General features: G+C 55.3%; 5 protein-coding genes, 2 long non-coding RNA genes and 1 other non-coding gene across 15 annotated transcripts; 3 read left to right on the top strand and 5 right to left on the bottom strand.

Moving 5' to 3' along the window:
- Positions 1-23,939: 23,939 nt before the first annotated feature.
- Positions 23,940-26,563, bottom strand: LOC116151044 (uncharacterized). Of its 2 annotated transcripts, XR_010379355.1 has the most exons (4): positions 26,315-26,563; positions 25,418-25,528; positions 24,608-24,800; positions 23,940-24,242 (listed from the first exon to the last, which is right to left on the bottom strand). It is a non-coding gene; the product is annotated as an uncharacterized LOC116151044 (long non-coding RNA). The 2 variants fall into 2 exon arrangements; XR_010379354.1 differs by lacking the exon at positions 26,315-26,563 and having other exon boundaries at positions 25,418-25,631.
- DUSP9 (dual specificity phosphatase 9) lies at positions 25,920-35,462 on the top strand. 3 transcript variants are annotated; one of them, XM_064482786.1, is made up of 4 exons: positions 25,920-26,049; positions 31,572-31,979; positions 33,231-33,680; positions 33,944-35,462. In XM_064482786.1, the coding sequence occupies exons 2-4, from the start codon at positions 31,607-31,609 to the stop codon at positions 34,267-34,269; spliced, it is 1,149 nt and encodes a 382-aa protein (XP_064338856.1). In that variant the 5' UTR covers positions 25,920-26,049; positions 31,572-31,606; the 3' UTR covers positions 34,270-35,462. The 3 variants fall into 3 exon arrangements, with proteins under 3 accessions (XP_064338856.1, XP_064338855.1, XP_031302063.2); XM_064482785.1 differs by having other exon boundaries at positions 25,920-26,059; XM_031446203.2 differs by lacking the exon at positions 25,920-26,049 and adding an exon at positions 30,717-30,952.
- Positions 35,463-46,031: 10,569 nt separating this feature from the next.
- PNCK (pregnancy up-regulated nonubiquitous CaM kinase) lies at positions 46,032-49,710 on the bottom strand. 3 transcript variants are annotated; one of them, XM_064482851.1, is made up of 12 exons: positions 49,551-49,707; positions 48,963-49,032; positions 48,650-48,781; positions 48,358-48,432; positions 48,126-48,264; positions 47,824-47,947; positions 47,577-47,652; positions 47,369-47,481; positions 47,200-47,278; positions 47,022-47,109; positions 46,676-46,862; positions 46,032-46,365 (listed from the first exon to the last, which is right to left on the bottom strand). In XM_064482851.1, the coding sequence occupies exons 2-11, from the start codon at positions 49,028-49,030 to the stop codon at positions 46,725-46,727; spliced, it is 1,032 nt and encodes a 343-aa protein (XP_064338921.1). In that variant the 5' UTR covers positions 49,031-49,032; positions 49,551-49,707; the 3' UTR covers positions 46,032-46,365; positions 46,676-46,724. The 3 variants fall into 3 exon arrangements, with proteins under 3 accessions (XP_064338921.1, XP_064338920.1, XP_064338922.1); XM_064482850.1 differs by having other exon boundaries at positions 46,718-46,862; positions 49,551-49,706; XM_064482852.1 differs by lacking the exons at positions 47,200-47,278; positions 47,369-47,481 and having other exon boundaries at positions 49,551-49,710.
- Positions 49,711-53,177: 3,467 nt separating this feature from the next.
- LOC105103906 (uncharacterized) lies at positions 53,178-61,046 on the bottom strand. Its single transcript, XR_004134796.2, has 5 exons — positions 59,952-61,046; positions 59,462-59,809; positions 56,647-57,427; positions 55,317-55,440; positions 53,178-53,936 (listed from the first exon to the last, which is right to left on the bottom strand). It is a non-coding gene; the product is annotated as an uncharacterized LOC105103906 (long non-coding RNA).
- A 1,614-nt stretch (positions 61,047-62,660) lies between these two features.
- Positions 62,661-69,798, top strand: SLC6A8 (solute carrier family 6 member 8). 2 transcript variants are annotated; one of them, XM_031446496.2, is made up of 13 exons: positions 62,661-63,034; positions 64,635-64,766; positions 65,637-65,886; positions 66,284-66,416; positions 67,013-67,147; positions 67,240-67,343; positions 67,431-67,555; positions 68,134-68,246; positions 68,362-68,499; positions 68,578-68,680; positions 68,775-68,875; positions 68,962-69,132; positions 69,469-69,798. In XM_031446496.2, exons 1-13 carry the CDS (start codon positions 62,773-62,775, stop codon positions 69,607-69,609), a joined length of 1,908 nt encoding a protein of 635 aa, XP_031302356.2. In that variant the 5' UTR covers positions 62,661-62,772; the 3' UTR covers positions 69,610-69,798. The 2 variants fall into 2 exon arrangements, with proteins under 2 accessions (XP_031302356.2, XP_064339173.1); XM_064483103.1 differs by having other exon boundaries at positions 62,743-63,034; positions 68,362-68,680.
- Positions 69,799-74,770: 4,972 nt separating this feature from the next.
- BCAP31 (B cell receptor associated protein 31) lies at positions 74,771-100,584 on the bottom strand. Its single transcript, XM_031446501.2, has 8 exons — positions 100,484-100,584; positions 99,322-99,457; positions 97,631-97,731; positions 93,464-93,611; positions 78,077-78,212; positions 77,093-77,216; positions 76,253-76,353; positions 74,771-75,155 (listed from the first exon to the last, which is right to left on the bottom strand). The coding sequence occupies exons 2-8, from the start codon at positions 99,411-99,413 to the stop codon at positions 75,117-75,119; spliced, it is 741 nt and encodes a 246-aa protein (XP_031302361.1). The 5' UTR covers positions 99,414-99,457; positions 100,484-100,584; the 3' UTR covers positions 74,771-75,116.
- LOC116151156 (U6 spliceosomal RNA) lies at positions 94,743-94,849 on the bottom strand. The gene has a single exon (XR_004134932.1). It is a non-coding gene; the product is annotated as a U6 spliceosomal RNA (small nuclear RNA).
- Positions 100,585-100,939: 355 nt separating the features above from the next.
- ABCD1 (ATP binding cassette subfamily D member 1) lies at positions 100,940-118,646 on the top strand. Of its 2 annotated transcripts, none has more exons than XM_031446500.2 (10): positions 100,940-102,236; positions 105,241-105,421; positions 110,821-110,963; positions 111,053-111,221; positions 111,457-111,551; positions 114,132-114,277; positions 114,752-114,897; positions 116,792-116,876; positions 117,178-117,303; positions 117,467-118,646. In XM_031446500.2, exons 1-10 carry the CDS (start codon positions 101,328-101,330, stop codon positions 117,672-117,674), a joined length of 2,208 nt encoding a protein of 735 aa, XP_031302360.1. In that variant the 5' UTR covers positions 100,940-101,327; the 3' UTR covers positions 117,675-118,646. The 2 variants fall into 2 exon arrangements, with proteins under 2 accessions (XP_031302360.1, XP_064338767.1); XM_064482697.1 differs by lacking the exon at positions 100,940-102,236 and adding an exon at positions 102,255-104,635.
- The last annotated feature ends 8,235 nt before the right edge of the window (positions 118,647-126,881 follow it).

The following is a 126,881-nucleotide window of genomic DNA, read 5'->3' as shown; positions in this document are numbered from 1 at the left end:
ACCCTAGTCCCAGAGATCCCCGCACCCCCTGGCCAGAGAGTAAACATCAGGGTGTTATGTACTCTTTGAGCATGCAGATCAAGAGGCCTTGAAGAAAGACTACACAGGAAAAAATTGAAAATGCTGAAGTCAACACATGCTTGGGCAGAAGGTGCCATTGATTTGGACCCTGAGCATGGGTTCTTGGGATGGAGGAGCCCATTTTTCTTTTGGCCCAGAGCGTAGTGAGAGAGGAGAACCTCTCAGCTGTCCTCCCCACGAAGGGGCGTCTTGGGGGTCCCCAGCATGCACAGCACAACAGACTCTGCAGTCCCATTCTTTTGTGCCCTGCCCTGTAGAACCTAGGAAATTGCTAGCAGGTCTGAGCTTGGGGCCTCATGGGCTGCAGATTCCCTGTTGGGCCCAATCTGTTCTCCATGGGCCCGAGGGTCCCCTGCAGGCCTGCCCACCCTTGGCAGCCCACCACTCTCCCGGGAGAGCAGACAAGGCTCTGAGCCCCTCTGGTTCCCAAACCTGCGGGCAGCCATTGTGCCAACTCAGGGACCCTCTCTGGCCCCCATAGCCTCAGTTATGGGAAGGACCGTACTCAACCTGGCTCGGCTTTCAGAGATCCGAGCCCCGAGCCCCTCCAGCCCCCAGGCCCCTGTCCTGGCTGCCTTTTGGGGAAGGCTCCTGGCCCCGTGTGCAGTGCTGCTCCCTGCTCTGCCGTGGGCTGGCCCCATCTGAGGGGAGAGGTGAGGAGGCCGCCCCAAGGCCGGGCCTGAGGCTGGGCCCACAGAGCCCCAGCACAGGAATCATGTCTAGGCTGGCAGCCCCTCTGGCACTTCCTGGGGCTCTGTCCACCATTCCAGACCTCCCCACACATCCCTCCCCACCCCCCACTGCCGCTGGCTGCTCTGACTCAGATAGGGTCTGTTTATGCTAGTCACGGTGTGTTCTGGCGCCTCCCCTCACCCCCACCCCCTCACCCTCCCACCATTAACTTTTCTGATCCTTTGGGGCAATTAACATTCAGCCCAGACTCACGCCCCATTTGAAGCTCTCCATCCCCATCCCCAGGACTGGAATTGACCGGAATGGACACAGAGTGCTCTGACCTCCCCTCCCCTCCCAACCCCCCTCCTGGGGCTGGGGCCAGCCAGCCTGGTCTGGTGCCGAGGCCCAAGGTCAAGCCGAGCGGGGTGGTTGGGGGCTGCTCCATCTCCACCTGTGGCTGCTGTGGGTGGGGGGGTGTCACTCCTATCCCAGGGTTGACTCAGCCCCTCCTGGATCAGGACTCTTTGGGGCTGGCCAGCCTTGTCCTCTATGGACCCCACATGTGTCCACAGCCCAGCCCCCTCTCCAGGTTGGTTCCCCCTCACCACACCTCCTTGGCCTTCTGGCCCCCAAGCTTCCTGATCCCAAGGCAGAGGAGACCTGGGGTACAAGTGCCCTATCCTCTTCTTCTCAGCACACACCCTCCATCCCTCCTGGCCCAGCTGGGCAGCTCTCCACCCAGCCTCCCACCTCCAGAAACTCCAGTGAGTCCAGTGTGCACCCTCATTCCTGGGGCCACGCCCCCAGCTCTCCCCAGGACTCACTTCCTGCTTAGGAGGCAGCCAGGAGAGAGTGCGGATCCTTCCCCCCAAGCCACGCTCTGTGAACTGTCTCCTCCTGGGGCTAGGGGCTACCCTCCCTCATTTAACCATTAAAAGCTTCTGTGTGAGGGAGCAGGGAGGCAAAAAGAGGGGCACAGGCCTTGCCATCCGAAGATGGTGGAGGCTCATGTTGGGGGATACAGGGTCCTCAAGGGGAGGGTGCTGATGGAGAGAAGGATCTAGAGATCTGAGTGGAGCTGAGGGAAGGGCACAAACTAGTCAAGTCATAGGGAGGAAGGGAGGTTGCATTTGGAAGCTCCTTCGAGGCTGGAGACGCCCCTCCCCAGCTCGAGGGGCAGCGGGCTGGGTCTGCATCTATGTCAGGCCTGATTTTCTCCCAACTTTTTGGCATTTTAAGATTTTTTTTAAAGAAAAATAACAAAGGATTCCTCTAAGGGCAGCTGGCTTTAATCTGTGTTTCTAAAGCAGTTAAAGCGAGTCTCCAGGCCAGCTCCATAGTAAACAGTGACTGGATTAACCCGCTTACCCCTCACCTATCTGAAGGACACACCACTGTCACCCCATTGTACCAAGGGGGAGGCTGGTGTGATCTGCCCAGGGTCACAGGCCAGGGACAGCAGAGCCGCTGGGTCCAGGCTCATCCTTCTCTGTTGTCCCTTCTCTGGAGTCCTTTAAGGACTTTTTGGCCTTTTGATATAAAGAGTTTTTCCTAAGGTTGTTCTGTCCTAGGAATAAGCATATTTTATTAAGATATTTGATACTTCACTTCGTGTCTCCCGTTCTGGTTTCCCTTTGTGAATTGGATACAGTGACACATACCCGCAGCCGAGGGCAGAACCTCACTGCCCAACTTGCCCTTTCACTGGGCAGAACCAGGCCAGCAGCGGCAGGGCCACCGTGTGTGTCACCCGGGCATGTGCCCAGCTGCCCCCAGAGCCCAGCCAGAGGGAGGCAGTGCCAAGTCCAAGGGCAAATGCACAGCTCTAGGAAATGCATGTCTGCTTTTGAAAGAAGAAGAAAAAGCCCCCAGGAGAGCCAAGCAATCTTTGGAAACACACCACAGAGACAGAAGGGCCGTCGGTGAATTGGTTTCAAAATGCTTAATTTTTGTTAATTAGGCAAATTGATCATTAGAGAACTGATTAAGCTGGAGCCACTGTTGGAATAAAAGGTGAAAATAAACTCCTTCATTTGAATTCCAAATTCGCGCTTGGAGGTGACCTGGTAATTAGGCCAACCAGTGAACTGGTTGTTAGGCAAACTGGCTGTGGAACGGGGGGGGGGGGGGGGGGGGGGGGGACACAAATCCGGTGGGCGGAGGTAACCTTGAGCCTTCTCTCCTCGCAGAGCAGCCAGTGTTCCTCGCCCTCGACCGCCCTCGACCGGGGGGGGGGGGGGGGGGGGGGGGGGGGGGGGGGCAGGGAGGCCGCTCCGGGGGCTGGAGCAGGGTCTCAGAGGGCCTCTGCTGTACCGGCTGGTGCTAGTTACAGGATCAAGATGTGGGCGGGGGACCAGCAGGTGTGGAGCATTGGAGCTGCCATTTACCAGTGGGAGCAGAAGTATTTCAGCACTTTAAGCACGGGTACCCACCAGCCCGGGGTTCCAACTGGCCTGACCAAGGCCTCAGGGTCAGAGCACCGGGCCCTCCAGCTCCCTGGCGAGGCAACGATGCAGACAGGTTTCAGGCCAACACAGGATCATGGTGTCTCACCACAGGTAATCCAGCAGAACTCTTCATGTTTAAAACCGTTTCTGTTAGGTATGCAGAAGACACAAGAGAATATTTACAAAATACGTGTGAGTAGGAAGACCACCACCACGAGCCCCTGCGTGCTCACCGCTCAGCTTGCAGAAAAGAAAAGTGACGTTGCCCATGAGGGACTCTCACGTCCCTGCCCCGTCCGCTTCAGAGGTGGCCTCTTTCTTGAATTTGGCATTTATCACCTCCGGGTTCTTTATAGTTTCGCCACCTCTGTGTGCATCCCTGCATGACATATTGTTTCCTTCTGCCTGATTCCAACTTTATATAAATGGAATCGTGCTGTGTGTATTCTTCTGCAAGCTACTTTTTCATTGAATGTTGGAATTCCAAGACTCACCCATGGTGCTCCGTAAGAGCTGGGGTCCCTTTGTCCTCTGAGCATTCTATTCTGCTGCAGGACTGACTTCCATCCATTTAGACCCATTGCCAGCTTGATGGATGCTGGGGTTGATTTCACTTCTCATGCTGTTACAAAGATGGTTGCTCTGCATGTTCGTGGCCATGTGCCCTGATGCCCAGCACAGGTCTCTCCAGTGATCACATGCAGAGGGAGGTCCCTGGACCACAGGAAGCACGCATCCTCCACTCTGCTAAGGAAGGACAAATCACTTTTCCAAGGGTTGCACCGATTCTCAGGTCTACCTGCACGCACTATCTGAGTTTTCTTGTGGTTCCCCAGGCTTGCCAACATCTGATGTTATCAGACTTCATTTTCCACATGGAGAACCAACTGTCCGAGCATCGCTCACTAGGAAACATCTCCTTTCTCCACTGACCTACAGTGTGAGCTTCGTCACACATTGAATTTCTCCATGAGCCTTGTGTGCTTCCACATTCTCTCGTCTGCCCCACTAGACTGTGTGTCCCTCTCTTTGCTGACAGCACACCATCGCAGATGCAGGACCTCTAGGACAAGTCTCAGAACCTGCCAAGGCACAGCCTCACCTCTTTCTGTCTTAGCTATTCCTGGCCATTTGCTTCTCCACATCCATCTGAGAAGTATCTTGTCCAGCTCCATTTTTAAAATGGTATTTAGATTACAACTGTATTCAATCTATAAATCAAATGGGAAAGGACTGGCATATTCAAAACATTGACTTTTTTGGAGAATTCTGGGTAGCTAAAGTAATGGCAGCTGTATAAATCTCAACAACACTTCCAAACAAAAAATCAATTTAAAATTGAAAAACAAGAACAAATAAAACCAACTAAAACCCATGGCTTCACCAATGTCCACAAGTGCCCTCAAGGTGAAAGTTGGCCTCAGTGTTCTGTTTACTTCTCTGGGTTCCAGTCTTGATTTAATTTTTGGACTCTGGAATTTCTTACTTTTTCTCCATCTAACTGGCTCACTTAAAAGGATGATTTTTAAGTCTTTCATTCAGCAATTTTAGCTATTTTCATCAGAAAGGTCACTCAGAGCATCTAGTGTATAATACTGAAAGAAACAAAATCAACTTGTACCTTTTTAAAGGTCATAAAACTTCCATGCACACAGACATAAAAATGCTTTCCTTCTTGGTTTCCTGACTACAAAAATCTGAATACGTTCATCTAAGATTAATTTCTTCTTCTGTCACTCTTGGTTTTTCATTGAGAGGGCAGCCTTGTGTTTTTCTTTCATAGTTTAGCAATAATAATAATAGTATGTCATGAAATGGCTGCCCCCCACTAGAAAAGGACAGAGACCACATCTCTTTGGTTTTCTTTTTTTTAAATTTGTTTGGGAGGAGGTAATTAGGTTTGTTTATTTATTTATCTGATGGAGGTACTGGGGATTGAACCCAGAACCTCATGCATGTTATGTTAGGCATGCACTCTACCCCTGAGCTACACCCTCCCCAACTGGTTTTCTCCTCTGTCAGTTAGGATTAGGTTCAGTTACGCATATGAGAGAAAACTCGGAATAATGGTGGCTTAACCAAAGGAGACATTTATTTGTCTTGTGCATTAATGAAGTCCAGAGGTAAAACATTCTGGACTAGTATGGATATTCCAAAAAATCATTAGAGATCAAGACTCCTTCCAGATCATTCCAACTCACTGCTTTATAATTCCTCGGGTGTGGCCTTTATTGCCTTGATCCAAGATGGTAGCCAGAGCTCCAGCCATAACACGAGAATGGAGATGAGGGAGAAAACAGAGGAAGGGGTGAACAAGGAGAATCCCAGCATTTCTGGGAACAAAGAGTTTCCCAGAAGGAGTTAGACAAGACTCCCAGTTAAATCTCACTGACCAGAACTGGTCACATGACCACACCCAGTTGTGAAGGAGGTTCGGCAATGTAGTCTGTATTCAGACAACCAAGGGCCCAGCTAAGGATCTGTTACCAGAGAGGAATGGGCAAACAGGCACTCGGGAAGCAAGCAGCAGTCTCCACCATGATCACTGCATCCAGAGAGCCTGACCCCGCATCTGAAATAACGAAAGAAGCTGGGAGTCTTACAGACTGGTCAAGGGTTGGTATTTGTCAGTAACAGCAAAGCACTGGCAACGACTCCACCGTCTGTCACTCCAGCCTAGTTGAGTCAGCTGGATAAAGGGATGAGGAAGAGCTCCAAGCACCACCTACCCCCAGGATGTCTCCAGGAACATAATGATGTGTCCAAAAGCAAGGCAGAGAACAATATGCTACCTTTGTAGGATAAACATGAGGCGATAACTATACAGGTATTGTTTCATGAAAATGTTCTGTGTCATTTGAAAAAATAAAAAAAAAAAAACCAGAGCAATCCCAGAGAATCAAAACCAAACAGAAACAAATGAACATAAGCATGTCAAGGTGGCGGCGTAGCTGTATGAAGAAGTATTTCATGTGTCTTGAAAACATGATATTTTGATTGTACCTAAAGGGATATAGCTTAGGGTAAAAAGAACTGCGAGGAAGTGGTAACTGTATTCAGCAGTGCCTAGTGTGGTCTCTGTGAATACCATTTCCTTCTTGAAGGAACGGGGACTCCTTGGAGAAATGTGCCAATCTAGGTCCAGAGCAGGAAATGTACAAGATGGCCCCAGGATATCCCACTGAGGCAGGAAGCCCTCAGGCCACTAGGACTGTATCAGGGGGACATGATCACCTATGGCTACTAAAACCATTGGGTGGAAATGAGCAGGCTCCAGTGACCCCATCTGCACCTACAGATCCAGCTTAACTTTGCAAGGGGGCAACTGGACAAGCCCCACCTGAGGAGTCGTCTTAGCCACAAAATTTAACCTGAATCTGATCACGTCTCTTGCTTTACCTATTTGTAAGAAGTGCAGGGGACAAAAGAACATGGTAGACATCAGCAGGATGCCATCAGCCACATCCAGCCTGTAAGGAATGCTTCGGAAAGAAGGACTTGGCTTTTTCGATAAATAGATGGCACGGAAGAGGGTGGAAGGAGCTGTTCTGGATTTTAAAAGACCTAAGAGGCAAATCAACCCCACACTAAGTATGCACTTTGTCAGCACTCGGAGCTGAACAAACCAGCCATCAGAAGGCATCTTTGAGACAATCAAGGAAAGTGTGACATTACTAGGTGACATTAAGGACTATTGCTAATATCGATCATTAGGTGTGATAATGATTTGTGACATTGTCTTTACAAGCCCTTATCTGTTAGAAATTCATAGGTACGTCTTTATCTGTGAAATGACATGATGTCTAGCATTTATTTCCAAATGCCCCAGATGCAAAGCACTGTGGGATCCTGGATGGGATCCTGGAACAGAAAAGGACATGAGTAGAAAAACTGGGGAAATCTGAATGAAGTCTGGAGTTTAGTTCTGGTATTGTCCCGATGTTCACTTCTCAGTTTTGACAAACATACCTTGGAAAGGCCAGGCGTTCACGTGGGGAGAAGCTCCACAGTACAACAGCAAACAATCTACTTTGAAAATGGACAGAAGCGGGGAGGGTACAGCTCAAGTGGTAGAGCGCATGCTTAGCATGCATGAGGTCCTGGGCTCAGTCCCCCGTACCGCCATTACATACATACATACATACATACATACATACATACATACATACATACACAAACAAACTTAATTACCTCCCTCTCCCCCCAAAATAGTGGCAATGGCCAACACTGTTGAGGACGTAGAGAAACTGGGTCCCTCAGCCCTTGCTGGTGGGCATGTAAAATGGGACAGCCACTCCAGAAAACACATCTATAAAGAGGTAGCACAGGGGAGAAAAAGCCACAAACAAACTTATTAACAAAATGGAAACAGACTCACAGACTTAGAAAACAAACTTACGGTTACCGGGGTGGGAGGGGGAAAGGGACTGGGAAGGGATAAATTAGGAGCTCGAGATTTGCAGATGTCAACTAATATATATAAAATAGATAGACAACAAGTTTCTACTGTTTAGCACAGGGAACTATATTCAATATCTTGTAATAATCTATGATGAAAAAGAATATGAAGAGGAATATATGTATGCATATATATGACTGAAACATGATGCTGTACATCAGAAATTGACACAGCATTGTAAACTGGCTAGACTTCAATAAAAAAATGTTTTTTAAATAAAAACAGGTAACACAAGGATCTGAGTAGTGATTTGTGGAGGGGGGCACCAGCTTTGCTTTGCAACTTCCTGTGAATCGAATTATTTCAAAATAATCAATTCCCCAAAATCTTCCCGGAAGGGTATAAATGAAAAAATACCAGCAAATTGTTGATGACTGTTGACACTGGCTGATCAGTCCCCGAGGTTTCATTAACGATTCTCTCTCCCTTTGCTCATGGTTGACATTTCCCACCGTAAACAGTTTTCTTAAGAGTCACTGCTAAACCAAGTCTGTTGAATGAATACATGAAGGGTTAATGAGTAACCCAGTGGTAACCTGTGGTTCTATAGATAATGGAAACAAGACTTAGGGAGGCAGAGGTCTACTCAAGGCCACACTGAATAGCAGAGGCCAAGCCAGGCATCCAAGCCTCAGCTTCTCAACTCGTCTCACTCTTTTTAAATATATTTGTAAAACTTTGCACAAGCAGTACACACACACGCGCTTATTGTAAAAAAAAAAAAATTGTGGCAGTGTAGGGGAGGATTGACCAGAAACTGAGGGCTCCCACACAGCGGAGCAAGGGACTGAGGGCTGCAACATGTGGTGGGGGGCTTCCCCAGGAGATGGTAAAGGGACATTCAGGTTGCCCCCTGCGCCCAGGGACAGGGCGTAGGCAGTTTGAGAGCCTGCAGCCAGTCTGACAGCCTGCAGCCAGTCAGAAGGCTCTGCCGCAGAGATTTGCTTCAAGATGAAATCCCTTGAATGCCTGGTGTGTTTGAATGTCTTGAGAGAACATTTACACACTGGGACGAGTCTAGGGTGGAATTAGTGATAAGTGATGGGAAACAGTAAGCCAAAGGACAATTATTAACTCCTGGGAAAACAAAATGCTGGGCAGGAAAGAAAAGCAACCATGGCTTAACCGCGAATGGCATTTACATGGCTGCATAATTTTCAAGGTTGGGGGATCAGAGGGGGAGGGGAGAGCAGAGTCTTCATCTTGAAAAGAAGCAGGAAGCAGACTGGGGTTGTAAGGGCAAGGGGCCTCCTGCTGGGGCAACCTCGTGAGCAAAGGTTTGGGGGCAGGACAGAAGAAAGCTTACCAGAAGGTTCTCAAGACACGGCTGATCCCTCTTGCAAAATGCTCAAGGGTTCAAAGGACCTTCCCTTGGCTCTGCACGCTGCCCCCACCCTTGCATCTCCGGGACCCATTCTGCCCTTCACTCCCCCCTGTCCCTCCCTACGGCCTGTCCTTGCTCCCATTTGGCCCTCTCTCAGTCACACATGGAGACCTCTCAGGCCGCAAGCTGTGCACGTGCCCAGCTGCAGACACACTCAGGCCCCTCTGGGGAGGGAACTCCTGTCCAGCTACATGCTGGATAAGGGCTGGGTGACAACCCCTTGTAGAGAGGAACACAGGCTGGCGGGGGCCACCCAGGAACTCCCACAAGCTGCTGTCCTCAGAAGTGGGCTGCCTGTGAGTGTGCCGCACTGTGAGGGTGGTGGCCCCCCAAAGATATGTCCACATCCCGGACCCTGTGAATGTGACCCAGTGAGGACCAAGGGTCTTTGCAGATGTCACAAGGTGAAGGACCTGGAAAGGAGGTCATCCTGGATTACGAGGGTGGGCTCAAAATCCAGTGACAAGTGTCCTTATAAAAGACGAGGGAAACAGAAAGCAGGTTGTCTGAAGACAGGGTGGTGTCTATAGGCCAAGGATGCCTGGAGGCCTCATGAGCTGGAAAAAGCAGGAAGGACCCCTCGTCAAGCCTCCGGGAACCACCCCCCCAGCACCTTGATTTCCGACCTCTGGCCTCCAGAGCCATGAGAGGTGACCTGTGTGCTGTTTGAAGCCCCCAGTCTCATGCTAATCTGCTAGGTAGCCCCAGGACATTGCAATGGGTGGAGGGGGGATGGGGGTGTGAGAAGGAGCCCCTTGAGATGTGGGGAGGGTGAGGACCGCAGGCCCTGGCAAGCCCACCAGGGATTCACAGAAGGATGCTGCTCCAGACCTGAGGGACAAGAGCGGTGGCCTTGGTTCAGAAAGTGTCCTGGACCCCACATGCCACCCAGCGAGTTCCCACTGACCATGAGGGCCAGGCCACTGGGAATCAGGGCAAGAGTGCACGAGACCCCCTCTAGCCACCACTGTCTTGCTCATAGGCCTCTGTCTACCCACCCCTCTTCCAATGCTGCTCTGGCCAAGGCCGCTGGTGCCCTCCAAAGCTGGTGGCCTCAGCCTTTTCCTTTCTGTCCGCAATGGCCCTCCTCCCTGTAGGCCCGACAGCCCATCTGTCTGTCTGTCTGCAGCTTCAGCCCCATGATCTCTGGCCTTGATGGGATGGGGGAGCAGTAGAGACCCAGGGCAGCCTGACAGGCCCATTCTCTGAGGCATCCCTGGGTTTATGTGTCAGGATGGGGAGACTGGGCAGATGGCGTGGATGGCAGGAGTGATGGTCGTAGCCAAGAGACAGAATGTCTGTTTAATCCGAGGTACAAGGAGGGGAGGTTCCCATGTGGTGGCGGGGCGCTGCAGAGAGCAGGCTGGCCTAGGGGAGCCCAGGGCTTCCAGACCTGGGTGGCCTCACAGCTGTTGGGGCACTATCACCCAGGGCCCACTGGTCACCAGAAGGCAGGGCATTGGAGAGTCAGGGACCTGCCACAGCCATGCTGGCTCCAAGGGGCTCTGGGAGGGTGCCTGGGCTCAGGTCCACCCTGAACTCTGGGAAACTTGCCTTTTATCTGGGTAACCGACTGGCTCCCTGGCTCGAATGTCAGCATCTTGACAACAGTCACTTGCTTTTGTTCACTTTTCTGTTAGCACCTAGCATGGCACATAGCATGTCAGAGGTGCTTTGCTATTGGTGGAAGGAAGGAAGGAAGGAAGGAAGGAGCCCATCATTCCCGCAGAGCAGGGAGCGGAGGGTGGTCTGGGCAGCCCCTGCAATGGGCCCCTGCCACTGAGGCATGGCTCCTGTGCCCTCTCCCTCTTGGAAGGATGTCCTGGGGATCAGAGCCGTGGTTGACAGGGCCCCAGGTGCAAGGAGCCCATTCGAAACCACGCAGCCTGGCCCCAGGAGACACATCACCAAAGCCACGTTCTGGGTCCTCACTGTCCCTAGATCCAGGTCTCCTCCCCCCAGTCAGGTCTCTGGCCACCTGCCAGGCCACTGACCCCTAAGCCAATGCTTACCAGGCATGGAGGCCACACTCCAAGGGGCCACGGCCCTATAGGCTGCCAGTCCCGAGGGAGGGGAATGAGCAGGGGTGAAGAGGAACTGCGGGGGAAGAGGGGCTGAGGAGGCTCCCCTCCCTGCCCCGGCACCCCTGGCTGGCCCTCTCCCCATTCAGTCGGCTGCCACCCGCAGCTCCGTTCTCCCCTTGTCTGAGGCTGGCCTAGGATAGGCAGTCGAGGCAGCCAAGGTTCAGGGGGAGTGGATGCTGGGGACACTGGTCAGACCAGAGGCAGCTGAGGACCTGGGGGGCAGAGGAGGACCTGGGGGCGCCAGCTCTGCAGCAGGTCCCTGTGACTCCAGCAGGGAAGGGGCCTAGAGAAAGGGTCCAGGGTGCAGTCAAGCCATCAGTGGTAAGTGAGCGAGCCCCTCCAGGGAAGAAGGGTCCGAGCCAGCGGTGGAAGTCCAGGCCCAAGGAGGCTATGGGCCCACTTCTCAGGGGCAGGAAGTGGACGCCTCCCCCAGGGCGGTGGAGGGAGAGTAGAGGTCCTCCTCAAAGTCCATACACACACCAGGCAGCTCCGACAGCAGTCCACACAGGGCCAGCCCACTCCATCTCTCCTCTGTTCACTTCCCCTTATTGTGACCAGGGGGCCTGGAACCTTCTTCGAGAGATGCGGCCTTACCCACTGTGGTGGTGATGGTGCCCCTAGAGAGCTCTGGCCCCCTTCTTCACCAGCCAGGGCCACCGGCTGGCCCGCAGGGGAGCCAAAGCGGAGTTCGGGCTGCTGGGTGGGGGCTGCCCAGGAGCTTTGAGTTCACATATCAGCCCCTGGTCCCCATGGGACCAGGTCAAAGCTGGTGAGGGTGGGAGGTGTCTGCCAGGGCCACTGGCAGAAATCAGGGTCCTGGGCTGGGGGCGGTTCCAGATAGTCATTGCCCACCTCCCTCCAGCGTCTGCCCACACAGGGAGGCAAAGTCAAGAGGAAACAAGGTCATAACCAGAGGAGGCAAAATGTGCGTCAGCTCGGTGCAAAAGTCAGGTGTGACTGGAGCTGGAGCCTCAAGGGGCGAGCAGGAAGGAAGCCAGGCACACTGAGCCTGCAGCACTTGCCCCAGCTGCCTGCAACGTGCTGGGCCTGGCCCGGGCTTGCAGCCAAGTCCCAGATCCGTGGACCCAGCCACCCACCCACCATCTCACAGGGATGTGAGGGCACCCCGGGAAGGCCCAATGTCCACCAGCCCAGACCTGCCTCCCTTGCAGGGATCCGTCATGCAAATCTTCCCCATGTCCTCGGCCTCGCTCAGCCTCTGAGCCGTCCCATCCTGCGGTGCCTGGCTCCTGTCCGGCCGCCCATATCCAATGCGAATGCAGCTCCAGGTGCAAAGGCTTCCTTCTTCTTCCTAGGTGCTTCCACTTCTCCTCCCTCCGCAGCCTCCCTAGAGCACGTGTGCAGGCCTCCAGCCTGGAGACTGGGTGATGGCCATGGGACCCCAAAGCCCTGCTCCCTTTAGTACAAATGCAGGCTGTTTGGGGGTTTCTGAAAGGCTCTGGCCTTGTACACTCCCCCAGCAGGCCCACCCCACCACACTCCATCAAGGACCAGGCTTACTGGGCCCCGTCCTGCCTACCTTGCCCAGCCACCCCTCACCCACCCCTTGGAAGGTACGGAGAGCCAAGAGCCAGCACAAGAGGGGACCAGGGAGGGGGCTGGCCCGAGGCAGCTAGCTAAAATTGGCATCCCAAAGACAAATGTGTCTGCTTTCCACTCAGCAGAGGTAAAGACACGTGTGTGTCTGCGCGTGTGTGTACACGTATATGTGTGCGTGTGAGCAGCCGCACAGAGCAGGTGAGGCGGCATGCGTGAACGTGTGGGAGTGCATGCTGTGATTGCAGGCAGAAGTGTGCGGGAGGGAGTGGGAGTGGACGAGGCCCAAGAGTGTGCGTGTGTGTGTGTGTGTGTGTGTCCCAGGGGCTCTGGGAGATGAGCTGGTATTTGGGGAGCATCCTCAGGCTCTTGAACAAAGGAGGCAGCCTCTACCCTCTCCCCTATCCCCACCCCCAGCCCCTCTTCTGATGCAGCAGCCATGTGGCTGTGCACGTCTGGTCCCTCTATGCCTCCAGCTTCATTTTTACGCCAAAAAGAACACATGCATACATGCCACAAGGGGTCTTTCTTAGGTCCCTGAACAGGTTAAGCATTTTCATGTTTCCATGCTCTTGCGCATGTTCTTCCCACCTGGCACAACTTCCTTCCCTGCTCCACCTGGTGAACTTCTACTTCACGGCTCAGCTCCAGGGCCCACCCTCTCCAGAGCTTTCTCTGGTTCTGCCCAATCTGTGAATTTTTGGCCACTTGTTGAAGGCAGTCTACTTCCTCCTGGGGCCTCAGTTGCCATCTCAGTAACTATCCCCAGACCTACATCATCCCTGGGAACCAGTCGAATCTGTTCAATCATTCATTCCACAGACGTTTGTTAGATGCCAACTAAATTATGCTTTCTCTCTAAAGATAAGCTCTTAGTTAACATAACTAATTATCAATTACTATGTTGGGATGCATATTTAAGAAAAGCTGTAATTTAGAGCAGGGTTTAAAGAAATGCCATTAATTAGTAATAAACTCAGGACCTGGTTTCAATGTCAGCTATGAACTGCCCCTGTTTGTTAAAGCTGGGTCTGGCTTAGAGGTAGAATAAGCAAACACCTCTTCATGGAACTCCAAGTTTCTTATCAAAAGCCCCAGCCCCATCTGTGCCTCTGCTATGTCGGAGCTCCCAAGCAGGGGAGAATGTTCGCTGGTGGCTTCACCCCTTTTCCATGGTGAGGGGCAGAGAGGAGTGAGGCTTTCCTTCCTTCTCCTTAATCTGGGTCTAGAATAGCCAAAGAGAGTGGAACTTCCTCCTCTGAGTTGAGTTCCCTTTCCCTCCAGGATCTTCCTCTGCTGCTGGGCCCCCTATGTCGTGAAAACTATAACTGGTAAAAAGAAAAAAATCATCTGTGTAAAAATAAAAAAATTCATCTCAACAACAAGAAAAACTTATCATGATAAGTGATCAGTCCACCTAGAAGACAGAGCAATCCTAAATGCGCACCAACCACAGAGCTGCAAACCCGGTGAAGCAAAAACAGTTAGAACCGAAAAGAGAAATAGACAAATCCACAGTTATAGTTGGAGATTTCAACATTCCTCTCTCAAAAATTGGCAAAACAACTAGAGAAAAAATCAGCAAGGATATAGAAGAACTCAATAGCACCATCAACAAAGAGGATCTAATAGACATTTATGAAACACTCTACCCAATGATAGTAGATACTCATTCTTTAAAAACACCATGGGACACATACCAAAATACAGCATATCACAGGCCATGAAATAAACCTTAACAAATTGGAAAGAACTGGAATCACACACAGTGCGTTCTCCAATCACAAGAGAATCAAACTAGAAGTCAGTAACAGAAGGACAGCAAAAAGGATCTCTAGACACTAGGAAACTAAACAACACACTTCTAAATAATCCATGGGGCAAAGAGGAAGTTGGAAGGAAAAAATTTAAGTACACTGAAGTGAATGAAAATAAAAGTACAACATAGCAAAATTTATGAGGTGCAGCTAAAGCAGTGCTGAGGAGGGATGTTTATAGCAAAAAAAGAGAAAGATTGTTTCTCTCTGTGAAATAGGAATCAATTTATCCAAGGTAGGATAGTGCATAGAGTAAGAGTGGACAATTTGCCTTCACTCACTCAATCTACAGTATCTGCCAGGCCCAATACTTCAGAAATATACCCTTTAAAATACAATTAGTACCTGGCTGTATCAGGAAGCTGGGAGACTTTAGAGCTCATATGTTTTTCTGGATCTAGATTTAAAATCGAAAGAGTTGCATTGAGTCCTGGGTCTGCTTCAAACTGACTGAATTACTCTGAGAAAGTCACTCAAATGTTCTGAATGTCAGTCTCCTCATTTGTGGAATGCGAAGCCCATCTGCCTCATTGGGATACTGTACTTTGAATGACACAGTAGATGAGAAGGCATTTTGAAACTAGTAAGGTTCTCCATTAGTCTGCTAGAGCTGATATAACAAAGTACCACATACTGGATGGCTTAAAACAACAGACATTTATTGTGCCACAGCTCTGGAGGCCAGAATCCACTTGTCCGCAGGGTCTTCCTGGTGTCGCCCTAGCTCCTGATGCTGTGCTAGCCATCTCTGGTGTTCCTTAGTCTGTGCAACTCTGCCTCCAGCCTCACACGGACTTCTCCCTGTGTGTGTATGTGTGTAAATGTCCCCTTTTCATAAGGACACTAATCATATTAAATCAGAGGCTCATCCCGCTCCAGTATGACCTCATATTAATTACATCTACAATGACCCTATTTCCAAATAAGGTAACATTCACAGGTACAGGAAGGTTAGGACTTCAACGTATAAGTGGGGGAGAGAGGAGCAATTCAACCCATAACAAGCTCTATACTAAGCTTATATTAGAACATTTTGGTCTTTTTGGTTATTGTCCCTTTTGTTGGCTACAGCTTATGTGGTCCAATTAAATCTTAATTAGATAGATATGAGTGTGTGCGTGTGCGCGGCTGTTTCAACCTTGGCAGGCTCCCTGCCAATCTGCCTGAATGGCTGGGGAGGTGAATTTATGCCCTGTGAAGGCTGGTGTACACTCACACGTGGACTCCATGTGACTGCCCCGGGTCCAGGTCGGCGCTGCCACAGCACTGCGGATAGAGCAAGTTCTAGTGCTGATGCAAGGAGCCGGCAGGGCCAGCCAGCCTTCCCCCTTGGCCCACCCCAGGGCCCCTGCAGCCCTGGGAGTCAGCCAGGCTCTCGGCATACAACTTTGGAGCCATCCGGTGGGATTCCGTGCCTCCTCGTGGGCGCGCTGTCCTTCATCATCTGAAGAGGCGCACTTTGCTCGTTTTCTCCCTCCCAGGTGGCAAGTGCTAACCCGAGGCTCCAGTTTCTGCAGTGACCAAGGCCTGTGGCTGACTGGTCACGGAACCCGTGGCAGAGGTTCCCCAGGGATGGCCAATGGGCTGACGGGGCAGCTCATCCCACTCCCGCCCCTGCCCACCTTTCCTCTTCAGCCTGTGCCCAGTAAGCACCTCGGAGTGGGACAGGGGGTGGCCAGCGCAGTCCTTGGAAAGTACACTCAGCATTCTGAGCACAAATAAAGACAAGGCTAGGAGCAGCCATGGGGCTCTGGCTGGCTGCCTGGAGAGGAAGAGGGATGGGACGGGCAGATGAGGGGCAGTGGGAGACAAGGCTAGGGGACGCCTGGGGCCAGCAGAGTGCCAAGGTTACCCAAGGGTGCCTGCAGGCAGTGAGGCACACCAGAGCACAGAGACAGGACTCAAAGGCACTTATCTAGGCTCCACCCCAGGAATTCCGAGTCCTCACCGGCAGGCAGGATGAGGCCACGGGAATGAGGAGGCAGCACACCGCACACCAGGAGTGCAGGAGGAGGAGCAGGGGGGCAACCCGGGCAGGGAGGGGCCCTGACAAGTGGCAGCAGCCTCAGGAGCCAGCCAGGTAGCCAGACAACTGCGGGCCAGTGCTGAGACCCCAGGATGCACCTCGAGTCCCACACGTGAGCAGTCCTGGTTCTCTGTCTTCAGGGCCAGCAACAGAGTGGGGTGCTGGGAAGGTCTGGGTGGGGTTACACAGCTATCCCGACTCAACATTGCTCATTCAGGAGACGTTTGTGGAGGGCCTGCAGTGCCCAGGCCCGACACCAGGTGAGCCGGTGCACAGAGGCATCCACATTGGCGCTGGGCTCGCCAGCTGGCCAGGTACAGGAGACAACAGACAGGGAAGCCCTGCAATGCATGAGGGGGAGCAGAGTGACACCTGAAGAATGTGCTCCGAGCTGTGGGGCCAAGGGGGAGGACAGGGACTCCACAGGCAGTGGATACCCTGTGTGCCAGGACACCAAGCCAGGAAGCAGCCCGGTGTGGGTAAGGCCAGGCCAAGTGCAGCCCCAGGGTGTGTGGGGAGGCGTGGGGGTCGTGTGGAAGCAGCAGGGCCTCAGTGACAACAAGATACAGTGAGAGTCCCCCCTCAGCGAGCCCCACACCGCAGCCCATCAGGGTCCAGGCTGCCCCTCCCCCAGGTCCCGGACCCTCTCGTCCGTGGTGCCCCTTCCCCCAGCCTGCTCACAGCCAGATGTCCACTAAGGCTGAGAGCCAGGAAGGCAGTGGTGGATGGTGGGGGATGAGATGGGGGGGCGTGGCCTGGCACCAGCTGCAATGAAAGTGCTGCCTCCTGGTCCAAAGAGGGAGGCCGGGAGCCCTGACCCTGTGGCCCCTGCCCCCACAGCCACAGCCACATGGGCCTCTCTGGGGGCTGCCAGGCCCCATGCCAGCAGCCCTCATGCCGGCCCCCTTGGCCTCTGGCCCCACGGATGGATGGCAGGGGCTAGGGTGACTCTCACCCTGCTCTGCTCCCCAGTACGGAGGTGTCCTAGAGAAGAGGCCTGACCACTGGCCATGGCCCAGTGGGCCATCCGGCCAGGGGCCCTGGGAGGGAGCTTGGGACCGGGTGGGCTGAGGGGCACCCAGGACGGGTCGTGTCTGTGCCCGAGGCCCTCCCTCCCGGGCTGCTCCAGGTCCCGGGCACCATCATGTGGGAGCCTCCCTCTGCCTGCAGGGCCGCCCTGCCCACAGGAAGGGCAGTGCTTGGGAACCTCAGCAGCCCGAGGAGCCCCGGCCCACCTGGCCAGGGGCCATGAGCGTCACTCCCAGGCCCATGGCTCCAAACCAAGACGGGACAGTTTGCCCCAGTTCTTCCGGGAGGAGCGAAGCTGAGCCCTGTGGGTGGGGTCAGGGTGTCGGGAAAGGTCCCCCGGGCCTGGCGTGGCAGGTGGAGGCCCTTCCCCGTGCTAGGCGCCGAGGGCACCGGGTGCTTTCGGCCGGGTTGGTCCTTCTGTGGAGAAGGGCCCTCCCTGCGAGGCGGTGCCCTGTGCACCACCACGAGCCACGCCTGTGGCCTTGTGGACAGCGGTTCCTCAGAGAGCCCGCCTACTGCTCCACAGACTCGAGCCCAGTTCAGGGTCTGCGGCAGAACGCAAGCGTGTAGGGGTGCCCGGTGTCACCCAGTCCGGGGACCGATGACGTTCCCGGGCCAGTCAGGAAAAAGTCACCTTAGCTGAGTCCACCTTCGTTCAAGGCCAGCCGGAGACCAGACTCCCAGAGAACAGCACCAGGGCCAAAGCCCTGTCTTCTGAGGTCCACAGTGGCCGGGCTGGAGCTGGCCGGCAGTGACCCCCGCATCTCCCTGTCTCCTCCTTGGCTGCCAGCTTTGGTTTCCTGTTTCTCAATCAGGAGGGTCCGGGGATCTTGCTGATTTGTCTATCAATTCTAGCCAAGCTCTTGGATTCATTTGCTCCTGGGGGTCTACACACATTACTTGAGCCCCATCCCAAAGCCAGATGAAAAGCGTTGGAGACAGACACCAACACACAGCATGGCCCCTCTCTGCCAAATGTTCTGTCAGCTCAAAGAGAGGAGGCTTCTCGGCCAAGGGCTGCAGTGGTCCAGGCCTGAGAGGACACGGTCAACCTGGGCCAGAGGGATAGGATGATGTGACGGTAAGAGGTGGAGGCACGGCAGGTGAAGACTTTGGGGGATGTCAGGACGGTGGGAATGTATTTTGCACATGGGCTGATGTAAAGTGGGGCCAGAGAGTTGCCCCGCAAAATGTGTGTGTGCCTTAAGCCTCCGAATGTCAGCTTATTTAGAATAAGTGGATAGGAGACAGCTGGTACATTCTGGCAACCACCAGTAGTGAGGGGGACCAGAGGAGTGTCCTGGGAGAGAGGGGTGGGGAGGCAGCAGGAGCCGGTCACACAGGACCATGTGAGGTGGCCAGAGTGCTTGGACTTTGTCCTCAAGGCCACTTGGGGCCACTGAAGGGTGCTGAGGTTCAGAGTGCCTGATAACCTCTGCCTTATCACAGTTGCCACGTCCGCCGTGCGGGGGATGGGTGGGAGGGCTGAGCAGACAGCAATGGGGCAGGGCCTGGCCAGGGACAGGAGGGTCTGCACCTGTAAGCTCCTTAAGTTTCAAACTCAGCAGAAACCGGCATGCAAGGGGGTGGTGGAGAGAAAGGGGAATTGAGTACAACCCCCAAGGTTGGGATTTGGGCAACCAAGGGAGACAGTGAGTTCCCTGTAGGCTACCATGCACCTGAAGGGTCATAGGTCATCCAGGTGGCAGTTGCCAGCCGGCAGAAGTTGGAACTGTGGGCCTGGCCCTTGGGAAACCCAGATGTCACAGTCATCATCCAGGAGTGGAGCTGAGGGTATCCAGTGGGAACACGTAGAGGGAGAAGAGGACCTGAGAGCCTGAGACAGACTTGACAGAAATGGCCAGAGGGGAAGGAAGGAAACCAAGAACGTGAGATGTCATGGAGGGCAGAGAGGGTGTGAGTTTCTGCAGAAGGTGCCGAGGGCCAGAGTAAAAGCGAGGCAGAAGCGGGCACGTTGGCAGGTGGCATCTGGGGCAGTGGCTGAGGGGATAGGAGGTCGGGCCAACTCGAGAGAGGAGGACCCCACCTCTTCTGAGCCTGGACACCAGGTGGCTGGGACAACTTCTAGTGTCTTTGACTCAGGAAGGGAAGGAAATGCAGGTAGCTCTCACTAGACCAGCCTGAACATGCTTGGTAATGTGGGTGGCAGAGGCACCCACTGAGAGGGACAGGCCAGAGCTGGGCTCCCGGAGACTGATGGAGCTGGGGAGTGGCCGCTGAGGATTGTGGGAAGGAAGGAAGGTAGCCAGGGGCCAGTAAGGAATTCTATAGTGGGGCACTAAGTGGAGATGGGGCCAGGATCACCAGAGAAGCATTGAGAAGCACGGGTTCAAATGGGCCATCATGAGGATGAGGGTGGGCCTGGCAGGACGGAGGCCATGAGCCCAGACCCAAGGCCCCGGAAGTGGATCCAAAACCAGGGAGTGAGGGATGCGGTGGCTGAGAGGAGGAGCCTTGAAGGTTCTGGAGTTTGACAAGAAGGTGGACAAGTCACATCTAGAAGACACCACCTTGGGAGGCAAGGTGATGCCAAGCAGCCTTGGGCTCCAGGAGGTGGACGTGGGAGAACACGCAGAACTCGGAGGCCAGAGCTCAGGGGTGTCTCCACCCCAAAGGCACAGAGCATCGTGGAAGGGTTTCGGAGAGCCATTTAGGTACTTGGGTGGAGGCAAGGCTGGTGGGACAAGAGGACACAGTGGTGAGAGCCATGGGGGAAGGGTAGGCTTGGCTGACAGTGTTCTGAGCCCATGTCCACCTTCCTGAAGACAACTTCCGGACACTTCTCTCCCTAGTTACCATGGTGAATGGGGCCGTTACTGAGAACCAGAGCCCCAGAAGCTTGCATCTGGGCCATGGTGACTTCGTTCTGATGATTGCCTTATAGACTTGGGGACTCCATCTTTGACCCCCCCTTTCTCCTCTGGGGCTGCGGAGAACAGGCAGCTCAAGCCAGGTCTGCCATGGGGAGGCTAAGGCTACCATCACAGTCCCTGTGGCTCTGGTAAGGTCTCCAACAGCAGGTCCCAAGAGCCAAGCCTTGCAGGTTGACACATCGGGCTCTGTGTTCCCTTCATGGCCCCATCCATGCCAGCCCCAACAGCTGCCCTCGAAGTAGGGGTGCAGCGATGAGAGACTTTCAAGGGCTAGAAAACCAGTCTCAGGCCATTGCTCCGGGTTGCTGACGCTGCAAGTCCTCACAGGCTGCGCCTTATCTCTCTGTAACAATGAACTGCTGCTGGCAAAAGAGGGGGCCCTAGCTCAAAGGCACCGAGTGCTCACCACCTGCCAGGTACCAGGCAAGGCCCTCCCATGCCTGTATCCCACGGGAGAAAGTGGGTGCGGGGAGTGATCCGCCACACTGCCCAGGCCCACGGTGAAAGATGGAGATGGCCCTGAGAACTATTACCCTGTCATCAACAGGCAGGATAGCGAAGACCTCGGCAAGGAACTCAGTGACCGCTCACAGCCTCCTGCTGAGAGGGCCAGCTTCAGGTGAGGGGCTGTGGCTGTCCCCTTCCTGCCCGTGGTGTCTCTGGGACAGGGGCTCGCTGGCACCCACTTCCCAGTAGACAAGGAGACTGACCCCCTGGCTTCACTGCCATCGGGCCCTAGTTGTACCCCACCCCGTCCCTGCCCAGGGGCCCTCTGTGCCCTCCTCTCCGTGGGAAGCAGGTACTGCGGGCTAACAGCTACTCTCTAAATTTAGATGGGAAACATCCCCACGGAGTTGGCAGAAATATCTGTGCCTTCCTCATGTCAAGTCTCTCAAGCAAGAAAGTGGGGAGGGGGCAGCGAAAGCAGAGTGAGGGTGCTGCCCGGACGGCAGGGGCAGGGCCCAAGAGATGGTGGCAGAAGAGAAGGCCCTCATCTGGGCTGGAGGGCACCTGCTCCAGGGATCTCTGTCACCCTTGGGCCACAGCCTCAGGCCCCACCCTGGCAGGGCTGGCCTGGACTCCAAGGCAGACCAAGCCCTTGCCACCGCAGCTGGCTCATTGCCAGCTCGGGCTGTGTGAGCAGCTTTTAGGGCCCCTCTGTGACCAGGAGCTGCATCCTTCCCTGCTCTGGCTGCATCACTGGCCCCCTCCTGCCGGCCCCCAAACCTACAAGAAATAATGACCTGGATTAGAATCCAAGCCCCCAAAGGCAGAGGCAGTCCGCTTTTTGAGGCTGGGGCCTGGCTGGGGTCCTTGGCCTTGTCTCTCTGTGCCTTGGTTCCCTCAGGTCGAAGGCTCCTTGTCCTTGTTCCTAGCACAGTTATGGGGGAGCTACCAGTTCTCATTATTCTAGGGTCTTGTGACGATGTCTTCCTTGCAAGCATGTAAGGCTGGCTCCCAAACTGTAATTTGTCAGCTGGAAACTTCGGTGACAGTAGTGCTTCAAAAGGCTGCATGACTCGGCTTGGTAGGGCCCCACTCCAGTCTCCCTCCCAGCTGCCAAGTGGCTCTGGGAGCCCACCCTGCCTAGCACCCTCCTGAGGCCCAGGCCCCGAGGGCCCGCCCACAGCGCCAGCTTTGCTGCTGGCTCCTGCTCTGGAGGGTGCTTCCTACATGCAGCTCTGGGTTCAGGCCCCGGCTTCACTACCGCTGCTGCGGGGCTCTGGCCAAGTCACTGCCCTGGGCCTTAGCTCCCTCCTGCCTCCACCTACCTCAGTCACTGTGAGGGACGGACTAGGGCTTCGGTGCCCAGAGGGAGGCCTGCAGAGAGGCTCCCAGACCAGCCCGGGGGTGGGGGGAGGGGTGGAAAGCTCCAGCAGTGGGAGGAGAGGTACAGATGGTGTCAGGCCTCCGGCTGGGTGCGAGGAGCCACCAGGGGCCCAGGCTGGGCCTTGCAGTGTTGGGAGGAGGAGCAGGAGGCAGCAGGGGGAGGTGGCCAGACAAGGAACTCCTTGCTGCCATCAAGGGGGCAGACCCCGGAGGATCAGACGAGAAAAAGTCCTTCAAAGAGGACTAAGCTGGGACCAGGAGTCAGATTGAGCCCCCACCTGGGTCCGACTTCATGGCCTGCTTCCTGTAACCTTTCCTGTGATGACATGGCCTAACTCAAGAGGCACATTCCTGGAGGGGGATGGAGAGATACGGCCAGAAAGCCAGGTGGGCCCCTCACAGAGACCTTCATCAGAGCCATTGGCAGGAGTGGCGGGTGTGGAGTCCCGCAGCAGAGGAAGGGCTCCCTACAGGCCCTCTGCACCCCGAAGCTCCTGACCTGCCCCTCCACCCTTGGTAGCTCCCCTCTCTCCTGGCCCCATTCGGCCCTCTCTCTCCTCACTTTCCACCACTCTCCCCCTCTTCCCTCTCGCCTCCCTTTGCCAGTCCAGCCAATGGGTGTGGGTGTCTGGCTCTCTCCCGGTAAAAGGATTATCTCATCTGTAATGTATATCCAGACCCGCGCACTGCTTCTTGGGAGGACAAGACAAGGAGAGGGAGCCTGTGCAGCTGGCTGGAGGGGGTTTATAACCAGGTTATTGAACCTGAACCTGAGCTCTCCCGGAATGGGGGTGTTAATGGCTCCCGAGGTCCTGGCCCCTCGGAAATCAATGGCTGCTGTGCTGCACAGCTCGGCCCTCCCCCCTCCACCGCTCCTGGCCCCGCCTAGCTCCTACCCTCACTCTTTCACCTGGGTTGCAAGTGGTGATCTGAGAGCCACCCCAGGGCCATTTGGTTAAAAACGCCTGGCTAGCTGTGGTTCTGCTGGGAGCTGCCGCAGGCAGGCGGGATGCTCCGGAATAAGGTCTAGCATGTGCCCCTGAAGGCATGGCAACTGGTAGGGAGACGTGTCTAGAAGATGCTGGCTAAAGTGCCTCAGATGGGGGAGGGGTGGAATGAAGCCTGTTACCCAGTGGCGGCCTGGGGGGCGGTTGTCATGTGAGCAAATGGCTTCAGTGGCAGACGCTGCTCTGTGGGACCTGATGGTTGCCCAGAAATGAAACCTCGCTTGTGTGTGCACCCCAGTGCCTGAGCCCCGGGTGGGAGCAGGGGGTCCACACAAGGACCAAGTGGAATGGGCCTCTCCTCAAAGCCACGATTGTCTGGAAAGTGACCCGGAACCAGGACCTGAACAAGGTGTCCCTTCACTAGTACAGCCATCTTCAGCCAAAGGCCCACCATGGTACACTCGGCCCAGCTTTCCACCCATGCAGTTCCCTCCAAGCCACAGGGGGGTAGGGGGTGCTGGCGGGAGAGGGGGCAGGGCTGCAGAGGTGAGGGTGAGGGCTGGAACCACCCAGTCTTCCCTACTGAGATTTCTGTTAGGAGAAGACAGTATCTGAGCACGTGGGCTTGGCTGCTTCGGAGAGACAGAGGTCCAGCTGTGCCTTCAGAACTACCTCAGATTCCAACACGGATGGCCTCTCACTCAAGTCCTCTTAGAGAAAGTTTTCCATTTTATTCCTCAATAGGGCCCAGGCCAGGCCTTGTTCACCAAGACACGTCCCTAGGGTTAAGGAGGGAGGCCCCATTTCCCCGGGCGGAGCAGTCCTGTGCCTTTAGAGCTTCTAGGACTGGCCTGGCTGCTCGTGGTGGCTTTCTTCTCTTCCCGTGCTGGGTGGGTCTCATTGCCTGGGGAGCAGAGGCACTGCGGGAGGGCTGGGGTAGGAGCTTTGCAGGGATGAGGGGCAGCATCATTCAATCCAAATGTTCCTCCTCCAGCCGTTCAGCCTTGAGTCACTAAAGCACAGGCGGGGCGGGGGGGGGGGGTAGTGGTTGGTTATCCAACCTTTCCAGAAACTCCTCTGTGAGTCAGCTCACCAAGTCTTTGCAGGGGGCCAACTGAGTGCCCAGGGTCCTGGGCACGGCTGCCATATGTCTTCCCCAAAAGGGAGGATCACTGGTGGGGGGCGGGCAGCCCCATCTTTTGTGGTCTCCGTGTATTTTCACATTTTGACAGATAAAATGGTCCTACCGCTGAATGGTACAGCTGTGAGCACATGTTGATTTCTTAGCAAAGCCCCCTGACTTCAGGACAGCTGGCAGTGTGGATGGTCAGGGAAGCATGGGGTCGAGCAGCAAGACCCACAGTTTCATTTGCTCACCTATGTGGTGTCGTTTGGGCAGTTCAACTCCAGACTGGACCCTGGAGCCTGGATGCTTAAGGGGAGGTGAAAGGTCAGGCCGGCCCAGGGCACCTTGGGCCCACCTGTCAGATGCACCCACCACGGGGTCCAGCCCAGAAAAGCGCAGGGGCCAAAGCAGGGAGAGAGTCGTCAAGGCAGGCATCTGCTGAGGCTGGAAGAGGCAAAGGGCAGGGTGGACATGCCAGGCTAGTGGCAGCAGGGCCCCGCCCTGGCTCCCACACCCTGGATAGAAAGCACAGCAAAGCTAGGAGGGCCCTTGGAGGTGATGAGGTCTGCCCGTCGCCCCCAACTTACGGATGAGGAAACAAAGCTGCCCCTCTCCTCTTTTTTCCAGGGGTGATGACTCAGGGGAATTCCAGGCTGCCGCAGACACTAGCCAGGTGGCCAGGCCTTCCTTGGCTGCCCCCTCACGTGTGCGGCATCCCAGCTCTACCCACCTCCCTCTCCATGTTGTCCCAGCCTTGAGCCCAGTCGGGCTCTGTCCCTACATTGCTGCATGATCACCGGGAAACCACCGCCTCAGTTTCCCTAGCTATAGCACAGGAACATCTCCTCCGAGTCCCAGACTGGACAAAATGAGGCCCCTGATGGTGATGCTTGTGGTCTTCGGTGCAGAGGAAAGCAAACTGGGCCCGGTGACAACAGCCCCCCCTCCCAGCCCCACCCCCAGCGGCCTGTCTCCACCCCTTCCAGGCACTGAGACCCAAATACTATTACTATTAGCCAGAATCTGATACGTTGAGAAGAGAGAAGACCGTGCAGGGGAACCTGGTGGTTGGGGGCACTGGTGGTGCTGTCATCTGGTCCTTATGTCCTCACCCCTGCGGCAGCAGGAGATGACTCTGGGGGCCAAGCTGTTCCCGGTCCTAGATGGGTCCTCTTGAGGGAAGCAAGGGTGCCAGCTAGACTCTTCGGAGCAAACCTCTCCCCTCCCAGGCTCAGCCTAGGTCAGGGCCTCCCCCTCCACGCCCGCGCCCCAAGCTGTTGAGGGCGGAGGGCTGCAGGAAGCATCCCAGAGAGGGGCCACCGCGGGCAGAGCGGGCAGAGGCTGGCAGGTGGGAGTAAGGCGGGCGGGGGAGGTGGAGGGAGACGCCAGGCCGCGGCCCCTCCCCGCTCCCTCCCTGCGCGCCGCCGGCGACATTGCCCCTCCTGGGCAGGGGGCGGAGAAGACGGCGACGGGAGGGGAGGAGGCGGCGGCGGAGGCGGGATTTGGAGTTTCCCTCCGCAGCGGCGGCGGCGGCGGCGGCGGCGGCGGCGGCCCCTCGGCTCTAGGCGAGGCCGCCGCCCGAGGCTCCGGTGGCGCTCGGCGGCAGCGGTTGTGGCGCTTCCCGCCGCCCCGGCTTCGGAAACTTCCCGGCCGCGACACGCGGAGCCGGCGCAGGAAGCCGAGCGGAACGGAGGTGAGCGGAGGTGAGCGGAGCACGCGGCGCCCGGGCACCACCCCACCCCCACCCTGCCTGACCGCCCCCCCCCGACGTGCGCTCCTCCACCCTGCACCCCCAAAGTCTTGCCAACGCGCACCCCACGGGCCGACGCACGCGCCTCTGCGAGTCGCAGGCACGCGCCCCTACGAGACCCACTAGGTCGGTCCTGCCACCTCACACCCCCCGCATCCCGCCGTTGCACCTCCCGCGTCCTCGGCCACGCACACCCCCTGGCACTTACACGCGCGTGCACAAACCATGCACCACGGACCCAGGTCCCTGCAGTGCACACGCCAGCAGCCACGAACACCATCCACTACTGTCCCCAACTCAGGCCAGCACCCATCCCAGACGCTGCCACGCCTCAGTACACACCCAGGCGCGCGCGCGCGCACACACACACGCCCAGCACATCCCTGCGATATCTGCACTAACATAGCTCTCCTCACCGTGCCCCCACCATCTCCAACTCCCCATATGCTCATTACAGACACCCCACCCACGTTCCCAGCCCAGAGACATTGCAATCCACCCACCCCTGAACGAAGCCCCAACACTAAGCCCCAACACTAACCCACACCCCCAGAGGCCGACACTCCCCACTCTCCGAAGCCAGGCCCACTCCCCCCAGGCACACACCTCTAGCATCCCCAGCGCTCACTCTCATACACCCCAACGCGTATGCACACCTGCTGGATTCCTGCTCTCCAGCACCCTGCCCCACCCCCATCGCAAATAGCCCTCAATATCCCCCAGCACATCCCTGAGTCCCTCCCACCACCACCCCCCAACACCTGGCACACGGGCTCTAGAGGCTGCAGCATTTGGTGGCATCTCTGCCAGGCGCCTCTGGCTTGCCTTTGGCAGCAGCGGCTCACCATCCTGAGGGCCCCCCAGGTGCCTCCCTAAATAGACCTCGAGTCTCCTCCGCGACTGACTTGGCCTCTTCCTTAAGAAATAAGGAAGGCACTTGGGATGCAAGGTACCGTACTTAGATGTCGAGGGTGGGGAGATGGGCAGGGGAGAGGAAAGGAGTGGCAGGCACTGACATGGAAGCGGCCCAGCTGGGGCCAAAGGGGCACCAGTTGCCGGCCCGCACGTAGTAGGTAGGTTTCCTGAGGGCAGGAGTCGGAGCGCAGTGTGTGTGCCTGTCTGCGTGTGCGGTGGGGGAATGCCGTGGGTGCGGGCCATGGGTGCACGTGTTCCTGTGCGTGTCTGAGAGGGAGGAGTGTGTGACCCGCGGAGAGAGAAAGCAGGAGCAGCACCCTCCTGGGCTCCCTCATGCAACAATTGGTTTCATTCATTCATGCCTTCTTTGTTAACGAGCATTTCTTCCGTGAGCGCCGTGTGCCAGGCCCTTTACTGGGGGCTGGGGCCAGCGAGGGGCCGGGGACACACCCGCTCCTGCCTTGGAGGAACTCCCAGTCCCGCGAGGAGACCGACCAGGAAAAGCAGAAAGCCATCCCCAGCGGAAAGTGGATTTGGTGGAAAAGACACTGGATTTGGCAGAAACGCGGTCGCTGGGAGTTGTGCTCCTGGCCATGTGACCGGGCCGCGACAGCCGAAATCCTGCCACTGGGCCCGGCGGGAACCGTGTATTTCGGGTTGGGGGGATGGAGAGGGAGGCGAGGCACCGCTCTCCGGAGGCCCTGGGGACCAGAGGGCGCACGCGGCGCGGGCGAGGCCTACGGGCAGAAGCGTTGCCGCGGCCTCCAAGGGGCACTGGTCAAGCCGGGCGGAGGCCAGGGGCTCCCGGCGGGAGCTGGGGCGGCGGGCGCAGCGCCCACCCCAGGGCGAGCGCGGGGCCTGGCTCCGCCCGCCGGAGGGGGCCTGGCGAAGCCCGGGCGCGCGGCGCCGCCTCCCCCTGCCCAGCGCGCACGGGGAGCGGGTGCGGGGCGGGGCCAGCGCCCAGAGCAGGCGCTGCAGGGGGCCCGAGTGCGGGCGGGCCCGGCGAGGGTCGGAGGAGGGGGGGCTTGGCTGCGCTCAGCCCTGCAGTGCGGAGGTGGCAACAGGTTCCAGTTTGTCCTGCTGCTGGCGCAGCGGGCGCCGCCGGCGCCGGGCAGTGAGCACTCACTTTCGAGATTGAATCCCTCTCCTGAACGCTTTCTCCCGGGGTGGGTGAGGGACTTGGCAGCAGGGGTCTGGAGCTAGGTGCAGGGGAGCCACTCTTCAGGCGTTGGGAGGCGCAGACCTCCCCCCATCGACCGCACAACCAACGTGGTGGGGGCGGGGGGGGGGCTTCTTGGAGTTGCCTCCTTCCTCATCCTCCTCTGCCCAGCGGGGCTCTGGTCACCTCCCCCAGGGAGCTCTCTCCAGAAAGTCTGCTCAGGCACCTCAGGAGCTCCTACCTCCTGCGGGGTTTGGGATTCCTCCCTCCAGCCACACTGAGCCCCCACGCCAGGGCATGTATCTCTCCACCTCTTTGTCAGGTGGGGTGTCAGGCCAGACACCACAGGCTGACACGTGGCAGAATCCCTTGTTGGTGCCTTCAACCCCTGCCCACCCCAGCCTCCTGCCCACAGCTGCAGCAAGTCTGGATGGAGCCCCCAGGCTTAGGACCTATGGGCAGGTGGCAGCCCACCTCTGCCTCTGGGAGCTAGGATGTGAGGGAAAGGAAGTGCCCCCTCCTCTGCTCTGGCCCCAGGTGGGCATTGCAACTTCAGGGCACTAAGGTCTGAGCAAAGAGGAGGGAGATGGCAGGCTGGCCCCGGAGACAGAAGCCTGCCCAGAGTGGGACACCTTGAGGGGCCTGGGGAAGGACAGGCTGCAGAGGAGGAGGCCCCGGGCTGGAGGAGGGGACACAGCCCAGCTGCCTGAGGCCCCTGGATGCAGGCGGTGGGACTCTTCCCAGAGACCAGGACGTGCTGGGCTGGGGCCAGAGATGAGTCCCAGGCCGGTGGCCCACTAGGCTGGGAAAGGAGGGAGGGAGGGAGGGGGTAACTGGAGGCCCCTTGAAGGTGACCTCTCTGTACCCTGCCCTCTCCCCAGCATTACCACCCTAGTTTTCTCATCTTACTCTGGTTCATGGGAAGGGTCTGGCAGTTGCCCTGGACTGAACTATCCTAAACAGTGGCCTTCCAGTGGCTTTGTACCCTGCACGCCTTAGTTATATGTCTTGTGGTACCCACCCTGTGTGCACAGCTCTGCCTTCTTTTACATAGTTCCTTGGGGTACAGTCCCCAAAGTGGCCAGAGGGTGCGCATAACCAAATTTATTTCCGAAAGGGCAGTACCAGCAGAGAACCAACAGGGAATCATTTAGCAACCAGCAGTAGAGCAGCGGGCCTATTTCACAGCACCCTTGCCAGCATTGGGTGTTCTCATTTTGAGAACTTTTTCCTAATGTAACAGTGGGAAGGGTTACCGTGTTTTCCATCATCCGTTACCTTGTTTTTTCAATTAACTTTCCTTCCATGTCTGGGGTTGAACCTTCCCCTAAACGCCTTGTACCAGTTACATTTCCTCCTTCATGCAGTGTCTTCTGGTTCCTTGCCCATTTATCTATAGGAGTCTTGACCTTTTGATTCGTTTGTATGCACTTTATCTTATCTTTTGTACATTTTCCTTCAACTCTGCTATTTGCTTTAGACAGGTTTTAAGCAGAGAAGGGCCATAGAGCCAGACTTTTCAGAACCACCCCCCCAACCTCATTTCATTGTCTCAGCACTTAACACACCCAGTGTTATCTTGTTCCATCTCCCTGTTTATTACTGACCTGTCCTGCTGGCCTGGGAGTGCCGTGCAAGCAGGGACCTGGTGTGTCCTGCCTGTTCATCATCCTGTGTCCATGGAAGGTATGGAGGCCACCAGCCATTGCTGAGCAAATGATCTGCTGCAGGGCAGGGCTGAGGGGGTTTGGGGCAGAGAGGCCCGGAGGTAGGGAGGGTGCTCTGGAAGCCATGCTGGGGACCTGGGCAGTGCAGGGGGCAGAGGGAAAAGTACAGATGTAAGAGACATTTAAGTAGAAACTACTTGCCTCCAATCAACTAGGGAGGGGGCAAAAGGAGGGGTAGGGATGACTCCCAGGATCAATAAGGTGACAAGAACAGAGCACCCCAGTTTAGGGCTGAGAGTGCAGAGCTCCTGGTGACTTTAAAGCCTTTGGTCTGGCCTGTGCGGATGAAGCTATTGGGGTGCCCAAAAGCCGCCCTCTGCCTGCCTAGCCCTCCAGCTAGCCTTGGGCAGAGTTCTGGACCAGAAAGCAGCCATGGTTTCTGGTCCTGCTTCCTCCTCCCCTCTGTGATTTCACTGGCATCCCATGGGAGCCAAAGGTGGTAGCTAAGCTGAGCCTGTTATATAGATGAGGCCACTGAAGCCCAGTTAGGGGACATGACGGTCCAGGGTCACCCCAAGTGAGGAGGACTGGAGGCAGCCTCTGGGGCAGGGGCACTGGGCTCTTGTCCCCACCCCTCCCCCTGCCTCCAGGGGCCTGACTGGCGCCGGCCAGGGGAGCTGCAGCTGGTCCCCTGCTGGGCCCCTGACCTGCCCTTGGCCTCTGCCCCGGCCCTGTCCCGCTCCGGTGGAAGCCCCAGCCCAGCGCGCCACTTGCGGGGCCCACTCGACTGCTTTCGCTGGCACCCGTTGGCTCGCTGGCCCCCCTGGGCCCGCCCCCGCCGCCCCGCCCCTCTGAACGGCAACTCTTGAGTCCAAAGGCAGCAGCTTCCAAGGTGGAAGCAGGGTCTTCACTGCCAGGAAGCGGCGGGTGCGCGGGCGGCGAGTAGACTCGGCCTCCACTCCACGTGCGCGTCTGCTCCGCTGCCCCGCCTTCTTGCCGGTGGCCGGGCCCGGGGACACCCTGCCCGGGGACGGCGCCCCTCAGTCCGCGGTGGCCGTGGCTGGGACATCCGCGTGCGGCCACCCGCCGCGGGATCAAGCTCCAGGTTTCGCTCCTTTTGTTTTCTCGTGGGGGAAGGGGAGGCGGAGGAGAGGGACCAGAGCCAGGTCAGTTCCTAGAGGTCCAGCCTGCCGAGGTCCATCACCTAGGCACCACTTCTGTTCCCCCAGGCCCACCTGGCCTTGGGAGAGATCTCGGCCTTGACCCGCTCTCACGTGCACACTCCCCCATAGTCGGAAGCTCAAAGATGGGGAGTGATTGCGGGGCAGGCGGCAGACTGAGAGATGTGGAAAGGGGGTGTAGGGGAAGGTGGCCGCGGCCCTGGGTCCCCAGGAGAGGTGGGGAAGGGACCCACAGCTCTCCAAGGGGCCGCTGGACGCCCAGCCTTCTTCCTCTTCTGGAGGACCTCTCGCACTTCCCGGGGTGGAGAGCAGCGCGAGTGGCTGCCTCGGGTGTTTTTCTTGGGGCGCACGGGGAGCGTAATCCTTACTGTGGGAGGGGCGCGGGAAGAGAGTCATGCAGTAGAGGGGTGTCCCTGCGGGACCCTAGGCGCCCACCTTCAAGACACGGGGTTGGCTTCACGTCTTGGCCCCTGGGCCCTCACCCCTTGGCAGCCGGGCGCAAAGGACGCGGGCTCACGTTGCTCGCCTTCCCTCTCTCCGCAGCTCCAGAGGCCCGACGTGCCAGAAGCCGCGAGCCCATGGAGGGTCTGGGCCGCTCGTGCCTGTGGCTGCGCCGGGAGCTGTCGCCCCCACGGCCGCGTCTGCTGCTCCTGGACTGCCGCAGCCGTGAGCTGTACGAGTCGGCGCGCATCGGCGGGGCGCTGAGCGTGGCCCTGCCTGCGCTGCTGCTGCGCCGCCTGCGGCGGGGGAGCCTGTCGGTGCGCGCGCTCCTGCCTGGGCCGCCGCTGCAGCCGCCCCCGCCCGCCCCAGTGCTCCTGTACGACCAGGGCGGGGGCAGGCACAGGCGTGGGGAGGCCGAGGCCGAGGCCGAGGAGTGGGAGGCCGAGTCGGTGTTGGGCACCCTGCTCCAGAAGCTGCGGGAAGAAGGCTACCTGGCCTACTACCTACAGGGTAGGTGGGCGTGGTGGCCTGGCAGGTGCCAGCCTGGGGAGGACCCCGGCCCAGGGGAGGCAGGTCCCCACCATCCCAGGGCAGTCATAATTCATTTGACTTTGGGCAAACCCGGCCTCATTTTGTCAAAAGTGGAGGTCAGATTCCCTTCCCCGTGCATGATCTTGGAGAAGTCCTTCACTCTTGAGAGCCCCAGTTTCTGAGTCTGGAAAATGGGGAGAACCAGCTGAGCTGACCTGGCTCCCTGGATGCTGAAGAATGGAGTACCCAGTGTGGGCTCCCAGCCCCCTCCCCGTGGTATCACCACCTCCTGTAGCTGTTCATTCAGCCATGGGCAAAGGAGGCAGGAGCCACAGGAGGACGAATCTCCGTCTGCAAAGGGTCTGGATAGGGGAGGGGAAGAGAGAGGGAGAGAGGCGGGGAAGGCAGGAGGAGGCAGAGACCTGCCCCGGCCATAGTCATGGCAGGACTGGGGGCGGAGGGGAGACAGGCTGATACAGGCATGTTGGCTCCTTGCCAAGTCAAACACCCCCAGAGATCCAGAGTAGGGACAGGGTTCCCATGAACCTACAGAGCCAGCTGTCCACACCTCCCCATCGAGGAGGGTCATTGGGGCATCGTCCCTTCCTGCATTCTGAATGCACAGTGATACAGAAATAAATAAAATGTTGGATTTCCAGGCCCAGCCCTGGGAAATAGTAGTTATTTGTAGATGGAAATACTCACTTCTTGGGACTTTGGGACCATACGGGTGGAACGCCACCCTCTCCCCCAGGCCCTTTGCTCCTTGGGGTCCCACTTCATCCCTGAAGAGAGCACAAAGATGGCTGTGACCTGGCCCCTGCCCTTGAGGTGCTTCTGGTCAAGCTGGATCGGGAGACACCCAGGCAGAGAACTCACATGTGAACCTTTCTGATTCTTTAACTGATGGCTGCTGTCCTCCCTAATGCTGACAGTGCATCTAAACTCTGTTGAGCTCCCGTGCCTGCCTTGGCCTGGCCCTGGCGGTATAAGATCCTCTTTGGGCGGCTCTGCCTGGGCCCAGTGTCTTACAGCTGCAGTGGGCACTTGCTGTCCAGAGAAGTAGCCGCCACAAGGGATACCAGGCTGCTGGCTTTCGAGTTCCCCTTGGGGACACCGACAAGTTCCTCGAGGATCAGGGCTGACTAGGGTTGGTTCCCTATCCCCAGCCCGGGCACTTGGCTGCCCAGGGGTCCAGATCAATGGGACTCTCCCCTTCTCCCCTCCCAGGTGGCTTCAGCAGATTCCAGGCCGAGTGCCCTCATCTATGTGAGACCAGCCTCAGCAGCCATGGTGGCCCAAGCATGGCCCCAGTGCCAAGCCCAGTGGTGGGGCTCGGCGGCCTGTACCTGGGCTCCGATTGCTCAGACGGGGAATCCGAGCCCGACCGCGACTCCATGAGCTGTGGCCTGGATTCGGAGGGCGCCACGCCCCCCCCAGCGGGGCTGCTGCCATCCTTCCCCGTGCAGATCCTGCCCAACCTCTACCTGGGCAGTGCCAGGGATTCGGCCAACGTGGAGAGCTTGGCCAAACTGGGCATCCGCTACATCCTCAACGTCACCCCCAACCTCCCTAACCTCTTCGAGAAGAACGGCGACTTTCACTACAAGCAGATCCCCATCTCAGACCACTGGAGCCAGAACTTGTCCCAGTTCTTTCCTGAGGCCATTGCGTTCATCGGTGAGTCCATTCTGCCCCGGCTGCCTCCCTCCCTGCCCTCCCCAACCTGGCCCCTGGCCTTTCCCGCCTCTTCCTTCTCCCTCACGAGGGTACCACCAGGCTCAGCCACCATCCCCACAGCCTGGATGGCACGTCTGGGGTCAGGCAGTGCTGGGCCAGCTCCCAGAGACTGCCAGTGACAGTGCTGGGATGGGGCTGCGCAGGAACCCCCAGAAGGCCACCATCCGAATCTCATGTGGGCCCCCGCTCTGCCCCCCCACCAGACGAGGCTTTGTCCCAGAACTGCGGGGTGCTTGTTCACTGCCTGGCGGGCGTCAGCCGCTCCGTCACCGTCACCGTGGCCTACCTCATGCAGAAGCTCCACCTCTCGCTCAACGATGCCTACGACCTGGTCAAGAGAAAGAAGTCCAACATCTCGCCCAACTTCAACTTCATGGGGCAGCTGCTGGACTTCGAGCGCAGCCTGCGGCTGGAGGAGAGGCGCGCCCGGGAGCAGGGCAGCGGCGGGCAGGAGTCTGCCACCTCCGACCCGCCCTCCTTCTTCACCACCCCGACCAGCGAAGGCGTCTTCGAGCTGGACGCCACATAGGGACCCGGGCCACCCCCCAGTGGGTGCTCCCGATCACCCATGTGCTGGGGAGGAGGCGGGAGGGGGATCACCCTAAGCGGCGGGGGTGGGGGGGGTGGGATGGGGGTGGGGGGGCGCTCAATACCTCATGTGGGGGCTGTGAGTCGAGGTGGGATCTGGGAGCCCCTCCAGGGTGGCGTGGGGAGAAACCTGTCCTACCCACTCAAAACATCCACGGGGAATCCTATTAAACGTGCCTATGGGCTGGGCCTGGGGCCACCAGCCTGACCCGCACCGATTTGGGGCGGAACCACGCTCCAGACCCTGCCTCTTTCGCGACTGTTACTTTCTCCTTTGGGGAGTGGGGGGTGGGGATAGGGATTCCCATCCGGAGAAACTCTTCCAGGTGGCTGCTGGTTCCCAGGGCCCAGGCCCTGTACAGTGCTTGGCCAGCTTGGCTGGGCCCCGAGCCTCCCGTGGTTTCCCCCTTCAGGAAGGGCGTGTGCCTGTTCCGGCCACCTCATTTGCCACAGGGACCTGCTCCCACTCCCATCCCTGGACCCAAATGGCTGCTCATGGGGAGGGGCTCACCATTACCACCAGTGTAGTCACTCTCTCCCGCCCCCTGCCCAGAGGGCTCGGGCCTCTTGGGACTGGGGGCCTCCCAGGGGATGTGGACTTGGAGGCACAGTGGCCGCCCCACATCCATGGGCACAGCCCCTTTCTGGGTGGCTCCTGGCTGGGCAGCGCTAGAGGGGAGGGCGCCGGCCTGGGAGCCACTGGGCGGGTTCCCGGCCGCACATCTGGCGCCCTGACTGTTTATCCACTTGACATTTGAAAAGATGCTTTTTTTCCTCTTCCCCTAGATGTCTTGACAGGATCACTGGGGCTCTTTGTGACTGAGGGTGGTCAAACTGCCGCCGGAGGAGATGGGGTCTCAAAGCAAGAGCTGGGGGTGGGGGAGGGGGAGAAGAAGGCCTGGATTTTGCCACTGTGGGTCCCACACAGCCATGGTTGGTTTGGGGGGCGGGGAAGGGGCCAAGCTGCACACACACAGTCATTCATTTCAGTACATACCCTTCATGGGCGGCGCGCACGCGTGTGTGTCTGTCTGTATCAACGCTCACACATGCACACTAGCCAGCAGTCCCTTCGGAAGCCACACCATGGTTGCTTTCTTTAATTGTTTCTGAATAAACGGTTTCCGTAAGATACTGAACGGAGGGAAGCTGTTTCCTGAGCACCTTGGAGGGTTTGTGGAAAGGTGGGGAGGGAGGCTTGGGAAGGGGTGGGGTGTGCTGGGCTGATCAGGACTCGAGCACCACCCCACCCCTACATCACCATTTCCCATCTCGCCTCCACGCTGCCTGTCAGCCTAACCTCTGAGTCACCTGTTCACTCACAACCATTGAGCCCCTGCTCTGTGCCACACACATGGCCAGGGACTCTGTCGCAGCAGTGAGCCCGGGACCTGCCGCTCGGAGTCGACTTCCCAGAATGGGAGGGACAGAGCCCATGAAGCAGTAAATGATGCCAGGTGTCCGGTGTGGTGGGGAGAGCAAGGGAGGAGGGACCCAGAAGTGACCATGGGGGTTGGAAGCTGAGCCCTGAGACTCAGTGCAAAGTCAGACCCAAGCCCCGGGATGACCAGATAGAGCCGCAGCAGGACCCAAGTTGAGGAGGGACGCCCAAAGACCTGCACATCCCAGTGTGTGTCCTTCTGGCTGAGGCAGTGTAGAATTTGGACTGCAAAGACCTGGGTTGGGGGCAGGGAGAGCCTGCAGAGGCCACTGGGCCACTTGAAGTGACAGCTGGGGCTGGCTCCTCCCTGGCCTCCTGGCTGCCGCTCTGGACGCCTCCAGTGCCTTCAGCACACTGTAGCCAGAAGGGTTGTTTTAAAGCCATGATTCCCAAGGACACAGATGTGGCAGGAAGTGGAGGAGAAGCCAGAGGGTGGGTGGAAACAAGGGCAGTAAGAGAAGGCAGTGGGGACTTTGTGCACAATGTGGGTGTCCAGAGACATCCTTCCTGTCCAAAATCCCTAAAACATAGGATGAAGTCTAAAAACATGCTTGAATGACTGGCTGAGCTGGTGGGAAAATAAGAGGAAGGCTCCAAGTTCAGAAACAATGAGGATCCTTGAGTCCAGGGGCATGAACCAGCTCTAGGGCCAGCACCTGTCACAGTGTTATCTACACCCAGGAGCCCAGAGTCAGAGGCCATCCCTCCTCCCTGGGGATCTTCTTCCCGTGGCTTTCCATGGGCCACCCATGGGAGCTGGGAGACAATCCCTGGGCCCACACACACAGCCAGGACTCTTGAAGGGCAGTGCTCTCAATAGGTGTAGTCAGCAGAATATCAGTCCCCCCAGAGATGGCCTCCTTCTAATCCCAGGACCCCCTGAAGATGGTACCTTCCACGGCTTTTGCATATTAAGCATGGAATTTTAAATCGCCAGTCCAACATCCCTGCCATATCTGTCTGCTTCTGATGCTTGCTCTGTCTCTTCAAACTGTGGTTTTTTCCCTTTAGTATGCCTTGCAATTCTTTGTTGAAAGCCAGGCAGTAAAGGAGTAATGCAGTAAAGAAGGCCTTGACTTACCGCTGGTGAGGTGTGGGGGGAGGGGGAGCAGTCTACAGTCCAAGGATCAGGCCTGAGTCTTTCGGTGAGCCTGTGCCTCTAGGTTGTGACCTTCACAAGTGCTTCTCAGTTTCCGCCCCACTAAGGTGGGTTAAGATGGCTAGAGGGGGCTGAAGTGAGGTGTTTCCCTTTCCCAGCTCTGCTAGACTCTGATAAAACCCCAACAGTCCAGGCTCAGGTATAATCGTTTGTCTTGGGTGTGGGCTTTGTTAAGAACAGAATGCCCTGGTGTATTATTTCAAAATCTCTACTTTCCCCCTCTGCCTGCCAGAGGCAGGAGGAGATTTTTCTCCAGTCTTCACTGTGAGAACCTGGTAGGACTCCTGGAGGTAAAACTCACAAGAGGGTAGGAACTTCCCTAGGACTGGGTCCCCCTGGAGTTTTGAACTCTCAGAATTGTCCACCCTAGCCCCCAGCAGATCGTCAGTGCAAGTTCAGGCTTTCTTACTCCAGCACTCTTCCTGCTCATGGGCTTCTGCTCTGGTAAGTTGTGATGCTCTGTATTCACCTGGAGTCTCTCTAGTTTGGGGAGCAGTGGTTTGGCCTATGACCTCTCGTCCCTGTTGGAACTAAGAAGAGTTGTTGATTTTTCAGGTTGTTGAGTGTTTCACTTGCTAGCATGGACGACCTCCAGGTCCTTATGTGCCAGACCAGAAAGTGGACTCCCCCTGAGTCTGCTTTGATCGGCTGATTTTTATCACTAGGAGTTACATTTTTTAAGAATCAACAGAATGCAGTAATCCATTCATAAAGGACAGTCAGACGTGCTCACACATATTCAAGAAATCAATCAAGTTATAAATAATAAGTAGTTCATCTGTGTCTTTTTTCCTTAGATTCCACATATAAGCAACATCATATAGTATTTTTCTTTCTCGTTCTGGCTTACTTCAGTTAGAATGACGATCTCCAGGTCCATCCATGTTGTTGCAAATGGCTTTATTTTATTCTTTTTTATGATTGAGTAATATTCCATTGTGAATATCTATACCACACTTTCTTTTCCCAGTCATCTGTCAATAGGCATTTAGGTTGTTTCCATGTCTTGGCTGTTGTACATAGTGCTGCTATGAACATTGGGGTGCAGGTGTCTTTTTGAATTATATTTTTCCCTGGGTTATCATTAGGGGTTACATTTTAATGCTTCTTCTACCTCAGTCAGAAAAGTCTGGGTGGTGGAATTTACCTAACTTGTTTCCTTTCTCTCAGGCACCACAGGGTCTTCACCAGCTATTGTCCGTCATCTGAAAACACTTGATTCATATGTCGTGCCAAGTTTCCCAATTGTGTATGGTGGGAGGGGAATTCTGGACCCTGTTACTCCTTCACGGCCACATCAGTATTGAACAACTTTAAGCTTTGTGAAGATAAATATGCATGATACGTTTTCTAAGGAACTACTAAAAGAATATAGAGTGTATTACTTCCAAACTAGTGGAGGGAAAATATCAAGTGAGGAGAAGAATCTAAATCTAAAAGAAGTAAAAAGAGGAAAATAAAGAAACAAACATTGGAATAAGTAGAAAGCACAAAATAAGATCTTAGAAATCAATCCAAACATCACTAAGCAAAATAAATAGACTAAATTTTCCAGTTAAAGACAGGATTTTTTAAAAATCCAGCCATAAGCTGTTTATGAGAGGTACATCTAAATGATCGGACAGGAAAAAAAAGATCAAAGGTCAGGACTTCCAGCTATGGCCAAATGAGGAGATCAACAAATAACCTCCCTATGAAAGCAACTACAAAGCTGGAAAAAATTGACAAAAACAGTATTTATGACCTCGAAATCAACCAAAGGTATTTAATACAATGAGAAGCTGACCTTTGGGAATCGGCGACACTCCGGCCCAGGGCTGCTCGCACCCCTCCCAGCTTGGTTTGGAAACAGCTTCTGGGGAAGAGGCCAGCAGGGAAGGCCCAGCAACTCAGCTCTGCTAGACCGAGGCTGTGGACACTGATGGGGCGAGCATATTCCCGACTAGCTGGAGAACGGAGAGGGCTCAATCCATTCAGGCTCTCCTGGACCACCTTGAGGCTGTGCACATGTGTGTAGGAGACTCAAAAGGGTCAGTGGAAAGAAAACCCAGGGAAGACTTGAAAATAGCCTAAACATTGAAAGATCTCCCCTCTCCACACACAGATCCGGCAGCAGAGTACACAAGTCTTAGTAGCTCGAGACATTTGAGCCCAGTTTCTGTCTAATTTGGCTGGCCACTAAGCTAGATTAAGCACAGATTTAGTCCAGAAAAGTTACACAACAAAGCAGCAAACAAGTTCACACACACACACACACACACACACACAGCAAAAACAGTAACCTCCAGGGGGAAAGGGACTATCAGAATCCAGAGTTGCTGGAAAATATTATCTAAAATCTTCAATTTCCAACAAAAAATTACAAGACATGCAAAGAAACAGCAAATGTGACCCACATTAGGGAAAACAGTCAATAGCAACTATCTCTGAATGCTCTCAGATGTTGGAATTAGTCGATGAAGACTTCAGAGTACTTACTATAAATATGTTCAAAGTACTAAAGAATGCCATGTTTAAAGAGTTAAAGTAAAGTATGACAACAGCAAATCAACAAATAGAGATTCTCCATACAGATGCAGAAGTTGTGAAAAGATAACTAAATGGAAATAATGTATCTGAAGAGCACAATAACTAAAATGACATTTTTTCTAGCAGTATTAAAGAGAAGGTTCAAGATGTCAGAAGAAATTACTAGTGAACTTAAAAACACAACAATATAAATTATCCAGTCTAAAGAACAGACAGAAAAATACTTGTGCCTCAGAGGCCTGTGGGACAACATGAGGCACTCTAAAACGTGTGTAAAGGGAGGCTTTGAAGAAGACGAGAGAGAGAAAGGGTCAGAATAAATATTTGAAGAAACAATGACAGAAATGTCCAAAATTTTATGAGAAACAGTAGCCAGATCCAGGAAGTTCAAAGAAAGATAAACACAAAGAGAGCTAGTCATAGACACTTCGTAGTCAAACTGTTGAAAGCCAAAGATAGACTATTTTGAAAGCAATGGGAGAAAAACGAGCCATGTAGGAGGAAACCACAATAACAGAAACCATCAGAAACAATGGCGGCCAAAAGACAATGAAATGACATAATCAAAGAAGTGAAAGGGGAAAAAAACACAATCAGTCAAAAATTCTATATCTAGCAAAACTATCCTTTAAAAATGGAAGATTAAAAAAAAAAAGGCATTTCCAGTTAAAGACTGAGAGAATTTATTGCTAGTATACTTCTTTACGAGAAGTACTAGAAAAAAATCCTTCAGGCTGACACCAGTTAGTAACTTGAATTCACAAGAAGAAATGAAAAGCAGCAAAAATGATTAATATGTGGGTTAATATAAATATCTCTCAATATATTCTTTCTCATTTCTTCTCTTAACTTCTTTAAAAGACATAAGATTGTATAAAGTGATGGCTGTAATACTGCATTGTTGAGTTTATATCCATATAGATGTAATATACATGACATTAATAGCACAGAACAGGAAGGAGGGAATGGAGCTATCCTGCAGCAATGTCTCTATAATTTACCAAAAATAAATGAGTTTTAATACAAAGTAAATTATGATTAGTTCAGAGGCATATTGTAATGCAATTATAATTCAAAAAATATATAGTTAAAAATCAACAGCAAAAATAAAATGGTACACAAAAAAATATTTAATACAAGTGACTGCAGTGAAGGAAGAAGACAGGAACAAAAAGACGGGAGATATAACAAAATGGCAAATGTAAATCCAACCACATGAATCATTACATTAAATGTGCATGGTCTAAACACCCCAATCAAAAATTGGACATTCAAAAAAACTAGATTCAAACAACTATATATTGTTTACCAAAGAAATCTATAGCTTTAAATGCCTATACCAACAACAACAACAAAAAAGTTCTCAAATCAAGAGTCAACTGATCTACCTTAGTAAACTAGAAAAAGAAAAAAGCAAACTAAATCCAAAGCAAGCAGAGGTAAGATTAGTGCAGAAATGAATGAAGTAGAAAACAGGAAAACAATAGAGAAAATCAATAAAAATAAAAGTTGGTTTTTGGAAAAGATGAACAAAATTGATCCTATCTAGACTGGTTAAGAAAAAAGAGTACCAAGATCAAGGATGAAAAGGGGGACATTACTACTGACCTATACAAATGTTAAGGATTATAAGGCAATGTTTTGAACAACTTTATGCCAACAGATTAGATAATTCAGATGAAATGGACAAATTCCTAAAAAGACACAGATGACCAAAATTGACTTTAAAAGAAATAGAAAATGTGAATAGATTTATAACAAGCAAATAAGTTGAATTAGTAATTGAAAATCTTCCCACAAAGAAAATCCAAGTCCAGAAGTCTTCACTGGCAAATTCTACCAAATAATGCAACTGAAAAACATGTCCTCACAAAAACTCGCACAGGAATGATCACAGATGCATTATTCACAATAGCCAAAAGGTGGAGACAACCCAATGTCCATCAGTGGATACATGGATAAATAGAGCATGGCCTATCCATAGAGTAGAACAACGTTCAGCTGTAAAAATGTACATAAGTACTGACACGTGCTACAACATGGATGAACCTTGAAAACACTGTGCTGAGTCAATAAGCCAGACACAAAGAGCCACATATTGTGATTCTATTTATGTGAAACAACAGAACAGGCAAATCCACAAAGACAGAAAGTAGACTAGTGGTTGCCAGGGGCTGGGGGTTCACGGGGGATGGGGAGTTGCCACTAATGTCTACAGGGTTTTCTTTTGGGGTGGTGAGAATGTTCTAGAATTAGATCATGGTGATGAAAACTTTGTAAATACAGATTTTCCTCAACTTGCCATGGGGTTACATCCCAATAAACCCATCATAAGTTGAAAATATCCTAAGTACAAAATGCATTTAATATAGCTAACTTACCAAACATCATAGCTTAGCCTATCCTACCTTAAACGTGCTCAGAACACTTACATTAGCCCACAGTTTGGCAAAATCATCTAACATGAAGCCTATTTTATAACAAAGTGTTGCATTTGTCATGTAATTGAATACTGGACTGACAGAATGGCTGTGTGGGTACAGAATGGTCCTAAGTGTATCAGTTGTTCACCCACATGATTACGGGCCAACTGGGAGCTGTGGCTCGCTGCCACTGCCCGGCATCATGAGAGGATTACACAAGTCGCTAGTCCGGGAAAAGATCAAAATTCAAAATTCGAAGCACAGTTTCTGCTGGATGCATATTGCTTTCACATCATCATAAAAGTTGAAAAATCATTTTTTAAGTCAAACTGTTGTAAGTTAGGGACCATCTGTACACCAAAACAACCAATAAATTGTACATTATGAAGGGTGCATTTTATGGCATGTGAAATATATCTCAAAAAATACGTACATTTGAAAGAAAAAGGACTGAATAAGATATACCAGGTAAATATTAACCAAAAGAAAGACATAGGCGCTACGCTACTAGCAGCATGGAAGCAGACGGCCAGGCAGAAGCATTACCAGTATTAACACATGTTGCTCCATGTTGATCAAATATTGAACTGACCTGAAACACATAGCAATTCTAAACTCATAACCTAACTTAAAAATACATAAAGACATAGCTGAAAGAACCACAAGGAGAAACAGGAAAAGCAGCTGGGCCTCTACTCAGGACATCACGTGAGGCAGGCTTGGCTCCCTGGCATGAGGGGAACTATTGAAATCTCTATGGGGCTGGGGAGAGGGGGTCAAAATCTAGAGATGAGGTTTTTATATTTTTAAGGGGGGGCCAGAGGACTGAAAAATACTGGAACTCTCTTAAAGCAAAAGTCTGACCTCGTGACTGTCCTACCTACAACCCCCCAGCGGCTCCCCAGTGCTCTCTTGAGAAAGTTCACTTTCCAAACCAATCTCTAAGCATTTTTCACAGCCACCTTCAGTCAACCAAACCAAGTTATTGGTTTTTTCCCAAACACTCCATACTTCACGTCTTGCCCACCTGAGGAGACAGGGATGGAGACAGGGGTGCCTGGACAAAGCTGGGGTAGGTAGACAACATGGCTGCCATGGGCCCACCACATAGCTGGCAGGGAGAAGCCAGGCTTAGAGCCCTGACAGGGGGCCTGGTTTGGCCTCTTCATTTCCTGAACAGGCCTGCTTCTCTCCTGGGTTCAGAGGACTCCCTCACAGCCCCCTATTCAGCCCGCCAAGACCAACCTCCATCTTTCCAGTCCCTCTTCAACTGCCTCGGCACAGGCTCCCTACATCTCTCACCTGGCCCCCAAACAGGGCCCCCAGACACGTGGACCTGCCATCAGCCCTGCCTCACTTCTCAGAGGGGTCTTCTTAGTGCCCAGATTCTGCACCCTACCTGCCAGGTTCCCACTTCACAGGAAATTAATTAAATGAAATTAGAGGCACAGAGGATGTTAAAGGCGACAAAACCACATGCCTGGCTCAAACTCAAATCCAGTGGAGTCCCCCCCACCCAGCTTCTCTGACAGTCTGCACTCACCAAGAGAAAGGTGAAGTCCCCCGTCTTCTCCTCAAGTCCCCACAAGACCTCCATGTTCCCAAAGGGCTCTCCTCACCCGCCTAGAGGCAGGCAGCTGGGTAGAGCCCAAGGCTATGTGGCCTGGGCTTAGCGATTTGGCCTCTCTGTGCCTCGGTTTCCTCATATGTAAAGTGGGCACGGTGCTAATAAGACTAGCTACCTCATAGTCGAGGTTTGGGTTAATATACACAAATTCTCTTTGCTCTGCTTCCATGCCCCTTCAGGCACCTCCAACTCACCATGTCCAAAATCAATGTCGTTGTCTGTCCCCCAGCCCACCCCAGCTGAACCCCTCTTGGTGGATGTTCCCACGGTCTACCCAGAAATGCATGGGCCACTCTGGATCCCTCTCCCCAACCCATCACTGACTTCTAAAGAGCTCCCAGGACAACCCACTTCTGTCTCTCCATCCCCAGTGGGACCCCACTGAGTATCCCTGGAACCCCTGACACCCACAAGTTCAGCACCTACCCCAGCCTGGACAGAGGCACTCTCCGGCTCCCACCCCTCCAGTGGCTCACCCCTGCTCAGAGACTAAAGCCCAACCCTGACCCTGCCAGGCTCTAGTCTGAGCACCTGCTGTTCCCTGCTCCTGAAATGCTCTTGCAGCAACCCCTGCCCATCACTCTTCCAGGCCGCTCATCGCATCCCATGGCCTAGGTGACCCAAAGTTCTCTCGCAAACTGTCTCTTCACATGGGAAAGGCTTGGAGGGATAAAAGAAGGGTGCCACCTCTGCCTGCCCTGGAGGTCCCGCCATCTCCCCGCTTCCAGATGGGGAGGGTGGGACGTCTCCCCCAAGTGAAGACTTCCCTGGGGCAGGATTTGGGGAGATGGGGGAGGAGAAAAACGGTTTTGAGCAGCTGCCCCAGGTGCTAAAGGATCACGGGGAGGTTGATGGATGTGGAAAGTGTGACCATGGCGCCGCCTGCTGGCTGGAGGTCAAATTGCATCCTGTGTCAGTGCCGCAGGAGCTGGGGCCCAACTCCGCAGCAATGGGCTGGAAGAGCTGGCTGTCTCTGAAGAAGTGGGATTCCTTCCGAAAGACTGGCTCTGGTGCTCCTGCTCCAGGCTGCCTGAGCAGACAGTCGTTACTTTCCCCACACAGATCATTCCCAACGTCTGAGTAAGTCCACCCCCTCCACGACCGCCCTCCAGCAAAAGTGGACGTGGTAAGGACTTCAAGGTTGCAGGGCAAAAGAAGGCAAAGCCCCAAGCTGGGGGCTAAAGGGAGGCAGGACGGGTCGCTGGAGGTGAAGAGGCCAGGCTGTTGAGATGGACTGTGGTTATGGCTGCCTGAGGTCCCCTGGGCTGTGGGTGAAGGGGAGCACACACAGTAGGACAGGATTGTGTGACCCCCAAAGCCTGGAGCAAAGGATGGCCTACAGGTGGCCATGGGGATGTGGGAGGATGCTGAGAGAAGAAAGCCAAAGAGGGACTTGTAGCCTGGGCACCAGCAGGCGGGCATGCCCACGCTGGGCTGTGCCCACCCCCAATTATCTGTGCGGCTGCTCTCCTCAGTGGACACTGCTCCCCCTCCAGCCCCAACCCCAGGACCCAGGCCAGCCTGGCTTGAGGCCTCACTGCCTCCCTTCAAGTCCCAAAGGTCGGCAAGGAGAAGTGTCTTCTCCATCACGTTCTGCAGTGCAGGCTGGCAGGGGCCCTGGGGGGCAAGGGTCACAGTGGGGGAAAGGGGCAGCCAGCTCACCCAGAGCTCTGAGGGTGCTCCCTCTGCTCTGCTGGGGTTAAGGAGAGGCCAGAGGAGTCTTCCCCTGATGGGTGCGGAACAAAGGCCTAGCAGAGCCAGGAGAGGCTTGGGGCCTCGAGGGGCAGGGGCTGCGCAGACCAGTAGACCGCCACCACCCTTGACACCAGAAGCCAGGACCCACCCAGCCTGACTGCCCCAGGGGCCTGAGCCCAAGTGTTCCAAGACCACAACACAGCACAGGGCTTGACGCCCCAGCGGCACCCTCTCCTGGCCAAGAGGCTCCTCCTGCACCCCCTGACACTGGGTTTCCAGAGCCTTTCTGCACAAGAACGTGTACACTGGAGATGCTCTCCATCAGGCCACGGCCCAGGAAGCAGGAGGAGCGGAGAGGTTGGAGAAGATAGCCTAGGACTCTGGTTGCCTTCCCAGCTGCAGCACTCCGGCCTCCACCCATCTGTGAGCCCTTCCCAGCCTGTTCCTGCTCAGCAAGGGCGCTGTGGGCCATCCCCGGAGGCCCGAGGACAGCACTCCTCAGCCCCCATTCAGCCTCCTGCCACCACCTCTGCTAGCAGTAGGCAGGCCTGAGCTGTGCCCATTTTCTCCCAGGGTGCCAGAGCCACATGCAGGCTGACACCTAGGGTGGCAGAGCTGGCTGCTGGGCTGCCTCTTGCTGGCACTTTGCAGGGTGGGAACAGGAAGTTCTTGGACCAGACGGAGCGGAACTTTGGGTGGCAACGGGCGATGTCCCTTGGGGGCCCGCTGGGCAGTGGGCCTGCTTCCTTGGTCTCCTTTGCTCAGAGACACCATCCTCTCCACACTCGTCCCTCATCTCCCATCCCTCCCTCCAGCTCAGCACTGCCCATTGCTCCGTCTGTCTTTATTAATTTGGGGAGAACTGGAGAGGGGCTGGAGGGCCATGGCGCAAGCAGGACCACTCACAGTCAGCAAAGCACAGAACAGCGCACAGGAAGGACAGCCCCGGGGGCCTCTTGGCTTCTAGCAGGAGTGTGGTGGCGACAGGGGAGGGGAGCCCCTGTGGACATGCCCCGCCAGCTCCCACCCCAGTGCCATATACTGCACCCACATGACCCAAACTCTCCAGCACAGGCCAGCCCCAGGCTGGGGGGAGGGAGAGGGGACTGAAAGGGTCCATTGGAAGGGATCCGGGGGTCGGTGCACCTGGCCTCGGCCTTGGCCTGGGGTGAAGGAGAAGAGAGAAGCACAGAGAAGGGGGCCAGTCAGGGGGTGCCCCGGCCTGCCCCGGGGCCCCTGTTCCTAGCCAAGGTCCTTAGCAGTGGTGCCCGCTGGTCTTGGCGCTGGGCCTCTCGAGAATCCTCGCAGTCCCTGGAGTCACCAGCCCCCATGGCCTCTCTCTCTGTCCCTCATCCACTTCTCCAGGAACCCCAGGCCCTCCCTGTCAGCGCTCTCTGCCCTCAGCCCTCTACCCTGTGGGGTCCACCCAGCTCTGCTCTTGGCCACGTGGGGCCTGCCACCCCTTAAGCTCACCAAGGAGCCAGCTCCTAGGGGTGCAGGGCCACCCCCACGAACCTGGGCGTCACCACTCGGGGGGCTGGCTGGTCTGGAAGCCTGGGTGGCTGTGGCTGGCCAGCCTCCGCCCTGAGGCCTCCTCACCCTCCGGGCTCTGCCCCAGCTTGCGGATATGGCGCAGGAAGGAGGTAGCATTGAATGCTCGCTGCAGGGAGAGAGGGTGTCAGGCCATGCCTGGGGCCTGGCCTCAAGATGTGGAGGACCATAGCCCAGACCATGCCCCTGAGGCCAAGGGAGGGGGAAGACAGAGAAGTGGGGGGCAGACAGCCTTGAGTCAGGTCCACAGGCCCCTCCCTACACCGACCTTCCAGTGGGTCCGGGCAAAATTCTTCTGGATCTGCTCACTGACTGAGCCCAGGATGTCCTTGTCAAAAGCTGCATCCCCAGAGATCCTAGGGGAAAGCTGGGGGTCAGTGGGGTGTGGGGGGTCTCAGGGTGTGGTCTCTCTGGTCCCGGGACAGCTTAGCAGGGGTCCGGCTCACCAAAGATGCTGTAAGGCCTGCTGGCACGTGAACCTCTTCTGGGGGTCTCGCTCCAGAAGGTGCCGGATGAAGTCCTTGGCTGGGGCAGGGAGGCCAGGTCAGCCTGCCCCATCCCCGTGCCCCCTCGTCACTCCCCCCTCCCTGAGCTCGGGGCCAGCCTCAAGTTCACCTGATTCTGAGATGTCATCCCAAAAGGGAGAGTCAAACTCGTAGCTGGCCCTCAGGATCTGGCTGAAGAGTTCAGGGTCGCTCTCGTCGTAGAAGGGGGGGTACCCACACAGCCTGGCACCCACAGATGAATCACCCAGCTGTCCAAACCTCCCCAACCCAGCAGGGGGCAGGCAGGCAGAAGAAGAGCCTTCCCAGTGGTCACTCACAGGATGTAGGAGATGACACCCAGGGCCCACACATCTACAGCCTTCCCGTAGGGTTTCTGCTCCAAGAGCTCCGGGGCTGGGGGCCAGAGACAGACAGACGCACACCCGTGCACACGCGCACCACGCTCAGTGCTGCCCAGCTCAGCCTAACCGACCCCAGGAATGGCCCGCCACCTGCCCCGCCCCAGTGCTGCAGCTCCCACAGGGTCCCCCAGCCCCTCGGGCTCCTCGGCACCCCCTCCCTTACCCACATATCCTGGAGTCCCACAGGCAGTTCCTAGCATGTTGCCAGCCTGGATTTTGGAGAGGCCAAAGTCAGAGACCATGATTTTGGAGTCCTCAAAGGGGGTGGCATATAGAAGGTTTTCAGGCTGTGACACAAGGATGCCAGAAAAAGCACCAAGTTAGCCCTGGCACAGCCCCTGGGCTGGGACAAGGCAGGCCGCGGGGGCTGGGACAAGGCAGGCCGCAGGGGCTGGGCACCCTCAAGTCCCCTGAACCGTGGTGCACAGGGCAAGGCCCCCGGCGGGTGGGCAGGAGGGCAGGCACCTTGAGGTCTCGGTGCACAATGCCCAGGCTGTGCAGGTAGGAGACAGCGCCGAGGACCTGGCCCACCAGGTGGCTGGCGTCCTTCTCCGTGTAGGAGCCCCGCTCCATGATGCGATCAAACAGCTCACCCCCCGTCACCCTGGAGGGAGCAGGGGCTCAGCTGACCCAGGCCCCTCGGCCCCAACTCCCCACCCAGCCCATTGACCCCCTAGCCTGACGCTGCCCTCCTCACAGCTCCATGGCCAGGTAGAGGTGGGACGGGCTCTCATGGACATCTTCCAGGGCCACGATGTTCGGGTGGCTGACCCTGCAAAGGCAAGAAGAAGCCCCTCCTGGGCCGCCGTCCCCTGGATCCCCAGGGAAGCCCTTCACCCTCCTCTCTTCCTCCACCCTGCCCTCTTCCCCACCACAGGGCACCACTACCCACTCCAGCAAGGCAGAGCCTGGGGCCAGGCCTTTCTAGGGACACAGAGGAGGCTGGGCGCTCCATCCTAGAACACTCCCAACCCCAGCGGGGCGCACACCTGCGGAGCACCGCAATCTCATTCTCCACCAGGGCCTCCTTGCCTCGCAGGGCCTTCTTGGGGATGCACTTGAGGGCGACAAGGTGTGAAGAGCCCCGCTCCTGGGCCAGCACCACCTCAGAGAAAGCGCCCCTGCGGCAGAAGGGGAGGGAGGGAGGGAGGGGGAGGAGGAGAGAAGGGGAGGGACAGCAGAGGTGGGAAGGCAGAAGGGCCCCCCTAGATGAAGGAAATGGGGAGGCCCTCCCCTTCCCATGCCACCCATCCCCCACACGCATACACACACTCACACTGACACACACTCACACACACTCACGAGCCGAGCTTCTCCCGAATCTCATAGACGCTGCTGATGTCCTCCGTCTGTTTCTTGAGCAGCAACATGTCTGGGGGTGCCAGGAGAGATGAAAGGAGGGTCCCTGGGTGAGGGGCAGGCCATCCCCCACCCCAGACCGCGTAGTGCCTCAGCTGTCCTCAGCAACAGCCCCACTCAAGAACACAGGTCCCAGGCACCCTCCCCAGCCTGGTCTTCTCGCCCCTCCCCCACCGTCCAGGCCCCTACTCCCAGGTGGACGCCTCCCAGCCAGGCCACCGCATACACTCCTCCCCCAACCAGATACACTGCCGCGATCCGAGGCCCCCCGACCCTGGCACCCCGACGGTGATCAGCGCCCAGACACCCTCTCTCTGCCCCCACACAACTGAGTCAGCCGTGATTGACCGCTTTCCAGAAAGCTCCATGCACCCCTCCCCACTACCCGGGCCCCTCCAAACCCGCCCCGATGCACAGCGCCCAGAGGCGCCCGCCACCCCCGGCCCCCAGGCCTAGACCTGCCACCCATGGCCCAGTGCCCACTGGCACGCGCCCCCCCCGCCCCAGGCCATCAACCCGCCCGAGATGCACCTGCGACTCCCGCACACAGCCGCCTGCCACTGGCCACCCACGCGGCTGCCCAGGCACAGCCCGGCCCTCGGCGCCTAGCAGCGGGAGGGACTCAGCAGCCTGGGCCTCCCGCGTTCCAAGCTGCGTGGGCCGCGCGCGTGCCGGCCGGGGGCGCGCCGGGCGTGACAGGTGTGCGCGGGGGCTGCGGCGGCTGCAGCCCGGGACCCCGCACGCCCCCGCCCGCGCGCGCCCGCGCCCCGGAGCGCCGGTGCGGACCTGGAGTCAAAGCGAAACCGCAGCGTCGCCTCGCGCAGTGGCCACCGCGCCGAGCCCCCAGCCCGCGCCCCGGCGGCCCCGCCCCCTCCGCGCGCGCCCCCGCCGGCCGCTGGCCGCCGAGCACGCGGTGGCCCAGCGCGGCCGCGGCGCTGCAGGGCGCCTTGTAAGGCAATCGGCCGGCGCCGGCCGCCCCCGCCTCCCTCTTTGGTCATTCATGCGGGTTCCCGCCAGCTTCAGCGCCCCGCCCCACAGCAGCCTGACTGGGCAGGCCCCAGGGCCTTTGCACCATCGGTGTCCTCTGTCCAGAAGTCTCTTCACCCACATGTTGATATGGCTCTCTGTGCTCCTTCGCGTCTCTGCTCTAATGTCCTCTCGGCAGACAGGCTGTCCAGGCTATTTGGGGATAAAACAGCCTCCCTTTCTAGCCCCAGCCCTGCCACTGCCACTCTGCCACTTTGGCCTGAGCCCCCATCAGCACTCAGTTGGAGGGCAGCAGCAGCTCCTCACTGGGCTCCCCCTGCCCTCTGACCCCACCCATAACCTCTCCCACTGGCAATTTCTTCCCCATCCAGCAGCCAGAGCATGCCTTCTACTGAGATCACATCATCCCTGGGTTCCAAACCCTCCGGCAGCTCTCCGTGTCACTGTAAATCAAAGCGTGAGTCCTTACAGTGACCTCAGGGCTCTGCATGACTGGTCCCTCTTCCCCATCGCTGCTCTGGCCCCTGTCCACCCACTCTCCCCCTTGCTCAAGCAGCTCCAGCCAGCTCCAGGCACACTGGCTTCTTAACTGGCCCTCAAACACACCTGCCCCAGGGCCTTTGCACTCGCACTCGTTGCCTCTTTGCCTGGAATACTCTTCACTCAAGTATCTGCTTGATTTGCTCCTTCACTCCATCAGGTCTCAGCTCAAATGTCACCTCCTCAAACAGGCCTCACTTGCCATCCCCCCAACAACACATTCTGTAGTACATCGCCTGCCTGCTGTCTTAAGAGCGTGCATCTCTACAAAATCACCTTCTTTGTCTTGTTTTCCTCACCAAAGCATCCACTCCCAGAAAGTGTCTCTGCTGACTCGGCCCCGGAGAATCGCTGGAGGAAATAAGTGCTGGGTGACGGATTTCAATCTATCCAACAATTTGTGGATTCCTCGCATCCAGTCCCATCTCAGCTCTGGCGCCCCTCCCAGGGGGTCCAGGTCCCCATAGGGATGGGGGCGACAGGTGTCCTGGCTGGTGACAGGAGCACACCCACACAGGCCAGTGCTGCAGGGGCTCCATGGAGTCTCAGGGTCCAGGAGTGGCCTGCCGAATCTGTCTTCACAGGGGCCTGTAGGCCCCTGGCATGTCACAAAGTCTTCAAGAGGGTCCACAAGGCAGGCAAAGGGTTTTAAAACTCATCTTTCCTGACCTCAAGTCCCACGGACCCTCTGTCCAAATCACTGGGGCCTGGAGAGAGGTAAGGCTCCCTTCAGTTTCCCTTTCCCAATCACCCTTCCTAGTTCACTCAAGAAGGCTCCAGCAGCGTGGACCCCACTCCAAACTGCTCAGATCTGTGAAGAGGGGTTGCTAGGGCTTACATCTCAAAGAGAAAAAAGAAAGTAGGAATGGGACTGACCATGAGCCCCATCTCATGCTGGTGATAAGTCTTAACTCTTTGTGGACACTTGGACTAACTGACGTAAACTGAAGCCCCATCTTACTCACTTGTTTAATAATTATGCACCCACAAGTCTAATCCACTGCCCCATGGTCATTGGTTATAACAAGAAATGTGATTTGTGTTTTGGAGAAGTATGATCCATAAGTAATGAAGAGCTGTCCCCTCTCTGAAGGGCAGCAGATGAAGAGTGGAGGCAAGAAGAAAAGGACCCACTTCCAAAGTGAGCCTGTAGCATCAAAACACCTGTGGAAGTGTCAAAAGTGATATCACAGTTTTTGCTTTCAATCAGTATTTACAATACACCAGAAATTCCACCCTTCGAAACTGTTTAAGCATCTGTTGAAATGCTGTAAATGTCAGCTTCAAGGTACATGTGTGTGTGTTACGTCCTGGTGGATAAAGAGCTTTTCAAAGTCCTTTCAGGGGACTCCTTACAGAAAAACTAATTCAAAGTGGATCACAGACCTAAATGTAAAACGCCAAACTTCTAGAAGAAAACATAGGAGAGAATCTGTCTTACCTTGGGCTTGGTGATGAGTTTTTAGATGCAGTATGAAGAAAGAAAAAATAATAAATTGGACTATATCAAAATGTTAAATGTTTGCTCTGTGAACAACACTGTTAAGAGAATGGAAAGACAAGCCACAGGCTGGGGGAAAATCTTTGCAAAAGACTTGTCTGAGATAGGACTTGTATCCAAACTATACAAGGCACTCTTAAAACTCAGTAAGAACACAAGTAGCCCAGTTAAAATATGAGCTAAAGGTCTGAACAGATACCAAAGAAGAAATACAGAACGTAAAATTCTTTCATACAGAATGTATGAAAAGATGTTTACCATCATATGTCATTAGGAAATTGCGATTTAAAACGATGATGAGATAGCACTACATGCCTATGAAAATGGCCAAAACCCAGAACACTGACAATGCCAAACACTGATGAGGGTGTGGAGCAACAGGGGTGCTCACTGATTGCTGGAGGAAATGCAAAATGGTTGGTTCAGCCACTCTGGAAGACAGTTTGGTGGTTTCTTATAAAACTAAACATACTCTTAGCATACAATCCAGCAACAGCACTCCAAGGAATGTCTTGCCCCACGTCAAGGTATTTTACCCAAAGGAGTTGAAAACTTATGTGCACGGAAAAACCAGCACACAAATGTTCATAGTAGCTTTATTCATAACTGGCAAAAACTGGAAGCAACCAAGATGTCCCTCATTAGGTGCGTGAATCAACACACTGTGGTCCATGCAGTCAATGGCATACTATTCACTGATAAAGAGGAGCTATGAAGCCAGGAAAAGAAATGAATGGGGGGAGGATATAGCTCAAACACTAGAGCACATGCTTAGCATGCACAAAGTCCTGGGTTCAATCCCCAGTACCTCCTCTAAAAATAAATACATAAATAAATAAACCTAATTGCCCCCCCTAAGAAAGAAATGGATGGATCTTAAATGCACACTGCTAAGTGAAAGAAGCCAGTTTAAAAAAGTCTACACTGCAATTTTAAAAATCTTTCAGGAGGTTCGGGGATCCCAGAAAGGAATGCAGATTGTGACAAAAAGAATCTACATGTACTACAAATGCATAAAACCACCTCACTGAAGGGGGTCGGAGGAAAGGAGCTGATCTAAGTCACCCCGGGAGTGAATGGAGTCTGTAAAACTAAAGGCGAAAGTGTTACTGGAGAGTAGGTTCTTGTCTTGTCACAGAAAGAATTCAGAGATGAAACATGGAGGTCAAGAAAGTAAAGTGAGGGTTTATTAAGCCATAGGTTGCTCTCAAGGGGCAAGCGGGCAGATTCAGGAGAGTAGCTGCGCTCAGTTTCTTTGGCAAGCTGGTTATATGGGGTATAAAAATGAATGGGCAGAATATTCACTGGGGAGCGAGGAGTTTGGGGTCATATTCCCTGATTTTCATCCCAACTCCACCTTCCTGAGGGGAGGAGGGATTTTTGTCCTTACTTAGTCTTGATGGGAAGTGTCATGTCATTGGTGCATGATGGGTACTTCTAATCTGCAAGGCTAATTTTATTCAAATGAGCATATAATGAGACTCAAGGTCTACTAGAAGTCAAATCTTCTGCCATCCTGGGCCTAGTTGGTTCTACCCAGTTTACATCTTCTCCTCAATGGCTGGGCCCTGCCCCCTTCCCTCTTGTCTCATTCTCCCCTCAGAGATTTTACTCCCATAATCTTATGGGAAGCAGAGGAGCTATAGTCCATAGCTGCTTCAGGGTTGAGTAGGGGCATCAACCCTGCCTGTCAGGGAGTAAAAATCTCTGGATGCCTGATCTAGGGGTCCCAGGGGCAGGACAGCTTCTTGTTTTAAGTCAGACGGTGTGGGCCGGAATCCTCGCATGGCCATCATCTTGATGTGGAACTCTTGTAACCACTTCCATAGCTTTCCTATGAATCTTCTTGAAGATGAAGCACCTTTGCATCAGAGTACAACAGTAACTGTCTGTAAGTGACAAAAGACTTAAAAAGCCACAGATAAACACCTGATTGTAATGTAATTGATAAAGAAATGTAGTTACAATAACTAGAATTATGACTGATTACATTTAATTTAAACTACCAAATAATCCTAGTTAATATAATATTTCTCTGAGATGCCTCAGGGTTCTTCCACAAACCTCCAACTCTCTATATCCATATTATTTTGAACTTTATTTTCTTTTCCATTCATAAACAACCAGCTCTAGGAAAAAATCACTCTCTTCTCCCTTAACAAAATGCAATTCCATTCCTCATACTTCCTTTTGTTCAAAACACACATCTTACTTTCATATCGTATACTGAAATGTTTCCTTTATTTTTTAGTAGTTTTAATTACATATTTAAATTAGAATCCTCATCTCTTAAAAACCTTAATTTTTAGTGAAAACTAAGAAGTAAGCAATTATGAACTGTCTTTTACCTTAGCATTTATAGAATGGCAAACATAAATACCAATAATAATTTCTAAAAAGATATGTGCTTTTTATAGAAAATATCTCAAGGTGGTAACAAACATTCATCAACAATCCTAAATACCTTTAGTTTCTCTGTGAGGGAAGCCAATGCTCAGTAATTAATGGTTCAGTATCTGATTTTATTTGGGAATGACCTAGCTATTCAATAAATTTCCATCATTTAACTTAAGTAAGCATGACTCTAAAACTTCAAGTTACCAAATATCTGGAGAGATCATTTTTAAGTAGGCATTCCTAAAGTATAATTGTTTCTGAAGAGTTTACCTAAAAGCTCCTATTTCATTTACATTTACTTTTCCTTGAAAGTTTTTTCCCATTGAGTTACTTTCCTGGCTGACAAATTTCTAACAGTTACAACAAGGTCTTATTTGACCTCTAGTAAACCTAGGTACAACAGAAGTATTATATTTAACACCGATAACCCTAAAAACATGTCTATATTAGTTGAGCCAACAAGCTTAAGCTAGCTTCAATACCAGATATCGACTCCGTACTGAATATCTCCCAGATCACGTGAACCTGAAATTCACTCTGGTCAGTTTCTTTTATATTTCTGAGTATTTATTTAAGTGCTTAAGTCCCTTAAAGGCAATTAAATAGAGCTCTTTCACAAATTAATTTTGGCTATACCATACATACATCCAGAACACACATACAAACACACAAAGAAACACAGAGACCTCATAGTTTCCATTCCAAAATTAAAAACCCATCAGTTACAAAAGAGGTTGGATTCAAATTGGGTTTATGGCAGATGAACAAATCAAGGTCACCTGTCTAGATGGCTAAACCCTTTTTACTAATATTTACGGAAAAATCATTTAAGATTCCTACTCATCTTGACAAATCAAGTTCAAATTACTTACCCTTTTTCTCAAAATTTGCACTGTAAAAAGATAGCGAGCTCAGGGTTCCCAGAAAAGACCAGGTGGAACATTTGCATCTCAAAGGCTTGAGAAAGGCAAATTCCTCCTAGGATGACTTTGTTCCCTGAAGAACAGAAAAACAATGGTTTTCCCAATGCTTACAAGCCTCTTAAAACAAGCAGGGTAGGTTTAGGGAGTAGTGGGAGGATGTTGGATTATTTCTGGCACTACACCTCTGGTCCTGGAAAGACTAGATTTGTAAAACAAGGACATTTTTTCCCCCTCAAAGAATTCACTGCCACCTCATTGATACCAAAGGACTGACACATCCCTTCACCTATGTTGGAATGTTTTACTTTCCTTCATGTAGGTTAGAGGAGACGCCTCCCCCAAAATTCCTATCAGGCTTTGAACGTCAGCTATGGTTGGTCTAGGTAGACCGGCGGCCTCCCATTTTGATCATCTTTTTTACAAACACATTTGAGGATCCTCCCTGGGTTTGAGAAGTTCTCTGATTATGGCCCTCAGTTCTGCCTTTGACCTGAAGAGGCTTGCCTGCAGCCTCATGTGGTCTCCTTTCTAAAGATGCCTGAAAATAGTAGCTCTGTCAGGGACCTCAGTCCCCCAGATAGCAGGGTTCACTTGAGAAACAATACGGGGTGGGAGACCTCCTCTTGTTGCCGAGTTCAAACTCGTCCTGCTCGCCGCATGACAGGCCAATAAATCGGGAGACGGGGTGTTGGGGCAAGGAACAGAGACTTTATTCGGAAAGCCGGCAGACCGAGAGGATAGCAGGCTAATGTCTTAGAGAACCATCCTGCTCTAGTCAGAGTACAGGCTCCTTTTATACAAAAAAACAAGGGAGGGGGTGTGGTTGGTTGTTGCGATCTTCTTGCTGCAGGCATTCTTTGTTCTTGCAGCAACAGCCGTCCCCATGGGCCAGGTCACGGTGTCCCTGTACACCTCCAACAAAACAAAGGTTATTCTCTACTACACTCTGGCTTGGGACTGAGGCAGGTGCCCACGGCCAAGAGCAGTCTTGGTGGGTATCTTCCCCATCAGGGTCTCCAAATTAGACTATTGTCTGGAATTTAGTGAGGAAGTCCCTTCCCTGCAAGGGAATGGGGCACTCAGGCATGAGCAGAAACTGACGTGCAGGGGTAAAATTTCCTAGCCAGCAGCTGAGGATGGCAGGTGAGGGGTGAACCACTTGGCTTGGGGCCCTTCCATCAATTCCGTTATCATACAGGATTGGGAGGACAAGGGTCCAGGCAAATCAGTCAGCACAGAGTAGGCGGCCTCATACCTAGTAAGAAAATAACTTTCCTACCTGCCACATCAAGGGTCACCCGAGGCTCTTTTGGAGAAATGACCAGGTGTCCCTTGCGAGCCTGGGAGGTTTCCTGGGCCTGTCAGTCTTCAGTCCTCTTGGCCATCATTGGTTTGGGAGTCCCAAGTCCCCTTCAGGACTGGGGGCACTGGTCCTTCCAGTGGCCCTCCTGGCCCACTTAAAACACATCCTTCCTCAGCGAGACACTAGCTCTGATTCAGGTGTCCTGGATTCTGTCCTCACCATGGGTCTTCACAAGTGAGGGCCACCCTGAGGTGGGGCAGGGGTGGGCTGCCACCAATAACTGTGCCTTTCGCTGTTGTCCCTGAATCTTTTCTGTCTCTTCAACCTTGTCTCTACTGTTGAATATGCCAAACGCCAAGTCCATGAGCTGATTCATGGGGGTCTGGGGTCTCCAGCCCCCCAGATGGGGCATTAGGGTTAGATGGCCTGGAAGACTGTCCCCCCTCAGAACCAGGAGTAGGAGCTCCCAGCTGTGGAGCTCGGGGAGTGGACTCATGAGGGGTCGTTGAAAACATGGAGCTCCTGTGGGGGAAGAAGGTGCTTTGAAGGGGCGTGAGCCAGACACACGCAGCAGTTCTTGAGACATGGATCTTGGAACAGAGTCACGAACATTTGGATGCATGGGATGTCTCCTCCATTTTTGGTCAAGATGTCACAAGACAGGGGTCTGATGGGTCCTGGCCAGATGGTAGTCATTTGTCCTAGGACTCTCCCAGTGTCCCTGATGTCTCAAGATCCACGACGGCCTGACTCTGGGCTAGGGGATTTGGCAGAAAAGGTGTTTAATTAAGCATGGAAAACTGGGCTTGTAGCCATTCGGCTGTGAGAAAGGGTCTGTCTGCTTGGCAAAGACAAGAGTGGGGTCCCGGTGGGCACCTGAAATCTGCCTGTTTGAGGCCTCTTGGATCAGCCAAGGAGAGAAACAAGAGCCAGCAGGAGAAAAAGTGACCAGAGTCCCCGGGCCTAAATCCTTCAGAGAGACCGGAGACCCAGGCCCTGAGTCAACTCAATCCGATTACCTTCATCTTCCAAAAGAAAAAGAGAAAGAAATAGAGCTGAAGGGTGGGGCTGGAGCGCCACAGGGCAGTGATATTAATACAAGGCAGAACCTCCCCTCAGGGTACAGTCCTTGTGATGCTGAGGACAGGTACCTCTACACAGAACACTCCACCTGCTGGCAAAGCCAGCGGCAAGGAGGCTCAAGGAGAGGAGGAGAGGAGGATAGCTGAGAATCTAGGGAGAAGGGAGGTGTACAGCCAAGAGGCTTCCCAGAGTAGACAGGAATCGGCAGGAAGGCATAGGGCCAGGATGCTTCCTGGGAGAAGTTTCGTAAGCCCGCTGAGAAGGGTGCTCGACCGCTACCTCCGCTCAGGGGTTGATGAAGTCCGTGACCCCTGTGAGGTAAATGCGACTTTCTGGATGTAACAAAGAAGTTCTGGCCACACTTCTGGAAGGATAGAGGCTTGTAGGGCCAGGGAGGGGCTGAAGATTGTGAGAGTCACAACAGTAACTCCGACAAACCGCGGGGAGTTCTCCAGCATCTCCTCCAGGTCACTGATTACGAGGATTGTGTGAGAGGACAGAAGAGCCTAAGATGCGAGAAGAGGCGGTGTGGGATCCTGGTGGGGGAAAGACATTAGGGGAAAGCCAAGGAAATCTTAGGACGACTCTGGACCTCAGTTGGTGACGAGGTACAATACCGGTTGATTCTGGTAACCACCGTATCACACAATGGAGAGCATTAGAAACCCAGGGAGCTGGGTGTGGGTGTGTGGGAACGCTCACTACTGTTTCTGCGACTTGTCTGTGCACCTAAAACTATTCTGATATAAAAAGTTTACTTAAAACATGAAAACAAATTTGAAAAATCCTGTTAGAGCATCTGTGGGTGAGCACAGCTGGGGAACAAGGGGTGTGGGGCGGGGCCGGGTTGCCCTCCCCCCGCCCACCAGGCAGCCTGCCCCTTTCACCCCCTTTGTCCCCTTCCCAGCAGATGGAAGCACAAAGCCCTTCAAGGTGGACTCCAGCCTTCCCTTTGTTCCCAGCTTATTCTCATTCCAAACTCTGGGTGCCCGGAGCCTGGTGCCCCGCCGCCTCCAAAGAGGAGGAGCCCCCAGCCTATCTCCAGCTGAGAGATCCTCCTGGCATAACCGGTCACCCCAGGGGGGGTGCCCTCCCACCCAGCCCCATCCAAGGTGCATGGCCACTCTGTGTCCCGGGTTGCTGCAGGCACTGAGTCCCATTCCCAGGCCGAATTCCCAGGCCTCCCTGGACAAAGGGAGCCCTCAGGCTGGCCCTCCCTTCCCTGGCCTCCTCCTTCCAGCTCCCCCTCTTCCCCTCCCTCTCCTCAGCTCCTACTCCAACCGCCACACCCCCCCACCCCCGCCCGCCTAACTGGGCTCTGAAAGGCCACCGGCCTTCTGCCTGCAGAACACTCTGCTTCTCACCCGGGGGAGGCAAGGCTGTAGGAGGAGAACCTCCACCCTGTCCTGCACATGCTCCGGAACCAGCCTCGAAGGGCCATTAGTACAAGGGCCTGGCAGGGGACAGCCTCCTGGCCCTCAGCTGAGATGTCGGGGTGTCCGCCCTCCCCCTCCCCAGCAGCTGCTGCAGGGGGGATGGGGGTGTTGGCAAATCCACCTTTGCCAAGCCCTGAAAAGCCACCGAGGGCTGGAGAGCCCTCTGCCTTTGTTCTCCTCGGGTGCTCAGCACACCGAGAGCACTGCCTCATGAGCACTGCAGCTGTCCCTGTCAGCCTGGACCTTCCCACAGGCTGCTCAGGTCAACGTACCAGAGGCCAGAGTTCCAGACTCCGGCTCCCATTATAAGAAAGTCCTGCCGAATCATCCCGGAGGCGAGGATGGGTCGGTGAACTTCGCGCAGCTTCGAAGCCCAGCTCGGCTTGGCTGGGCACGGGCAACTGCCCAGGCGCAGACACAGGCTAAGGGCTCCCTCGCCTCCCTCTTTAGCTTCTGGGACCGGTGGCAGCTGTGCCGAATCCCACAGGATCAGAGGTGGGTGGGCACGGGCCAAGGCGCAGGGAGGGCCCCTCGGGAGGCACACTCCTTTCCAGGACTGGGTAGCCCGCCGGCCAGCTCGTGCCCAATCTCACATGCCATGGAGGAGAATCTAGGTTGATCTTTGGCACAGAGGAAAAAGCACAGAGAAGAGCAGATGGGAGGGACTGGTCAGATTTGGGCTGCAGAGAGAAGCACGCCAGTGCACAGGCCAAGAGAACGAGGCTGCTATGGGGTCCAGGAGAGGTGGGTGGCCTTACCCACCTGGGGAAAACCCGAGCCGGGGAGGGAGCGAGGGTGCAGCCCTGTCAAGTGGGGTCCAGGGGGGCCTGTCGCACCCTGCAGATGTGGAGGTAGCGGTCCCTGGAGCAGTGAGAGCCGTTCTCGGCTGCCAGCTCTCCCTTCACCGCTCTCTTCAGCCACCTCCCTCTCCACAGCCTCTGACCCTGCAGAGGCAGCCCCGGGTGGCAGGTCCCTCCATGTCCTGTAACTGGCCTTGGACCACGTTCCCTCCCGTCCCAGCCGGCCAAGGGGGAAGAGGCCCCCACCCTTGTCTCTGGCCACACCCCTCAGGCCTCCCTCGTTTCACCCTCTGCCCTCATCCCAAAGTGCCATCGGCACCACCCCCCATCTCCCTCCCCTGCCCCTGCCTTCTCTCCCCACCGAGGTCCTAGGACTGGCAAGATCTTCAATTCTCAAGAGTCTCCCGCACCCCGCCGCATCCTCACTTCCCCTGCTTCTCTTGGCGCCACCGGCCCGACCTCCGTCTGCTCGGACGCGCAATCCTCTCCATAGACGCTGCCTCACCCAGTTCATCGCCACAGCTAACGCCCTCCCTTCACAGGCGTCACCCCCTCGGCCTGCAAGCACTCCCTGCCCCTTTTCCTTTGCCTGCTCCACGGGATCCTTTCCTCTCTCAAATGTGCAGATGGGGGTGCCTGAGGTTTGTGGGCCTGGCCCTCCCCTCCCCCTACAACCCCAATCCTCACTCTGCAGGCAGCCCCGCTTCTCCAGGCCATCCATGGGTTACATACTCCTCCATCGTCTCTTTGTCTCCCAACCAGCCTCACTCTTAGGCTGGGCCAGAGGACTCAACGCAGGGTCTTCTGAGGAGCAGGGTGACCCCATCACCTCGAGGGTTCCAAGCCTCCAGTACCCCCACCTAGCCCCAACGCTGGAGACCCCGCCTGTCTCCCATACAGGCCCCTGAGCTCTCTGGCAGCCAGTGGATGCTGCCCCTCCCTCACCTAGCAGGCTCGAGCTGGCTCGGGCCAGAACTGCTTTTCTTCCTAAAGCCGCCGGATGGCTGAGGGTTTAGCTTAACGGGATGAGCCATCTGGGGACTGCAGAGTGGCGGTCGGGGAGCCTGGGACTGGGGGCAGGGGTGGGGGCGGGCACACTTTACATCTCCAGCCGGGACAATGACCCCCTCCTTCCCCAACCTACGGCTGGCCTGGCCTTGGAAAATTCCGAACGGGCTGCTCAACTGCTGATAGGGAAGCCGCTAACAACCTTGCTCTTGCTGGGGAGGCCTGGAGGTCCCTTGGGAGAGCGGCACTGAGGAAGGGGAGCTGGGGCCTCCCAGCTGAGGCCTTTAGGGAGGGTCCATGCACCCAACAGGCACCAGGGGGCAGCCTTATCCTATTCCTGCCCAAGTCTCCTGCAGGTCAGGCAAGGGTAGGGGGCAGCAGCAGTCCCTACAACCCCCCACCCCTCATTGGTGAAAAAGTGTGACCTTGTGCCTCAGCCGGGCAGGCTCCCCTCTGCCTGCTCAGGGGACTCACGGAGACCTGTCACCCTCAGAGCTATGGCTCTGCCCTCCAGCTTCAGGGCTGGGACGCCCGAGGAGGGCTAAAGGCAGGAGACAGGGTCTCTGGCAAAGCCTCACAGCACACCTGGAAGCAGAACCCACCCCACCCCCTCGCCCAGCCTTTCCTTTGTCGAAGGCTGGGCCTAGCCCTTCAAGAGGCCAAAGCACCCTGCACTTCCTCTGGTGCAGGGGAGCCAAGAAGCCAGAGAACTTGGTACCCAGTAGTGGCCCAGCCCGCAACTGGGAGGAACTCGGCGGGAGACGGGATAAGCTGGAAAAAAGAGAGAGGGAGGCCAAGGATGTGTCGAAGACAGCCAGGGCAGTGGCTTGCCTACAACCGGGAAGGGCAGGTTAGGAGGGTCGTTGCGGGCCGGCGTCAGGCCCAGGTGAACCGGGGGTCAGGGAGGGCAAGGCTCCTGGGGAGGAGGTGCTGGCCGGCGCCCCAGGTAGCAGCCATCCAGCTTCTCGCTGGAGCGGCGTCTCCTCGGAAGGAGGAGGGCGGGAGGAGGTGGGCGGAGTGACGGGGAGGGCGGGAGGGACGGACGGAGGAGGGGGAGGGGAACCAGCCGGGTCGTGGGGGTGGGGCGATAGTGACATCATCCCGGAGTCGGTTCTTAAGCGGCAGCCGGTCGGGCCCGGGAGGAGAGGCACGATCGGAGCGCAGTGGTGAGTCGCTGATCCCGCCGCGGCCCCGAGTGCGGCTGGAGCCGCCGCCGCCGGGAAGGACGGGCGAGCGCGCCCAGGCCGCCGTCTCCGTCGCCGCCACCGCAGGAGCCGCGGGCGAGCCGGGCAGCCGCGCAGGCCCGGGCCGGGGCGGGGGGCGCGGGCCGCAGGCCCCTGCTCCGGCCGCCGCTTGCAGACAGTGGGCTCCGGATGCCGCCCGCGCCCCGCTAGGCTGAGCCTCGGGCCGGGCGAGCCGCCGCCGCCGCCGCCGCCGCCGCCGCCGCCGCCGCCGCCGCCGCGGGAGCTGCGGGCAGGAGCCTCGGGAGCCGCCGCCGCCGCCGCCGCCCGGCCGGGCCCCGCCGCCGCCCGCGCGCCCCCGGGCCCCCGACACACATGAGATTCTTCAGGCTCACTTTCAAGTGCTTCGTGGACTGCTTCTGACCGCGCCGCCCTCGCCGTCCCGCACCCCGCCCGCCGCCCGCCCGCCGCCCCGACCCCCGGCCCGGCCGCCCCCGGCCCCCGGCCGGCCCGCGCCTTCGGGGCCCCCCCCCCGTGCCGCCGGCGCCCCCGCTGCCCGCCCGCCCGCCCCCGCGAGGCGCCGCGCCCCCGGCCATGGCGAAGAAGAGCGCCGAGAACGGCATCTACAGCGTGTCCGGCGACGAGAAGAAGGGCCCCCTGATCGCGCCCGGGCCCGACGGGGCCCCGGCCAAGGGCGACGGCCCCGCGGGCCCGGGGGCGCCTGGCGGCCGCCTGGCCGTGCCGCCGCGCGAGACCTGGACGCGCCAGATGGACTTCATCATGTCGTGCGTGGGCTTCGCCGTGGGCCTTGGCAACGTGTGGCGCTTCCCCTACCTGTGCTACAAGAACGGCGGAGGTGAGCGCCTCACTCCTCCGCGCCGGGGCCCCTCCCCCGCCCGCCGCCGGCCCGGCCGGGGCTCCGGGGCAAAGTCCAGGGTGTGGGGAGGCCCCCCGAAACGGCTGGGGGCCGGGGGCCGCCCCTCGCGGGCCGTGGCCGCTCGGTGGCCCTGCCGGGCGGCCTCCACCCCCCTGGCCGGTCATGTGCCTGGCAGTGTGTGGGGGGAGGGCGCCGGCGAGCCTCCTGCTGAAGCCGCAGAGCGGCCCCCCAAGACTCCCGGAGCTGGGCCCCCGAAGTGATTGGCCACTGAGGGGGCCAGGCAAGGCCTCTGCCCCCCAGGGGGGCTCCCAGAGGTGAGGAGCCCCGGCTGCCCCCGCCAGTCAGGCACACAAGTGGGACATTGTGTGGGGCCCCCCACGTGTGCACACACGAACACACACACAATGAGCCACTCTGTCCCTCCCTCTGCTTCCCCCCCCCCTTCCCCTCTCTTCTCTTCCCCTCTCTCCTCTTCCCTCCCCTCCCCTCCCCTCGCCTCCCTCCCCTCTAGCCTGGGCCTGGAACACTGGGTGCCTGAGCCAGGCTCGGGAAGCCTGCAGCCTGGGCTGCCTGGCGCCGCCGCTGGACTCACTGCATGCACACCCCATGCCCGCCTGCCCCAGCCCAGCTTAGCAACAGCGATGGGCACGCGTGTGTCCTGTGACTGCAAAGCAGCACCGGGGTTGGTGGGAAGCCACAGCGACTAGATGACGGGTGGGAAACTGAGGCCCAGAGCGAAGGCCTCTGCCCAAGGTCACAGGCCAGAAGGATGCTGAGACCTGGAGCACAGCAAGCTGCAGCCGAACGCAGCTTCTGAGTAGTGGAGGGTGCTCAGTTGGGGCAGGGATAGGGGGCCTGGAGAGGAGGGAGGAGTGGACAGGGGCGGCTGTTGCCCAGGTCTCCCCACCCCCCAGCTTGCTGTGCCTGCCAGCCTCCTCCAACCTCGTCTCCTGTCCTTGCTTTCTGACACCTGTGTCCACTAACCCACCCACCCCCTTCCCTGGACCTTCGCACTTGCAGGCAAGCATCTGGGTGCAGGGAAGGCAGGGGCTCCCTTCTCTCGCCCAACCTAGCAGGTCCCCAGGCCTAAGCAGCAGCCATACGTGTGTACCTGCAGCACATTCATACCCTCGCAGTCTCCTCTGCTGCCTGGCCAACAGGGAACTGCGACACGATTAATGGCTTGTATCCACAAGTGCGTGTGTCCTCCATGCCCGTTAGTTTGGTCACCCTAGGTGACTGTAGGGGCAGAAGCCTTGTAGGGGACCCCAAGCCCAGGAAACAGGGCTCTGAGGGCCCAGGGGCTGTGCTTGCCTCCCTCAACACTCCAGCCCTCTCCCAAGACGGTTCACCTTGAGCCCCTGAGTCAGTAGCCACCCTTTGCTCTGATTCACCCAGTGGGAAGTTATGATGGGGCTGGGGCGGAGCCTGTAGCTAAGGCTCCACCCGCCTCCCAGGGCTTTGGAACACTGGGCTGGCTGGCCTGGCCTGCGCAGCCTGGCTGGGGACTTTAGGTCAAGTCCCCTCCTGGCTAAGGGGCCACCCTGTGCAAGGCGCCACCCTGAACTTTGTCCTTCAGGTGTGTTCCTTATTCCCTACGTCCTGATCGCCCTGATCGGAGGAATCCCCATTTTCTTCTTGGAGATATCACTGGGCCAGTTCATGAAAGCCGGCAGCATCAACGTCTGGAACATCTGCCCCCTGTTCAAAGGTGAGCAGCCCCAGGTGGGCCCCCTCTTCCTCAGGGACAAGCAGACCACCCAGTGACCTTGAGGCCGAGACTACACTGGAGGGTGGGCTTCTCGCTGGGGAGAATGCCCAGGCCCAGTGGGGCTAGGGACAGGCCCTGCCAAGCACCCTTGGCTTCCTGGGGCTGAATGGAAGGCGCCTGGGTGTGGGACTCTGATGGCAGGAGAGGCCAGAAAGCCAGCCTAAGGAGCTTGGGCTGGAGCCATCAAAAGTTCAGGGTCTGAAGGGAAGGACCAATGTCCCCGGTTACCTTAGAGCCCCCTTCTGCATGTGGGCAACGTTCCCCCATCATCTCTCAAGGCCGGAGGAGGTAGGTCCTATTATTTCCGTCCCCGAGGAGGCTGGAGCACAAAGTGCAGTGACTGGCTGCGGTTGCCCGCCAAGAGGGTGACTGTCTCCCACACTGCTCCAGATCACCAGAAAACCCCCCAGCTGCTGAGTACTGGAAGCCGCTGGAGGGGCCGGGCGGAGGCTTGGCCTCCCTTCAACCCAAGAGAAGGGGACAGGTGTATGAAGCTAGAGAAACAAGAGAACTTGATTTTCAGATGGGGCCAGGATGTGGGGACTCTGCCTTGGGTCCGGGGAGGATGCGGGAGGTGAGGCCTGGGAGGTGGGCAAGGAGCAGGGGCTGATTTTTGGTGGCAGACAGGTTGAGGAGTTAGCCCAGCGCTGGGACACTTGTACAAGGGAGTCTGGTGGGGCTTGGAGAAGTCTCCGGTGCCCGACAGAGAAGATCTGGGATGGAGGGGTGGGGGGAGGACAGCAGATGCAGGGAATGGGATGTGGGGAACTGGGCAGGGAAGAGCCTCCCCGGAAACGCACTCCTCTCCAGGCCTGGGCTACGCCTCCATGGTGATCGTCTTCTACTGCAACACCTACTACATCATGGTGCTGGCCTGGGGCTTCTACTACCTGGTGAAGTCCTTCACCACCACGCTGCCCTGGGCCACGTGTGGCCATACCTGGAACACTCCTGATTGTGTGGAGATCTTCCGCCACGAAGACTGTGCCAATGCCAGCCTGGCCAACCTCACATGTGACCAGCTTGCTGACCGCCGGTCCCCTGTCATCGAGTTCTGGGAGTGAGTCAGGCGCCTCTGGGCCACGCCCGGCCTGTCCCTCTGGCCCCCCACCCACAGCTCAAGTCTGCGGGGGCGGGGGTGGGGGCCCAGCCCCGGGGGGATGAGCCAGGGATGCGGCGCGGCTGTGCCTGCCGGCCTGGGGGAGCGAGGCTGCCGCTGCCGCTGCCGCGCGTGCTGGGGATGGCGTGGGGCCGGGCCGCCAGGGGCTCGTGGGCTCCAGGCACACGTGCTGCAGGGACACCATCCAGGCTGCAGGCTTGGGCCCCGGCCTGGCCCAGGTGCACAGGACGGAGCAGCTGGACTCAAGGGCTGCAGGAGGGGGAGCACCACGCCCGGGCCAGCTCCGCGTCTCTTTGCCCTTGGCTAGCACAGCCCTCATGCGCTCTCCCTCCCCCAGGAACAAAGTCTTGCGGCTCTCTGGGGGGCTGGAGGTGCCAGGGGCCCTCAACTGGGAGGTGACCCTGTGTCTGCTGGCCTGCTGGGTGCTGGTCTACTTCTGTGTCTGGAAGGGGGTCAAGTCAACAGGAAAGGTACAGCAGGCGGGGGGAGGGGATGGCTGGGAGGGGAGGAGAAGGGACCGCAGCATGAGGGGGCAGCATTGCCTTCGGGTGGAGTGTCTCCGCCGGGGACCACTGTTGCAGTGGGAAGTGACTGGACCAGGGCCGGAGCCCAGGGAGGGGGCAGGGGGCAGGTACTTCCATCCAGGCCACTTGATCCCCGCCCCATGGCCTTCCAAATCCAGGCCCAGCAGCCTTCCCTCTGGAGGCTCTGGAGGCTCTGGCTGGCTCAGTTCTCTGCAGGGGGTGGCCTGGAATCCCTGGGGCCTGCCCCCAGGCTGCCACCCAACTCCCTGCCAGGGGGAGGGCCCTGCCTCTCCCCTCTGCAGCTGACCCACGCTGGCCATGGGGCTGCTGGTGCTCCAGTCACCCCAGCCGAGCACCTAGCTTCCTTTGGAAGGAGCCATGGCTCTGATGGTTAGAAGCGGGGTGCTGCTGGCTGGGCTCCCTCCTTACTTCTGAACATGCCATCCAGTATGGGGGGACCGTGGCCTTCCCGGCAGTCCTGTTCAGGCTGGGGGCATGGGGGCTGGTGCCACAGGACGCCTCTGAGCAGCCTGGCCCCCCAGATCGTGTACTTCACGGCTACATTCCCCTATGTGGTCCTCGTTGTGCTGCTGGTGCGTGGAGTGCTGCTGCCTGGTGCCTTGGACGGCATCGTCTACTATCTCAAGCCTGACTGGTCGAAGCTGGCGTCCCCTCAGGTGAGACAGGCGGGCTGGGGTGGGAGCCGGTGGAGGGGGCAGGCCAGCTCAGCAGGGCTCCTCACGCCCACCGTCTCCCGGTCCACTTCCAGGTATGGATCGATGCCGGGACCCAGATTTTCTTTTCTTACGCCATCGGCCTGGGGGCCCTCACGGCCCTGGGGAGCTACAATCGCTTCAACAACAACTGCTACAAGTAGGCCCCGCAGCCCTGCCACCCCTGCCCTGCCCGCCTGGGGGCAGCAGGCGGCCTCACCAGCCCGCATGGCCCCTCTGCCCCCAGGGACGCCATCATCCTTGCGCTCATCAACAGCGGGACCAGCTTCTTCGCTGGCTTTGTGGTCTTCTCCATCCTGGGCTTCATGGCCACAGAGCAGGGCGTGCACATCTCCAAGGTGGCAGAGTCAGGTAAAGACCCCCAAGCCCCAGCCTGGCCTCCGGGGCAGCAGCTGCTGGCCTAACCACAAACACCAACACACATGCAGACATTTTGAGAAATGAGAAAAATTCAAACTCGATTTGTCACATCACTCTGGGCCAGAAGTAAGCCTGGCTGAGCAGCTGCGAGGCCCAGCTGTTCAGCCAACTCAGGGCTGGAGCCTTGGCTGGGTCACATGGAGCCTGGAGCCCCCAACCTTCTGTAGCCAGGGGCCTTGAGGTATGTCCTCATACTTGCCAGAGTGTTGCCAAGGGAAAGGAGGGCCTTCTTGGGGTCAGTGGTAACCTGTGACCACAATAGCTGCTGGAACCCAGGGCCAGAAGGCTGAGCCAGACACCCCACTCTTCTAAGTGGAGGTTGACCAAGGGCCTGTGGGAACCTTCCAACCCCTGGGATGGCACACACAGGGGCTTCAGTGGCCCAGCAATGCCTTCACCCTGGGCTACAGGGTGCCCTGCCATCATCTGGTACCCTGGGGCAGCGTGGAGGTGGGGACAAGATGTGGGTGGGGGCCACAGGTGCCCACACTCTGCCCCTTCCCTCTCAGGGCCTGGCCTGGCCTTCATCGCCTATCCCCGGGCTGTCACGCTGATGCCTGTGGCCCCGCTCTGGGCTGCCCTGTTCTTCTTCATGCTGCTGCTTCTCGGCCTCGACAGCCAGGTTTGCCGGGAGAAGACAGAACAGAGGGGCCCGGGAGGTGGAGAGGTGGAGGGCCGGTGGGGCAGGCGGGCAGGCAGGCAGGCGAAGGGGCACAGCCTGAGCGGCCCGGCCACAGTTTGTAGGTGTGGAAGGCTTCATCACCGGCCTGCTGGACCTCCTGCCGGCCTCCTACTACTTCCGTTTCCAAAGGGAGATCTCCGTGGCCCTCTGCTGTACCCTCTGCTTTGTCATCGACCTCTCCATGGTGACCGATGTGAGTGGGGGCGGGCTGAGGGATGCCCGGGCCCCCCGCTGCCGGCTGCCACCTCTCCTGACCGGGCTCCGTCCACAGGGCGGGATGTATGTCTTCCAGCTGTTTGACTACTACTCAGCCAGTGGCACGACCTTGCTCTGGCAGGCCTTCTGGGAGTGCGTGGTGGTGGCCTGGGTGTATGGTAGGTCTGGGCCGAGGGGCGGGCCGGGGGTGCGTGCGGCACGGCACAGGGTGGTGGGTCTCGAGCTCTGGCCCTCCGGCCTCACCCACCCCAGGAGCTGACCGCTTCATGGACGATGTGGCCTGCATGATCGGGTACCGACCTTGCCCCTGGATGAAATGGTGCTGGTCTTTCTTCACCCCGCTGGTGTGCATGGTAAGGGCTGGCTGGGCCAGGCTGGGCAGGGCGAGGGGCACCAAGGGCCTGTGCCACCCGCTGAGCACACAGCTTACTGCTCGCAGGGCATCTTCATCTTCAACGTGGTGTACTACGAGCCGCTGGTCTACAACAACACCTACGTGTACCCGTGGTGGGGCGAGGCCGTGGGCTGGGGCTTCGCGCTCTCCTCCATGCTGTGTGTGCCCCTTCACCTCCTAGGCTGCCTCCTCAGGGCCAAGGGGACCGTGGCTGAGGTCAGTTCCCCAGGCCACCCCTGCCCTCTCCCCCTCCTGCCGGGGCAGGATATGACCTCCAGAGTGCCCGTTCTCCCACTCCCTGGGACCAACCACTGTGCCAGGAGCCTCCGGGCCAGCTCAGAGCGGGGTAGATGGAAGGGAAGTTGGCCTTCCAGGGCCTCAGGTCGTGGCAGGGGGAGGAGAGCCCTGTTTCCCTAGTGCAGGGAGGGAGCCCTGTTTAGTCACTCTGGGAGGCAGTGGTGGGTGGCAGTGGTGGGTGGCGGGAAGAGGAGAGAGGCCTGGGACCAGCAGGTGCCCTTCCCCAGGGACTAAACATGTCCCTCTCTCCTGCAGCGCTGGCAGCACCTGACGCAGCCTGTCTGGGGCCTCCACCACTTGGAGTATAGAGCTCAGGACTCGGATGTCAGGGGCCTGACCACCCTGACCCCAGTGTCTGAGAGCAGCAAGGTGGTGGTGGTGGAGAGCGTCATGTGACAGGCATCCCAGCTCCCATCACCAGCTCACCCTCTTGTAGCCATAGCAGCCCCTGCTTTAGCCCCCCACCCCTCCAGGGGAACTGCCTTTCCCTGACACCCCTGGGGTGGGGGAAGGGGAGGAAGCACCAGAGTGCTTATAACTAAAATAATCTTTTCCATTTTTAATAAAACGCCAAAAATATCACAACCCACCAAAAATAGATGCCTCCCCAACCCCGCCCTTAACCAAGCTGGTGCACAGGCTGCTTCCCAGGCCCTGCTGCCCACCCTCCAGTGCCCGCTAGTCACGTCTCAGCCGACCCTGCTGTGCCCTGCCCGCCTCCAGGCTCTGCCCAACACACCCTTGGGTGGCCCCTCACCCCAGAGGCAACAGTGGCAGCTTGATGAACAGGAGGGCAAGGGGGGGGGGGAGGGATGGGCAGCAGAACCAAGGCGAATATTTCAGCTGGGCTAGACCCCCTCTCCCCATCCCTACTCTAGAAGCTTAAGAGAGCCAGCCAGCAAGGGGACCTCCCGGTTCCTGCGCCAATTGCCACCAATATCAATTGTGTGAGCTTGTGTACGAGTGAACGTGTGCGTGAGCATGTAGGTACATACAGATCTCTCTTAGCAAAGGTGAATACCAGGTGTAAACTGCCTGTGGGCAAATGAGGCTTGTATTTTGCACATTTTATAAAAACTTGAGATTTCTGCTTGTATATTTCTAAAGAGAAAACACCCTGATGTCCTTCTCCTTGCCACTCCCCCATCCCTTTCTGCCCATCCCTTTCAGCCCCTTATACCTCTGCCCCAGCCAAGGAGTGTGAATTTATAGATCTAATTTTCATAGGCAAAACAGAAGCTTCAAGTGTGTGAGTCTGTCCTGTGGGTGCGCATGTATAGTCTCTGGCCCCAGCCTGGGGCAGAAAAGTGCACAGCAGGGGCCTCAGTGGGTATCCCCACATCCCCCTCCGCCCCCAAGTGGGCGGGGTGAGTGAAGGCAGCTCGGGCGGGGATCTGGGGCTGCTCACCTGGCTTGCTCAGGCTTGCCCACGCCCTGGCCCCTGGGCTGGGCGCTACTGCTACCTGTGCAGGGATCTGAGGTGGGCCCCAGCCTGGGAGGGATCCTGGGCGTGGCGCCCACCTGCGAGCTTAAGGCTGATGCACCCGCCACGTCTCAAGTCCTCTGTGTAGCAGCTTCACTAAACCCACGTCTGTCACGTCCAATCCCCACACAGCCCACTGGGCCCAAGAGATACTGGATCCCCGCACCAACGTCGGTTGGAGGGGTGGGGCTGGGTGAGGGCGGGGGTCCAGCGGGGACATTCTTACTGTGCTAAAAAGCCACTGCAAACATAGCAATAAAAACATGCCATTTTCCAAAGCCGGCTTCTGTCCCTCTGCTTGTCTTGTGGGGTGGGGGTGGGGGGAAGAGGTGGGCAGGGACTGAGGGTCAGGGGAGGTGCAGGTGGAGGCCTCCCACCTCAAGCTGAGCTGCTTCTGGTCAAGTGTTTGTTCTGAGGGTCTCTGCGCCAGGCTCTGGGGATAGAGCAGGCAAGGCAGCCGGCAGAAAGCCTTTTCCCCAGGGAGCTGACACACTTGGGGAGAGGATAACAGTAGGCTAAAGACAGACACGCCGAGATGGGAAGGGGGAAGTCGGGCACCGAGATTTCTGAAGGTTGCTCGAATGCTGCACTGAACAAGTGCCCTTCCGAGGGGCAGCCCAGGTAGAGCTGGGGAGGAGGCTCCAGCAGAGCCCAGGGAAGGTGGACGTCACTTGGACCAGGGCCCTAGCACTGCAGGTGAGAAGTCTTCAGATCAGGGACAGTGGTGTCATCAGAGTGGAGATGTCTAGTCAGCAGGTGGACAGAGTTTGCAGTTCTGGAAAGTCTAGACTGGGGACAGAACTTTGGAGGGTCTCACCACATAAAGATGGCCCTGAAATCCCTGAGCCCGGATGAGTGAACCAAGGTCGGGGGGGAGGGCGTGGGGCATGGGCCACTGTAGAGGGAGAAGCGGCACCAGCACTGAGCCCTCCTGGGACACTCAGAGCGGGTAGAGAAGAGGGGGTTTGGAAGGGGCCCCAGAATTCCAGGCTGGTCCTGGAACCCGCATGAGGACCCCTAGGCATCAAGGAGGGAGCGATGGGCTCTGTCGGGTGATACCAATGGTCGAGGGAGAAGAGGCCCGAGACCGCTCGCTGCGTTTGGTGACAAGATCATTGAGACCTGGACAAGAGAGGTTCGGGGTAGGGGGAAGGGCGAAAGAAAGGGGTGGAAGCAACCCCAGTGTCCACCAACAGAGGGATGGAAGAACAAAACAGGATCCATCCACACAATGGAAGTGTTCAGTCTTAAAAGGAATGAAATGCTGACACCTGCTACCACATGGCTGAACCTCAAAGACATTATGCTCAGTGGAAGAAATCAGTCACAGAAAGACACATAACGTGTGACTCCACTTCTGCAAGGTCCCTGGAGTAGTCAAATTCAGAGACAAAAAGCAGCATGGTGAGTGGCAGCGGCTGGGGGTGGGGGGCTGAGGGTGGGACAGGAAGGAAGCTGCATTCTGGGAAGACACTACAGCTCTGACGGTGATGAAGGGGACAGCTGCACAGCAATGTGAATGTCCTCAGTGCCCCTGAACAGTCATCTTAAAACTGGTTAAAATGAAAGTTTGAAATAACATACATTTCAGCACAATTTCAAAGAAGAGATGGGGAAGAAGTGAAGAAAGCGAACCCATTCGGGGCCCCTACTCCACCCAGAGGAATGGAAGGGAGGAAGAGCATGACTGGCAGGGGAGCAGGGGCCCGCCCAGCCATCAGGCAGGGGGTGGGGGTCAAGATTTGGGAGCCTGCTGCCCACTCTAGATGCCAGCCTGGGCAGAAGGGAGGCGGTGGCCCTTCAGAGAGAAGTGACAGCTTGCTCCTCTGCAGTCCCTCTGAGATCACTCCCTCTCTTCAGCAAGGCACAGTCCCCTTAGTGAGGAGAGGGCTTTAGACTGCAACCATCCAGCCAGGGGCAGGCTCTGGCTTGTGACACTGCCACCAGCCCACGCTCTGATGGTCACCAAGAACCTGGACAGGGGATGGGTCACTGCAGAGCTGGGGAAGGAGCATCAGCTGAGCAGGCACTGACCCAACACAAGCTGGGTCCTGAGAGCCTGTGCCGGCACAGAGCGGCGCCTCCCAGGCGGGGCTGCAGCCCGGCCCCTGCAGGCCCTGCCCAGCAGACGCCTGGCAGCCCAGTCTTCCAACCCAACCCTTGTTCCTCCTTTAATAAGACTTCTCACCCTACAGTCTGTGCTCCTGCCGCACCCACAACTTCAAGAACCCCGAGGGCTAGCAGCTCCCACATCTGCAGCCTGGCTCTCCTGAGATGAGAAGGCCCCCTCACACGGCGCCCTGCCCCCATCAACTCCTCCATCAATGGTCCCTGCCTCCCCTGCAGCCTGGCCTGTTGTCACTCTCAGGCCCCTGCCACTCCCCACCCAGACTCACATCAACTCCTTCACATCTCCACTCCAACTGCAGCCAGGCCTTCCTTGGCTCAGGTCCTCGGTACCTCTTGCCAAATGGCCTCCAAGCCACCTGCCACAAGGCCACCAAAGACTCAGAAAACTTCAACATCACAGAAAAGGGAAATTGACAGAGGTCACACCACTTGGCCAGGGACCTGAGAGCGGCAGGCAGGCACCACTTACTTGGGACTCAGTGATAGGGGCTGAGGACACAGGGATCGGCAGTCTAGTAGGAAAGACAAGGAAAGAAACGGATCAGCCCAAGGGCACCCACGGGGTTACCAGAGCTAGGGGCGAGACTGGGGATTCTGTCAGGCACAGCGGGGACAGTCTCCTTTAGAGAGTGGAGGGTGCTGGAGAAAGACCCCTGGTGATGCGCCAGAGTGGGTGGGTTGCCGCAGATGGCCCTTCGGTCTAGCCTGGGCCAGCACCTTGCTTTTCACCTTCAAGAGTCAGTCCTGACAAGGTGCTCCAAAAGTGGCTGTGTGCAGGTTCTCCCCTTCTGCGCAGTCCAGGGCCTGACACCAAGGAGGTTCAGGGGCCACCTGGGGCTGGCCAGGGAAGAACCTGAAGCCACACCATCTGGACTTTGGCCTGCAGAAGTTCAAAGAAGGGTGAGCTCAGGGAGCTGAGGTAGTCAGGGAACACTTCCTGGAAAAGTGGGACTAGCCCTCAGCCTTGGCATAGCAACCAGAGGGCGTCACCTATGGGCTCCCTCCCCGGCAGACACCACCTAGCAGGCTGCTTGGAAAGAGGCGGCACCCTCAGGAGAAGGTGGGGAAAGGACACTGGCAGAGGGAGCCACCAGCCTGGGCCTGGCAGAAGGAGCCGGCACGCAAGGCTGGCTGTCAGCACCAAAACACCCGTCTTCAGGCGCCCTGTCATTCTACCCACCCACCATCTGCGAGGCCAGCAGAGGACGAGCGGCCCAGGCCCCTGTCCCAGGCCCGGTGCTCAGGCGGGCCCTGAGCACTAGGCCCTGCTCAATGGAGGCCACCTGCCAAAACCAGCCTGGGAGGCTGCCGAGCGGGAGCCCACAGCAAGAGCAGGCTCGGATCTGAGCAGGGTGGGGCACCAACACGTTTATGGCAGGCGGGGCACCTGATCCATCTAAAGCCCTCCCCGCTGCCTAGCTCTGCCCTGGGCCAGTCGTAGGTCACTGCCAAGGGCGAGTCTCCTCTCTCAGTCAGCATTAGTCAGAGGTCATCCTGCAAAACTCCAGGAGGGGGTGGGGCAGGGAGTGACTGATGGCACACCGCCATGTTCTATCTGTCCTTATGTGATGAAAAGAACCCAGATGAGTCTGCCACCCGGAAGCCCCACCGGTTTACCGCATCTCCCAAGCTCCCCTGGCCCCAGCGGCCAACCCCCAGGGAGACCAACAGGACAGACACGCCCCACATAGCCATAAAGCAGTGCCTTGCCTGGGGAGCAGGAGGCAGAGGGGCAGAGAGGGCAAGTGTGAGCCTGGGCCCAGCCTGGGACGAGGGAGCCTTCAGGGATTAGAACAAACTGAAACTGCCCTGAAGGCCTCCAGAGCAAAGACCAGGGGTCTCTGTCCCAGCTGCCTGCCACGACCTTCCAGGGTGCTCTGGGGCAGGGGGGTAGGGGAGCGTGAGGAGGCCTCCTCGTGGCCTCAGTTATATGCACGCACCACAGACACATCACAACAACCTTTATTGCCCCAAGAGAAACTCTACTCTTCCTGCTCCATCTGCCCTCCTGCAGGACCAGAGAAAAGGGGCCTTGGAGCCCCGAACATCAACACGCAACATAAAGGGGCTCAACCCAGGGGAAGCAAGCCCCACCTCAGCCGGGTTCCGGGTGCCTGCCTCGCTCATCCTGGGTGGGAGCAGGACCCCTATGGAATGCCGGGAGAGCATGAACTGCAAGCATGCAAGGGAACGGAAGCAGAAGGGAGTGAGCCGAAGTACCGCGGGAGGCTGGACTCTCAGGAAGCAGTGAGCATGGGCCAGGTGGCAGCCAACCGCAGGCGGGGAGCCCTCACTCCTCCTTCTTGTCCGAGGGACCATCTACTGCCACCTGGAAAGGGGACAGAAATTGCAAAGCAGAGGTTTGGCAGGGCACACTCCTCCCCTGCGCCTTCTGGCCCCTCCACCCCAGAGGCCCAGCACAGCGCCCCTTCTTCTCCAAATGACAGATGTCCAGATGAGCGAGGGACTGTACCCATCAGCAGCATCCAAAGGTCTGCCAGGGCGGGAGTGGCTCTAACTCTAATGAAGGCCAAGGCCCTGACCCCAGCCAGGGGGCCCAGTTGGAGGCCTCCGCTGTCACTCTTTCCTTACAGCCCCCAAGCCCGCACCAACACCTTCTCTTGGGCCTCACTCGCCCCCACCCTCACACCCACGGCAGCCTCGGCATTTGAGTCGCTTCCAAGTCCTAGTTCAGGATCTTCCCAACTCTGCACACCTTCCACAGGTCCTGCTGGTGAGCCTGCCCCGTACTGAAGTTGTCAGGTCCTCTCTCCACCCTCCGTACTGCCCAAACTGGGGCCGCCAAGCGCTGAGTCAAGCTGTCACAACCCGGCGGCGTTTCCCTGGCCTTCATGTCTGACTGCCAGGCCACCTGAGCCTCCAGGTACAGGTGGTCTGAGCACTGAGACCAGCCCTACAGGTGGCCATGACTGGTCCCTGCTGTCTGGGGGCTGCCTGCAAAGTCCAGAGCTCTTTGTCCCACATCACCCCGCAGCCCCTCCGGAGGGAAGGCCAGTAGCTGGTCCTGGAGTCTCCCTTGCACGTCTCTGTCTAGTACTTGATGGGGCCCTTTGGTGGACCTGAACCAAGTCAGAGGCCCCCACCATGGACTAGGGCTCCTGCTCAAGGGCACTGATGCCGGGCATGAGGCCAGCAAGGCCCACAGTGCAGAGCGCCTTAGAAGGTAGCTGTCATCTGCCAGGCCACATCCCTTTTTCTTGCCTAAGGCAGCTTTCAGCTGCTGGGCCCAGACTGGCACCAGACTCAGCAGCAACAGAGAGAAAAGGGGGGAATGGGAGGGGCAGCACCCAGCCCGCTGCCAGGGCCTCTTCAAAGGGGACAGGTGGGCACCGAGGCTGAGGGACGGGGTGGTGGGGGGTGAGGTGTGTGTGCTTCGTTCCAACAGAGCAGGCTGGGTGTGCCGACCTGCAGCCTGGCGTGCTCCTCCAACAGGCGGTCATACTCCTTGGTCAGGCCCTCAGACTGCTTCCGCATGGCCAGAGCCTCGTTTTCAGCTTTCTCCAGTTCTGGGGATGAGACGTGGTGAAGGGGGGAAAATAAAAAGATGAGTAGGGAGAAAACATCCATTTGCTGCAGATACCAGATGCAGCCATCCCAAACCCATCCCCACGAGGGTGTCTGGGAGACCACTCCTCTCCAGGAAGCTCCTCAGCCAGCTGCCCTGAGAGTCTCCAAGGCAGGGGGGGGCTGGCTGACCGAGCCGGGGAAAGCAGGACACCCAGGACCCCCCCAAGCCCCTTTATTGGAGGAAGCCTGAGTGTTCTCAGCAGGGGTGACTTCAGGGAGGCTGACAGCACAGGACAAACATTCTGAGACTGTTGGGATAAGGGCCGGGCGCAGGGAGCAGAGCTGCAGCCTCAAAGCTGAGAGATGTGTCGGGAGAGGCCTTTGGGAAGGGAAGCAGATAGGAACATCTCAACCAGCTCTGATCCAGCCTCCCAAGCGCCTTCCTTCCCCACCCACCAGGCCCCTGGTGCCGATGCGCAGAGCTCCAGTCCCCGTGCCTGGCAGTGGAGCAGCTGCTCTGGAATTAGCTCCCTGGCCTCTGGGGCTCCTGGGCCCTCCTTGGGGGAACCTCGCCTGGCTGTGTTTGGGCTGGACGATCCAGGAGTCATTCATTTGTTTTCACTCGACTCCTGAGCCTGCACTTGAGTTTATGATTAATACTTCGGCACGAGAGGTGCAGCAGCCCCCGGTGGAGGCTCCAGATCTGTGGGGCTGGGGGGCTCTGAGGACAACGCTCACTCTGCTTGCTGACAGCCAGCTCGTCCTTCAGCCGCTTCAGATCAGCCTTCAGGCTCCTGTTCTCTTCCTCCACCTTCACATCGGAGTCCCTGCCATCCAACTTGACGCCACCAACAACAGCCTCCTAGGAAGAGTGCCAGGGGCCCGGGTTACTCAGGAGGGTGGGAGGGAGTAGGGAGGGACTCCAGCTCCGTCCTCCCCACCAAGCTGTGATTCCTCAAGCTGCCCCGGGCACTCGCCCCTTCGGAAATGTCAGCACAGAACTGGGCCATCACTTGTTCCCAGCCACCAGGCAAAGCCCAGGGCCAGCAGGGCCACCTGCTGCAGCTCACAGGCCACTCGCCCTGCCTGCCCTGGCCCTCAGCCCTGCCTCCTTTCTCAGCAGCTCTTGGAGTCTACCAGTCCATCCAATGACTCAATTTGCTGTCATCTGGGGATTTCTGCCAGTCACCCCCAACTTTGAATGCCCTTCCTTCCTTCCTTTCCCCAAGCTCCACAGCTCACTACGGCCAAAGAGCCCCAGGCTCACCCAACTCTATCCTGCCTCTGAATCCAAGTCCATTCGTCTCCTTCCCAGCTTGGCTCACATATCACCTCCTCTGACAAACCTTCTAGGACTGCCCTGCTTCGGCCCCAGCTGGTAGCAATCCTCGGGAGACCAGGGGTCTTATCTTGCATTCTTCTGTGCTACTTGCCCAGTGTCCCAGCTTGGCCCATTAGGGAACGAGTTTTATCAGCAAAGAGTCTGGCCTGGATGCAGCGGGTAGAGGCGAGAGAGCAGCAAGGGCGCCCCCCGTCTCGCAGAGTCCCCCAGGCCCTCTCATACCATCCCCACCCCGCCCGCCCAGAACCGCCCCTTCACCCAACCGCTTCACTTTTCTGACAAGAGCAGTGTCACACATTTCTCAGTCTGATAGGGTGACGGTGGCCACTGTGGCCCCTGAAGAACGTCACACATGGCAAGGCCAGACAGGCAGAACTCACCTTCTTCAGCTGGTCATTCTCCTCCATGTACTTCTTGGCTGCTTCGCTAGCACTCTCTGCTTGCTTTTTAAAGGCTTCATTAGAGGCCAGCAGCGTGGCCTGCTGGGAGATGAGAGTCACCAGGCGTCTAAGCAGACTACAGTAGTTTACAAAAGGAAAGGAAAAATGAGCAAAAGAAAAACGGCTAGTGCCAACTTCTTTCGGTTCCTCCCACCCTACACCTGCCTCCAGCCTAGACCTGAGCCCACCGGATCGCTGAGGCCACCGAGTGCCATGCCACCGGCATCTGGATCTGGCAACCCAAGGGGAAAGATGGCGCCGGGAGCTCTCCTCCGCCACCAGAATGATGAACAGTGCCTCAGAAAGGCCGCCCGCAGCCCTGGGGCTCCCTTCCAGGCCCGAAGGCACAGGAAAACAGGAGCTACGGCCAAAAGGTCTAGAACCCGGTGCTTTCCGAGTCAGGGCCTCGGCGTGCCAAAGAAGCCACAGTGCCATTTTCCTCACCGTGAGGCCTCGCTCAACAAGAGCAGCTTGTGCCCGAGGGTACCTCCAAAAGACTGGCCGGATCCTGGAGCCCATGGCTGCCCCCATTTCACGAAAGGGAGACTGAGGCTCAGCCGGCTGGGGCAATTGGTCAAGGTCAAGAGCCAGAGACGGACTGTAGCTGGACTGTAGACGCCTGTCCCTCTGACCCCAAGGCCTGAACTGGGAACCACCCCATGTTCTCAGCTTCCAGGGACCCACTCCTCAGGCCAACTGAGAGTGATGGAAATGACTCCTCTCTTCACCCCTTCCCAGATGTAGTCTGCAAGCAGCTGCCAGAGCACAGCTATTTGATAACATTACCACACTGAGGCTTTCTGGGGCAGGGCAGACAGAAAATGAATACTAGGAGCCCAGGTGCACATCTGAGGTCCAGACCAGCCATAAAAGGCAAGCAGGTGGCAGCTGGGGCACACGCCGCTCCATTCCCAACAGCCACCTTGCCCTGAGATGTCGGCCGGCAAGAGAAGAGAGGACGGGGACTCCCTCCACTTGTTGAGAAAGACACAAGCTCAAATGGTCACAGCGAGGCACAGAGGGGTGAGAGGACACTCTGCCCACACACTTGGGACGAGCCTGGCCAGCCATGGCTCCAAGAGAGGCACGGAGTGCACAGAGGCCCCAGGGAAGAGGGGAGGACTCAGTGTGTCCGGGGTATATCCACAACGAAGTGCTCGTCAGAGGAGACAAGGCAGCCCGGGCTGCCTGCTCCCAGCACCTTTTCTGGCCTGTGCAGGGCTCTTGTGGACACCCGCTGCTCAGACAGCACAAGGGGACAAGCGGACGAAGGGACGAGGGAGGGACGAGAGCAAAGGAAGTGCCTGGTTCTCCCTGGCTGGGCCCCGGCAGAGACCCCTCCATGAAGGAGCACTTAGGGGGTGGCTCACAGGGACTGTGAGGCACCCATCACACTTCCTGGTTCAGGGAGAGGCTCCAGGGGCCCCTGTCAGGACGGGAGAGCCAGGCCACTGGTTTCTGGCAGGAGGGAAGAGTTTCCAGTGACATGTGCTCTCTAAAATTAGCGACCGGGACCTCGTGGCCCAGGGCTCAGGTTTCCCTATCTCAGCCCCAACTGCCCACCAGCCTGCCCCCGACTGGGCTGGAGCCTTAGCAGTGGAGGGAGCTCCCGAGTGCCCAGGAGCCAGAGGGAGGCAAGGTGCCTGAGTCACATCGGCAGGGTGGCAGTCACCGGAGGAGCCCAGAAAGAAAGGCAAGTCTGACTGAGCCCTAACCTCGTACGCACAGAGCGCCCAGAGCTCTGAGCTGATCCCAGTGATGTGGGGCAGGCCACTCCTCCCAGCTGGAGACTGGGTGGGGGGAGGGCACGTGTGCCACCTGGCGGACCCAGCAAGCAAAGACGGAGTGGGCAAGCCTGAAGGTGATGCTCCCCACCTCCACCTGCCTCCCCAACAAGGCTGGGCAGGCAGCTGACATGGGCAGGACTCCAGCAGCGCTGTGAGTGACCACAGCTGTCGCCCCAGTTACCCAGGAAGGCTGGGCTTCGGGCAGTGGTGGCAGCAATGACCACAACAGTGCAGTAGAGGCCCAGCTCTCCTCGGTGCCCTCCCGGCCCCGCCTCAGTTATGGAGAACCAGGGCTGCCAACAAGAGCCCGGGCAATCACGCAGAGCCCAGCACAAGAGCACAGGGGCCTGGCGAAACCTCAGCCGGCTCAGTGCCCCAACTTAGGGTCTCCCCTCAGCAAGCGCCTGCAGGAGCCTCCAGGGTAGGTGCACCACCCCCGCCACGTGTCTTTCACGCCAACCCCCACCAACCCTGTCCTCTCCTTTCCTGTTAGACCTGTTCTTCCAACCCTGCCCAAGATTCTGGCTAATTCCTCCCTCCAGGAACCTCACTCCTCAAGGCTCTCCCTTCTACCAGCCCAAGCCCCTCCTCCTCCCCCTCCATTCCTCAACCTACACCAACCTAGGCCCTGCCCTGTCCTTGCCACCCAGCAGGACCACTCGTGCCCTAACCACTTGACTCAAGGAGTCCTAGGGGCACTGGCTCCGTAGCACCTGGCACAACTGACAGGTCACCTCCTCGGGATTCTCCCCTACCCCTGCCTCAAGCAGCCCCCACTGCCCGCCAATCTCATACCTGAGAGGGTTGACCTCAGCCAGAGCCATACACCCAGCCGTCTGCTAACCAGTGGCTCCTGGGTGTTCCCAAGACACACTAGACCGAGCTGGTCCAAGACAGGCCAACTGCCCCGTGCCATGCTGCAGAGGAGGGTGTTCTGATCTACCCGAGCTCTCGGGCCTGCATGCCACCTCAGGCCCCAGTCATCCCTGCATCCAATGGGATAGCCCTCACTGCTTCCTTCCCAGGTGACTTTAACAGTTCCTAGCTGGCCTCCCCCCTCTGCCCCTCCACCGTACAGCTTTCATATCCACGTCCCCAGGAAAGCTAGTGATCTTTCTCCAAGACAATTTGATCATGTCACCACTCTGCTTCGATCCCTCCAATGCCTGCCCACTGCCTTTGGCTGGCACCCGGCCCTCTGCGAGCTGGCTCTTGTCCCTTCACCACCCACATGGCCCTCTGCTCCAGTAACACCAAACCACTGGCTGTTCTGGGAACACGCCGGGTCCCTGCTTGCCTTGTCTCGTGCCACTGCACGTCAGCTGGCCAGTCAGCAACAGCTTCTCCCATTCTCGAGAACTCTTGCCGATGACTCAAGACCCAGCTCAACCACCCCCTCCCCTAGAAGCCTCTCCTGAACCTCCCCTGTCCCCCTTCCAGGTGTTCCTGCAGCAGCCTCCCTCCCTGCCCCTCATCTGGCTGCATCGTTCCTGCCTGTTCTGCTATCATCACCCACACCACATGGTGATGGTCACTGGCTCCTCATCTGGTGGCCCAGCTACAACCGCCTTCAGGCCACGACTACACCTTTGATCTCCAGATGCCCCAAACCTGGTCTGCTTAAAGGGGCCTTGCAGGTAACACACCCACCCCAGCCGCCAGGGGTGAGGCTGCACCAGAGGCCAGGGCAGAATGCGGGCCTGGGGCCCCGGCTCTCCCTGGACTCAGCCTTGCCTCGGCCCAGCCAGTTAGTCGAGCAACAGGGTGACAGGAGACAGCAGTGGGAAGGCGCCATGTCAGCCTCACGCCAGTGAGCCAGCCAGGCTTGTGACCGCAGCGGTAACCGAGGCAGCACTTGGGAAAACACTCATCACCAAAGCCGGGGGCAGAGCCCAGTGCCCTGACCCGAGACCAAAGGGCACCCCTGAAGGGCCCCAGGCTAAGCCAAGAGCAGCACTCCCTAGCAGGGCACGGCTGCCCAAGGCTGCCCCTCACACACTGGGCCCCGCCCTCTCGTCACCCAAGATTCAGCTCCAACGATCCCCCCGCAACCCTCTACCCGTTCCCAAGCACGTTGATGTGCCCTTTTGGTGCCAGTCCCCTCAATGCTGAGTCTCCTCCGGGCCCCAGACCCAGGACAGAGCAGGGCACACAGCAGAAGGTGCTGAGCTTCAGAATCTCCACGTCTCAAGAGCTGAGAGGTGGCAGCCTGCAGAGAAGGCTGATAGACTGCTTTTCCCTCTCCCGCTGGCCACCCTCCATCACTCCCTGCTCCACCGCCCAAGTACTGTCATGCAGATAACTATTCTTAGCTATCCGTTTCTGGACAACAGGTGAGAACCCACGAGCCAAAGGGATTTCCCAAAGGTCCAGAGCTGACAGAGGGGCCCAGGGTCTGGGTTAAATGCACTCTATGACAGAGGGAGAAGTCAGTGCACAAACATAAGAGAATCCAGATGTGTCCCTGGCAGACAAATGCCCTCCCCAGATATCTGAATTCAACTGGGCTTTCTTAGTAAGATGTTTTTGGACGCTGATGGCTCTCATGCTTTTATAAAAGGTTGAGTAAACAAGAGAAGGCCGGAGAAGCAGAGCCAACCATATCAAGTGGCGGAGCTGTGGTTCATATGTGCTTGACGCCAATCCCGTCTCCCTCCTGCGGGCAAACAGCGGGAGGCAGACGTGGACTTAGCAGGAAGCGGGGCAAGAGCCTGGGGAGGGTCCTCCCAAGTCCCAAATGGAATATCCTATGGCTGCAGCAAACCCTTCTGACACTGTGGCCGATCCTGCCTACTTAGCATTTACCAGGCATCTCCAGGGTGCCATGCATGCCCTTGGGTCACTCAGCCCTCGGACCCCATCGTGAGACAACTCCCCTTCACAGAGCTGCCCCTGTGTGAGTGGGAAGCTGGTGTCATAGCGCCACCTGTTGACTACAGCCCTCCCTCAGGCAACGCTCTGCAGGGCAGCAGGTGGATTCTGTGTGAACCTGTCCCAACTGTCCAGGAAAAAACACAGAGGGGGTGGGGTGAGGAGGTGGCCACTCTGGCGAGGAGCCAAAAGCCAGGTGGTGTCCAAGCAAAAGCTTCGGGCAAAGTAGGCCAGTAATAATGGTGGAAACCGCCCCAAGAAATGCTCACCTAAAGAGCCTGGAGTCATGAAACTGAGGAGGCAGGAGAACAGAAAGGATGAGAGTTCACTGAAAAAGACCCAGGGACAATCTTCTGCAGGCTGCCCCAGTCCACCTTAGGAGTACATCACAGCACAGGTGCTCGGCCTTCCTCTTACCCCTCGAGACACTGTAGAGAATGGGGCAGGGAGCAGCACCCTGCAGCAACTCCAGCTGGCAGGCAACCCACCCTTCTATCCTCTGCCCTCTTGAGGTGAAGGGAACCAGCCATCGGGAGCAAGCTGTGTTTGTTTCTGGGGGTTCTGCTCTGTTGCCTTCTTGAAACCAGGTAGCAGAGGGATTCTGCATAAACTAGGGGACAGAGAGCTACCGGAAGAGGTCAGATGACCTAGGTAAAGATATTCTGACACTGAAGCCTGCTGGTGGCCTTCCCGGCTTCTTTGAGGGAGTGAGAGGGAGGGAGTTGTTGCCCTGAGATGTGCCCCGCACGGTACTTGAATCCAAAGGCAGCAAGGCAGCATCTGTTGCAGGCGATGTGCTGGACTCAGCTCAGAGTGCGGGAAACACACCTGGCCCGGGGCAGGAACCCAAATGCAGCAAAGGATGAGCAGTAGCGTCAGCTATGTGGTCTAATACCTAGGCCACCGGCTGCCTTTCCAATTTAAATGAATTAAAACTACATTAAATGAAAACTCCAGCTCCTCAGTCACAGTAGCCACACTTGTTCACAGTGAGACCATTTCCACCCTGTGGATGGACAGACGGTCAGTCGGTCCGTCATTGCTGGTCCCCTCCTAGCTGCCCTCTAATCCCCCACCCTCTGCCTCCAGGCCTCAGAGGCTGGAGTCCTCAGGCCTTCAGAGAAAGAGGCCCTCCTGGAACACCACGCTTCCGACGACCTTGGAACCAGGGAGAACAAACCGCTGTAGGCTTGGCACCTGCTCTGAAAGAGGTTGCTCACCATTTGTTTTTAGAGTGTGAGGAAGAGAATTCTTCAGCCCAGATCAATAGCTGAGCAGACTCTATATTTGAAAAGAAGCTGATGCTGGTTCTGAGGCATGTGAGTCAGTCTTCCCTGGGCTCTTCACAAGCAAGTCCCCCCACCCCGTTATCACAGTTCCCCCTTTATCAGAGCCCCCTGAAGCCCAGCACCCACAGGACGCCAGCCCACTACTGTAGCTGGGGTGAGTTTCGCCTTGGGGCTGAGGACTAGAAATCAAGGGACTTATCAAAAAGACTCGTACCTGGTGCCTAGATCTGAAGCACTACTGTATCTGTAGTCTTAAGAAAATGATAGCAGCTCATAGAAGGATCGGTGGATCAAGGGGAACTAAAGGCCAAAAATCCCTTTCCCTCGTCTTCTAAGGGCAGTAGCTCTCCACACAAATCACTTTATCTTTGGGCTGGCTCCCCGAGCAGTGGGACTTTAAATTAAAACCCCTTTAAGTTACCTTATCTACATATGGATTCTAACAGATGGTAAAAAAGCAAAAACAAAACCTGCAAAGTAATCAGGAAAATATGAACAATCACTAGGGAGTTTATTACCAGGAAGTTAACTGTAAACTTCTTGTAAGATGTTAGTATTTCACAAGATGTTAGTGTGCTTATAATTTTTTTTTTTTACAAAGTCCCTCTCTTTGCAGAGCGGTAAGCCAAAATATTATTTTGCCTGTAAACATGGTATTTGAGATTTGCTTCAAAATAATCCAGAGCCAGGGGAAAATGGAAGTGGGAGCGGAAAAAACGAGACTGGTCAGGGAGATGCTTGATGCTGAAGCTGAGTGCCATCCACGGGCGGGGGTGGGTCTTTTATTCCGCCTCTACGCTTGTTTGCACTTTCTACAATAACACAGTGAGCAGCCGCCTGGGTGACTCCAGCGCACCGCCAGGCCCGAGAACCTCCAGCGTCATCCAACTGGGGGCCCTGGGCCCTGAGGACCCCCTCAGCTTGCCCGTCTCCCACTCTTATTTGACCTCCTCCCAGAGCAGCCCTTCCCCCTCAACCCTCTGCCCTTGCCACAAAAACCATACTCTCTGTGCCACTCTGCTCTGCTGCACCCCGGGCCCAGTCTGGAACATAAGACCCGTGAAGGCCAAGACCAGCCTTCTCTTCCACTCCCTACCTGGGCCTGGCACAGCTTACCACGCAAGAGGGAAAAATCCCACAAAAGTCCATCACGACCCAGTTGGATCCTGATAATAGCTACCGCTTATTAAATACTCCCTATGTGCAAAGCAGAGCACCCTACTCACCCCAGAGGGTTTGGAAGGGTTCCATCCCACTGGTGGCTTAAAAGGGCTCCATCAACTTCCAGTAGACAACCCAGCCCCCAGGTCACTGGCTGTTAAGCAGAGGAACTATGTGGCTGAGCATGGGCAGCTCCACCTCGACTGACCACAGGAACACAACCCAGTCTCAGAGGGGTAAGCAGAAAACAAGAGACAACTATGGACCAAGTTCAGCTCATTACAAGTTGAGGGGCCTCACACATGAGGGTGGACCTCCCTGGGTCTGGATGGTGACCTGACTTTGGTCCTGACCAATGGCATTTTAGCAAAGGCAGAGAAAACAGAGTGTGACTCTGACCGTGCGAAGCCCATGCGGGCCCAGCAGGGGCTGCATGCGCCGAGCTCACAACTCCAGAGGGAGGCCGGCCAGATGCAGGTGCTAAGGCAATGGATGAGCAGTAACACAAGACAGAGCCTGTAACAGGCCGAGTCTGTACCAAACAGTGACCTGCACCACAGCCTTGTCATAGACCAGAGGCCCTCAGTGTGGTGCTGGGACCTCTAGGGGCCCAGACATACTGTGTCTTAACAAGCTCCCCCAGCGTTCCTGCTGTCGGAGCCCAGAAGACCTGAAGAGTTGGGCTTCCAGCCTAGAACACTTGGCATGGCAGTTTGACGGGTCTGATCCGGGCACAGGCCTAAAGCTGTCCCTGTCTGCCCAAGACACTCCATTCAGTCCCTAAGGTGAAGGCAGCACTTAGTGTGTGCGTGGCTCCTGGCGGAGAGACAAGCAGACTAAAGGCGGGGGGCCTGGGTTCCTGTGCCTCACAGGCGGCCGGGGCTCTTGGAGGAAGCTCTCTAGGCCCGCCAGCAGCACAGCAGAGTCTGGACGGAAGTCCAAGGGAGCCCGAAGAGGAGGTGTTGGATAGACCAGCAGGCAAGAGTGGAGGCTCCAGGCAAAGGCCACAGAAATACTCAGGGAAGGGGATCCACATGGCCGGCTCCCAGCACAGGGAGGCTGAAGCAGAGACTGTGGAGGGCTGCAGGGAAGGCCCCACCCCTAAGGGCCTAGGTGCCCAGCCTTTATGCCAAAGGTGCTCTGAAGGCACTGGAAGCAGGTGGTGGAGGATCAGGTTTACATGTCAGAAAGGTCGTGTGAGTGGGGCAGGGTGGACAGGCCAGGCGAGCCAGGCTGGCGGCAAGAAGCCTCCTTCGGATGATGAAAGCCCAGCTGTGGCAGTGGTCCCCCGGACAGGGGGGCGGAGAGGCTCAGGAGGTGAGGTCCCTAGGCTGGGGAATGGGGACAGAGTTTCAGATTTGAAGATAAAAAAAATTCTGGAGGCTGACTGTCCAATACTGTGCATGGGCTCAACACTACTGAACTGCACACTTACAAACAGTTCAGGTGGTCAGTTCGATGTTATGTATATTTTACCACAATTTTTTAAAAACCACAGATAGGAGCAGAGAATTACATGGGCCAAGAAAAGAGGGCAGAATGCCCCTAGGCTTCTGAGTGGCAACAGCTGTTCTCACTCTGTGGCCCAGCGCACAGAGGAAGGAGCCTGAGGACCTGAGAAGGGAGCGAGCTGCCCCACTGCACCCCCTCACTGCCTCCCACTCAGCAGACTGGTGGGGGAAGTGCAGACTTAAAGATGCGATGCTTCCTTTAAACTTGGGGCCCCTTTTCAATTACGAGGGTTACTCAAGCCTCCCCACTGCGTGCTCCCGACCCCGGTGCCACGAGGAACCAGTGCCAGCGCAGCCTGTCTCCCAGGCACTCTCTCCCTCTGTGGCCTTGTCCGCTAACCTGCCTTCTCTCCCTGAGTCTTCTCCCTCCCTGCATCCGCTTTCACATCGCTCTGCCCCACTTACAGGGAGTGGCCACTCCGTCAGCACCTCCCTCTGGCCCATCCCTTGACCCCTCCTTGACACTGCCCCTGCCCTGCAGCACACCATCCTACTGACCAGCCCCTCTGGCCCCCTGCCCTGGCGCGTGTGCACGTGGGCCAGCAGTCCTCTGGATCCGGCCACACTTGCCACTCTGCAGGCGCCCATAGCAGGCAGAACCGCCACCACCTCAGCCTCAGGGGCTTGGCATCCCCACTAGTTCCTCCCATTTCTCCCATCAGCACCTCTCAAAGTTGCCCCCTGGCCACCCTTGCTGCCGCGCCCTGGTTTGGGCCATCAGCACCTCTTAGTCCAGCGACCTCTGACTTGGCCCCCCTGCTCCACTCCATCCTAGGCACTGCTACCAAATGTGAACACCCAACTCTGGTGGGGATGTAGCACCCCTGGAAAAGCTCAGCGCCCTACCATATGGATGTCAGGTACAAACTCCAAAACTGCCATTCAAAACCCTCACCCTATCTCCCGCCACTCCTGACCCATCCACCTTGCTCCTCCCACCCTTCCCCAAACAGCCTCCTGGGGTTCAGGGACTGAGCCAGTACCTGCCAGTGAGACCGGGGCAAGCACAGATGAGAAAGAGAGAGATGGTGAGAGGGGCACAGATGCTCTGAACAGTATTAGGAGGCCGAGAGGAGCTTTTTCCCTGTTTACGGTGTTGGAAACATGGGGAGATGGGCCTGATGTTCACCAGTGGGGAATTGGTTAAACACACAAGAATGCTGGAAACAGATGGTTTGTCCTAGGACGTTCATGAACTTAATGGAAGACCCAAGTTCCCACGTGGTAGTTACAGCCTGCCCCTGATTTGAAGAAGTGTGTGGATGCTGTAGGGCAAAGAACCCAGGCGTTGAGGTCCTTTCATTTTAAGCCTGGATTCTCAGCTCTGCTGATGATAAGCTCTGGGAACTGGGTTCTCTGAATCTCAGTTTCTTCTTTGCAGAGCTGCTGCCAAAATTAACATGTGCCTGGTACACAGAATGCTTAGCAAGTGGTAGTTGCTGTTAGGCATAGAAAAGTCTAGAAAGATATTTAACAAAGGTGTGTGTCGACAGTGATTACATTAACATTTTAGAGGACTTACTTTCTTCTTTGTTTATTTAGAGCTCCAACTTCCTCCAACTGCTATGTACTACCAGATGACTTAACAATCTTTGGATGTACGAAAGGGACTGAGAGATTAAAGTGATTCAACTCCCAAAACTAAACACTAGTGAGGATGCCATAGATCGTGTACTTGATCCAGGCACCTTCCTACCAAAATCCAGGTAGTAACTACTCGGGGAGAAAGAAGCCAACGATCCAGTCTACACGGGAGGTAGGCTGTAAACCTACCATCTGGCACAAACAGCTCACACCAACGCAAACAAGCTGGCATCTGAACAGGGGATCAAAACTAGACGTGGGCTTGGGCTTGGCCACTTAGAACCTGTGGCCACTCCACCCCTCCTGAGCTGCCATTTTCCATTTACAAAGGCCCCCGCAATCAGGAAGGGTCATTAGTCCTTACTGATTTAAAGCCAAACCCGAACCCGAACCCGAACAGCTCGCTCACGCTCGCTCGCACGCCCGCATGCGCGCGCGTGCACACACACACACGGTCATGTGGTCATCCAGTCTCCAAAACCAGCCCTTATTTTAAAAGATGAGAATACTTAGGGCCAGCAGGGAAAGATGCTGACCCAAAGCTACACAGCTGCTGGAGTGACAGCACTGGCCTGGGGACTCATCTCCTGACTTCTGATTCCGCATCTTCCTTCCGCCGCTGCCAGCCCTCCCAAGTGCCAGCGCCCAGGCTATCTGAAGGTGAGCCGTTGTCCTGCACCCTGTGACGTTCTGGGCACCCCTCTGCTCTAATTCTTATGCGGTGTGGTCTCCCCCAACTACTCTATCTCATTCTTTCTGTGGCAACAACCTAGCACTGTCTCACGTAGAGCAATGCTCAAATGCTTGTTGAGCTAAGACCGTGAGTGGGACCCCACAAAACAATTCTAATACAACCAAACTTGACCCAGCAGTGAGAAAAACAGAGACATCTCTCACTCTTTCACACAGGTTTGTACACAGCTAACAAGAGCTAGTGGTTCATTTGCAAAAGAACATGCACAAAAGTTCAGAGGAGTGCATCAGCAAAGACACGTAGAACAAAAAAGGGATTGAGCCATGTAGGGCAGACAGCATGTGCTGACAGATGAGAGAAGGCGTTCTTTGAAGTTCTTCCCAACTCCAAGGTAGATGTCACATGGTTTCTGAAAGAACCAGGTATGTGAGGAGAGCAAGAGATACTCTTAAGCGTTTTATATGCACTTGACCGCATCCAGGCCTAGGTGAATTCCATCCCAGGCAGTAAAGCCCCACAACGCAACCAGAACTGCTGGCCGCCTGTGACCTCTGGGGTTGTGCACGTGGGGAGATGTGTCATAGCAGCGCCATCCAGGCGCCAATGTGCAAGAGGCACTGCCAGCTTGTCAAAACACAGGCCCTCAGCAGCAGGCCAGGGACAGACCCAAGGGTCTGCATTTCCGACAAGACCCCAGGTCTGGCCAAGGCTGCTGCCTACAGGCCACACTTCGAGCAGCAAGGTGCCAGGGGACTAGGACACCATCAATTGATCTCCAATGGTTAAAAAAAGAGAAAAAAGGAAAAAAAGGATATTACGTGCAGGAAGACAGACTAGAAATCACCAATGTTGAAAAGTGGTTTCTTAATAGTAAAAACTTCAAACCAGCTCACATATCTGTCAGCAGAGAACCGGGTAAGCACATGATGGTCTCCTCACATGACAGAACACTACACAACCATTAAGAACAGGAGAGGTCTGCGTGAGTCATTTGGAAAAACTGCCAAGATGTATCATTGCGTGAAAAAGGCAAGTCCAAGCAGAGCAAAACACCCATAGCATTTGTCAGAGAAAAGTTTTATATATGTAAAAGATTATTTTTAAAAGTTCAGGAACATCCTCTGGGGACTGAACTACAGGGCACTCACTCTCTCACCAGACATTTAAAGTTTGGGAGCAGATATAACTCTTATAATCAGAATAACAAAAATGATAGCTTTGTTCTAAGAGTGTTTCCCACAAGCTGCATGTGGCTATCAGGTTTGGACAAGAACAGTTCTAGGGCTAATGTCATACACAGAGAGAAGTTCCTCAAGGGCCACAGCCACCATACAGGATCTGACCCCTAGACTAGGGAGGGAGGAGCATATGATCTTAGAAAATTCTAGAAACAAACAGATCATTTGTGGGTAACTGGGGAATCCACTGATCCTTGGGGTTACTGATTCTTTCTCCAGGAAATCACACAAGACCAACCTCATGTCCCTTTCTGATCAGCTCCTGGATAGGGACACGGGAGGGTGTGGCAGGCACAGCAAGGCATCTGGCGCTAAGATGGAGATGGAATGACTGCACGGCTGTGGGAACAGCCAGGCACAAGAAGCTACTCCATGTGACGTGTTTAAAACGGAATTCTATGAAGCCTTACATGCCTGTCAAACGAGAGGCCACAGCAAAGTGGGGGAGGCAGCTAGTCCGATAGAGCACAGGGCGGGGCAGCAAGAGCACCTGGGACCAGGGCCCACTCACCCCGTTCTCACGCCGGCCACGCGTCCTCTGGGAACAGCGCAGGTACAAACGGCAACGGCTCTTCTTTGAATTCATCATAGGTTAGAAAGGAGACTGCCAACTGCTCTGCACCCTGACTGTGCTGGTGTCTTTCTGCTCTGCCTTTGTCAGGCATTCACAGAACTGGACACCAACTTGTGCTATGTGCCAGTTTTAACAAGTCAGCTACAGGAATTAGGCTGGAACACCTGGCAGCACAGTGCTGCAGAGAGGGCTGAGCTGAACACACACATACTCGTCTGGTACACCTGGCTACCCACTGTCCCCTGGCCCACTCAGATAACATCTGCCCTGGAGGTGTCCTTCTGGAATAGAGCACAGTACATGGGGGATAAACACCACTCCATCTTCCACCACTGTGACTACTTCTGAATTTGCAATCTGAAGTTCACCAGCATCTCTCAACAGGTGGGGCCCCAAATGCCACCCTGCAAGTAGCACTGGCCGATGCTGAGCAGGGCAGAGCTGGTGCCTGCAGCCTCCAGTAGAGGGCGCTAATGCTCACAAGCCTGGGCAGCAGCTCTGCCACTGAGTCCTGCTAAGCAGCGGTAAAGCACAGCCCCAAGTCTTCCCCCGATCCTGCTGCCCCCGTCTCCACTGCCCTTTATGAACCTACACCCATGTTTGCAAATGCATCCGTGCTAAACACTCTCGTCTCGTTCCAGTCGGTCTCCTCAGTGAACACGTCTAGATGGCGTGGATCCTGAGCAGCAGCTTACCTACCCAATGTTCAATTCCTCCCAGAGCCTGTTTCTCCCTGCATCTGCTGGCCACAACAAAGGTCCTCAGCAGAGATACACTGAGCAGGCGAGGCGTGGAGTGCGAGCTCCTGGGACCTCTGTTTGGATGGAGCTGATCCATGTAGCAGCCACTCATGGAGTAAGGACCCTGCCAACTACACTATCATGCCAAAGCCCTACCCGCACTTCAGCATCCAGTCCACAAGCATCAAATCAGAGGCTGGCAAACATTTTGCTGAAAGTCCATACATGCTATGGACAAAAGGCAGGGATAAGACTGACAGAACCTGTTTCCTAAGAATTCACAGTAGTTGCCAATGATCGCTCTCTCTTCTCTGAAAGCATGCAAACTACTTTTTTCTGGAATACGGTTAGAAATCAAAGTCAGAGCAGACCCTCTCCTTCAGCTATTTCCTCACCTACACTCTCCCTCCTTTGGAAACTGGGATGCTTGCCCATCTGCAGTCTTCCAGAATATCTCCTACCCGGCAATTCCGCAAGGACTGGCAATTCTATCTGCAAATGATCTCAAGAGCCTCTGGACATAATTTCATCAGTCCAAGCAGAAACTAAGTCACCTGGAGAAGCAGGGCACAACACTATCCCCCTGCCCACCTGAAATTTCAGTTCTCTCCTCCTCCCAGTGCTTCCTTTCCCTGTTTCCTTACTTTACACAGAAATACCAAAGGGACTGACAGTCTCGTCCCTATTCTTAAAGCTCGCTGTGCATCTCTGCTGCAGTCCTCAGTTTCCTTTCTGCCCTTCCTACCACCCAGGTGAAATCTAAGCTTGCCGCTGCAGTTTCTTTCTCCACCCTCTGGCTCACTTGCAGATGGACTCAGAACTCTTTTGTTTTTGAGCCTCAGTCCTCTGAGCCTGCTTCCCTTTCAGTCTCAGACTGCATGATCGTTACTTCTCTTTTGGAACTTCCCGAAACCCTAAAACTCTAGGTATGTTCCACCCCCTCCTAGCCATCTCACTTCCTGACACTCAGAAGTCTGAAGACAGCATGCCCGCATATCAGTTCTGTGATGAAACACATCCCCTTGGAAAGCCCTTTCCAGGTCCACTCCCTGCCACTTTCCAACTCTGATCCAGAGAGGCCAGGCTCACCTGGGCAACTGACTTTTTTTCTGAAAACCTGAAAGCCAGACAGCCATTCCAATGCCTAGTGAAGAAGGATGTCCAGGTGACTAGAGGTAGTGAGACCAGCCCAAGAACCCACACTGACCCTGCTTCTAAGTAACCTCATGGTGAGCTTCTTCCCAATAGCTCCTAGCTCCAGAATCCCTCGGCCTGAGCATAATGTCTTATTCCCTGCCAGTCAGCACCCTTGACAACAGCCAGCACCTGAACCCCAACCCCGGCCTGATCAGAACCCCTGTGAGCAGAAGGCAGCAAACAAGCCCCCAAGCTCCAACAGATCACATACTCCTGTGACTGACAGGTCTACATCTGGGAAGGCCCTGGGGACAGGGTCAGTCTCAGCCCCTTGGTGCCATTTCTGCCCACTCTTCTCAGGACAGGACCCCATACACAAAGAGCCCCTATTCAATTGGTCCCTTTTACGCAGGGCTGCAAAGGGCCTCTTCCAGAGGAGGGAAACACCTGGCACTGACTTCACTCTACACACAGAGAGGGACCCGTAACACGTTTACCCTAAAAGAATGTGAGGCCTGTTATGGCACAGCCGAACTTGGTCCTCTGACCTTCTGGTCAGCCCTCTCCCACCTCCATGCAGCCTCTGGAGGTCAGCATAAAACCAGGACGTCTCTGGAAAAACTGTATGGTTCACCTAACAGAGACAGGGCCTCCAATTCAAGGCCACAGACTTCGACTGAGGAGTCGAAGTCACAGGCCAGCCCACAGATCCCTTTCACAGCCCTCACCCTCCCCACTCACAAGGACAGGAGCAAGGAAAAGCCAGCAATGTAGAGATTCCTCTGGGCGCGGAAGAGCTTCATGTGGAAGTGCTCCACAGCCCCGGGGTTGTTCTGGAGGTTCACCCTCTCGGTCACGCCGTCATACTTCCAAATCTCGCGCACAGCATCTGTGGCAGGGAGGAAAAGACACACAGGCGTTTAGCCCCACTCAGACAGGACCAGGCCGTCCACGTGAGACAGGAGCCTGAGTCGCATCAGCCTGGCTTTGCTAAATCTGTCCCCGGTTACCCACTTCTACACACCTTGGGGGATGCCTTGTAGGAAGCTCTGCCCTCAGACCTGCGCACTCCTCCAGCTTTTTCTCACATCACCGCCGGGCCCGTTCTACCCAGGCCACCAGCTTGCTCCCCCGTCAAGATGCTAACCCGATCTGAGACATTCCTAGCAATGGAGGCAGCTCCCCTTTCCCATGGTGCCCCCAACGTCTGGTTCTATTTATCTCAAACTGGGCTAGCCATCGGCCACCCTACTGAGAAGCCAGGGTAGTCCTGTTTATAGAAACGCTTGCTAAGGAGGCACAAGCCGCCTGGGCGTCAAGACTGGGAGAATGCCTGCTAAAGATTCAAGGGTTTTAATTTCTAAGCTTTGTAAAAGATTTTATTGTTTAAACCGTTTTTGCGGCAGTGGGGTGTACCTCAGTGGTAGAGCACATGCCTAGCATGCACAAGGTCCTGGGTCCAATCCCCAGTACCTCCATTAAAAAGAAAAACGTTTCATTCTCATTACAAAAGAAATTAACACTCAAAGGTTCAAACATACCAGAAATGCAGCAAGAGAATCTCACCACATGATCACCTCCAACAGAACAGGCAACATGTGGCCAGCTTAGCTAAAGCACTCATTTTCAGTCCCATTACCGAACGTTATTTTCTTTGTAATGTACAAATCTGAAACTACCCAGATTACAGGTTTATTGTCCGTGCCCTCCCCCAATTAGACTACAAAGGTGGAAATCTCTTCTATGACACCCCCAGGGCCTAGCACGGTTCTGGGCGTGCAGGGGGCACATGAATACTTGCTGACAGGCAAACAGCCTGTGCCTGCCGTACAGTGCTCCACTTCACACGGACGTTCATATCTGTGCGTCTGTCCGCAGAGGAGAAATGGAACCAACCCAAAACTACTGCTTCCCACCCCAACCCTGAGATGTCCTTTTTTTCTTGATTGAAGTACACTGATTCATAACATTATGTAAGCTCCACGCGTACAACACTATACTTCTGTATACCCTACAGCGTGCTAACACAGAACACTTCACAAATCTGCACATCATCCTTGCGCAGGGGGCATACTAATCATCTTTGTATCATTCCAATTTTAGTATATGTGCTGCTGAAGCGAGCACCTGAGATATCTTTTTAAGTCCATATGCCAAGATCTACCTAAAGAGGGCTCTTAATGGACCGACGTGGAAGAGGGGCAAAGTACGGCTGTATGGGTATTGTTCAGCTCTTAATTTCTGGTTTGAGACTGCTTTTTTAAGCTGATCTTACATTAGGCAAATCTGCCTCCCCTCACTGGTAGCTTTGTGTTAAATCTGAATCAGGAAGCAAGCACTCTCCCAACACTGTTATCAGGGATATAAACCAGGACAACAGTATTTGTTATGGACTGCATGTTCCTGGTCCCCCAAACGCCTACATTGGCATCCTATAGCCCCCAATGGGATGGTATTAGGAAGCGGGGCCCCTGGGAGGTGATTAAGTCAGGAGCATAAGGCCCTCGTGAGTGGGATTCCTGTCTTTAGAAAACAGACCCCAGAGAGCTCCCTTGTCCCTTCCTCCATGTGAGGACACAGCGAGAAGGCAGCCATCTATGTACCAGGAAGAAGGCCCTCACCAGACACTGAATCTGCCCGCACGCACCTTGATCTTGGACTTCCTGCTTCCAGAACTGTGAGAAGTAAGTACCTGTTATGGAAGCCCCTTGTCTTGTCTGTGGTACTTTGTTATAGTAGTTCAAACTAAAACATAAGATTTTAAATGTTCATACGCTTGGATTCATCAACTCCACCTCTCTGAATTTATCCTACACGATTTGCATATATGTGCAATGATATGAGGATGCCTATAAAGAATGAATTAAATTACACTCTAACCACATGATAAACCACTACACAATCAATAAGACTGCTGTAAAAAAAATGTGTACGATACAGTTTAAGTGGAAAAAGCACAATCCAAAACAGTGTGCACTGTGATCTGAATCCAAGCCAAAACAGTATGTACTATTTTAACGAAGATGTCAGTATAGAAAATGTCTGTGGAAATATTACACGAACTCTTAATGACAGTTACCTATGGGATGTGTGATTACAGGGGACTTTAACTTAATAGGTTAAACTTGTGAGTTGTTAAAGATGTATTATTTTTGTGATTGAAAAAATAAACAAACCCGCCCCCATGTTTTCTCATACTGCCTTCTGCATCCAGAAACCCCAGCACCTTAAGGACCACCTCGGCTGATGGCATAGAGCAGACTGGGGGTGGGGGCGCTGAGCCAAACTAGCCAAGTCACCCAGCAGAGTGCTGCCCTGCATCAGGCCCCCAGTCCAGGACAACTGACCCTGGACCCTCATCAAGGCCATTCCCCAGTCAGATATGTCCCAGGGCCCTCCCAGTGAAGGCTAGGGGCCAGCCAGGGCTATAGCTTCTACCTGGTTATGTTCTGCCACTAGTATCTGCTACTGGCTAACACATATAGACAGAAGCCTCTGCAGGCCTCTCTCGCTTATGCTTTTTACCATTAGGACAGGAAGCAGCCTGTCATCACAGCAGAATTGTCTCTCTAGAACTTCCGAGCAGTCCCCTAACCCCAGAAAAGAAGAATGGGTTCTGACCCACTCCACCATACTAGGAAATAGGGAGCTTGTGGAATCTGGTTTGCAGAGGGGCAAGGCCCTGAGTGAATACCCCCAGCACGGTCCCTCCCCACCCAAATTCTTCCCCCCCACCAAAATCAAAAGCATATACACTTGGTTCCAGAACTCTGCAGCCTGGCTTTTCACACTCAGGGGAAGACGCGCATATTCCCCACCTGCTCTGGACTCAGAGGCCACTCAGAGAGAAAATCCTGATCAGAAAGAGCTGCCTCTTGGGACTTTGCCAGGTATTTCAAGAACAGGGAAGTGTGTGGGCAGCTGGCATCCACTCTACACAGCTGGGAATGGAGAGGCCGCACTTTGCCTGTTCAGAGGCAGCCCTGCCTGAGCATATCCCATCAGGCCCCTAGACATGAGGAGAAAAGCCTAATGCTGCAGCTGGTGGGTGGGGCCGTACACATTCCCCTGAACTATGGCCCCCTGGCTTCCCACCTCCTGCCACATTTCTGCTGGGGGCTCAGGGAGAGGGGACTGCTCTGACCCTAAGCAGGCATCAAATCTTGGAGACAGGATTGCTGTCTGTAGCAGAGCTGAGCCAACACTTTGGAGTCTAAACAGGGGGACATATTGATCACTCACCACAATAAAACGCATTTAACAGCCAGATGAGAGCTGTATTGATTCCTCTGGTCTCTAAACAATCCCTGGCCCCATCCCTGTTTATCTTTCAAGCTCCTGCTGGTGTGTACCTCAATGCAGGGTTTATAGAGCTCCAGAGCTGGAAGGACTTGGAAAGACCTGAAGTCAGACCCAAATCCAGAGAGATCTGGGATTTGCCCCCTAGATATGCTACCTCTCAGGCCCCCCATGCTATAGGACATGGTAGTTTCCCTCCCAGCTAGGTTCCTTGTCTACTTGGTCGCTCAGTCCCCCTATTCGTGGCCTGTTTCAGGCATTGAGGGAGAGACTGGTGCTGCTAAGTGCCTGGAAAGCGGCGCTACTTAGACCCAGGTCAGCACAGGCCAGTTAGCTTCTCTTGTTTCAGCTCTGGAACGATCTGAGGTGATCATCACAGGGCACACAAAGGCTGCTGGTCAAAGTCAAGGCCCTGCCAGCAGTCAGCAGCACCATCTCTGTGGATAAAAGGAGCCTCTTCCCCCAAGAGAAAGACAGGAGCACTTAAGTGGTCTGTCTCTGAGAAGCCAAAGGTGTACACTACTCAGGGAACGTGGCATGGGGCTTTGCAACAGAGGTCACCACAAAGGGTCTAGGCCAGGTAGCTGCCCTCAGCCACAGCTCACTCACCAATGACCAGCAGCACGAGGATGACAATGAGAACCACAAAGAAGGTGTTGCCATAGCTCACCACCAATTCCACAAGGCGGGACTTGAAAATCTTCTGCCATCTGTGAAGAAGAGAAAAAGGCTAAGGCCTGAAGAGAAAGAACACATACTTTATTTATTTATTTTTGGAGGTACTGTGGATTGAATCCAGGACCTCCTGCATGCTAAGCATGTGCTCTACCACTTGAGCTGTACCGTCCGCCCCAGAACACACACTTGGGATCCAGGGCCCTGAGAACAGACATCGTTTCACACTCTTCTCCAATGGCCACATACCCTACACAGATTCAGCCTTGGCTGCCTGCAACTTTCTAATTTTTGACATCCGTTCAAGAGTGTTATAAAGGAAAAAAAAAAAAAAAAAGCACGTCTGTGCATAGAAATTTCTAGAAAACCAGTCTTAAAGACTGGTAGTCTCTGAGAAGGGAAACAGGAAACTTACTTTCCCCTATGTAGTACCAAAATGCTTGCAACCACATTATTTCTTTAAATTGTTTTCCCATGTGACCAATCCTGGTTCATCTAGACTCCCACCACCCCAGATTATTATGAAGCAGACCCCAAACTTCCCTTCATTTCCCTCCACAAATACTTCAGGATATAGCTCTATCAGAGAAGAGCCTTAAGAAATAGTTAACACAATCACAACACCATCACCAGGCCTCAAGAAAATCAACAAGAATCCCTTCTTATCGGAGCCAGGATTCCAAAGTCCAGTTGCTACAATTATTTTTTAATAGTTGGTTTGTTTGAATCCCAAGAAGATTCTGATTCTGCATTTAGTTGATAAGTATCTTAAATCTCTCTTACTCTGTAAGCTCCCCCCTTCTTGTGCCCTCGTATTTTCTCTCCCAATTTACTTTTGCAGAAACCAAGCTGTTTGTCCTACAAAGCTTCCCAGGTTGCAGCTCCAAGGGGCCTCTGTTTCTGCATTTCCTGTGAACTATATGAGGTACGTGAACAGATTTAGATCCGGCTTTTGTCAAGAACATTTCTTAGGCGATGCTGTATACTTTGTATTCTATAGCATCAGGGGTCAGAATTTTTCATTTAAAAAGTTTTCCAAAAAATACCTGTGAAAACACAGCCTTATTTGTCATGTTCTAATTTAAGTCCAAATGTTTCTTATATGTAATTAAAATCAATTTTCAATTAACTTTTCACAGGTTCTTGGTTCATTTAAAAGAAACATGGCTACAGCCTTCAGAGGCTGAGTAATGCTCATGAGGCCACTATGTACGCAATGCCAGTGCGACTGTTAGGACAGAAGTCAGCCAATCAACAACAACGCGACCCACAGCGCAAGCCTTCCAGATCCCACAATGCCATGCCCTGACCCCCAGGGACCCAAAGGGAGGCCAGAGGGCATCATTCCCAGAACCATAACTAGGTCTTCTCCCCTTTGGGACATTCTGAATACCCGAAGGCAGAGTGCCCAGGAAAGGAACTCAGCAAGATGTGACAGAGCAGAGCTGTGGGGAGGGTTGGCAACAGTAAACACAACCCTTGCCACCCCCACCCGACAGGTTCTACTTGTTTCTGTCTGGCCCCAATTCCAGGGTCCACCGACTCTGCATCCATAAGCTACAGAGCTCAGAGCTGGACAACAGCTGCCCACTTGCTTGCTTGCCTACTTGCTCCACGGGGCATACCTTTTGGGAGAAATGAAGGGAATGCAGAGCAGCAGCACAGCAAAGACCTCTGCATAGAGGAAAGTGGCAACTGCAGTCCACTGCAGACTCATTCTGTTGCTAGAAGCTTTCCAATAGGGTGATGTGAGCTGGTTTCCTGACAGCACAGAAGGAACAGGAGGAGTCATGAGAGCTGGGCAGTCACTCTACCCGGCCCCCTAGCACTTCACCTCAGAGCCTTGAAAGCACCTGCTGAAGCGGGGCTCGACACAGCAGGGATGCTCGACCAATAGTGCTCAAAGGCCCGGCAGTCTGTGGGGCCTTCGGGATGTGAGTTAAGAAATCCAGAGTCACCTTTCCGACAACGCCTTTCCCCGTGGAGTTCAGGAGACTTCTCACACTTGTTTAAATGGGAAAGGGTTTTCAATGCAGAAAGTTACGTAGACAGGAGGAGGTTGTCGACATCCATCAGGCCTGCTCCCTTCCCAGCCCAGAGCAGCTAGCTCTGCGCAGAGGCGCCCAGATCCCTGCCAGCTCCTGGCGGCACTTTTACTTCCTTCAAAGCCGCGGCGCCCCCATCCCTCCGGAGAACCAGGAGGGCCTTCCCTCCCCAGCCCTTCTAACGGGGCCCAGAGAAAATCAGCGACTCCTCCTGGGGCAGGAGCAGGAGCTAAAAGGCCTTCCTACTACCGCGTCTCAACTCCGAAGGGGTGGAAGGGCTCGGGGGACCTCAAACAGCCCACAAGAGCGACTCCTAGAGGACGGGAGTCGGGGCCAAGAAGACACGCAGGTCTCGACCAAACACCTCACGGCCCCATCCAGAGAAAATTCTAGAAGAAGCTGTCTCCTCGGAACCCAGAGGAGCCCCTCCCGGCAGCCTGGGTCGCCCACAGCGCCTGCCCGGCTCCAGAGGACCTCCGACGTGGGCCCGACCCGGTACTCTCTCCCTAGTCCCACCCCGGCGGCTCCTCTGGGTGGACTTCGTCGTCGCCCCTAGCCCCCGGAGCCCAGCTCCACCCGCCGCCGCCCCGACTTCCCTCCGTCCGGCCCTGCCCCCGTACTCCTCGCTCGGCCCTCGGCCCGGCGCCCCGGGTCCCGCCGAGACGCCCGCCGCTCCCCCTCATCGAGGAATCGGGGGACCTCGGCGGCCCAGTAGCCCAGCCAGGCGCGGGGGCCCGCTCACCGAGTTTCTCACAGCCAACCGCGCACGCCTCGTCGCCGCCAAACTCTCCCACCACAACCCCGGCCCCGCCCCTTCCCCCGAGGCCGGAACCGGAAGCTCCCACCGGGTCCCGTCCCGCCCCCAATCGCCGCGAGGCCCAGGCGGCTCCGCCCACGCCGCTTTCTGCCCCGCCCCTGAGCCGAGACTAAGACGCCCAGGACTGGGGAAGAAGCGGCGCCTAGAGCGCTCGGGGAGACGGGGCGGGGCCTTGGCGGAAAGGCGAGGTGCCGCTTCTCTAGCCCGCGCGGTCCTCCCACGTCTCTGTGGTCCGGGGAGGGGGCGGGGCCCAAGCATGGGGCGAGAACGGGGTGGGGCGCCCTGAGCCCGGGCTCCGCCTCCCGCCCCTCCTCCGCCTCCTCCCCTTCCCCCGACTCGCCCCTGGGGAGGGGTGGGTGGGTAGGTGGGGATTCTGGGCGGGTGGCGGAGTCACAGTCGCTTCGGCCAGGCTGTGGAGCGGACCGACGCGCCTGGTGCCCCGGGGAGGGGCGCCACCAGGGGAGGAGGAGGTAGAGAGGAAGAGACGCCCTCTCTGCCTGAGACCTCTGGAGGCTCTGACCCCAGAGGACTGACAAGTTCCTCCACCTCGGCTGCCTGAAGAGGCCGCGACCCTGGAGGGCCCTGAGCCCACCACACCAGGGGCCCCAGCACTGTCCGGGTGGCCTAAAGCGACAGTCTCAGGGACCACTGCAAGGTTTCCAGTTGCCTAGACAACGAGCCCGGGGTCACAGCAGCAACCCTTCCAGCCACCTGCCTCCTCTGCTGTCTCAGGCACCAGTCCCAGCCCCGTGAGTCCAGCCCAGGTGATATGACGGTGCTTTCTACCCACCGGCCCTCGCGGGTGACCACGCTGAAACGCACAGCTGTGGTCCTGGCCCTCACGGCCTATGGAGCCCACAAAATCTACCCCCTGGTGCGGCAGTGCCTGGCTCCGGCCAGGAGCCCTCAGGGGTCGGCCGGGGAGTCGGCACAGGAGGTCTCTGGGGCCACAGTGGCTGTGGCGGCCAAGGCCGGCGTCAACCGGGTGTTCTTGCAGCGACTCCTGTGGCTCCTGCGGCTGCTCTTCCCCAGGATCCTGTGCCGGGAGACCGGGCTGCTGGCACTGCACTCAGCCGCCCTAGTGAGCCGGACTTTCCTATCAGTGTATGTGGCCCGCCTGGATGGCCGGCTGGCCCGCTGCATCGTGCGCAAGGACCCCCGGGCCTTCGGCTGGCAGCTCCTGCAGTGGCTCCTCATCGCTCTCCCTGCCACGTTCGTCAACAGTGCCATCCGCTACCTGGAGGGCCAGCTGGCCCTGTCTTTCCGCAGCCGCCTCGTGGCCCACGCTTACAGCCTCTACTTCTCCCAGCAGACCTACTACCGAGTCAGCAACATGGACGGGCGGCTTCGCAACCCAGACCAGTCCCTGACGGAGGATGTGGTGGCCTTCGCTGCCTCTGTGGCCCACCTGTACTCCAACCTGACCAAACCACTCCTGGATGTGGCGGTGACTGCCTACACCCTGCTTCGAGAGGCCCGCTCCCGCGGCGCTGGCACGGCCTGGCCCTCGGCCATCGCTGGCCTTGTGGTGTTCCTCACAGCCAACGTGCTGCGAGCCTTCTCGCCCAAGTTTGGGGAGCTGGTGGCAGAGGAGGCGCGGCGGAAGGGGGAGCTGCGCTACATGCACTCTCGAGTGGTGGCCAACTCTGAGGAGATCGCCTTCTATGGGGGCCACGAGGTGGGGCAGGTTGGGGCGCTGTGGAGTGTGTGGCTGGAGGCTCGGGGGCAGGCGGCCGTAAATGGCCGGGAAAGCCCAGGGCTGGCTGGGGCAGATGCCCGAGGTGTGGGCAGACTACGGGAGAGGGAGGCCAGGGACAGCCAGGGCCTTGGGCAGCCCAGACGGGCACAGTAATGGAGAAGCAGGAAGGCTGGGTGGGGACTGCCCTAGGCCACTTCTGCTTCCTCTCCTCCTCGCTTGTCCTGGCCGTGAGGCTGTGGACCAGAGCGGTTTGAGACCAGAGAGCTCACGGCTTGACTCACTCTTGCAGCCGAGAGGGAGGAGGCCCCTGCCATCTGGGAGCAGGGATGATGGGATGTGGCCTGCTGCCTGGCCCCTCCTGGGCCCCCAGGCCCTTTGAAGGCCAGTGTCCGGCTGAGCTGGCCGGCCGGGCAGGCAGGCATTATGGGCATGACTCAGCCCAAGCTGAGGTTAACAAGCAGCGCCCAGTGTGGTGGCTGCAGCAGTGGCAGAGCTCGGCGCTCCAGGTCAAGGCTTCCCCCTCCTCCGGTGCCCGAGAGCCAGCCTGGCTGCGGGCTCACCCGCCTCCCTGAGGCCCCAGCCAGGGATGCCGGGCAGGCGGGCCCAGGCCTCCACCACAGCGGCGGCGGGACGCACTTCCTGCCCGCCCGTTGGCCACCCTGCCCCCGGCGGGGCCGCCCTTCCGCCCGGGGCCCAGCCGTGCAGCTCCCCGGCAGGCTGGGTCTGGGGCCAGGCTGGGTCTGGGGCCGGGCCGGGCCAAGGCGGCGAGGACCGGACCCCGGCCTGGGAAAGGTTACTCCAGGCCAATGCTCCCTTTATCTAGCCTCAGCCCCTCCCCTTCCTCGTGCCTGGGGTTGCAACTGCCTCGGGCTCCGCTCTCTGCGACTCCGGTTTCGGTTCCCTTGTGTTTCTTGGGGGAGGGGCCCATCGGCATCCATCTCCTGAAGGCCTGTGTGTCCTCCCCGGGTTAGCTGGCCACGTGCTCCCAGTCCTTGTCTCATTGGCTGTGCGTCACCTCAGGCAGAGAGGCAGACTTGTCCCTGATTTTTTTAAAAAAGGCTTCTCCCTGAACTCCACAGATAGTGGGCATCCCAGGCATGGGCTGGGCTCCAGATTAGGAGAAAAAGTGCCTGGTCTGCCGCTGCACTCTCCTCGACTCCTGTCCCATCCGTCGGGCCGCAGGGGCTTGGCAGGCGGCCGTGGCCTTGGGTGAGGAACTTGGCACATTACCCACAGCTACACTGTCAGCCCCAGCTGGCACTCCTGCCAGCTCCCAGCACAAGCCTGGATTGCCAGGGTGCTCAGAGTAGGCGTGCTCACTTCAGGAACTAGAGATTGGCTTGAGGCAAAGCAAAGCTCTGCACCTGGATGGTGGGGGCAGAAGAGAGATCACTAGCTCTTTAGAAGGGCTTCCTCTGGGCTAGTTTCAGGAAATAGCATGTTCACCTGGAGGATTCACCGGCCAGGGTGGGAGGGGCCTGGTGTGCATCCACAGCTTGTCTGTTTAGGCCTTGGCCAAAGGACTGGAAGCAGCGTGGAGTGACGGACCTTCGTGGGTGGATTGATTGCCCTGACTGTGCAGGCATGTGGGTCACCCCAGTCCCGCTGGCTTATGTCCCCGTGGACACTGGCCCAAGCTCAGGCTAGGGCAGAGGTGATCAGCTGGCTGGAGGGCAGACAGCAGGGTATTCTGCTATTACTGGGATTTCAACGAGGCAGCTTATTTAGACACGCATGTACACACACACACACACACACACACACACACAACCTCTTGTTGGCTTGAGACTAGGTTAACGTTTCTTAATAAGTCAAAGCATCATTTACAAGAATTTGGTTCTCCTGATGGCTCTGCCAATGGGGTCCAAATTCTACACCTCTTGCTACCTCCAGGCTGTGTGAGCTTGGGCATGTCACTTTGCCTCTCTGGGCTTCAGAGTCCTACTGTGCAATGGACATGAGAATACACAAGCAGCGGGATGTGGTGAGAATCAAATGGAGAATCACCTGTGAAACCACTTGGCAAAGGAAACCATTCCAGGCTGGGCAACTATTGTCCGTCGGGGGTGAGAAGACAGGGCTAGGGCATGTGCCCCTGTACTGAACCAAGAAATCTGTGACCCACTGACTGGCCACCTTGCTGTGACCACTTCCTGACAACTCCAGCCCCCCCACCACCGCCGCTACCTGTCTAACTGTTACTGCCGCAGAGGGCCTCTTTCTCTCCCGCCCCTTTCCCACTCTCCCTTCTCTAGGCCCTGCACAGGCCCTTTTCTTTCCCATCTGTCCCTATCCTGAGATGGCAGACGGTGGCCAGTGCGTGGCCAGTGCTGGAAGAGGGAGGGGAGGGCAGTGGAGGCCCTCCCACTGCTGAACTGGTAGGCTAGAGTCCTCAGCTGGCTTGGGTGTGGGGCTGGCCGCTGGGGGTGATGCCGGCAGGAGCTGGCTTGGGAGTGTGCCCACCAGGTTCCGATGGGAGCATGCTGTGCAAGTTTCTCATCTGGAGGAACTATGGGAAAGTAGAGAGAGGCGGGGCCTAAGTAGACAGAGATGATTGACCCAAGTTCTTCAAAACCCAGTGTTGCCTTTTGCTTTCCTGTGCTGCCCTTTGCTTAGTTCAGGGCAGCCCCCCAGCAGTTGGCCAAAGAAATGGGCAGCTGTCTAGGGCAAAGGAAGGGGGCGTGGGCGTGGCGAGCATCCCAAATAAAGAGGTAGTAGAAAGGGGAGACGAGAGTGGGCCTCGGCAGGTGAGGGGGGCATCCCTTCACCACCACTGTACTCCAGTGCTGTGATGTCAGGCCATCCCATACTTCCCCGGAGCCTGAGATCTGCCCCCATAAATGTGCCCTGTCATAACCCCAGCTCTCAACCTTGTCATGGCCATCAAACGGCATCACTGCGTGAGCGGCGTTTGGGGACTTGCTGTCACCTCCACAGTAGTGACCCCCAGGCCTCTGGGTCTCTCTGTCGCCACCCCCCCCAGGTGGAGCTGGCCCTGCTGCAGCACTCCTACCAGGACCTGGCCTCACAGATCAACCTTATCCTGCTGGAGCGCCTGTGGTACGTCATGCTGGAGCAGTTCCTCATGAAGTACGTATGGAGCGCCTCAGGCCTGGTCATGGTGGCAGTCCCCATCATCACCGCCACCGGCTACTCAGAGTCAGGTGAGAGCCAGCACTCCCAGGGGGCGGGGGCAGAGGGCGCCTGTCCTCCTGGACCACTGGGGCAAGGCTTAGGAGGGCCCAGTGCTCAGCCAGCACTGTCGCCTCTTCTCCTGCTGGGGTTATGGAGCCACTGGCACCCTCGAGATCACCAGAGTTCACACCTTGCTGCCTCCCACACTGCGTGCATCTCCCTTTTACAGCATCTCACGCTTCTTGGTACCACCCAGCCAAGCCCAGGGACTACAACTCAGGAACACCCTGTGTCCCCTCACCAGACCCATCTGTCCCTGTCCTCAGCCCAACTGCGACTTGGAGGTGGGAGGATGGGGAAGAACCTTGAGGGAGCCCCTTACTCCTTGGGCTTTGGCTGTCCCAGGCCTGAAATAGTTTTTGCAAGTTGTTGAGGGCAGAGTTCTCTTCCCCAAGGCCTTGCAGGGACCAAGGATTCCCATTTTGTTCTTCTGCTGCTCTGCAGTGGATTCATTCTGTTTGCAGTCTTTTTATGGTTGCCCTTTGAAGGTGAAGGTACATGCTTAAGAACAGTCTGAATGCATCAGTGGCTCCTCCTCCTCCTCCTGGCCCTTAGAACATTGACTGGAGGCTGATGTGCTGATGTATGTCAAGTTTGCTTTCCCGTTGTTTTATACTTGGCTGTGGCTTTATTGGGTCGGTGCGTGAGTTTATGCTTTCTTTGCTCACCAGCCCTTCCCCACAGCCTGGTGACCCTGTTTCAGATGTCCTTCAAAAGTTCTTGCCATGAGGCTTTTGTCATGGGAGCTTCGAGATTATTGTGTTGTCTGAAAATTCTTTGTTTTACCGTGTTTTCCTGAAGTTTCATTGAGCATGGGACTTGAAGGGGACAGTCATTCTCTCTCAACCCATTGACAGCATTCCGTCGGCTGCACTGCCTCCCTGGTTACTCTTAGACTTTTCTCTTTCCCTTTGGCCTGCAGTTTCACTACGAAGTATTTGCCTGTGTGTTTCTGTTTCTCCTGCTTGAGACTTGTTGTATGGCCTTTGAATATTCAGATTTTTTTTCTCAGCTGTTATCTCTTCAAATATTGCCTCTCTCATTCCTTTTACTCTTTCCTTTTGGAACTCCCACGAGACACGTGCTAGACAGCTCACCCTCTCCTTCGTGGCCCTTCATCTCTCTCCAGTGTTCCCCTTTGAGCACTATCTCTGCTGAATCCCTGGAGACCGCCTCAGACCTTCCTGCTCACTCATTTGCCAGCTTTCTCTTCGGCTGCTTCTAATTCTTTTTTTGCATTCTTTGCTTTTAAATGGAAGTATGGTTGGTTTACAATGTCATTTTAATTTTATGGCATACAGCATAGTGAGTCAGTTATACATATACATATATATTCCTTGTCATATGGTTTTTCATTGTATGTTATTAAAAGGTATTGAATATAGTTCCCTGTGCTGTACGGTAGGACCTTGTTGTTTATCGGCTGCACCTAATTTGGATTTTTTTTATTTCAATTACTATTTCTGTAAAGTTCTGTTTGATTCTCTCTCCAATAGGCATTTTCTTTTTCGAAGTGAAATTTCAGACTGTTTTTGTAAGTGTCTGATTTTCTCATCTCTTTGGCTGCTCCCTTTTTGCCAGCTGTTGTGTTCATCTGCTTATTCTATGGTCTCTATTTCACTCTTCGCTGATCTAAATTCTTGAGGGTCTAAGTCAGCCTTACCTTACATCTCCATCTTCGCTCGAGGTCCTTGTGTGTTTTGCAACCCCACTTCAGTGGGAACCTTGAGTGGCCTAACTGGAGGGTGGGACTCCGCAGAGCAGGTCAGCTTCTGTTTTGGCCAAGCACTCCCCGGTAATTAACCAGTCGGAGGCCATTTTCATGTTAACTTCTCCGCTTGGGGAGGAGGGCTTCCTGAACTTGGAGGCAGTATTCATTTGAACCCCAGACGCATAATTACAGATTCTTACAGGAAGCCTTTTGTTCCGCACACCTAGAGCCCTGGTGGCACGGAGGAAACCGCCCTGGCCCCTTGTCCCTGGGGGTTTCACAGGCATACCTGGCTGCTGGGTTCTCGTTTTGCTCCTGGGAATTTCTTTTGCTTTCCTTCGAGCGCAGCTCTGGTTTGCGAGGTGTTGTATTTTATGCAGTAAAGAGTTTTCAGAGAATATAAAGAGAGGGAGGCTGAGTTGTTTCAGAACCAGAAGTCTCTCTGATTCTCTGATTCTCTGATTCTCTCCCTACTGGCATCTCTACCTTGGAACTTCCATGTCCTCAGCTGGCTCTCCCTCTCTGGGTGGTGACCCCCAAGAGGAAGGATCTATTTGGAGGTGGTACTTGCTTTCCACCAAAGGGCTCACACAAAGGGCGGCCTAATTTAGGCCAGACTCATCAGCCCACCTAGCCTGGAGCATGGGAACGGACCCATGAGGAAACCAACCTGTGGCTCCTGTGAGGAAGCCCTGCAGCCCCTTCCCTCTGAGGCTGGCACTGGGCACAACCTCTCCAGTCCCCAGGCCTCTCCCTCCTCTGAAGGCCTAGGACTTTTTGGAGCCTCTGCTGTGTCAGGCTTAGTGGGTGATTCAAAGAGGCATGAGCTCCTGTCCCCAGCCTCATGGCCCTTATAGCCAGTTTACCTGGGAACCCGTGATCTGCTCCCATCCCCCATGTCCCCTCCGCTCCTGTCTTGCTGACCTCTTTGCTATTCCCCAAAACATGCTCCTGCCTCAGGGCTGGTGCTCCTCCTCACTCTGCCATCCCGTCCAGTGGCTCCCTCCCTGTGAGCTTTGCTCACAGGCACCCTCCAGGTGCCGCCTGCCCTGACCATCCTCCCGCCTCTCTTCTCCCTCCCTGCCTCGCTGCTCCTCCGAGCGAGCGCTCACAGCCCATCTGCCCGTGTTATCTGTCTGCTTTATCGTCGCTCTGCCCCTTTAGACTCAAGGAGGGCAGAGGTTTGTCTGTTTTGTCCCCTCAGTGTCCCCAGTACCTGGAGGCTGAGAACGCTGGAAACTAGCAGGGGGAGGCAGGCACTTATCAGCGGGGAAGATAGAGACACCTTTGCCCTCTGCCTCGCTGGTTCTGTCAAGCTGGAGGGCCCTTGGGAGGAGTGGCCTGGCCTCCACCAGTTGTGGAGTGTCCTGCTCTGGGACACTGGTCTTAGCTGCCTGCCTGAGGTTCCAGCCCTGAGGAAAGCTGCAGAGGGCAGTTCTGTCTCCAGGGAGGTGCCAGCTGTCGCCAGGGCCCCTGCAGACCCTTTCCCTTTGTGTGAGGTCACTTTCCAGCTCACAGGATGTCCGAGGAGGACAGTTTCTGCCCCTCTCGCCTGGGGGCGTGGTGGGAAGGAAGGTTCTGGACCTTAGACTGTCATCCCAAGCCCATCCACCCCATGTTGCACCTGCCTTGAGCTGACTTCCCGCCCCTTCCCACCCAACCCTGCCATCCTGTCCCTGGATAGAGTTGGCCCTCAGAGTCAGCCTCCACCTTGCTCCCCATCACTATTTCCAGAATATTCCTTGCATAAAAGTCTTGCCCCTCTGGAGGATCCAAGGGACAAGAGAGTCAAGGCCATGGACAAGAGAGAGTTGAAGTGAGCAACTGTGGGTCTAGACTGACACAGAAAAGCCAGTTAAGATGTGAGCAGGCTCGCGGGCTCCTGAGGAGGAATAGTGGCATTGCGGATGGCCACAGCCTACAGCCTCTCCTGGAGAGGTTGGGGGGATGGGGTAGGGTGGAGGTCTGGAAGGGGATATTCATGTTTGAGAGGCTCCCCTCAGGAGGGGCTGCCTGGTAGTGCAGGACACAGTGTGGGAGCAGTCCAGGGGGAAGGAGCTGGTCGTATCAGAAAGAAAGCCAAACGCCCAGTGGCTCATTTGTTTATAGGCGTTATTGAGGTGTAATTAACACACTATACAATTCAGCCTTTTTATTTTTTAATGGAGGTACTGAGGATTGAACCCAAGATCTCAGGCATACCAAGCATGCTATCTACCACTGAGCTATCCCCCCCCATTCAGCCTTTTAACGTGTGCAATTTGGTGGTTTTTAATATAGTCACAAAGTTTTACAACCGTCACCGCTATCTTAAGTCCAGAACATTGTCACCACCCCAAAAAGAAAGCCGAGAGCCATTAGCCATCACTGCCTATCCTACCTGGCAGTCCCTGGCAACCACTCCGCTCTCTGCTCCGCTCTCTGTGGCTGTGGGTTTGCCTCTTCTGGGCCTTTTGTATAAATGGAGTCACACAATATGTGGCCTTCTGTGTCTGGCTTCTTTTACTTAACATCATGGGGGGGGTTGTTTGTTTTTTTAATAACAGTATTTCTTTTTTTGTTTGTTTTGTTTTAGGGGTGTTGAGGTTTTTGGGGGGGAGGAGGTAACTAGGTTTATTTATTTCCTTATTTATTTTTAGAGGAGGCACTGGGGATTGAACCCAGGACCTCGTGCATGCTAAGCATGCACTCTACCACTTGAGCTATACCCTCCCCGCCACCCAGCATCATGTTTTTAAGGTTCACCCATGGTGTAGGATAAACCAGTACTTTATTCCTTCTTATGGCTGAATAATCCTTTGTATGTACATACCTACCACGTTTTGTGTATCCACTCATCCATCGGTAGACATTTGGGTTATTTCCACCTTTTGGCTCATGTAAATAACACCGGTGTGTACACTCATGTACAATCTTGTGTGTGGATTTGTGTTTTCATTTCTTTTGGATAGGTGTACACCCAGGAGTGGGATGGCTGGGTACGTTGGTAACTCTGTTTAACAGACTTCTCCATTTCCTCACCATCGCTTGTTACTATCTCTTCTGAATTAAAGCCATCCTACCAAGTGCGAAGTTGTATCTCATTGCCATTTGATGACTAATAAATGTCTTTCCATGTGCTTATTGGCCATGATATTGTATATTTTACAATAGAAATGTCTGTTCAGATCCTTTGCCTGTTGTTTAATTGGCTTGTCTCTTTATTGTTGGATTAAAAAGTTCTTCATGTATTCTGGGTACCAGCCCCTTATCAGATATGTGATTTGCAGGTATTTTCTTACAGTCTATGGGTTGTCTTTTCACTCTCTGGATGATTTCCTTTGATGCCCCCAAGTTTTTAATTTTGATTAAACTCATATATCTGTTTTTCTTTCATTGCTTGTGTTTTCGGCATCCTCTTTGAGAAGCCATACCTGATCCCAGGCCGGGAAGATTTACTCCTGCTTTCTCCTAAGAGTTCTGTAGTCTCAACTCTTACGTTCAAGCCAGTGCTCCACTTTGAGTTTGTTTTTGTGTGTGATGTGAGGTAGGGCTCATTCTTTGGCTTGTGGATACCCAGTTGTCCCAGCTCCATTTGCTGGAGAGACTCCTCTGTTCCCCAGTGGGTCAGTTCTGATTCTCCACTGTCCCTGCCTGTCCCTCTACTGTGCTCCACAGACCCAGAGGTCGTGAAGAAGGCGGCCTTGGAGATGAAGGAGGAGGAGCTGGTGAGTGAGCGCACAGAAGCCTTCACCATTGCCCGCAACCTCCTCACAGCTGCCGCAGATGCCATCGAGCGAATCATGTCGTCCTACAAGGAGGTGACCCCCCCAGCTCATCCCCCATCCCTGCCATGCCCCCAGCCCCACCCTTGGCTGGCTGGGCTGAGCCAGGCTCACCGTCCCTGCAGGTGACAGAGCTGGCTGGCTATACAGCCCGGGTCCACGAGATGTTCCAGGTATTTGAAGATGTCCAGCACTGCCGTTTCAAGAGGCCCGGAGAGCCAGAGGATGCTCAAGCGGGGTCTGGGGCTGTGGTGAGGTCTGGCGCCCGTGTGGAGGGGCCTCTGCAGATCCGAGGTGAGGGCATCTTCCCCGCGGAGGCCTTGCTGGTCCCTTTGCCCTTCCCCCAGAGCACAGCACAGTGGGATGGGGGGGTCACATGCTGGGCTGGTGGGGAGACCTGCTGTATTCCCAAGGGCTCCTGGACCACACAATGGCACGCTGTTAGGGGTGGGGGGGTGCAAGGGAACCCACCAGAAGGTAGGGGGAGTCCTGCTGACCCCCTTCTTCCCTCCTGGCATTCTCTGTCCAGGCCAAGTGGTGGATGTGGAGCAAGGGATTGTCTGCGAGAACATCCCCATCATCACACCCACAGGAGAGGTGGTGGTGGCCAGCCTCAACATCAAGGTAAGTCTGTGGGGGAGTGGGGGCCAGCCCAAAGTGCTGGCTGGGATAGGCTGAGCCGTTCGGCCCAGGGCCTGGCCTTCTGGATCAGCCAGCCTCAGCCCTTAGCTTGTAGCTGGCCAGCCTGCCTACGTTGTCAGTAGCCATTGACCCTGGGTCTACGTGGCAGGCAGGCTAAGCTCAAGGTGAAAGACCAATGTGTCTCTGACTGTTAGTTCCCCAGTGATGGAGTCAGAGCTGATAAAAGAGGCTAGTGATCAGCAGGATTGGGCAAGAGTCAGCCGGAGGCTCCTGGCCCTATTGTTGCCAACACCTTGTACCCCGCCCCTGTCCCTGAAAAGCCCAGGACTTGGGGACTCGGGTCCAACTCCAGCTGTGATAGAAGAGGTTGCCCTCTACCAGCCTGGGCTTGGGGTCCCACCCATCTGCTTCAGGAAGCCCCCAGGGCAGGTGTGTGCTAGGCACAGCCTGCCCGCTGGGAGAGCACTCAGCCTCTACTGGAGCCGTCTATGGAAAGAGAGCCCTGGTGGGCTCTGTGTCCCCAGCCAGGGCTTTGGACAAAGTCAGGGAGTAATGACAAGGGGAGACCTGGGGGCGGGGGGGAGGGGAAGAAGTGAGAGCAAGTCATTCATCATTCATTCATTCAACCAGTATTCCCTGAGCTCCAAGCTGGGTGCTGTAAAGCAGAGGTAAACCTAAAGGGTTACAGAGATCCCAGGTTAGACAGCTGCCCAGGGCCTAGCGAGGGCCTTAGGCAGGGTGGTCACCGTCCCTGGGGGAAGTAGACGTTACGTGAAGCTTCACCCAGGAGCCTGCAGGCCAGCAGGCAGGTGGGCAGTGTGGTGGAGAAGTGGGCAGGGACGAGGAGCGAGGGACCACGGGGCCAGGTCCTACAGGGGCCGTGTGTGCGGGCAGAGAGGGAGCAGGCAGGGGCAGAGCTTTGAGCTCCTTGCCTTGATCTGCTGAGAGGGGACCTGAGGGCCAGTTAGAGGCTGGACACAGGCCAGCAGTGTGATCCCCATTGCCACTGAAAGCAGTCACCGTTAGGGTGGGGAAGCCGCTGAGGGCTGCTTTATCCCAGGTGCGTGGTTTCCAGGAAGGCGCAGTGGAAGCCCAAGGGGGCAAAGAGCAGAGGCCCTGGGGAGCAGGGGTGCAGCTGGTTAGAGTGAGAGGAGGGGAGGAAGGGGTGACTGGGATGGAAGAGCGGGGCTGGGGGCTGGGCAGGAGCTCTCTCCAGGCAGAGCCGGTGGTACAGCTGGGTTCCGGGGCTGGGAGGTGCTGGCCACGGTCAGCCAGGTCAGCCAGGCAGTGGGACCAGAAGGGCGGTCGGGGAGACTCAGGGAAGGAGACGAGGGGCAGCTGTGGTGCTGGCTGGGGGCCAAGGTAGATCTCCCCAGGGCCAGGCACTCAGAGGAGCCAGGGGCCTAGCCGACCCGCCCTCCACCCTCCATCCAGCCCAGGCCCTGCCCAAGGGAGTTTATGGTCTAATGGAGGATCGCAGGGTGAGGGGCTCAGATAACAGCAGTGCACGTTAGAGTGTCTTCCGAGGGCTGCAAGGGAGAGTCCGCTCCAAGCCTCTCCCGGCTTCTGGTATTTGGCTGCAAATCTGGCGTTCCTCACCTTGCAGGAGCTTCACCTCGATCTCACCTTCATCTTCCCCATGGCGCTTTCCCTGTACACAAGTCTCTGCCTCCAACGTCCCCTTTTTATAAGGACACCAGTCACATTGGATTAGGGGCCCACCCTACCCCTCATCTAATTAACCAATTACATCTGCAAAGACTCGATTTCCAAATAAGGTCACATTCTGAGGTCCTGGGAGTCAGGACTCCAATATATGACTGGAAGGGGACACAACCCAACCCATGACACTGACAGAGGTAAACCCCGCGGACATTTGTGTCAGCCGCACTCTGGGACCTCCCAAGTGTTGCCCAGGCTGGAAGGCCCTTAGTGTTGCTCTTATGTCACACAGATGGGGGACTTAACCCACCCCAGGACGCCAGTCTCCCTGCCCCCTGACCCCTCCTTTCTGCACACCCACCCCCAGCTCCGGCCGGCCCTTCTCCTAAAGCAAGTGTTTCCATAAGACCAGTGGACATCATGTAATCAGCTGATGGGGGAGCTGGAAGCCCTTGACGCTGAGCCCAGGGGTCACAGTGGCATCTCTATGGCACCTTAGCACCTGTGGGGACAGTGAGAAGGCTGTGGGGAGCAGGGGGATCAGCAGGGCACCAGAGCAGACAGAGTTGGGGGTCTGTACTGCCCACCTCGCGCTTTCAAGAAAGTACCTTTCCCAGGGCAGTTCCAAAGGGAAGGCAATTTCTGCTGGGGAGGCTGGGGCTGCAGGCTGATGTCCACCTTCTGGGGCGTGTACCTATCATGGGGCCATGGCAGAACAGCCCCCCTCCCGCTGGTCCTGTGCTCTCTCGTGCGTGTCGAGGACCAGCACTGGCCCGAAACAGGCGTCCGAGAGGTGGAGGGTGCCTGCCTGCTGCCCCGGCGTGGACCTGGGTGCGGGGAGCTCTCCCAGGCGAGAGGAGGGTGGCCCGGGGCCAGGTCCCACTGCGGCTGCCTCCGCAGGTGGAAGAGGGCATGCACCTGCTCATCACCGGCCCCAACGGCTGCGGCAAGAGCTCTCTGTTCCGGGTCCTGGGAGGGCTCTGGCCCACGTACGGTGGCGTGCTCTACAAGCCCCCGCCCCAGCGCATGTTCTACATCCCGCAGAGGTGAGTGCGGAGCCCCCAGCTCCCCCCGCCCCTTCTGACCCGTGGAACCAGATGTCTAGGAGGTAGCAGAGCTTGAGGCCTGGGGACAAGACAGCAAGATGCTGCCTCCGAGTCAGAGGGGCAGGGGCACCTCCACCTGCCGCCTGCTCCTACTTCGGTGGGCAGCTTCATGGCCGTGTAGTGTGAGGGTGCAAGGGGTGGTATGTCTGTGTGCGTGTGAGTGTGTGGGGTGCATGCTGTGTGTGAGTGGGTGTGTGCACAAGGGCACACGCATGTGCATGGCCAGGTGTGGCCTGTGTGCACCAAGGGGCCCAAGCCCTGCCTGGACCACTTTGGGGCTTTGGGCCGGGTCTGCAGTCTTCCAATCGGCCTTACCCAGGGCAGGCAGGGCCCAGGCAGAGCCTGCCCAGGTACAGGGCATTGGCGGGGAAGCTGGGCCACCCTTCCCTCATTGAACATGCCACTCTCCCCCAGGCCCTACATGTCGGTGGGCTCCTTCCGTGACCAAGTAATCTACCCGGACTCAGTGGAGGACATGCGAAGGAAGGGCTATTCTGAGCAGCACCTGGAAGCCATTCTGGACATTGTGCACCTGAACCACATCCTACAGCGAGAAGGAGGTAGGGGGAGGGCATCTCACCTCTCCATGCCAGAGAGCAAGCCAGCAATCCATCATCTTTTGTCCCAAGATTCAGTCAGGGAGCCTGTGGCCACCCCCCGCTACAAACCTCCCTGTTAGCCTCCAAGGGATGAAGACTACCCCAAGCAGCATTCAGGAGTCCGAAGCACTGTGTGCCCCGGAGAGCCCCACCTTCCAGGGAGGGCCAACAGGAAGAGGGTCACCCCGATGGCCTGAGGGCACTCAGGAAGGGAGCCAAGCCTGGTGGGGGACATCCAGCGGGAGTGCTGACCCGTCGGGGTGGGGCGCCCTCTCCAGGCTCTGTGCTGGGGGGCAGAGGGCCTTGCAGGCCAGGCAGGGAGCTGGGGCTTCCCTGACAGGGAGGGAAGCCCTTGGAAGGCTTTAGGAGGGGAAGTGACAGGTCAGCTACGCATTTCAGCAAGAGGACAGACCACGAGTGTGGGCCGAGCAGCCCTGGGGGAGGCGAGTGCAGGGTGTCTTCAAAGAGGGCCTGGAGCATCAGTGACAGGAGCAGAGGCAGAGGGGACGCCCATCCAGGTGTCTGCCTTGAGCCTGGGGGCGTGTCCCCTGGGAAGGAGACTGCAGGAGGGAGGGACAGGCCGTTGGCAGGAGAAGGCGTCACTCGGGCATCTCTGCTTTGTCTTTAAACACCCGTCTTGCCCGGGAGAGGGCAGCCCAGCAGCCTGGATGAACTGAGGGCAGGCATGGGCTGGGTTTTGGATTTTCATGAAAGCCAAGCAGCGAGTCTCCCCTTCCTGCCGGGCCGCTGAGAGGCGGCTTGCCCTTGAGCAGGACCTCACCTGCTGAGACTCGGTCCACCTGTAGAAGGGCGGGGTACAAGGCTCCACCTCAGTGCCAGTACTGAATGGAAGAGGTCCTGGGAGGCCCCGCAGCGGGTCTGTGGGAAACAGCAGATGACCTGTGAACATTCTTCCCAGATGTTGTCGCCTGTGTCAGAAAGGGGACTGCAGGCAGTGAGTTCAGTGGGGCAGCCCGTCCCTGGCCTGCTCTGGTTGCCATGGTCCCTGTGAGGCTTCATCCCCAGCTGCCTCCTGGCCTGGTCTGACCTCTTTTGCCTCCTGGGGAGTGTACCCCTCTTCCTGGCCCCCACAGACCCCTGAGTGCCTGGGGCCACTTTGGGGTGAATATTACAACCTATTAGTATTGAGTTCAGTTGAGAGTAACAGGACCACCCCTCAACAGTGGCTCCAATCATTTATAAGTTTATTTCACTGTGACACAAAAGTCCTGAAGAAGGCAGCCCACGGTTGGTGGGGACAGCTCCACTCCATGAGTGCCCTCAGGTCACTGCTATGTGTGGCCTCCATTCCCAAGGTCACCTCAGGGTCCCTGGTGGCTGCTGCAGCATCACATCACATCCCAGGCCATAGGGTGGAGGAATTGGGGAGGTGGGGGCAAAGGGTGAATGCTGGCTGCCTTTTAAGGAAAATTCTAGAAGCTGTCACATGCATAACACACTTATAGTCTGTTGGCCAAAATTCAGTCACATGGTTAAACCTCACCCCAAGGCAAGCTAATTATTTCACTTGTATTTGATCACTTCTGTGAAGACCCCACCTCCAATATAGTCACACACTGAGGCACTGGGGGTGGGGACTCCCATGTGTCTTTTTTTGGAGGGGACACAGTTCTGGCCCGAACTCTTTTGGACTATTAAAGTCCCCCCTGCGGATGGGTGAGCACCCGGAGTGCACGTCCCCAGTGGGCGGCCTTTTCTGAGCCACGTGCAGTGCCAGGTTCCACTTCCACTTGTCTCCCCAGCCCCCTTGAGCCACCCCTGGCCTTCCTGCCATGCCCAGGCTCGTGTCCTCCATTGTTGAGCTGAGCAGAGACCCATTGTGTCCCCTGCCCAGGTTGGGAGGCTGTGTGCGACTGGAAGGACGTTCTGTCCGGGGGGGAGAAGCAGAGGGTCGGCATGGCCCGCATGTTCTACCACAGGTGAGCCACGCCGGGATGACGGGGCTCCCCAGGGCACCGGCAGCCTCTGATCCAGCCGCAGAGACGGGTGCTGCGCGGGCGCTACCAGGAGGCTTCACGGGGCCACCCAGGGGCCTGCTCAGCATATGTGTTCCTTGGGACCTCCTTCAGGGGGAAGGCGGCACCTCCAGGAGGCCTTGCCCTGCCCCAGGACCTGACAGGGACTGGGCCACAAGATGGGATAAGCCTGAAGGTCAGGGTTCCCGGGGTTGGGGAGGAGTGGAGGGTCCACAGCCTCGCCCATTTGGCTCCCACTCCCAAGGCCCAAGTATGCCCTCTTGGATGAATGTACCAGCGCCGTAAGCATCGACGTGGAAGGCAAGATCTTCCAGGCAGCCAAGGATGCAGGCATCGCCCTGCTTTCCATCACCCACCGACCCTCCCTGTGGTAGGTGCCCTCCGTTCCTGCATCCAACACCCCCGGGGCTTCGCAGCTGGGCGGGAATGCAGGGGCGTGCCGCCCCTGGAGGGGCAGAGGGTCCTGGCAGCCGGGCCAGAGTCTCCCGCCACGCAACCTCTGCGCCTCCATCCCTGTCCCTCTTCTGGCCCAGGAAGTACCACACGCACTTGCTGCAGTTTGATGGGGAGGGCGGCTGGAAGTTCGAGAAGCTGGACTCAGCTGCCCGCCTGAGCCTGACTGAGGAGAAGCAGCGGCTCGAGCAGCAGCTGGCGGGCATCCCCAAGATGCAGCGGCGCCTGCAGGAGCTCTGCCAGATCCTGGGCCAGGGCCCTTCAGGCCTCCAGGGCGCTGCCACCTGACAGCGGGCCAAGGCTCTCAGCCCTCGGCCCTTGCCCCTCCCCAAGCCCTCGGATCACATGAAGGAAATGGAGCGCCTGCCCTCCCAGCCCCGCTGTGGGCCTGCCCTGCATGCTTTCCCTCCTCCAGGGCCTCTGGGCCACCGCCACGCCTGCCTAGAGGACCGCCAGCCAAATCGCCTGCCCCTTTCCAACCCCACTGCATCCGTGACCCCGTGAGGGAGCCGAGGCCTTTGTTTTCTCTGGGGAAGGGGAGAGGGGTCAGAGGCGAGCCCCAGTTCACAGCACCAGCCCGCGCCAAGGAGCCTTGGCATTTGTTGGGCACCGCCCTCCCGAGGCTGAGGTCCCATCTTCCTCCTCTTCCGTCCCTTGGAGACCTCACCTCCCATCTCCTGTGATGCCCTTCCGGCCATAAAAACAGCCAAGCGGGACCCACGGTGAGACAGTCTCTGCACCTTCTCCCTATCACTTGTCCCAAAGAGCCTGCAGGAGACAGAACCGCACAGCATTTCCTAGAGCAATGATAAGAATGTATTCCTGTCCCTTCATCCCTAGCCTTCTCTCTCCTACGAGCTAATTTATTGGATTCCTGTGTGTAGCCATCTGGACTGCCAATGTGAGCACCCCGCCAGCAGGGAAGGCGGCCTGGGCCATGGTCCTTCACGGGTGGCCTGGCCTCTTTAGCCAGACCCTGGCTGGCCCATCACCCTACCAGCCTACACTGCCAACCACCACGGGGGTGAGGGCAGGCCAGCCAAAGGGGGGATGGACGCTGGGGCTGCCGGGCGTGAGGGCACCAGTGTGCCCAGCTCAGTGCCAAAGAGGGGTCAGCGGGGGAGCTGTCTCTGCAAAGCCAGCCCCCACCCGAGAGGGAGACCCTGCCACCGCACCGCTGTGTGCCTTTCCGGGGCCCTCAGCCCTTGGGTCGGGGAGCCTCCCTCAGTTTCTCAGTAAAAACCTTCTGTGGAAAGTACAGTCCTGCCTCCCAGCCTCTTAGTCAGGGCTTGGGGGAGGGACAGTGGGGGCAGCAGTTTTCCTGGGGGAGGAATAACCTCAAGCCCCCGACCCCGCCCGAAGATGATGCTGTTCCGCACACTCTCTGGCTGACAGGGTGGTGGGGAGGCGGGCTCAGCAACATGTCGCCACAGTGACGCCTGAGCCCCAGGAGGACTCTGCACTCAGCCTGACCCTGTGCTGGGGTGGAGAGGAAGGGATGATGTATGGTCCGTGCATGAGGAGCTGCTAGAAAGTTACTGAGAAAACCAGTGAGTTGCAAAGTAGGCTGGTAGGGGGACACGGAGGAGGAAGAGCCCTGAGCTGGCCAAGCAAGGGGCAGCGGGGACAAAGTGGTTCCATACCTTCTAGGAAGAGGGAACGCTTGTGCAAAGGTCCAGGGGTCAATCAGGAGCAAGATGCTGGACATGGATGCTAAGGGCAAGGGGGAAGGAGGGACCAGGCCACTCTCTAAAAGCCTGGGCTTATTCCGGAAACGAGAAGCCACCAACGTGTTTTCAGCAGGATGGAAACAATATAGGAGTTGTGCTTGAAGGAGGCCTTATGGAGGGTACTTTGGAGGGAGGTGAGAGCACACCGCTTGGCCCTCATCCACTGCTGGTGGGAATGGACGTGGGGCCGTCATGGTGGGGAAGAGTGTGGCGTGTCCTCGAAAGCTAGATGGAGAGTCCTCATGTGCCCCAGCATTCTGCTCCGAGGTTTAGACCCAAGAGAATTGAAAACTAGTGTCCAGTGGGGGAGAGTATAGCTCAAGTGGTAGAGCACGTACACCAGGTCCTGGCTTCAATCCACGATGCCACCTCTAAATATAAATAAGTAAACCCTAATTACCTCCCTCCCCAAAATTAAAAATTTTTAAAACCCCAATGTCCAATCATACCCTTACAGAGGAATATTCTTAACAGTATTTTGATGATAACCAAAATGTGGAAACAGCTGGAATGTCCATCAATCCATGAATGGACAAGCAAAATGTGGTCTCTCCGTACAACAGACTATTATTCAGCTCCACAAAGAACAGAGTTCTTCCTACTACAACATGGATGAACTGTAAAAACATGCTAAAGAAAAAAAGCCAGTCATAAGAGAGCACACGTACTGTATGATTCTGTTTATCTGCAATGTCCGGAATAGGTAAATCTACAGAGACGCAAAGCAGATTGCTGGTCGCCAGGAGCTGGGAAGGTGGGAAACAGTGAGTGACTGCTGAATGGGAACAAGGTTTCCTTTTAGGGTGATGGGAATGTTCTGGGACATTGATGGTTGCACAACACTGTCAATATGCTAAAGGCCACTGAATTGTGCACATTAAAACAGTTAATTTCGTTATGTGAATTTCACCCCCAAAATAGATAATATATAATAGATACATTGATTGATCATAAAGAGACAGAGGTGACAAGTGATTGATAGATACTAAAGAGAGATGGGAGATTAGATGGTAGATTGATAATGATGATAGGTAGGTAGGTAGATGGTCACGAAGGAGGTAGGTAATAGTCAGAGATGAACAAGCACACAGCTTAATGCAACACAGGCCAGACGTGCTGAGGCCGGAAATCCCAGATGGATTAGAGAGATTAGAAGACAGTCAACAGGTGCGTGGGGCGGTCAGACACTGGGGGAGGGGAAGGGTGGAGTGAGAGTCAAGGTGACTCCTGGGTTCTGGCTCGGGTGGCCGGGTGGGCGATGGCACCCTTTGTCGAAGGAGAGACAGGTCGGGTAGAGGGTGCTACCTAATTAGCACTTGCTGGACCCAGGCCTGCAGCCCCGGCGGAAATGAGGAGGCAGCTGGTACTAGGAGAATGCAGCTCGGATGAGAGCTTGAGGCTGCAGATCCTCCGAGGGGGCGTTGTTTGGCAGAGAGGCAGCTGGCGGTGGAGGGTACGCGTGGACAGCCTGGGGAGGAGGTGCTTAATCTCTTATCTGAGGGATGGGAGATAGTCTGCGTTTTATCTGAATTTTGAGGTTAAGGTTTGTTCCTCATCCCAGAAGTGGCGATTTGAAGGGCTAGGAGTCGCACCTCCATCTCCTCCCAAGATGGTGCAAGTTGTCCCTACCTGATAATAAATCCTTAAAAAAAACAACTTACACCATTAGAATGGTTCTGTGGTCAGCCACCAAGCCCTAATTGATACAGATGGAAAGAGATGTACCCGGCAAATACCATCCAAAAGGAAATTAGTGGAGAGAAATTAATATCAGGCAAGGGAGACCTCAAGGCACAAATCATTATTAGGGATAAAAGAGGTTGCTGTCTAATGATTAAAGAAATAATCCATTCAGAAGCATTAACCATTCTGCATGAGTGTGTGCCTGCCTAGTGGCAGAGCCTCAAATGTACATCAAACAGAAAAGTAGCAGTAAAAGGAAAAATTAATTAATTAGTATTTTCACCACAATAAATCACACTACTTCTCACTCCATTTGGTAGCTCAGGCAGGCAAAACTAGTAAGACTATAGCACAAATTGAACAAGGTTGATTAATGGACATCCCAAAACTAGAGGTTACACATGCTTTTCAAGTTCACCTTCAACACTTACTAAGACTCACCATGTCCTTGGCTTCAAAACACATCTCATCAAATACTAGAATAATGGGCATCCGTATGGATCATGTTCTCAAACTGCAATGAAATAAAGTCATAAATGGGGGGAGGATATAGCTCAGTGGTAGAGTCCGTGCCTAGCATGCACAAGGTCCTAGGTTCAATCCCCAGTACCTTCATTAAAAAATAAATAAACATAAAATGACTAACTCAATGAAAAAAGTTAAATAAACAAACAAACAATATTACCTACCCCCCAGAAAAAACAACAAAAATTTTTAATAAAATAAAATCATAAATGGATAATAAAACTAAAATTAAGGGGGGAGGGTTTAACTCAGTGGTACAGTGCATGCCTAGCATGAGGTCCTGGGTTCAATTCCTAGTATCTCCATTTAAAAAAAAATTTTAATGAAAAATTTAAAAATAATAAAAAATATATAAAAAATAAAAACACACTTCCAAATAATTGGTCCAAGAAGAATTATAATGAAAATCTTTTAAAAATGTTAGAACTAAACAACAATGCAAACGCTACGTATGAAAACTTCTGGGACCAGGACGTAGCTCAAACGGTACTCGGGAGGAAATGAGTAAGATGAGCACCACCGCAGGAAGTTAGGAAAACCACAGTAGAATAAACCCAAAGGCAGCAGAAGGAAGGAAATCACAAAGCAGCAGAAATTCATGAAATAGAAACAAGAAAGATCAATACAACCCGAAGTTGGTTTTCGAAATGAATGAAATAGGCTCTGGCAAGAATGAAAGGCAACAATACCCAAATCAACCAGGCCAGGAAGGAAAAAAGGGACAGAACCACATATAGCACAGCCATTTCAAACATCATGGGTAACTGCCTTAAGCAGGGGAGCTTGAACACCTGTATCGTCCTTGCTTCTCAAACACGGCGAAAATGATAGTAAGGGAACACCAGATGTGAAAAAGGAATAAGTTCAGTACAGAAAAGGAGACGAGTCCCTTCTAAGAAAATCTTAGAAGCTGGAAAACAAGGGGAGGAGCAAAGAGCGCAAACTTTGAAAACAGGAGGCGGGCAGCGGCAGGGGCTGGTGTGCACAAGACTTGGAAGCACCAAAAGAAAAAAATGCATGGCAGGGTGGGGAACAGAAGGACAGAGGGATCAGTTGAAAGTCTGTATAAGAGGCTACTCGATCACATGTATTTCAATTGTTTATTTGTGTGTGTGTGTGTATGGCTGCGAGATGCTCACTCATATCTTTGCCCCACCTCATGCAGAAGACCAGGTCTGTGAAAATGCAAATTAAAGCTACAGTGCGATATCTTTTCATTTCCACAAATTGGCAGAATTTTAAAAGCGTGACAATACCACATGTTGACAGAGACCTGGAGTATCAGGAACTCATGTACTGTTGGAGGGCAAATATAAACTGGTACAATTCTTTTGGAAAATAATTTGGCATTATCTAGTAGAACTGAAGCATATTTATGACCTAATAATGACACTCTTGGGCACACCCTAGAGAAGGTCTTTCACAAACACACCAGATTATATGTTCAAATCGTTCACAGCAGCATTGTTTATAATAGGCAAAGGCCAGAAAAAACCCAAGTGTCCATTAACAAGGAGAATAAACAAACTATATTAAGGTTATATGATGGAAAACTATTCAGCAATAGGAATGAATAAACTTGGATGTACGTCATGAGTATAATACAGAACTAAAGCAACAAGTTACAGAAAAATACATCCAGTATGATTCCATTTATATAAATTCCAAATGTATAAAACCAAATGATATATATCATTTAGGGATAACTCATATTTGGGACAAGTACAGAGAAAAGCAAGGAAAGGATCGTGGTTGCTTCTGTCAAGGGAGAAAGAGGGTGGGGGATTCAAAGGCATCCAGAATGTCTCCAGTTGGTGGCGGGGACACATATATAGCATCTAATCATCATTTTCTGAATGATTCATATAAGTGGTGTCTACTCTTTTGTATGTATCAGGTTAAATAAGAAAACTGCTGTTTTATAGATCAAAAATAGCTAAATGTTAAGCAATTTCATTTGCTCAATTTCTTTTGACCTACCAAATTTCATAATAATATAATAAGACCACAACTTTCTGCTAATAAGTTTGAAACTTTGATAAAATAGGCATATTTCTAGGAAAATACTGTTGATCAAAAATTGACTCAAAGTAGAAAAAAATTATCCTAAAATTCATATGGACTCTCAAGAGACCCCCAAATAGCCAAAGAAACTCCGAAAAAGAAGAACAAAGTTGGAGGACTCAGGCTTCCTGATGTCAAAACATATGACAAAGCTACAAGAATCAAAACAGTGTGGTACTGGCCTGAAGATGGACACACAGAGCAATAGAGCAGAATAGAGAGTCCTGAAATAAATCCTCATGTATGTGATCAAATGATCTTTGACAATGGTGCCAAGAATATTCAACAGGGAAAGGACAGTCTCTTCAACAAATAGTATTGGGAAAACTAGATTTCCACATGCAAAAAAAGAAAGGAACCTGGACCCTTATCTTACACCATCAACAAAAATCAACTCAAAGTGAATTAAAGACCTAAATGTAAGACCTAAAACTATTAAACTTCTAGAAGAAGATATGGGGGAAAGCTTCATGACATTGGACTTAGCAATGACTTCTTGGCAATGACACCAAAAGTATAGGAAACAAAAGCAAAAGTAGACAAATGGGACTCCATCAAGCTTAAAAACTTTTGTGCAAAGAAAGATAAAATCTACAGAGTAAAAACACATCCTACAGAATGGGAGAAAATATATATAAATCATATATCTGAGAAGGGGTTAATATCCAGAATATACAAAGAACTCCTACAACTCAACAAGACAAAAATCAAATTACCTGATTAAAAAATGGACAAAGGATTTGAATAGACATCACTCCAAAGAAGACATACAAATGTCCAACAGGTACATGAAAAGATGCTCAACATCATTCATCATCAAGAAGTGTAAATCAAAACCACAATAAGATATCACCTCACACCCACTAGAATGGTTACCATTTTTAGAAAAAAAAGCAAAAAACATCAAGTTTTGGCAGGGATGTGAAGAAATTAGAAGCCTTGTGCACTCTTGATGGGATTGTAAAATGGTGCAAAAGCCAGAGAAAATGGTATGGAAGTTCCTCAAAAAGTTAAAAAGAGAACCACCATATGATCCAACAATTCCATTTCTGGGTACATATCCAAAAGAGTCAAACAGAGTCTCAAAGAGATATTTGTATACCCATGTTCATGGCAGCACTATCCACAACAGCCAAGAGGTAGAAGCAGCCTGAGTGTCCCCTGACTGAGGAATGAATGAGCAAAATGTGGTCTCTACACAAAATGGAATATTATTCTGCCGTAAAAAGGAAGGAAATCCTCCCAGATGCTACAACATAGGTGAACCTCAATGACACTATATGTGAAATAAGCCAAGTTACAAAAGACAAATATTGTCTGAGTCCGCTTATGTGAGGCATCTAAAGTGGTTGAATTCATAGACACAGAACGTAGAATGGTGGGTGCCAGGGGTTGGGGGGAAGGAGAGTTAATGAATGGTTACAGCACTTCTGTTTTGTAAATGAAAAAGTTCTGGAGATCTCTTTCACAACACCTTGAATATAGTTAACACTACTGAAATGTACACTGAAAAATGGTTAAAATGGTAAATTTGTTACATGTATTTTTTACCACAATAAAAAATTTGACTCCGGATAAAACAAAACACCTGAACAATCCCATGATTACTAAAGAAATTAGTAGCAAAATTTAAAATGGATGGATGGAGGGGCTGGAAGCTACAAAAGCAAAGAAGGCCTAGACAGTTTTACAGATGAAATCTATCAAACCTTCAGGAACTGATAATCACTGTAGTAGACAAATTGTTCCAGGGAACAGAAAAAGAGGACGCGTTCCAACAACAACAACAAAGCCAATCCAGCAAAGACACCATGGCAAAGTTGAGTTTAGCCCAGAAAATGCAAGGGTGCTTTAACATTAGAAAATCAATCAACATAATTTACCCCATTAACTGATGAGAGGAGGAAAATTATGTCACTGTCTCAATGCACTCAGAAAAAGCACTTGATGAAATTCAACATATAGCAGACTAGGACTGAAAGGGAACTTCCTTAATCTCATAAAGGTGTCTATAAACACCCCCTGTAAACCTCATAATTAATGATGAAACATTGAGAATATTCCCTTTGTTTCCATTCAATGTTGTACTGTCAGGGAAGTAAAGTGAGAAAAAAAAAACTGTAGTTAAAAGGACTGGAAAAAAGAAAATGATACAGTCATTACTGGCAGATGGCATGACTGTGTAAGTAGGAAACCAAAAAGAATCCACAAAAGGAATCCAAAAATAATTATTAGACTTAATACAAGAGTTTACAAGGCTGCTTGATACAAAATCCATATATAAAAGTCAAGGGTGTTGCCTTTGCTGTACACCCAAAACTAACACAATATTGTAAATCAACTATATTTCAATAAAAAAAAGTCAATTGTGTCTTTATATACTGGCAACACAATCAGAAAATGAATTAAAAAGAAGATAGCATTCATAATGGGATAAAAAAATCAAGTCCCTACTAATAAATTTAACAGATGATGTGCAAGTCCTTTAGGGGAAAATGTATTGAAAAGATCTTAATAAACAGAGATATGCTATGCTCATAGATGGAGAAACTCAACATTTTAGACATGACTAGTCTTCAAAGGGATTCAAAATGCAACAAAATCTCAATTTACCCCTTCAAAAAAAAAATTCCAACAGAATTTTTCCTGGAACTTGGCAAGCTGTTTTTTAAACTTCTAAGGAAAACCAGAGGACCTGGGATAGGTGAGATTATTTTAGAAGATGAGAAGAGGGAAGAGGAGGAGGAAAAGGAGAAAGAGAAAGAGGATAAAAAAGAAGTCGCTCCTCAGTATCAAGACTTGCTTTAAAACTTTAGTAAGTATAACGGGTGGACAAGTAAACCAAAAAGACAGAAGAGAGAGCCATAGCCACATAGGCATAAGATGTGGCATATGACCAAGGGCTCACCACACATCAGTGGAGAAGGACAGGGTGGGGGGGAAATAATGGGGCTGGGATGGTAGATGCCCATGTGGGAAAAGATCAGATGTGATCCCTACCTCACACCATACACCAAAAAAACCATTCTAGGTGCATTAAAGACCTGAATATGAAATATTTAGAATAGAGACACAGAAGAAAAGCTCTATGATCTTGGGTAGGGGAGGACTTCTTAAACAAGACCAAATGACAAACCGCAAAAGAGAAGATTGATATATAAGATTACAGGCAAATTAAGACCTGTTCATCAAATAATATCATACAAAGCTCACGAAACCAGCCAAGATCCTTCATGGTTCCACTGACTTCAGACTAGGGGCTGCCTGTGCTCTGCCCAGGATGGTGGAAGTGGCCCCTGCAGGCCATATGCATACATACTTATGAAATATTGTGTTGCCTGAGGACAGATTTATTCTCTTCTGTGGAAAGGTAGGAACAATATTCCCAGTGCTGGGACTGTAGATATCTGTCTTTTTTGAGGCCACCGAGGACGTGTGTGTGTGTGTGTGTGTGTGGGTGGGTGTGGGTGTGTGTGAGGGGTGGGGACGGGGG

Source organism: Camelus dromedarius, chromosome X (assembly GCF_036321535.1).
Source record: "Camelus dromedarius isolate mCamDro1 chromosome X, mCamDro1.pat, whole genome shotgun sequence".
NCBI lineage: Eukaryota > Metazoa > Chordata > Mammalia > Artiodactyla > Camelidae > Camelus > Camelus dromedarius.
The sequence above is the reverse complement of the archived record's forward strand: the minus strand, read 5'-3'. Positions and strand labels throughout refer to the sequence as shown.

Excerpts from the sequence above, each read along its gene's own strand:
- DUSP9 (XM_064482786.1), top strand. The coding sequence starts at position 31,607 with ATGGAGGGTCTGGGCCGCTCGTGCCTGTGGCTGCGCCGGGAGCTGTCG. Across the intron at positions 31,980-33,230 it reads CCTGGCCTACTACCTACAGG|GTGGCTTCAGCAGATTCCAG; the intron begins GTAGGTGGGCGT and ends CTCCCCTCCCAG. Across the intron at positions 33,681-33,943 it reads TGAGGCCATTGCGTTCATCG|ACGAGGCTTTGTCCCAGAAC; the intron begins GTGAGTCCATTC and ends CCCCCCCACCAG.
- SLC6A8 (XM_064483103.1), top strand. The coding sequence starts at position 62,773 with ATGGCGAAGAAGAGCGCCGAGAACGGCATCTACAGCGTGTCCGGCGAC. Across the intron at positions 63,035-64,634 it reads GTGCTACAAGAACGGCGGAG|GTGTGTTCCTTATTCCCTAC; the intron begins GTGAGCGCCTCA and ends TTTGTCCTTCAG. Across the intron at positions 65,887-66,283 it reads CCTGTCATCGAGTTCTGGGA|GAACAAAGTCTTGCGGCTCT; the intron begins GTGAGTCAGGCG and ends TCCCTCCCCCAG.
- ABCD1 (XM_031446500.2), top strand. The coding sequence starts at position 101,328 with ATGACGGTGCTTTCTACCCACCGGCCCTCGCGGGTGACCACGCTGAAA. Across the intron at positions 102,237-105,240 it reads CCTTCTATGGGGGCCACGAG|GTGGAGCTGGCCCTGCTGCA; the intron begins GTGGGGCAGGTT and ends CACCCCCCCCAG. Across the intron at positions 111,222-111,456 it reads GGGGCCTCTGCAGATCCGAG|GCCAAGTGGTGGATGTGGAG; the intron begins GTGAGGGCATCT and ends TTCTCTGTCCAG.
- PNCK (XM_064482851.1), bottom strand. The coding sequence starts at position 49,030 with ATGTTGCTGCTCAAGAAACAGACGGAGGACATCAGCAGCGTCTATGAG. Across the intron at positions 47,653-47,823 it reads TGGGACTCCAGGATATGTGG|CCCCGGAGCTCTTGGAGCAG; the intron begins GTAAGGGAGGGG and ends TCTGGCCCCCAG. Across the intron at positions 46,863-47,021 it reads TTGCCCGGACCCACTGGAAG|CGAGCATTCAATGCTACCTC; the intron begins GTCGGTGTAGGG and ends CTCTCCCTGCAG.
- BCAP31 (XM_031446501.2), bottom strand. The coding sequence starts at position 99,413 with ATGAGTCTGCAGTGGACTGCAGTTGCCACTTTCCTCTATGCAGAGGTC. Across the intron at positions 76,354-77,092 it reads GCTGGCTGTCAGCAAGCAGA|AACTGGAGAAAGCTGAAAAC; the intron begins GTGAGCGTTGTC and ends TCTCATCCCCAG. Across the intron at positions 75,156-76,252 it reads AGGAGCACGCCAGGCTGCAG|GTGGCAGTAGATGGTCCCTC; the intron begins GTCGGCACACCC and ends TCCCCTTTCCAG.